This window comes from Mesoplodon mirus, assembly GCF_964341445.2.
Source record: "Mesoplodon mirus genome assembly, chromosome: 3".
NCBI lineage: Eukaryota > Metazoa > Chordata > Mammalia > Artiodactyla > Ziphiidae > Mesoplodon > Mesoplodon mirus.
Window position 1 is genome coordinate 1,311,128 of NC_138978.1, and position 140,907 is coordinate 1,452,034.

Consider the following 140,907-nt stretch of genomic DNA (forward strand, 5'->3'; position numbering starts at 1 on the left):
ATGGAGCCCTGTTTGTCTGATGCTACTTGAGAAGGCCCAGGAGTATGGGGCACGGGGGGTGTGGGCTGCCCGCCGCTGTGCCACCGGATCTTGGCTCTGGGGCTCCCCCTCCACGAGCAGCCGCCCCAGAGCCCTGCCCGCCCCCAGTCTTGTGAGAGAATTCGGGCGGGAGGCCGCTCCGGGTGGCTTCCCACACCCCGCCCCCCTGCTGAGGACATTCATCCGGCACAAAAGGCGCGTGCCCGGCGACAAACTCATTTACATGGGCCGCCTGGCTTTGTGTGCAGAGCTGCGGGCCCAGAGGCCATCTGGGGAGCAGTCGTCCCAGCGGGGCGGGGCCCCGGGTTGCCTTTGAAGGTTGGGGAAGCGGCAGCGGCTGGAAGGCCACACATCTGGCCCAGCGTCTCCTTCCTGCCCCACAGCCCCCGGGTGTCCCGTGCACGCCTGGCCTGGCATCGCTAGGCATGACAGCATGATGGCAGGAGGCAGGACGAGGGGACCAGGGGGCCACCTGCCTCCCTGTCCCCAGCCCTTCGGAGTGCTACCCCTTGGATGCGCCTGCCAGAGAGCCTCTGGAGCCAGCATGGACTTGGGACAGCGCTGTGGGCTCAGGATTCAAGTCCAGGTGCTGCCACTCAGTACTTGGGTTCTCTGGACCTCAGTATCTTTATCTGTAAAAGGGGCCTAATAACAGCCCACTGTGGGTATGTGCTGAGGATGGGGGGAGGGGTCAAAAGCAGAGTATTCAGGTGGCCTCGCAGCCGCTGCTGGTATTAACACCAGGGTCACCCTGAGCCTTTGCCTCCGCCCACCCCACTTTGGTCCGTTTCTTGGGTGGGTGATCCCCGCCTATGTCTGCGCCACCTGGAAGCCAGCTGATGGAACAGGAAAAGGCCAGGCATGGGGCGAAGGTGCACCCAGGACAGGGTGACCTCAGCAGGGAGCTGGGCCTGCTCTGTCCCCTGCTCTGTGGAGCAGCAGTGGTCCTGCCTCCCTCTCGGGATTCCGAGCAATTCCAGGGAGAAGGCGCACGACCCGCTCAGCCTGCATGCAGTAGGTGCTAAATAAGTGTGCCCACCCTCCCATTCCAGGCCTCCTGACCTCATCCCTGGGCCTGCCCTGAGTCAGCCCAGTGCGGGCACAGCCCCGAGCATGACTTTCTGCTGACCAGCCCCCCAAAGGGCCAGGGGCCTGGACAATCAGAGGGGAGAGCCCCAGAGGGGCATGGTGGGGGGCACTCTTGTGTGGCACGCGGTTCTGAGCCTGGCAGCTGGATGGCTGGGGGCAGGGTTTCCACCCAGGGGACCCTTCCCGGCCAAGGGGCTTGTAGGGCCAGGGCTTGGTGGACAGGACCTCTGGGAGGCGCCCTGCCCCCACCCCTGCTGGGAGGGGTGTCCTTGAGAGGGTGTCCTGCAGGCCCCAAGATAATCCCTGCCTTTGAGAGGCTGTGAGAGGCTGGCCCGGGGACTTTCCCACAGCCCCACATAAAGGCCGGGCCGCCAGCTGCTCTCCCACAAAAGGCTCCCAGCCTTTCAGGGCCCGGAGGCGGGTGGGGTGAGCAGAGGCTCAGCCGCAGCCTACCTGGCCACCCCCAAGCAGTGCCTGTGTCCACGGGGCGGTGCCTGCCCACTGACCACCGAGGGCCCAGTGGTCCCTGGGGCTGGGCACTTGGGAGAGCCTTGTGGGGCCACCCGGGCTGGCCACTCGCGCCCCCCACCATTTGCCCGAGGCTGGCACGGTTCCTGGGCCCCATCACTCATCCTGGGCCTCCTCTCTCGGACCCTCACATTCCTGCTGCTGTGCCTGCCGCTGCCATCGGGCTGCCCCACCCCCACCTCGCCGTCCACGCTGGGCCGTCACCTCGCTGGCACACTGCCTTGCTTCTCTCACCTCCCATTTACTTTGAAACCCTCACCCACCCCAACCCCGTTCTGCCCCACAGTGCCGGTGACAGGAGGGGGACACGGTGGGGGCAGAGGGCTGGGCAAGGCCTCCTCCCTGACCTTAGCTTCGTCATCTGACGTGCGGGACAGCACTGCCACTTCCCTGGGCTGGTGTAAGAGCTCCCTAAGTTCAGCTGTTTAAAAATAGCAGGTCCTGGAGAAGCGGGGGTGGGGTTGGCAGGGAGGGGAGGCAGGGGACCTGGCCCCAGGAATTAGCTGCCCAGAGCACATCAGAAGAGGACCAGCCTGGGGGAGGCCAGGGGAGGCCAGGGGAGCTTCCTGGAGGAGGTGGCAACTGGAGCCTGGCTTCTCAAAAGCAAGGGGGAGGGTGGGAACTCCCAGGGGCAGAGGTGCTGGCCCAGTCCGGTGGCCCTGACCCCTGGGTGCAGCTCTGCTGGTAGGAGCCTTCTCTGATTAGGATGTGTGTCCATTGTGCTCCCATATCCTGGGTGGCCCCTGCACCACTTGTGTCACCCAGTGAGAGTGGCCCTGGTCCAGCAGGTTCCCTGGCTGAGAGAGCTCCTGGTCAGGTGTGAGGAACTGGAGAGGTTCTTAAGAGGGACCAAGGGTGTCACCGGTGGACAGGCAGTGGCCAGAGGGTGGCCAGTGGGGACGCTTGTCCTTGGTGTCAGGGAAGGAGCTGCTCCGTATGCTAAGACCCCAGGGAAGGACCCTTCTCCTGGCCCTGCATCCTGGGGAGGCTGCTGGACCGCTGGGGGCCGGTCTGTGGGGCTTTGAGGGCTGGACTCAGGGGCAGGACATCCAGCTTGCGCCCCACGTGTCCCCGACAGCCCTGCCTACGCCCCCACCTGCTGGGGGCGGAGGCACGTCCTTACCCAGCCCAGCAGCCTCTGGTGTCCCGAGCTTTGTCCAGCTCCAGCCTCCGATTGGCTGCCGAGAGTGGGGAGGTGGGGAAGCCCGATTGCCCTTGGCCCCCCCACCCCCGACCCAGTCCCATAAAGGCACCACCACTACCGCCTTCCCGCCACCCTCCTACGCCAGGCGCTCCAGCCCCTCGCGCCCGGCGGCAGGCGTGGCCCCGTGAGCACCCCCAAAGTGAAGCCCGATCAGGGTCTGGTGCGACAGCGGCACAGGGCGCCCCCGGCGGTCCCAGCAGGGTACTGCGGACGCCACGCCACCGCCCTCTCTCCCTCCTGCTCGGGACGTTTGCGCTGGGGAACAGACATCACGGAGACGGAGGTGGCGCCCTCCCTGGTGAGCTCCGCGCCCGGCCTGGGGGTTGGAAGGGGTTGTGACAGGGGCGTCACCCAAACCGGGGGCTCGGCGCCCCGCCACTCCCCGCTCCCCCTGCGCGGTCTCCAGCTGGCCTCACTCTTTGCAGCACCCCAACACTGAGAGCACCGCGGATGGATCCAGGGAAGGCACGGCGCGCTGCCTCCACGAAGCCTTCCTGAACCCCCCCATCACCAGGCGAGGATGGAGACTCAGGCGGAGCTGAAGAGCGACTTGCAGAAGAACCCCCTCCCCCGCCGCCCCAGAGCAGCACGCCCGCGCAGCCCCCTCCCACAAGGGTCCGGGTGAGGCCCTGGTGGGGACTTTGCCAGGCCCCTTGGACCCAAAGACGAGTGCCCGGGCTGGCCAGGCGCCGCGCTCCTCCTGAAGAAAGGAATGGGGTTCCCATCCTTTTCCTGCCCACGCCAGGGCCAAGGTTGAGCAGCCTGGCCTGCCACTGGTGGGGCCGTCAGCTGCAGGCAGTGCCTGGGTCTTTTTAAAAAAAAAAATTTATTTATTTATTTGGCTGCGTTGGGTCTTCGTTGCTGCGCGCAGGCTTTCTCTAGTTGCAGCGAGCAGGCTTTGTTGCGGTGTGCGGCCTTCTCATTGCGGTGGCTTCTCTTGTTGCAGAGCACGGGCTCTAGGTGCATGGGCTTCAGTAGTTGTGGCACGTGGGCTTCAGTAGTTGTGGCTCGCGGTCTGCAGAGCGCAGGCTCAGTAGTTGTGGCGCACGGGCTTAGTTGCTCCGCAGCACGTGGGATCTTCCTAGACCAGGGCTCGAACCCGTGTCCACTGCATTGGCAGGCGGATTCTTAACCACTGCGCCACCAGGGAAGTCCTGGGTCTTAACCTTGAAGGAGGGGTCCTGGGGACAAGGGTTTTGTAGGTTACAAAGGCTGTAAGTGGTCAAGATCGTCCGTGGCAGGGAAGTGGGGAGGGGCCTGGGGGAGGGTAGGTGTGCCTGGTCATCCCAGCCAGGCGTTGCAGTTGGACCTCTGCTTCTTCCAGGCCAGGAAAGGGCTGGATGCTTTATGTTAGAGAGGGAGTGGGCTGGGAGGATGCTGTGCATTTGAAGGGCGTGGCCACCTGCCCGACACCAGTGGGGGCAAGGGGCACGTGAGATCCCCGTGGGATGCAGGTGTATGCATTGCGGATGCGTGCAGGGTAAATACTGTGTACGTCTCAGAGCTGGATAACATGGGGCTTGAATAAAAGTTCTGGTCTGCAGACTCCCCCTGGGTCTCTTGTCCCACCCCCAAGCTGACCACCACCCCCGAGATTCAGGGCCCCTGCCCAGCGCATGGGGAGGGAACTGGGCCTGCTGGGGTGGGGCACTGTGCCAGGGTATCCTGGGCTAGACCCCTGCCCTGCTGGCCTCTTCTCTGGAACCATGGTCAATGCCCAGCCCACTCCCCTGGCCCCTAATGACAAAGAAGACCCTCAGGATGCTCTGAGCCAGCCACAGCTCCTTCCCTCCCCAGGCCTCCTGGGGGGAGCCTCCGTTTGTGTGAGCCCCGCACGGTGCCCAAGTCGTGGGTTCCAAGGCAGGAACGTCATTGTCCCCAGGTCACAGCAGAGCATTCCGAGACTTTGCTGACTCAGGGACCCTGCCACGTACTCACCAGGAGTCGGGGGTGGGCTGGTGCCCCTCAGCAGTGGGGGCTCGCCCTGACCGCCTTCGCCCCCTCCCTGCCCCTGCTGTGGCCGCCCGGCATGACGGAGCAGATCAAGGAGTGGAGCCCCCCCTGCTTACCTCTTCCTGGTCCCCCAAACCTCGCCCCCCGTTTATTCCCCACCTTCTCCCACGTGGCAGCAGGGCTGAGAAGTGCCCCGCACTGAACCCGACAGGAGGGGGCGTGGGCTCACAGTCTTAAAGGGAGTGTGGCCCCAGACCCCTGCCCACCAGCTCCCCGACCCCGCGGTGGAGGCTGAAGCCCGCCCAGGAGAGACCGGGGCACAGGTGTGGGGTTTGCTGCCCCCTGGCGTCTCGCGGCCTGGCCCTGCCGCCTGGCAGCTCCCGGGAAGGGAAGGGGCGCCGAGGTCTCTCCCGCGGCGGAGGCGGAGGCGGAGGCGAAGACGGAGGCGGAGGCGGAGGCGGAGGCGGAGGGTTCCTCGGCTCAAGCCTGCCCCAGCCCCGGGTGTGTGCGGGCCACGGTGGGTGGGGATTGACAGCCAGGGACCGCCCCGGCCTGGGCGGGCCTTCAGGCAAGTTCTGGGAAAGGGGTGGGGTTACGCTGAAACCAGAGGGGCGTCACCTTCCGGGAAGCACCGCCCCGTGGGGGAGGGGCCCAGAGGCCGGCCTCACGCGGAGAGGGACCAGAGAGGGAGGTCAGCGGGCAGGGGTGGGTGGTGACCACAGCAGCCTGCGGCCGCCTTGTGGATACGGCTGCTGCCTCTGTGCCTGGAGCAGCTCCAGATCATGGGGTCGTGAGCCTCTCCCACCCCAATTCAGGTGCCCACCTCTGAGCCCCCTTGTCCACACTCAGGATTCTAGTTACCCTGTCTACCAGCACATCACTCCTCTGGGGGAGGGGACGGCCCCAATGGGCCATCCCCTGCCCCATTCCCTGGCATGCAGTAGGTGCTTAATAAATGTGGGCTAAACAGAGCATGGCTTTCTGGAGGCTTGAGGAGCCTGGACTCCGGGTAAGGCTGTGCTGGCTCAGGGCCCTCCAGCATCCCTAAGGGGGGGCGGGCAGAGACCCTCAGCCATGCAGCGGGCGACCACTGGGTGCCTGGGCCGATGCCCCCTCCTCTCCCCGCCAGCCTATCTCAGGGCCTTTGCCCAGGGGCAGGGCTGGGGCCGTGGTCGCGCCCCCTGCTTCTGGGTCTCTTGGGGCAGTTGGTCAGTGTGGCTGGATGGCGAATCCAGGGATCCGATCTGTCACCTGTCAGATATCTCAGCATCAGTATGGGGGGGTGCCCCTCATAAGATGGATTATTTGGGGGTCAATCGAGGGCTTGTGCGCAGGACCTTCTATGGGACACAGGAACGCAGGTGTGGGACATACACTGAGTGTGGAGAGGGACAGCAGCCCGGCCCTGGGTGTCGCAGCCTCTCCATGGATGTGCATCAGCGTGTCCATTTCACAGGCGGGTGGGGACTCAGGGCTGCCCCACAAATGCTCGAAGGGGCGAGAGAGAATGAGTGGGGGATGGGGAGCCTCTCACCAGGCTGTTGCCACACACTGATCTCCGGCGGCGTCAGCCTGCAGAGGCTTGAAGCAGGATCTCTGTTCCCAGACCAGAGATTGAAGCCAGGCCGCAGCAGTGAGAGTGCTGAATCCTGGCCACTAGACCACGAGGGCCAGTGACCAGTGACAAGACCCTGGCCTGTCTGCTTTGTAGCAATGAATTTCAACAAAGAGACAGAAAGTAGGGAAACAAGTAAAGTGTTTATTAGGAGGAAAAAAGTATGTGTGGATAGACACATACAGGCGGGCTCAGAGGAAGAGTCGTGCCCTTGGGGTAGTTTGAATTACTTATATGGGGCATTTCTTCCGGTTTCCTCTGGCCAGTCATCTTGGTTTGCCTGGCTCTGATTCCGTATTTGGTTTATCTCAGGGTCCTCCCCTGTGTGCGTGCTCATCTCTTAGCCAAGATGGATTCTAGTGCAGAGGCCTATGGGTAGATTGGCATCACCTACTATGGGGTGGCACCCCCTCCCTCTTGACCCCCAAGGAGGCTTTCTGTGCATGTGCAGTCGGGAAGGTCTCCTTGACCTCGAGAATGAGGACTATGTGGTCTCTTGATCTTTTATCTGACGGGGCTCAGCTCCTCCTTTGCTCCTGTGACTCTCTTTATCTCGGAGAATCTGTCCATAGGGGACAGATCCCGGCTGCTCAGCCCGGGGCCCATCTATCTCCTGCCTCAGCACCAACATCCCCTTCATTGTCCCAGGTTTTCTTTGTGAAATTACATCCTGTGACCATGTGTAAACAAAGGAGACAGGCCAGGGTGAGCTATCTTTTTTATTTCTTGATGACAAACATGATTATGGGGAAAAACATGTTCAAGGTTCACATTAAAAAAAAAAGGAGGGCTTCCCTGGTGGCGCAGTGGTTGGGAGTCCGCCTGCCGATGCAGGGGACGCGGGTTCGTGCCCCGGTCCGGGAAGATCCCACATGCCACAGAGCGGCTGGGCCCGTGAGCCATGGCCGCTGAGCCTACGTATCTGGAGACTGTGCTCCACAACGGGAGAGGCCATGACGAGTGAGAGGCCCGCATACCGCAAAACAAAAAAAAAAAAAAAAAAGGAAACTATAGCTGTTGAAGACGGAGGACAGGACAAGCACTCCAGGCCTAAGGGGCCTAACCCTCCCAGGTCACCTCCTGGGGGCAGCGTTTCCTGTTTCTGGCCGAGGACCGAAGCTGGCGAAATACCCTGGGTGGCATCTCCAAAGGTGCAGGGTCCACGGCCGGTGAGCTTGGGCACCTGTTGGCCAACTTTTCCTGCACCTCGAAAGCAAACTTCAATTCACAGTGCTTCCCTTTTATTTGTATTCTTTTAGTTGAACATTTTGTTTGGAGATAATTCACAGGGAATTGTAAGAAACAACACAGAAGGATCCCATGCACCTTTCACCTGGTTTCCCTGTCAGTAACGTCTCGCAAAACTATAGAACAGGGATGAGAGCAACAGGCATTGATCGGGTCGAGATATAGAACATTCCGTCACCGCAAGGATCACTTCTGCTTTCTTTGGAAAAAAAAAACTTTATTGAATCATTGATTTCAGATAGTGATAAAACATACATACATAATATAAAAGTTACCACCTTAGCCATCTGTAAGTGTACAATTCTGTGGCCTTAAGGACATAAACATTGCTGTGCAGCCATCGCCACCATCCGTCTCCAGAACTTTTTCACCATCTCAGTAGAAACTCTCTCCCCATTAAACACTCACTCCCCCTTTCCCCTCTCCCGGTGGCCCTGGTGGCCCTTCTTCCACCTGCTGTCTCTGTGAACTTGGCTACTCCAGACACCTCACATACCTGGAATTAGTCGGTACTTGTCCTTTGGTGATGGCTTATTTCACGTAGCATCATATCCTCAAGGTTCATCCACGTTGCAGCAGGTGTCAGAGCTTCATTCCTTCTTCTGGGTGAATAACCCTCCCTTGTACAGGGGTGCCATTCTTCTGTGGCTGGATTCCCAGGTGTCTTCCACCTTTTGGTGATGGGGTGACGAATGCTGCTTTGCCACATGGGTGTACAAAGCCCTGGACATGGCCGGGAAGGGCTGGGCCCAATTCATTTCCGAACCCCGCAGTCCAGGACTGAGGGGTGGGGGCCCAGCGTGGAGAGTGGGGAATGGGGTGGTGGTGCAGTGGACAGGGAGTGCCTGGCAGGGCTCCCTTCTGGGGACAGCATGGGGCCCCCCGGGGCTGGCCTGGTGACTCGGCCTTGACCAGCAGTGAATGTTAATCCGTGTCCTGATCAGCCTTTTTCTTGTAAAAGTGAAACTTATGGTTACCAAAACTCACACCATGCAGAAGAGGATAGAGGAGAAAGCGGATGTTGTCTGTGGCAGTCCCCTATCCCCCTGCCATTTCCCCCCATCGCCCCCAGCCCCAGCCCAGAAGCACACCTGGCGTTTTTCAGGACATGGAGAAGCATACGCACGCAGGAGGGACTTCTGTGATCCACAGCCTCGGCTGGGCCTCTCTGTCCCTTGTGCCAGCTCCTGGCCTCCCTGTCCTCATGGCTGGGATGTGCGTGCACACACGTGTGTGGATGCTAGCGCACACTTGTGTGTGGGTGTCCCAGATCTTTTAGCAAATCGATCCCCCAGTTCTGCCCCCAGGGAGAGCCCCACAAGCAAGAGGACGGGCATCTGTTCATCTCGTTGCTACTTTACCCGAAGAACCCAAATACCAGCCAGAGCGCTGCAGCCAAGTGCTGGGAGCACGCCCACCTCCCGTAAGGATGCGGTGATGGCCCGGCATGGTGAGGGTGCCCCAGTGAGGGTGTTAGACAGGAATTTGGGGTCTGACGTTGTGCAGGGTGATTGGGGGAGGGCTCAAGGGAGCAAGCTGCGCTGGATGGAGAGCTCTGGGTGCCGGAGCAACTCGGCCTCTGTGCACCAGTGCCGGGTCATGTCTCAGAGACAGAGTTTGGGTGAAGTAGAAAAGAACAGCTTGAGTGCTCTGCCAGGCAAAGGGGCACAGTGGGCTCGTGCCCTGAAAAATTATGTCCCAACCTGGGGGGATTTGGTGAGGAGTTTTATAGCCATGGTTCAAGGGTGGGGTTACTGATAAGGATCAGGGTGTATGCAGGGCCTGCTTCCCTTTAATCTGGCCTCGGGGTCTCCTAATGAGCTTTTGTGGTTCTCGAGGTTATCAAACTGTGACCTTTTCTCTTGAATGAAGAATGCTTCATCAAGTAATTAACATCTTCCATTTGTCGGGGGTTTTAGTTCTATAAAGGGTTCAAAGATATTGTCTTGTGCATCCCTTGAGGCAGAACCAGGACCCTGCCCCAAGGCTGCACCATCGTTTCTTGGCTGCTCCTCCCTTGTCTCTGCATCCCCTCCCTTCCCTGATTAGCAACTGCTCAAATATGCCCTTTGGAACTCAGGGAAAGTCATGGAGGCTGGAGTCTATTCCCTACAAACAAGAAACTGGGGACACAGAAAGGTTTCAGTGCCCAGGATCCCCAAAGGCTCCTGTTCGGTTTCACTGTCAGGGGCGGGGTAAGTCTGTGATGGGGCATCTCAGTACGTCTCATCCAGGATGTCAGTGGATGGAGCGGGGCTGGAGCTGTGGGTGTGGAAGGAAGGAGCTGTGGTCACCGCATCAGCCTGGTCACTTTTGTGCGCTGACGGTGTTTGAGTTCAGTCTGAGGTCAGACCTGGTCGGCGTGTTCTTGCAGGTGTGACATGGCTCAATTCACCAGGAGGGCAGTGATGCTGGCTGAGAGCACCGGGTGGCTCTCCTCCACCTCACCATTCCCCAGCAGATTTGTTCCGAGTGCCCTCTCGATGCCAGGTGCTGGCTACATAACACTGAGCAGGGGAGAGAGTTCCCTGCCCTGGGGAACTGGCGTTCTGCTCAGAGACTGTTTGCTCTGAATTCACGTGTTGAAGCGCTGGCCCCCAGGGTGGCTGGATCTGGAGACAGGGCTCTCAGGAGGTGGTTCCAGTTAAAGGAGCTCGAAAGGCAGGAGCCCTAATCCCATAAGACTGATGTCCTTGTACGAAGAGAGACACAGGGATGTGCACAGAGAAAAGGCCAGGTGAGGACATGGCAAGAAGGCAGCCATTGGCAAGCCAAGGAGGGAGGCCTCAGACCAGCCTGTGACACCTTGATCTCAGGCTTCCAGCCTCCAGACCCGAGAGAAATAACTTCTTGTTGTTTAAGCCCTCCAGCCCCAGGTACGTTGCCATGGCAGCCCTTGCCACTAACCCCGACCCCTTGCGGGCAGGCCCCAGCCCCGGTCCAAGCATCCCTGATTGGCTGTCACTCTAGGTTATATCTTCCTGCTCGAATTTCGCGTCCACATGGTTATGCAGCCTGGCTCCTTTGGGCCTGGTTCTCCCCTCAGCATCGTGACTGCAAGGTTCCCCCGTGATGCTGTGCATATCAAAATTCATTTTCTTATTACCGACTAGTATCCCATTGTATGAATATGCCACACTTTGCATATTCACTCACCTGTCTGTCTGGGTGGCTTCCTGCTCTTGGTTGTTACCAGGAAAGCTGCTCTGAACTTCTATAAACGAGTTCCGGTGTGGACACGTGGTCTCATTTCTCTTTGTTATTTACCCAGGAGGGGAATGGCTGGGTCCTATGGTAGGTGTGTGTGTAGCTTTGTAACAACTTGCCAGCCTGTTGTCCAAAGTGTCCGTTGCACTTTCCATTCCCACCAGGAGCGTTGAGAGTCCCAGTGGCTCCAAATGCTCGTCAACACTTGGTCAGACTCTAATCTCAGCTGCTCCGATGGTTTTAGCTTGGGTTTCCCTGGTGACTAATGATGTTGCGCCTCTTTGCTGGTGCTCTCTGTGCATCTTCTCTGGTTTGAAGGATCTGTTCAAATCTCTTGCAAATTGGGTTGTTTGTCTTATTGAGTTGGAAGAATTATATCTTTTGGATCCAAGATATATGTGATGTGAATATTTTCTCCTGGCAGGTGGTTTGCCTTAGCTCCAGCCTCCCTACGGGATGGGCCATGGCCGGCGTTGTGTCGCCACCTGCTCCAGGCCTCACCAGGAGTGGGCCCTGCCACATTGCTCAGCACACATCCTTCCTCAGAGAGCGCCTTTCTCACCTTGTCCCTCCCACCCCTGCAGGGCTTCTGTTCATCCTTCAGAGCCCTGCCTGGCATCTGCGGCCTATATAAGTGAGCCTTCACCACATGAAGCTACTCTGGCTTTTAGACTTGGCTTCCTCACTAGACCATGAGCCCCAGGAGGGTGGGGACCAGGCTGCTTTGCCCATCAGCCCCATGCCCAGCCTGGGGCTGCCACAGAGCAGGGGGAGCTGAGGCTAGCCTGAACGCAGAGGAGAGGAAGGGGAGCCTCCAGAGTGGGGCTTGGGATGCCCCGTCCTCCTGCTCCCCAGGACTGTGGCTCATCTCACAATCTCTCTCCACCCTCAAGACCCTGGAAATCTCCCTCTCAAGAAGAGAGGGGAAATGTGATCAGGGGTTTCCAGGAGTCCATCTGGAGGTGTCTTGACAGGGTGGCCGGGGTGTTGGGTGACACAGTGGGAAAGGCAGCTCCCTGGAGGGCACAGTTGGGGCTGTGGGAGGATCTCGAGGGGACAGTGGGTGATGGGGGCTGGAGTTGGGGCTCCTCCAGCTGTGGTAGAACTGGGATGGGGGAGAGGCTCAGCCTTGTGTCAGGGTCTGTGATCCTGACAGGGCACAGCCTTCCCCTGGGCCCTGAGGGTGCAGGGGGGTCTCTGGCACAGGCCCTGGCTCAGTCAGGAGAGGAGAGAGGAGGCCCTGGGTCCCAGCGCCGCAGTCACACAGGGAAGTGGAAGGAGAGGCCCTGGGATGCGGGCTCTGCCTCTGTCCCCCCAAGTTTAGATTGGGTGCAGGAGCCCCATGGAGCCTCCGACAGACACAGGGCTCTCTGGGGGATACTCTCTGATGCCGCCCTGCCTGCTGATCCTGGGGGCCTGGGGCCGAGGGAGGAGAGGGGACACCCAGCAGATGACAGCAGAGATGGGGACACATGGTGAGTGGGGAAGGGCCCCGCCCCAGCCTCCTCCAAGGATGCAGGGGTGCCCTTTCCCCCTTACTGGAAACCCCCAGGTGGCCTGCAGGCAGTGGAGAGGTAAATAGCAGGGCAGGAGCCCAATCTGACAGGCCCTCCCAGGGGGATGGGAGCCTGTGCTAGTGGGCATCTCACAGGGGCTCCCAAGCCACTGGGTCACACTTGTCCTCCACCCTGCCTCAGATTCCTGGAGTCTGTGGGACTGAGCTGGCTGTACTGGGGGACAGGGGCTGGTGGTTAGCTCTGCGTCTGAGCTCTGGGAAGTTTTGCAAACAGGATGGTAGTCGATCCCCCCCCCGCCAACCCCCATGACTGCACCCCTGCCCTGTCCCTTCCCTGGCACCCAGGCTCTCCTCCCCAGGCTCCCCTGGAAATGGAAGTAGGTGGTGACCATGAGGACGTGGTGGCCGCTGGCCAGTTCTACTGGTGTAGCTCCTGCCTGGGGAGATCCAGGCAAAGGTGGCTGACCCCACGTGCCTGCAGCCTGGTGACACCCGCACCTGCCCGTGGGGTCCCCACCCTCCCGGCGTCCTGCTCCAGTGTCATGTGAGGTGGGGCTCTTCACACCCTCCTTCTGCAGCCCGGAGGCACAAGAGGGTGGCAGTGGTGGTCCCCACCCCCAGGCCTGCCCCTGTTCACCAGCTCTGAGGGCAGTGGTGGAGCTGAGAAGCCTGGGTGGGGAGAGCCCCAAGACCCACTGGACAGGAAGATCGGGGTTTGGGTCTAAGCACAGTTTGCACAGGGGAATCTGGGCAAGGCCTGTCCCTTTCTGAGCCCCTGTCTCCCCTTCAGTGAAATGGAGCAAAATGACCCAGCCCTGCCCCTTTCCAGGGACAGGTGGGGTGTGGACAAGGTGGGGAGGCCCTCTGGTCATTAAAGACGGCAAAGTGCGCGCTCCCACATCCCCTCGGACTCTGCAGAGCTGAGCTCAGGAAGGCGCAGGAGGCAGCCGGACTCACAGCCTAGCAGGGGTGGGGACGCGCATGGGGCATACTGCGTGCGGGTGGGGACTGGCACCTGTGGAGGCTGGGACGGGTAAAGGGAAGCCAAGCTGGGCCCTCTTTGTGGGCTCAGTGCTGTGGGGTCAGAGTACCGGGCGGAGCGCACATGACCTCTGGGGGGCCACCTGCTTCTACAGGAACTGAAATGTGGCTGCTAATGCGCAGGGGTGGGGCCAGGATGCTGGCACTGGGTGGGGCAGGAGGACCCGTGCCCGGAGACTGCACCAGTGGGGGCCTGACCTCCCCGCTTACACGCCCCTCCCCTCCCCTCCCACCCCGTTGGCAGCCCGCACCCCCCGCCTGACTCCGGTCTCCCCGCCTCTCCCCTGCACGCAGCCTGCACCCCCATCTGAGCTGTCGCCGAGGAGACCTGCCACCCCAGCAGCTGTGGGCCCAGGGGACCCTGGGGGCTGGACAGCAAACACTTCCTGCTGCAGGTGACACCTCCTCCCTGGCTTTCTGGGGGACCGTAGCCAGGGTATGAATGGTCCTGTGGAGGGACACGGAGCCTCTGTGAGGCGGGGGGCTGCCACCCTGGTGCCCGGTGCTCAAGGCTAACGCTTGGAGCCTGGGGAGACCCCTGAGCTTGTCTGCCTGTCCCACCACCCAGCAGTGTCCCCACTCCTGCCCTCTGGGTGTGCCCCGGTGACCCCTCCCTCCCCATCCCGGCCTGGGCCATGTCCCTGTCCTGACCTCACATGGGCCTCTGTCCCCCAGTATCTGGCTCTCCCGGGCTGACCCAGGCCCTGGCACCCTGTCCCCCTGACCTCAGGAGAGCCAGGCCCACCACCAGCAGAAACTGCCCTCTGCAGGCCCCTGCACCGCAGCCCCATTCAGGAGTCTCAGGTGAGCCCACTGCAGGCAAGGATGCTCCCTGGCCTGGCTGCTCTTGGAAAGCCTGGCTGGGACGTGCCCTTGGGGTGGGGCTCTGCAGCAGGCAGCCGATCTCCACCCACAGCCGGCAGCCCTGTCCTGGGTGATAAGCCCAGATGTTCATGCAGGGGGCCGGAGACCACCTCCTCCTGGCCAGTGTGGCTCCCCTGCCAGTCCAGGCCATTACTCCTCAGGGAGGGGCCCTGACTGCCAGGGAGAGCCAGCCCTGGAACCAGGGCCCCAGCATGGCCTCCCCCAGCCCTGGGCCCAGAGCAGCCTGTCTCCCCGACTGGGCAGGCCTGGGGGCCTCCGCTGCTCTGATGCTTCCGGCTCCCCAGGGCTCAGCGGGCCCAGCACAGGCCAGCAGGGAGGCTGGCACGCTGTCCAGACCACAGGGCTTGGGCTCCCTGAGGGTGGCGTTCCCACACTGCCAGGCAGGGGGAGCCAAGACCTGAGCGGGATAGTCATACTCAGGCATTCCCGGAGCCTGTCCTGGGTCCACCAGTGGCATCCCTGCAGGGCATGGCCAGAGGCGGGGCTGCTGCCCCATTTCACAGAGAGAGAGACTGAGGCTCGGTGCCATCTCCCTTAGGAGCTGTACCTCCTGCTCCCGGGAGGGCTTCCTGCTGGGCCCTGGCGATGACCCTGGGCAAAGAGGAGGAGGTGGAGGCCGAATGCTCCCCGAGTGCAGCCCTGGAGGGACCCTCTCTGTGGGGCTGGTTTGGGGGTCCAGCACTGTGGGCTGAGGGCAGATCCCCCGCCCCTTCCCTGTCCAGGAGCCCCTCCGTTCACAGCGCCTACCACCAGGGGTAACATGAAGCCCCTGGCAGGAGGCACAGACGGCAGGAGTGGGCCATGGGCCCCGTAGGGCGGCCCCTGTGACGGAACCAGGCCCAGGTGTCCCAGGAGGGCTCCACGTTCTCCCAGAATGATCTGACTTCCCCCAGCATGCTCACCATGGGGTGGGGAAGAGCCCAGGTGCCTTTAGGTCACTGCAGATGGGGTCGTACCTGCCGGGGGTGTCCGGTGATGGGGGGCTCCCTCTGGCCCTCCCAGCCCTGAGTGCCCTGGGTCCCTGGGCTGCAGGGCACTGGGCGAGGCAGCCCTGTGGGAGTTGCTCCCCGCAACCCCAGGGCCTCCATGGCCCACCTCAATGCCTGATCGAGGGTCTGCAGTGCCAAGTCTGTGACCCAGGCAGGAAAGGTGACCCCGGCCCCCAGATCCTGCTACTGCCCCACCCCCAACATGTGGAGGACCAGGTGCCGCCCCTGGCCCGGCCCCAGCCCCAGCCCACCTCCTATGGATCTTCCCTGTCGGGAGCCTTAGGCCTCTGTCCACACCTGTCTGACCCCCAATGGAGGCCAGAGCCTCCAAATGAGGAAACGGAGCAGAACACGACTCCAGTTTAGAAATCCCTTCCAAATGTGACGTTCACATAAGGCCACATTCAGGCCCATCCAGTCCAGACCCAGCCCTGGGAGGGAGGTGCCCACAGGTCCATCCTCCGGATGAGCACCTGGGGCTCAGAGGGCCGGGGATTGGGGGGTGGGGCGCCAGGAAGGGCTAGTGGCTTCCTCCTCACAGGGCTGGCTCAGTGCTTGGGCAGCTCAGGAGTGAGGCCTCCTGCAGTTGACGGGGAGGTGTGTGTGAGGGGTCTGCAAAGCCCCTGAGCAGCGGCCCCTCTCTCTGCTGGGCAGAGTCTGAAGCGAGCTCAGGAGGGGTCCCACCAGCTCCCCTTGCCTCCACACTCGGGCCTGGGGATGCTGAAGCTCCCAGCAGGCACGGCCCGAGGTATCTCAGGCGCCTGCGTCCCGGACCCGTTGACCAGCAGGTCGGCCCCTCGCAGTGAACTCGGTTGCAGCGTCCTCCACAGCCTCTGCGGTGACACCCGGCAGGGCCTGCAGAGCCTGGAGAGCTGCGTCCACTTCCGCACCCTGCAGGGCACGCTCAGCTCCAGCCTGGCTCCAGCTCCCAGGTGTCCCAGGGACTCGGTGTGTATGGAAGGAGTTGTGTCTCTCTTCCCAGCTTAGCAGGCAGGGCTGTAGACTAAGGACTCAAGACCATCAGAGGCCTGGGAGCGTCTACCCACCCCAGCAGCATCACCTCCAGTTGGGGGGACAGGTATTAATACCTGGAGGGAGAATCTCCCTTTGGCGAGTCTTCCTGTGAAACAGAGACATCAGGAGGAACCAAACAGAGATGTGGGGCCTCTCCCCCAGGAGACTGAGCTTTTCAGAGACAGGCCAGGCCAATGCGGACAGGGCTTCTTGCTGGCCTGACCCCCAGGGGCCCAGGACACATGAAGAGATATAGGGGGAAACCTGCCCATCTGCTCAGTTGCCAAATCCTGGTCCCTAACTCCAATGTGACCATCAGGCACAGACAGGGGGTCAGCACTTCAGAGAGGAGGTTCCCCCCCATCCCTCAAGGAGCAGGTGCCACAGAATTGGGGTGAGAAGGGACACTGGCCACTGCCCGGCCGGTCTGCTCAGAGCCTGGAACCTGAGACCTCTCTGCACCTTGGGGAACTTCGGGTGAGGACACAGCAAGGATTTGCTGACACACCCTGAGATGGTCGCCGACCTCCCTAATTTGGATATCTTTGCTGAGTACCTGCTCCCTTTTGGGTGTGCATGGGGCTTCCCAAAGGCCAGAGCTGGGTCTACACAGGCCGGATGTTGGTGTCCAGCTGGGACCTGGTGCAGACGAGGAGCCCAGAGTAGGGCAGATAAGAGAAGAAGTGAATAAATGAACAAACCAGTAAAGGAATGAAGGACACTTAGGCTCTTGGTGGGAACACAGCCTTGACAACGGGGCTTCTAACCCTTTATCCCAGTGCCTCTCCCAGCTGTTTGCAGCCTGCCCTGTGCCCCCACTGCCCCCTCAGGGAGGATGGGAGCTCAGAGTTCATGGCTGTGAGTGGGCACCAAGGAGGAAGAGGGCTCCTCATCCTGTCCCCCTACCTTTGAGAGATCCCATGACACAGTGGCTCTGGCTCTGTGGGAGGTCCACATCCCTAAGGGGCAAGGAATGCTGGAGATACTCTTGGGGTCTGCCTCCTCTAGATTTGAGGGATAGAGCGTGGAGGGTCTCTGGGCTGTGACTCCTCAGGACCTGAGCCCTGACAGGACCATAGGCTTTGCTCACCAGGTAGCCTTCTGGTTTTCATGCATTGCCGGTATATTATGACAAGTCCCACAAGAACGACGGGGACGATAACCGCGAGATAAATGCTCCAGGAGGAACATGTCACATGACGTTGTGCTGCCGGTCCCAGGGTTTGCTTCCAACTCAAAAGCGTTGCCGCACTTTGCAGAGAGGAGAGGCGGGATGTGGAGCAGCACACGTGGCACCAGGATGCCTGATGCCCACAGAGATCCAGGAGGTACCTCGGCCTCCGGGGGGCTGCACGGCTGGGTTTGGGAACTGTGGCATTTCCCCCTTGTTTCTCCTTCCCTGCTGGGCAAAGGGCCCCCTGCCACTACTAGTTTCTGCGTGGCCTGCCCTTTCTGCCTTCAATACCCAGAAACTGAAATCCTTCTCTTTTTGGCATCGTAACTTGGTTTTGGAGCCTGGATCTTCAGCCACTCCCAGTACCCTCATCCTCCCAGGCCCAAGGGCAGGCTAAGAAGGCAGCAGCACCCCCTTGGGTCTCAGTCCCCCCCCCCTTTGGGAGGTCCTGTGGAATACAGTGTGGTATCAAGAGGGGGACTCCCCCTCCCCAAACCCAGGGCAGGCGGCTTGTTGCCCCTTCATTCTCCAGCCTTGTCCAGGGCCTGGAGCTGTCTGTGGGCCCTGGGGAGTGAGGCCGAGTGCCAGGAACCGCAGTCCCTCGGAGGGGGGCGGGCCATGCCCAGGTGGGACACCACGGTCCGAGTTGCCTTGCTCCACCCCTCAAGCCTCTGTGCCAAGGGCCCTCATCGGTAAGATTGGGTGATACTGAAAGGTGTCAGAGGGCTGTCGCGAGGAAAAAACAAGACAAATTGGCAAGGCACCTAGTAAACTGCTGTTATCCCTTTCGGGTCCCTTTCACCCAAAGTTTGGGGTTTAAAGGCAGATATTTAGGTGGCATGAAATTGAAAGTATTTTATGATTAAAGCCAACACGGACGTGTAACTGAGAAAACGCTGCATTCTCATGGATTTTCCAGATGAAACAAGACCACGGGAAAAGCTAAGCCCTCGGACTCCTCCACCAGGTGGGACCCCCGCCGGAACCCCGGGAACCCACAGCTCCGTCGCTTATCACCCAGCACTCCACGACTGACCCCGCCCCCGGCAGGACGCTGCACTCTGCGCAGGCGCACCGCGTGCCTGCAGTCCAGACGCCAAGCTCCGCCCACTACCAGCGGCGCCATTGGCTGACGGGCTCATGCATCTACAAAATGCGTGCCCGGGAGCCTATTTTGCTTACGGGCAGCTGCGGTAGGCGGGGCCGGGGCCGGGGCCGGGGCCGGAGCCGGGGCCAGGGCGGAGGGGGCGGACCGGGGCGGTGGTCTGGGGGCGTGTCCGGGGCGGGGGCGTGTCCGGGGCGGGGGCGGGCCGCGTACAAGACTGAAGGCTGAGCGGACTGCTGGAGAGCGGGTTTGCTGCTGGGATACGGGGCGGCAGCTGCCATGAGCACGGTAGACCTTGCCCGCGTGGGCGCATGTGTCCTGAAGCACGCGGTGACCGGGGAGGTGAGGCTGGACGGGCTCAGGGTGGTGGGTGCGCCCCGGCACCTGGCAGCGGCATCCGAGGCCGGCGCCGGGGCACAGGGCGGAGCTGGGGGCGCAGGCTGGGCGTGCACGGCGCTGGCCGGGGGCACGGGGCGCGGGAGCGGGGCCGGGGGTGAGGACGTGCGCACGGGCGGTGGTCCGGCGGCGCCCCTCACTCGCCCCGGCGCAGGCCGTGGAGCTGCGGAGCCTGTGGCAGGAGCAGGCGTGCGTGGTGGCCGGCCTGCGGCGCTTCGGCTGCATGGTGTGTCGCTGGATCGCCCGGGACCTCAGCAGCCTGAAGGGTCTCCTGGACCAACACGGCGTGCGCCTGGTGGGCGTGGGGCCCGAGGCCCTGGGCCTGCAGGAGTTCCTGGACGGTGGCTACTTCGCGGGAGGTGCCTGCACTCCCCACCCTCCTCCCCCTGCAGCACCCACCCCCCCAAATGCCCAACCCGCCCTGAGACCCCTCCTCAAACTCAGGGCATTCGCTGCCTCCTTCTTGCCCAGCCTAGGCCCTTCTCTCTCCAGGAGAGGCCTTGATAGGCTCCTGTGTCCCCTCCCCTCCCCTGCCTTCTCCGGCTGTGGCCTCTACCCGCCTTTCCCAGACATGATGTTCTTCCCGCTGAGGAGGGCTCAGTGGTGACTCTGGCCTGCGATCCAGGGCAAAGGTCTTCACTGGGTCAGCTGCCAGCTCCTCGCCTCCCCAGGAGCCAGATCCTGAACTTCCCCGGATGCTTTCCCCAAGAAGTATCTGGGACCAGAGCCCAGGCTGCGCTGCCTGCCGACCCCACGCCGCTGGACCCCTCCCCTCACAGAGCCCTGGGCCCAGTGGCAGAGTCCAGACAAGTCCTGCTTCTCCCACCTGTACCTCTGGGCCTCTGCCTCTCCTCTAACAATGGGGACAGTCAGCCCTGCTGTGCCCCTCCTGGTCCTTGGTGGGCGAGCTGGGTACCAAGGGTGGACAGACGGCCGGATGCAGGAGGGTGAGCCGGGGGGGCAGGTGGGCCTGGGGCACCCACCTGTGGCCTCTGCTTTTCAGAGCTCTACCTGGATGAGAGCAAGCAGTTTTACAAGGAGCTGGGCTTCAAGCGGTGAGCTGGGGGCTCGGGGCTTCACTGCTCCCCTCTTCCTCTTCTCCCCTCCCCCCTCTCCCTGGCCAAGTGGGCTCTGGGGGCATCCACTGCTCCAGCCAGCCCTGCCGGGCTCTCTTTTGGGTGCCGAGTGTCTATTATGGGCTGTAGGTTAGGTTTCTCACCCAGGGCCTCCCCACAACTGGCTGCAGAGGGCACCTGGACCTAGCGCCCTAGTCAGGGGCCACCCTAGCCACCTCGGGTACATCTGCCACCGGCTGGCTGCCTCCTCTGATTGGCAGTGCCAGCTGAGCCAGAACCCCCGGGCTCACCCAGTCCACACTCCCCACACCCTCTGTGGGGCCCCAGGCCTGCCAGCCCACAGGCTGGGTGCCCCATGGCTCTGGCAGCTGCTCCTGGCTGGGCCAGCTGCTGGCCTGGCTTCCCCTGAGCCCCTGGTGAGATGGGGTGGGGCCTGCTTGTCGGAACTGGTCTGTGCAGAGACTGGGGGCAGGCTCTGGGGCTCCGTCTTTGGTGAAGAGTCAGAGCCTGGACAAGCCAGCTGTGTCTTGGCAGGTACAACAGCTTGAGCATCCTGCCGGCCTCCCTGGGGAAGCCTGTTCGTGATGTGGCCGCCAAGGTTTGTGACTGCCGAGGTCGTGTGGGACTCAGGTGCAGGGGCTTCTGTCTAGGACTGACCTGGGCCTGCTCCGCTCCCCCCAGGCCAAGGCTGTCGGCATCCAGGGGAATCTCTCCGGGGATCTGCTGCAGAGCGGAGGGCTGCTGGTGGTTGCCAAAGGTGGGCCAGGGGAGGGGCATCAGGGGCCACCGCATGGTCACAGGGTCGGGGGTGCAGGGCCACATACTCAGGTGGGAAGGTCTTGATGAACTTGACCCTGCCCTCACTCTCCCTCCCTCCGGCTTATTGATCTCAGCACAGTTACCCCCTTGGTGGAGTGGCCCAGCTCTGAGTATCATCCTAGCTGGGCGGGGCGTGGCCAGAACAGCTCACTCATCTCAGTAACCAGGTGGGGTAGTGGCCACACAGGGGCACCCTGACGACCACCCCCCCACCCCCGCCGCCGGCTGCAGGTGGTGACAAAGTGCTGCTACACTTTGTCCAGAAGTCTCCAGGTGACTACGCCCCCCAGGAGAGCATCCTGCAGGCCCTGGGCATCTCTGCAGAGGTCTGTACCAGTGAGCCGCCCAAGGTGAGCCCAGGCCTGGGGTGGGCACTACACTAAGAATGCCCCCCCCCCCCCGCCGCCAACCCCTGGGTTGAGCACTTGCTGTGGCCAGATGCTGAGCTGGACCTTGTTGGCTTTAGGTGATTCTGGGCTCACAGCAGCCCCAGGATGTCACTGCCACCCCACTTTGCGGTGATGGGCCAGGGGCAGGGTGGCCAGATGGGCAGGCACAGCAGGGCCCTCTCCAGGGGACAGGGGGCTGGTCAGGGGCTGCAAGACAGAGGAGGGGCCCGTCCTCTCAGCCTGGGAGGGCTGGGGTTTGTCCCAGGTGACCGTTGCCCACGTTAGTTTAGCATGGTGCTGGTGGCCTGCCTCCTGTGCCCCGAATGGAGGGGACTGTCCAGCACACTCCTCCTCCTACTTGGGCCACAGACCCCTGGAGGGTGGGATCAGCTGCTCTTGGCCCCAGGGAGTGTGGCCAGGCTGATGGGGCCTCTGCTGGTTCCACAGTGTGACGAGGAGGCGTGCTCAAGGTGAAGGCCCCGGGCCTCCAAGGATCTGGGTGGCGTCTCCTGCCCTGGGCACACTGGGAGTTGGATGTGAACAAATTCCAGAATCTCTGGGCTGGGGCTGAACTCTGCCTGGTCTGCAGGCAGCGATGAGCATTAAACTGCAGTTTCTGGACAGTGTTTTTTCATTGCCTCTGAATCTTGCGTCCTTGGCAGCCCTGGCCACCCCGGCCTTGATCGGTCTGGTTTCATCCAGACCAGCGGGGCGGTCATGCCTCCCGAGGTGTCACCTTCCCTGCTAGCAGAGTCGCTTTCTCTGGTGGGTTGGTGGTGGTGGATGCGCCCCTGCAGCCTCCCTGGAGACCTCAGGCCTTTGGCACATGTGGGTCAGGGGTCTGAGAACAGGTCCAGGGTGTGGGAAACGAGGGTGGGATGGGCTCCGTCTGATAGTGAGGAAACTCCCCAAGCCCCAGGTGGGAGCCTGGCCTGGAGGGGTGGGGGTCAGAGCTCACGTCCAGTGGGAGCTAACTGGGTTTCCAGGGAGGAGATGGTTTCCATTCCACCCGCTGGAGTCTGGTGGACAGTCGGGGACTTTTAGGGAAAGGGCTGCTCTGCCAGCAGGCCCTTTACTCACATGAGACTTGTCATGTGCGCCCCGCTGAGGGTGGGGGGTATCCTGGGGGGAATGTCTAGTTCCCCCGATGCCCCTGTCACGAGGTGGGCAGGTGACAAGCACCTCAAACCTAACAGGTCTAGAGCAGAACTCCTGTCCTGCCCCGTCAGGAGCTCTCTCGTCTGAGTTCAGATGACTGTCTCCATGCTCCCTAGTCCAGAACTGGACAACCACAGTGGCCTTCTAGCTGGCGTCCCAGCGTCCCCGGCCCCTAACAGAGCCTCTCTGTGGTCATTTAAAACCTCAGGGCAGGTGACAAGGTTTAACCCCTCACTGACTTCCAGTTACACAAAACCCAAAATCCAGATTCTGGGCTGCAGCTTGGATCCCCCCGCCCCTCTCTTGGAACTCAGCTCCTTCCTGGGTCGGGATCCCCTCTCCCTACCTTAACTGTGATCCCCGAGGGCGGGCATTTGGGGGCATCATGGCCGTTGCTGTGCCCCCGGCAGAGAGCCTGGGGAAGTTGTCAGGAGCGCCCTGCCATTTCCTCACTTGGCCGCCAGCAGTCAGCGGCAGGTGCAGCGGGAGAGCAGGGCACTTTCTCAGGTATGTCACCCTGACGGCCGGCCCCGGGCCCTGCTACACAGACAAGGCAGCCGACTGCTTTTAAAGCCTTTACTTAGCTCAAGTCTGAAGCTCGTGGACATCTGAGGAGGACGCGCTTTGGAGAGCGGCCAGAAGACCGATAACCGTGTCTACAGGGCTGCGGTGGGCGGTGTAGATTCTCGCGGGCGGGCGTGGAGGAGGCTCAGGGCCGGGTCGCACTCCAGGCCGGGCGCGGAGGCTGGGGGCGGCGTGGGTGGGTCGGCCGCCAGGAGCGGGTCCCCGCTAGCAGCACCGTCTCCGCGCGGACCGGACACCTCGGGTCGGCGGGTGGGCGTGGGCTGCGCAGCGCGGCTCGGCCTTGGCTACCAGACGCGGCATCGCACCTTCGGGTGCGTGGGGGAGCCCCGCGCGCAGTGGAATGCGTCCGCAAAGGCGGCCAGATTCTGCAGCGAGCCCAGCACCCTGCGGGTGGACGGAGGGGCCTGAGACGGTGCCGGAGGGGCCTGAGACGGTGCCGGCCCGGGCGCGGGGCCACGGGGGCCACTTGCCTGTACTTCAGGGGGCTGTGGACGTCAGTCTTGATGGACTGGATGGCGAACTCGGGCCGGTAGGACGCGCACCACACCTGTGGGCGCACGAGGGGCGTGGCTGCGGGACTTGGAGGAGGGGCGGGGGGATGGGGTGCAGGGGCACGGAGGACCAGAGGACCTGGCGGGGGCGCCGCGGGCCTGGGGAGGCGGGCGCCCCTAGGGCTGTGGCACGGAGGGAGTGCGGCCTGGTTCCTCTCTGGGCACAAAGGGGTCCCGCCAGGTCCCCCGCTGCTCCTTCTTGGGTGGGAGGAGGGAAGCCAGCGGGTCACCCCTCTCCCTCCACAGCTACATCTGAATCTTCCCCAGCTCCAACGCCGCCACCATCCTTTCCCTCCAGGAAGCCTTCCTGGCCCACTAGTTCTGGTTCTGCCTGGATTTCCCTCCAGGGTGTCCCTGGAGGCATGCGTTAGTGGGGGCTCGCCAAGGATGCAAGTGGGGGGCCGGTTTCCAGCCAGTGAGGCAGGGGGCGGACTCCGACCTGTGCGTAGCTGATGAAGAACAGCTGCGTGTGGGTCAGCTCCAGTCCTGGCAGCTGCTGGTCCTTGCCGCCTTCCGCCACCCACTTTAGGTAAGCCTGCAGGCACCAAGCGGGTGCTGGGCCAGGGCCTGCCCTCCTGGGGGCAGCACCGGGCTGGCCAGGACTCCGGGGTCCTTGGATCAGGGCGGAAGGGAGGTCTGGCTTCCGGGCCTCCTCCGGTGGGGGTCCTGCCCCTGCAGCGTGGGGCCTCTGAGAACCCCAGGGACCATCTGAGCACCGACCTCGGGCTCGGTGGGAGCCCACTGCCCGGGCTGCCTGCCACATGAATGAGCACCTGACACCCAGTGCCCAAGGCTGCTGGTGCAGGGGTGTCGCTGAGGCTGGCGGGCGTTCAGTGACTGTCACTGCCTTACTTGGCAGTGGACAGTGGTCTCCCCAGAGCGCGGAGGCCTCAGCTAAGGTTGGGGTAAAGTGTGGGCCTGCCCGCCTGTGGCCAGCAGGCTCCCCCAGGGCTCTGCCGCCTCCCCGTCAGATGGAGAAGGGTCCCAGGATCTGCCTGGGCTTGGGAGGGGGTCAGTCCCTGCCGCGCTGAAGGGCCGTCCCTGCCTGGACCTGGTCACTCCCCGCCCCGCCTCCTCAGGGGCCCTGCTTGGCCGCACCTTGTAGGCCTGCCGCACCCCTCCATTGTCTGCGATGTTTTCCCCGAGGGTACTGAAGCCATTCACCTGCAGGCGGGAGACAGGATGGCGGGGGCGCCCGGGCTCCCCCCCTCCGCCCTCCCCCAGGCCAGGGCTGTGGTGTGTCCGGGCGGTGGCCACTCACATTCTGGTCGTCGGCCAGGTCCCAGGAGTAGTTGCCATACTGGTAGACCATGCACTCCGACTGCTTGCGGAAGTGCTGGGCCGAGAAGTCACTCCACCAGTCCATCATGTTCCCATTCTTGTCGAAGTTCTGGCCTGGACGGGGGCGGGGGGCTGCCCACGAGGCCCGGCCTGCGCAGCGCCAGCCTCTCCCCCACGTCCTCTCGGGAACGCCAGTGTCTAGAGCTCATGTGAGCAGAGAATGGGCCCCCTGTCACGGGGCTGCTCAGGCCCTGGGGGGCGGGAGGCTTCAGTGGTGTCCATGCCATCCCCAAGGTCAGGGCCTGGGGTCTTGGGTCACAGGACCCCAGAGGCACTGTGGACTAAGGACCCTTGCTGTGGCGTCCACACTCTCTAAACCCCAGGGGAGGGCAGCACTGGACCCTGGGGACATGGGGCTGCCCTCAGAAGGTTTCGGTGGTCTAGCCCTGTGGGAAAGCCAGCCTCGCTGGGTGGCAGCTGGAGGTCCCTGGAACCAGGCAGGAACCAGGCAGGGGGCCCCCGCGCAGCCGCAGGAGGGGTGTGTTTGTGACTGGAGGTGCAGCTCTGACCTCCAGGCAGCCCCGTACCGTTGTCATCAAAGCCATGGGTGATCTCGTGCCCAATCACCATCCCGATGCCCCCAAAGTTCAAGGCCTGTGGCTGCTCCTTGCTGAAGAAAAGGGGCTGGAGGATCCTGGCAGGAAACACTGTGGTGAGGAGGCGGTGGGGGACGGAATGAGCTGTGGGTGAGCACACCTGTGTGCCAGGCTCGGGGTGGGCACACCTAGGCATCCTGTCATTTAACCTCACAGCCGGGGAGGTAAAGGTTATGATCCACTGCCCCATTTTACAGAGCAGAAAACCTAGGCTCTGAAGGCAAGAGGGCAGGGCTCATGGGGGGCGGGGTGGACACACCAATCTGCTTTCGGTTTGGGGAGTAGAACGCATTCACCCTGGTGGCCCCGATGATCCAGCTGTGATAGACAAGTGGGTCATTCCGAGCCCAGGTCTTCTGGGCCTGCCCTCCAGGTCCCCCTACTTGGCTGACCAGAGCCCACCCTGACCCGTGCACAGTGGTTATGCCACGAGGCCAGCACGGCCAACGGCCAGGGCAGGGTCTAGGCCAGTCCAAAGCCCTGGCTTCTCCCTGGGACCCCACAAGCAGAGGGCGGGTGCAGGGGGGCTCTGAGTCAGACCCACCGCCCTCCCCCGCTGGCCCATTTCTCCCCCTCCCCCATGCCATCCCCACTCACAGGTTTTGGTCCACCTTCTCCCGAAGCTTCTTGAGGCTCCGCTGGGCGCCAGCCTTGAGATTCTGCAGTCCGTTCTCAAAGTACAGGTGCTCCGAGAAGTCCAGCTACAGGAGACGGGTGGGCGTGCGTGCGGGGTCCTCGAGGGGCCCGGGGGTCAGGGAGGTCACGGGCGGATGGGGACTGGCCTCAGGACTCGCCAGGCAGTCCCAAATGTGGCCCACAGGCTCTGGATGCAGGTGGACTAGGGGCCAACCCTGGCTCTGTGCATTTACTGGGCAAGATCCAAGTCCCTCCCAGCCATGGTTTCCCCACCTGGAAGGTGATGCTAGAGCCCCAGCATGTGGCCAGGTGGCTGCGTCATGGACGGAATCCACCCCCGGTAGTTGAGGGCCCAAGGTCCTTGGGGGCTGGCTCAGGGGCGGGTTGGGTTGGGGCCAGGGGACAGGTGGGGCTGTCTGGGTGGCACGCACATTGGTATACTCCTCGTCCAGGAGTTTGTTCCCCTCCTCCAGGATGTAGTCGGGATACCCAGTCCGCTCCCGGATGCTCATGGCCTAGGGAGGAGATGGGGGCCGGTCCCTGCCCGCCCCACTGTGGGCATCCTGGCTTTGCCCCCACCTTGTGGGTAAGGGGCTTAGAGACTCGCCCTCCTTGCAGGCTGTGGGGAGGCTAATGGGGACAGAACGTGGAAGGGCTCGACCAGAGACCGACCTTCGCACCCGGCCGCCAGCCAGGGGTCTGGGGTCGGGCCGGGCAGAGCTGCTTGGCCGCTGTCTGTCACACTAGCCCAGAGGGGGTCCTGCTCCCTGTGGCCGTGGCCGCCCCCACCCATTGCTGGGGGGCCTCGCCTCTGCCCACAGCCCCTCCCTGAGCGAGCCCCCCACCCACCAGGCTCACTGTCCTCATCTCTGAGGAAGGGGTGGCGATGATTACCCTGTGCCCCTCGTGCTGGGGCCACCCTCTCCCAGCCTCCTGCCCACCTTCTCCTGGGCCTTCTCCTTGGATGGCTCATCCATCCAGCTCAGCTCGTCCAGGGTCTCCACGAACACTGCCCGCAGCTTGTCGACGAGCTCTCCGACCTGGGGGGAACGCATGACCCTGGTGCCTGGCTGATCAGCAATGGGGTCTCTGCAGGGGGCCGCTTCGAACGTGGTGGGGGGTTGGGGGGCGGGATCTGACCCCCTGGGACAGGGTCCCCACGGCAGCACTTTGTCCTGGGTGGGCCTAGGGCCTGCCAGGCCCTGGACTCACACCTCGTACAGCTTGTCCCCTTCCCAGGCAGGCCCGCAGGGCTGGGGGTTGGGGCCAATAGCTGTTGGGGGCTAGAGGCCTGGGGCGGGCAAGGCTCCCCCGCATCCCGCTGTGTGATGGGGCACCGGGCAAACACGTGCTCCCCGGTACCGCTGAGCACACAGGCGCTGCTGGGGTGAGAGGTGCCACGGGCTGGTGTCCCCTGGCCCAGGGCGGGGTCGCCGGGCACGCACCACATTTTTGCTGTCCCCGGGGAAGGCCTCCTTGATGTAGAGTGAGCCCACAGCGCTCTCCATGTTGCTGTTGACGTAGCTGACGCACTCCCGCCAGCGCACCTCCTCCACCGTCGTGCTGTACAGCGCCTGGCACGTTTCATTTCACCACGTTTGCCAACGTCTGCTTCCCTGGCCTTGGCCCCAGCGTGCCCAGGGGCCAGTGGGGGACATTGGTGAACTCAGACACTCCCTTTGAACACCGCCCCTGGTGTGGGAGGACCGAGTGTGCAGTTTGGAGGGCTGGGCTCCCGGCCCAGGCCGACCCCGGGGTGCGGGTGCCCTGCCTGGCCCTGAGTTCCTCCTTGTCCCCTGTCCCTGCCACCCTGGCCTGGCTGTCTGGCCGACTCTACTCTCAAGGACTCCAGCCCTACCCCAAAGCACAGGCTGGCGTTGACCTTGGGGGCCTTGTCTAGCTCAGCCATGAGCCACCAGCTGTCTGGGCCCTGGTTTTCCCGTCTCCAAAATGACGATGAGAATGTCTGCCCATCTGTCCCTGGGGACACGGGGCACAAGATGGAAATGTGTCCCCCGTCAGATTTCTGGCCCCAAATCTTGGCCACCTTGGAGCTCTGCCCAGCATCTGGCCACACGTTCCGGGGCTATGGGGTTTCCTGCCTCTTAGGAAGTCAGTGTGACTCATTCTCTGTCCTCTGAGCTCTGGGATTCAGCTCCCTTCTCCACGCTTGTCTCATAGTGTCCTCAGCCCAAGACGGCAAAGCAGGAGGTCTGATTGCCACAAGCTGTTCTGCTCCCATCTCCCCGATCGGGGCCAGACCTCTGCCTGCCCCATGTCCCTGGCAAAGAACCTCAGAGGCCCCCGACTCCCCGGTTCCTCATCCCCTCATCCAACCTCAACTGCCTGTTGTCAGCGCCTCCATCTAGTGCCGATGCCCTGGTCCACATCCCCCCGCCCCCCCGCCGATGATGGCACCTGCCTTCACTTGGCCTGTGCCCCCGCAGCAGCCAGAATGACCACGCCAGGCGGGACATCGGCCTGTGGTTCCCACTCTAAACACCCCAGTGGCTCTCAGTGCACGTGGGATCTGCATGCTGCTCTGGCCCATGGTTGCCTCCCCCTCCTCCCCGACCTCGTCTCCTTCCTTCCCCCATGTGACCCCGGGGTCCCTGCCCCAGGCCCTCTGCACTAGCTGTTTCTGCTCCTGGGAGTCTGGCCTGGGTCATTCATGCCTTGAGGTCTCCATGGTCACTTTCCCTGCCCTCACCCCCTCCCCTCACATCCTACTTGCTGGTCTTGAAAGAGCAGATTATACTTTGTCGATGGCTTATTGTTAGGCTGCCCCAAGAGGGTGTGTCTCATGAGCCTGGATCACAGCTCTGATCCCAGGGTGGACCTTGGTGCTTGGCCCACAGCAGGTGGTCAGTGTTATCAAGGCCAGGCTCGGTGCAGGGGCAGGGCATCGCTCACCTTGCGGTAGTTTGCGCGTGCATCCTTGAATCTCTGGCTCAGGCTGCTGATGCGGTCCAGCACCAGGCGCCAGACCAGGTAGTTCTGCATGGTCCTGGGGCAGGAGGCAGAGGGCAACGGATAGAACAGGTGCGCGCTGTTTGCCCAGGGAGAGGGTGTGGTTTATGGGCCCTTGGACAGCAGGCTCCACACCAAACAGAGGCTTCAGGGTGGTGGAGAAAATCTCCAAGATGACCCACAGATACATCCTGCCTGCCCCTGGATGACTCAAGGAGGGGTTCGCATCTCTAATGTAAGGTTCCACTGGCCACAAACATTTGACCCCGTCATGTCCCTCGCACCTCAGAGTAATGCTTTACGGGGTCCTTTCCTGAGAGGAGGAGCTGTTGGGGATGAGGAGAGAGCAGGGGAAAGATGCTGACACCTCTTGGGACCTTCCTTGAGCCTCACCTGGATGAGTAGACATCGATGATGTCTTCAAGATTCTGGAGGTAGGGGATGCCATGGACCACCACTTCCTCATCTGGCAGCAGCTCGATTTTGACAGAGGATAGCACAGATTGTATGAAGAGAGTCCAGTTAAATCCCTGGAGAAGGAGGGAGTGAGGAGAAAGAGGGAGAGGTGGAGAGGTAGACACAGTTCTTGGGCATCCAAGAAACCCAGCCCCCTCTAAAGAATATTCAAAAAATAAGAAGGTGCAGGTAATCAGAATCAGGAAAAAGGTGGATGACACTACTACAGAGCCTACAAACAGTGAAGAGAGATTATGGCAATATATTGGAAAATTCAAGTGTAATGGAAGAATTCCTGGAAAAACACAACTTAGAAAAAATGAAAGAAGAGATAGAAAATATAAATAGTTTTGTATGTAAAAAACTGGATTATTTAATTTAAAATATTTCCGCATAGAAATTTCCAGACTCATCTGGCTTTTCCAGTGGATACTATCTGACATTTAAGGAAGACATACTGCCAATCTTAAACTTTTCAGAGAAGGAAAAAAGAGAAAACTCTTTCAGCTTGATTTATGAGGCCAAAAATAACCTTAATACCAAAATAAGGACATTAAAAGAAAAGAAAACAATAGGCCAGTCTCATTTATGATAATTGATACAAAAATTCTAAGCAAAATATTAGCAATTGGAATTCATCCATACCTATATAAAATGGATAATGCAACACAGCCAAATTAGATTTACTCAAGGAATACAAGTGTGGTGTAACATTTGAAAATCAAATCAATATAATTCACTATGGTGACTGAATACAGAAGGAAGATCACATGGTGATTTCAATAGATGCAGATAAGGCATATTAAAATTGACTATTCATGGACTTCCGGGTAAGATGGCGGAAGAGTAAGACGCGGAGATCACCTTCCTCCCCACGGATACACCAGAAATACAGCTACACGTGGAACAACTCCTACAGAACACCTACTGAACGCTGGCAGAAGACCCCAGACCTCCCAAAAGGCAAGAAACTCCCCACATACCTGGGTAGGGCAAAGCGGAGAGATCCGCACACAGAGGATCGGTGCCGAGCGGCACTCACCAGCCCGAAAGGCTTGTCTGCTCGCCCGCCGGGGCGCGCAGCGCTGGAAGCTGAGGCTCGGGCTTCGGTCAGAGCACAGGGAGAGGACTGGGGCTGGCGGCGAGAACTCAGCCTGAAGGGGGCTAATGTGCCACAGCTAGCCGGGAGGGAGTCCGGGAAAACTCTGGAGCTGCCGAAGAGGCAAGAGACTTTTTCTCCCTTCTTGGTTTCCTGGTGCGCTAGGAGAGGGGATTAAGAGCGCTGCTTAAAGGGGCTCCACGGACGGGCGCGAGTCGCGACTGAAAGCGCGGAGCCCAGTGACAGGCGTGGGACGCTGGGGCTGCTGCTGCCGCCGCCAAGAAGCCTGTGTGCGAGCGCAGGTCACTGCCCACACCGCCCTTCCGGGAGCCTGTGCAGCCCGCCACTGCCGGGGTCCCGGGATCCAGGGGCGGCTTCCCTGGGAGAACGCACGGCGCGCCTCGGGCTGGTGCAACGTCACGCCGACCTCTGCCGCTGCAGGCTTGCCCCGCACTCCGTGCCCCTCCCTCCCGCCCGGCCTGAGTGAGCCAGAGTCCCCGAAGAGGCTGCTCCTTTAACCCTGTCCTATCTGAGCGAAGAACAGACGCCCTCCGGCGACCTACACGCAGAGGCGGGGCCAAATCCAAAGCTGAGACCCAGGAGCTGTGAGAACAAAGAAGAGAAAGGGAAACCTCTCCCAGCAGCCTCAGAAGCAGCGGATTAAAGCTCCACAATCAACTTGATGTACCCTGCATCTGCGGAATACATGAATAGACAACACATCATCCCAAATTGAGGAGCCCGGAGTCAGTGCTGTGCCTCTGAGGTGGGAGAGCCAACTTCAGGACACTGGTCCACAAGAGACCTCCCAGCTCCACATAATATCAAACGGCGAAAATCTTCCAGAGATCTCCATCTCAACACCAGCACCCAGCTTCACTCAACGACCAGCAGGCTACAGTGCTGGACACCCTGAGCCAAACAACTAGCAAGACAGGAACACAACGCCACCCATTAGCAGAGAGGTGGCCTAAAATCATAAAAAGTCCACAGACACCCCAAAACACACCACCAGACGTGGACCGGCCCACCAGAAAGACAAGATCCAGCCTCATCCACCAGAACACAGGCACTAGTCCCCTCCACCAGGAAGCCTACACAACCCACTAAACCAACCTTAGCCACTGGGGACAGACACCAAAAACAACAGGAACTACGAACCTGCAGCCTGCAAAAAGGAGACCCCAAACACAGTAACATAAGCAAAATGAGAAGACAGAAAAACACACAGCAGGAGAAGGAGCAAGATAAAAACCCACCAGACCTAACAAATGAAGAGGTAATAGGCAGTCTACCTGAAAAAGAATTCAGAATAATGATGGTAAAGATGATCCAAGATTCTATTTCCCAGATCCAAAATCTTGGAAATAGAATAGACAAAATGCAAGAAACAGTTAACAAGGACCTAGAAGAACTAAAGATGAATCAAACATCGATTAAAAACACAATACATGAAATAAAAAATACTCTAGATGGGATCAATAGCAGAATAACTGAGGCAGAAGAACGGATAAGTGAGGTGGAAGATAAAATAGTGGAAATAACTGCTGCAGAGCAAAATAAAGAAAAAAGAATGAAAAGAACAGAGGACAGTCTTAGAGACCTCTGGGACAACATTAAACGCACCAACATTCGAATTATAGGGGTTCCAGAAGAAGAAGAGAAAAAGAAAGGGACTGAGAAAATATTTGAAGAGATTATAGTTGAAAACTTCCCTAATATGGGAAAAGAAATAGTTAATCAAGTCCAGGAGGCACAGAGAGTCCCATACAGAATAAATCCAAGGAGAAATACGCCAAGACACATATTAATCAAACTGTCAAAAATTAAACACAAAGAAATCATATTAAAAGCAGCAAGGCAAAAACAACAAATAACACACAAGGGAACCCCCATCAGGTTAACAGCTGATCTCTCAGCAGAAACTCTACAAGCCAGAAGGGAGTGGCAGGACATACTTAAAGTGATGAAGGAGAAAAACCTGCAACCAAGATTACTCTACCCAGCAAGGATCTCATTCAGATTTGATGGAGAAATTAAAACGTTTACAGACAAGCAAAAGCTGAGAGAGTTCAGCACCACCAAACCAGCTTTACAACAAATGCTAAAGGAACTTCTCTAGGCAAGAAACACAACAGAAGTAAAAGACCTACAATAATGAACCCAAAACAATTAAGAAAATGGGAATAGGAACATACATATCGATAATTACCTTAAATGTAAATGGACTAAATGCTCCCACCAAAAGACACAGAGTGGCTGAATGGATACAAAAACAAGACCCATCTATATGTTGTCTACAAGAGACCCACTTCAGACCTAGAGACACATACAGACTGAAAGTAAGGGGATGGAAAAAGATATTCCATGCAAATGGAAACCAAAAGAAAGCTGGAGTAGCAATTCTCATATCAGACAAAATAGACTTTAAAATAAGGACTACTAGAAGAGACAAAGAAGGACACTACATAATGATCAAGGGATCGATCCAAGAAGAAGATATAACAATTGTAAATATTTATGCACCCAACATAGGAGCACCTCAATACATAAGGCAAATACTAACAGCCATAAAAGGAGAAATCGACAGTAACACAATCATAGTAGGGGACTTTAACACCCCACTTTCACCAATGGACAGATCATCCAAAATGAAAATAAATAAGGAAACACAAGCTTTAAATGATACATTAAACAAGATGGACTTAATTGATATTTATAGGACATTCCATCCAAAAACAACAGAATACACATTTTTCTCAAGTGCTCATGGAACATTCTCCAGGATAGATCATATCTTGGGTCATAAATCAAGCCTTGGTAAATTTAAGAAAATTGAAATTATATCAAGTATCTTTTCCGACCACAATGCTATGAGACTAGATATCAATTACAGGAAAAGAGCTGTAAAAAATACAAACACATGGAGGCTAAACAATACACTACTTAATAACGAAGTGATCACTGAAGAAATCAAAGAGGAAATTAAAAAATACCTAGAAACAAATGACAATGGAGACACGACGACCCAAAACCTATGGGATGCAGCAAAAGCAGTTCTAAGAGGGAAGTTTATAGCAATACAATCCCACCTTAAGAAACAGGAAACATCTCGAATAAACAACCTAACCTTGCACCTAAAGCAATTAGAGAAAGAAGAACAAAAACATCCCAAAGTTAGCAGAAGGAAAGAAATCATAAAAATCAGATCAGAAATAAATGAAAAAGAAATGAAGGAAACGATAGCAAAGATCAATAAAACTAAAAGCTGGTTCTTTGAGAAGATAAACAAAATTGATAAACCATTAGCCAGACTCATCAAGAAAAAAAGGGAGAAGACTCAAATCAATAGAATTAGAAATGAAAAAGGAGAAGTAACAACTGACACTACAGAAATACAAAAGATCATGAGAGATTACTATAAGCAACTCTATGCCAATAAAATGGACAACCTGGAAGAAATGGACAAATTCTTAGAAATGCACAACCTGCCGAGACTGAATCAGGAAGAAATAGAAAATATGAACAGACCAATCACAAGCACTGAAATTGAAACTGTGATAAAAAATCTTCCAACAAACAAAAGCCCAGGACCAGATGGCTTCACAGGCGAATTCTATCAAGCATTTAGAGAAGAGCTAACACCTATCCTTCTGAAACTCTTCCAAAATATAGCAGAGGGAGGAACACTCCCAAACTCATTCTACGAGGCCACCATCACCTTGATACCAAAACCAGGCAAGGATGTCACAAAGAAAGAAAACTACAGGCCAATATCACTGATGAACATAGATGCAAAAATCCTCAACAAAATACTAGCAAACAGAATCCAACAGCACATTAAAAGGATCATACACCATGATCAAGTGGGGTTTATTCCAGGAATGCAAGGATTCTTCAATATACGCAAATCAATCAACGTGATACACCATATTAACAAATTGAAGGAGAAAAACCATATGATCATCTCAATAGATGCAGAGAAAGCTTTCGACAAAATTCAACACCCATTTATGATAAAAACCCTGCAGAAAGTAGGCATAGAGGGAACTTTCCTCAACATAATAAAGGCCATATATGACAAACCCACAGCCAGCATCGTCCTCAATGGTGAAAAACTGAAACCATTTCCACTAAGATCAGGAACAAGACAAGGTTGCCCACTCTCACCACTCTTATTCAACCTAGTTTTGGAAGTTTTAGCCACAGCAATCAGAGAAGAAAAGGAAATAAAAGGAATCCAAATTGGAAAAGAAGAAGTAAAGCTGTCACTGTTTGCAGATGACATGATACTATACATAGAGAATCCTAAAGATGCTACCAGAAAACTACTAGAGTTGATCAATGAATTTGGTAAAGTTGCAGGATACAAAATTAATGCACAGAAATCTCTGGCATTCCTATATACTGATGATGAAAAATCTGAAAGTGAAATCAAGGAAACACTCCCATTTACCATTGCAACAAAAAGAATAAAATATCTAGGAATAAACCTACCTAAGGAGACAAAAGACCTGTATGCAGAAAATTATAAGACACTGATGAAAGAAATTAAAGATGATACAAATAGATGGAGAGATGTACCATGTTCTTGGATTGGAAGAATCAACATTGTGAAAATGACTCTACTACCCAAAGCAATCTACAGGTTCAATGCAATCCCTATCAAACTACCACTGGCATTTTTCACAGAACTAGAACAAAAAATTTCACAATTTGTATGGAAACACAAAAGACCCCGAATAGCCAAAGCAATCTTGAGAACGAAAAATGGAGCTGGAGGAATCAGGCTCCCTGACTTCAGACTATACTACAAAGCTACAGTAATCAAGACAGTATGGTACTGGCACAAAAACAGAAAGATAGATCAATGGAACAGGATAGAAAGCCCAGAGTTAAACCCACGGACATATGGTCACCTTATCTTTGATAAAGGAGGCAGGAATGTACAGTGGAGAAAGGACAGTCTCTTCAATAAGTGGTGCTGGGAAAACTGGATAGGGACATGTAAAAGTATGAGATTAGATCACTCCCTAACACCATACACAAAAATAAGCTCAAAATGGATTAAAGACCTAAATGTAAGGCCAGACACTATCAAACTCTTAGAGGAAAACATAGGCAGAACACTCTATGACATAAATCACAGCAAGATCCTTTTTGACCCACCTCCTAGAGAAATGGAAATAAAGACAAAAATAAACACATGGGACCTAATGAAACTTAAAAGCTTTTGCACAGCAAAGGAAACCATAAACAAGACCAAAAGACAACCCTCAGAATGGGAGAAAATATTTGCAAATGAAGCAACTGACAAAGGATTAATCTCCAAAATTTATAAGCAGCTCATGCAGCTCAATAACAAAAAAACAAACAACCCAATCCAAAAATGGGCAGAAGACCTAAATAGACATTTCTCCACAGAAGATATACAGACTGCCAACAAACACATGAAAGGATGCTCAACATCTTTACTCATTAGAGAAATGCAAATCAAAACTACAATGAGATATCATCTCACACCAGTCAGAATGGCCATCATCAAAAAATCTAGAAACAATAAATGCTGGAGAGGGTGTGGAAAAAAGGGAACACTCTTGCACTGCTGGTGGGAATGTGAATTGGTACAGCCGCTATGGAGAACGGTATGGAGGTTCCTTAAAAAACTACAAATAGAACTACCATATGACCCAGCAATCCCACTACTGGGCATATACCCTGAGAAAACCATAATTCAAAAAGAGACATGTACCAAAATGTTCATAGCAGCCCTATTTACAATAGCCCGGAGATGGAAACAACCTAAGTGTCCATCATCGGATGAATGGATAAAGAAGATGTGGCACATATATACAATGGAATATTACTCAGCCATAAAAAGAAATGAAATTGAGCTATTTGTAATGAGGTGGATAGACCTAGAGTCTGTCATACAGAGTGAAGTAAGTCAGAAAGAGAAAGACAAATACTGTATGCTAACACATATATATGGAATTTAAGAAAAAAAAAATGTCATGAAGAACATAGGGGTAAGACAGGAATAAAGACACAGACCTACTAGAGAATGGACTTGAGGATATGGGGAGGGGGAAGGGTAAGCTGTGACAAAGTGAAAGAGCGGCATGGACATATATACACTACCAAACGTGAGGTAGATAGCTAGTGGGAAGCAGCCGCATAGCACAGGGAGATCAGCTCGGTACTTTGTGACCGCCTGGAGGGGTGGGATAGGGAGGGTGGGAGGGAGACGCAAAAGGGAGGGGATATGGAAACATATGTATATGTATAACTGATTAAATTTGTTATAAAGCAAAAAAATAAAAAAAAAAAAAAATTGAAAAAAAAAAAAAAAAAAAAAAAAATAAAATTGACTATTCATGAAAAAGGCTCAGCAAAATAGAAGTTCTGTAATCTAATAAAAGGATCTGTACAACGGCAGCAGTGGCAACGAACAAAACCCCACTCTACAGCAAACAAAATTAAATGAAAGCTTGCAAAATGTTGCAAGCGTTTCTTCTGAGATCGGGGGGAAACAAGATATCTACTGTCATGACTTCAGCATTGTGCTGAAAGTCCTAGCCAGTTCAATAAGACAAGAAAAAAATAAAATCAATCAGGATTGAAAAGGGGAGAAATAAAACTTATTTTTTACAAAGGACATGATTCTGGGTCTATAAAATATTAAAGGATAAACTATTAGAACTACTACATGCTTTGAGTAAAATTGCTGTATACAAAGTATTGCTGTATACTAGCAACAAACAATCAGAGAAATTGCAAAAGGATACCATTTACGATAATATTAAAAAACCAAGCACCTAGGAACAAATGTAATGAAAGATATGTAAGGCCTTGAAGTAGAAAACTATAAAACTTATTGAGAGAAATGAAAGAAAACATAAATATATGGAAGTAATTATCTGGAAGTTTCATGGATCAGAAGACTCATCCTTGGAAAGATGTGGATCTTCCCCAAATTGATGCTTAGATTTCAAGCAATCCCTGTCAAAATCTCAGCAGCATTTTGTGTGTGTGTGTGTGTGTGTGAGTAATTGACTGGCTGACTGAGTCTTGTAAGAAAATGCAAAAGATCAAGAATAAACGATTTGAAGAACAGAGTTGGTGGACATCAAAACGTACCACAAAGCTATAGCAATGGAGGCAGTAGGTTCCGGCACGTGAATTGACAGAGAGACCAAAGGAACAGACGAGAGTTCAGAGATACACACACAGGTACAAAGGCACAGACCCAGACGTGCACACAGGCACAAGTGCACAGAAGGACACTCGGTCTTTAATCAAGTTGGCATACAGCGCAATGGCTAATGGGGGCGTCTTTTCAATAAATGGCGCTAGATCATCTGGACAGCCACAAGGAGCACAGGAAACAATTCCTTCTTCTCACTGTACCTAAAAAATCAACTCAAGGCAGACTGTCGACCTAAACAACCTCGCAGGCAAAGATTTCTTAAGCAGAACACAATGAACAGCCATAGAGACAGGATCCATCCGTCTCTGATAAATTGGACTATTTTAAGCCCTCCTTTAAAAAAAAGAACCAGTATGAAAGTAAAACAGCAGGCTGCCCACTGGAAAGGACATTTACTACACAGAAACTGACCAAGGGGTCACATCCAATGTATTCAAAGAACTAAAAGTCAGTGAGAAGAAGGCAGATATCCCAGTAGTACAGAGGGGCAAGAGACCTGAGCAGACACTTCACAAAAGGGGGCCACTGTTGGCCAGTCAGTGTGAAGTAGTGCTCAGGGAAAGTCAAATCCAACCCAGATGAAATTCCGCAACACATTCATCTGCAACACACCCATAGATGGGCTAAGACGGAAGGAATGAGCACCGCCAAGCATTGGAGGGGGTGTTTCACACCCTCCTGTTGGGGAGTGTAAATCTGTATGATGACTTTCGAATGAGCTGCGTCCTAAGACCTGGCCACTTCATCCCTAGGTGGACACCTGGCAGAAACGCTCGCATGTGTGCGCCAAAAGACATGCACGAGAATGAGCGTAGCGACATCGCTCAGAAAAGTCCAGAACTGGAACTGAGCCAGAGGCCCAGCAAGAGTAGAACAGGAGCACAAACTGCTGTGTGTTCTTAGGATCGATTGTACAGCGATGCGGATGGCTGAGAGGCCGTTGCTGCCCCAGCGACACGAGGTGTAATGACGGTGAGAAGTAGCCTCACCTACAGAACCTAGAAGAACGCAGCCCGCTGCACGCGTGTGGTGAAAGCCGGGTGGCGGCTGCTTTGGGGAGGAGGGCAGGGAGGGGGCTGTGTGGATGTGCTCACGTGTGGCAATTCTAAGCTCTATAAACGCACTATAGTCCAGACACCCCCAGCCCTGGGTTCCTGCCCGTGGCCACCCCTGCTCCGGGGCGTCTCCACGGCACCTTCTGGCCATCTGTGCCCCCCCTTCCTCTCACTTCCCACGTTTGGTCCATTTGCAAGTCCTGCTGGTTCTCCCTTCCAAGTGAACCCACGAGCCACGCCTCTCGGCACTCCCGCCGCCGCTGTCCCAGGCCGCCTGGTCCCGCCTGGGCAGTGCTGCGGCCTCCTGACCGTCTCCCTGCTTCTGGCCCTCAGTCCCTCCCCTGTGTCCTCAGCAGCCAGGTTCTCTTCGCTATGAGTCAAGTCCTGTCCCATCAAAGCCGGTGCCTTCAAAATGGCCCCGGAGGCCCGACACGGTCCACCCTCCCTCCCCGGCCTCAGCTCGCCCCCAGCCACCCTGCAGCCCCGGCCTCAGGACCTTGGCACTCGCTGGTCCTCTGTGCCCCCCTTGCCTGCCCTCTGGCACACTCTGCAGGCCACATCTCTTTTTCCCCCACCCAAGCCCTGGGCGGGGGCTGCCTGCTTCGTTCATGGATGGAGTCGGTGCCAGAGCATGGCTGGCCCCTCAAAGTGCCCGCCTGGGAGGGAGTGAGCTGGCGGGCGGTGCGGGGTGGTGTCGCAGCAGGCCAGCGCTGGGAGCTGGGAAGGAAGCACGGGGACGACGGGGCCTCCTGGAGCACCAGGTGCAGGACCCCCGGGCAGGGTCCCCCGAGTTCTCCCATCTTGTTCTGTGGCTCCAGACACTTAAGTGTTCTGGTCACAGGAAGGAGATTCAGGCCCTGCCTCTGACGGCGGGCTCTGTCCCCAGCTGCACCCTTCTCCCTCTGACCTGGGCCTTGGTCGCTGCAGTCAGCTGGCGGTGGCTAGAGCCACGTCTGGACCCTCCTTCCACAGGAGGAGGCCCCTCTGACTGCTCAGGACAGGCTAAGTGAGTGCAGGGCCTTGGGGGGCGCAGGGCGGAGCTCCCCCTTCCCGGACTGGGCTGCCCCTCCCCAGCCCAGGCCCCTGAGCCTAAGGCCTGGCCAGTGGGAGGGGAGGGTCCGAGGGTCCGGCCGTGGGGCCCTCTGTCAGGGGCAGAGCTGTGCTGGGGCCCCGAGCCGGGCCTGGGGATAGGAAGCCCCAGGCGGGGGGCCTGCCCGACTCAGGCAGGTGAGTCAGCAGCCCCTCGCAGGCCACTCTCCCACTCAGAAGACCTGGGACGTCGCAGCAGGCACCTCACAGGCGGGTGGCCCCGCATCCCCAGGCAGCCAACTGACACCTGCCGTCCTCGTGTGGATGTGTCCCTGTTTGGGTGACCGGTCCCGTGGGCCCTGCTTGGGGTGGGCATATTTGAGGCTTAGGGGAGAGAGGCGGGGCGGGTACGGCTGGGGCTCACCTTCAGACCGAACTTGTTCTGGAGCTGCTCCAGGTCCATCCTGTGGTACAGGGCGGTGACGTCGTGCCGCTCCTCCCAGGTGGCCGTGGCCTGCAGCAGGGCAGGTGGCCTGATCCCCCCAACCCCATCCGACCCCGGTCCGCGGCCTCATGTTGGCCAGCTGCGTCTCCAGCTCTAGCACCTGGGCCATGTCCTCCCGCACCAGGTCGCTGTTCTGGGGGAGGTTCATGTCCACCCGAAGCATCGTGGCCACCTACACTATGAACTGCAGGTAGGCTTCCCGTACCTGAGCCAAAGGGTGCAGGACACAGTCTGGCGACCTCGGCCACCTTGGCCCCCATGGAGCTCTCTGTGGGGGTGGGGTGGGCATATGCCACAAAGCAGCCCTCGGGATGCCCATCGGCTTGGGGGTTCCAGACGGCCCACGCCTCCCAGACCAGGGGCCCTTGGTGCTGGGACTCATGCTGCTGGCAAGCCGGCGGGTGGGAGGCCGTGAGCCCCGTGGGTGGACGGCGCCTGCTCCCCAGACCTGCTGGATGGGCTGCTCTCTGACCCACAGCCAGACGCTCAGTGCCGGGCTCCCTGCTGCATCCCTTCTCTGTGCGACCCCGTGCCTGAGCAGCTCGCGCAGGACCAGAGACCTATTCAAGCGGACTGCACGGCTGCCTATAAAGTGCGAGGCACACAGTAGGTGCTAGTAAAGGCCCAGAGCCATCGGGCGCCAGGGTTCAGGCGGGCTGCCCTAGCCGGGCTTGCCTAGGCTGGGCGTCAGGAGCTGGGTCCTGAGGCTGTGTGTCCCTCCCGGACCCGCCTTCTTGGGGCCTGTCTTGGGGGGTGGTTTCCTCTTTTGCAAGCAGGGACCACAGAGGCCACGTCTTCCCAGTTACTTGGCATCAGGCTGGGCTGATGCCGCCAGGCCGGTCTTGGCCAGCAGCTTCTGGGTCTGATCCATGGCTGCAAGTCGTGAGCCCTTCCAGGGGCCCCAGTTCCTGCTGCTCTGAGTTGGGTTCCTTGGGCTGTTCTCCCAGCCCCACTGCCCACTTCACGGTTCCTTCTTTTGGCCACACTTGTCTTTTCTCTTGGCTGGACCCTCCTGGCCTAGCTCACAGCCCACCTCCTCCACGAGGCCCACCACACTGCTTCCAGGCCGTGGGATATGTCACCTCCTGTCTTTCAGTCTGCTCCCTGGCCTTCCCCCCCGACTCCCCCTTCCACAACCCCTGTCCCTGTCCCGCGTGCCTTGCTGCTGTTTGGTTCCCCATCTCTCTTCTCCTGGGTGCAGGAGGAGGGTGGCTCAGGGAGCAGGCAGGGCCCAGGTGGCCTGCATTCAGATCTCTACAGGCCATGTGCAGTGAGCCGGTGGTGTGGACCGCAGTCCTGCCCTGGCGAGATGAGGATGGCAGGGTGTGCCCCTCAGGGCTGCAGGGCTGAGCGGATTCCCGAGCCTGCCTCTGGGGGTTCAGGGACACCCCTACGATGGTGACAAAGGAAGGGGCCCACGCCTGCGTGTCCAGCCCTCAGCACCGGGCTTGAGCCACACAAGTGCCCACAAAGGCTAGCTGTGGGGTTAGTGTCAAGGGGACACACAGAGAGCTGGCCACAGGTGGGCCCTGGAGTGACGGGCAGAGGGCACCCAGAGTGGAAGGGGCCGGCGGGAAAGCACCGGGGGGGCAGGTCCAGCGTCGGGCTGCCCCTGACTCACCTTCTGGTCTCTGCCCTCATTGAAGTAGTGCTCTCGGGACGGCATGCCCAAGGTTGGCTGGTCTATCTGGGGACAGAGCATGGGAACCTGGGCAGGGAGCCGGGACACCCCTAGCCTTGCCGAGGTGGGCCCAGCCCTCTCCCCTCCACCATGCTGTGCCTGGCGGGAACGGGCGCTCCATCTGGAGCGTGTGCAGGTACTGGGCCCCGACCCCTGCTCTGGGGCTGGACTGCAGGTGGGCTGAGGGGTGGCCAGGGGGTGCGGGCCACCCACAGGGCCTTGGACAGCCCCCCTCCCCTACCCCCTCCTGTGTATTCCACGCGGGGTCCTCTGTGGCCTATCTGTGGCCAGTGGTGGCTCTTTGAGGTCGGGCTTTCTGTGCTGGTGCCAAAGGCCTGGAAGGACCGTCCCGAGGACCAGCTCGGCACCTGGGCCGCCCCTCTGGTCAGGACACAGGTGCCGGAAGGCCCAGCAGAAACCCAGACCATCGGCACAGGTCCCCTGAACTGCAGGTGTGGATGATAGCAGGGCCCTGGGAGCATATGCGGGCCACCCGCCTCCTGTGGTAACAGCTGTCTCCCCGCTGCCCTGCGGGAGCCCCCAGCCAGGCCCAGGGGACAGACCCGGCCTACCCGGCCCCCCAGTGCAGCTCGTACGTAGATGATGTGCTGGCTGGAGTTCTGGTTGTCGTTCCAGACGAAGAGGTCGATGAGGACCCGCCGGTTGAACTGTGCGTTCATCACAGCCAGCTGCTGCTCCAGCTCCCACCGGGGGCCTGGGGGCCAGCACCCCATGCTGGAGACCTGCCAGGACCTGGGGTCCTAGCCCAGCCCCTCGTCCGACAGGGGATCCCAGAACTATCCCCACAGAGTCCACAGGGATCAACAGGGCCCTGAGAGCAGCGCTGTGCGCCCCCCACCCCCCGAGAACAGGGAGCAGGGCCTACGCTGAGAGCCGGAGCCCGGGTCCTTCCCTAGGGCTCTGGAAGGGATGCCCCTCTGCAGAGTGGAGGGGCCCAGCTGCTGGGAGCCCGCCAGCAGCTGCTGCAAACTCTCCGGCTCGGGCCTGGAAGGTCTCTGTTCCAAGGAGCCCCAGGCCCAGGGCCACCCGCCCATGCGAGGCTGCCACCAGGCCCTGCCTTACCTACTATGCTCTCGCTCCACTTGTCCATGGCCACTGGCCAGCCTCCTACCACCTCCAGGATGTCCAGAAGGGGCTGCGAGTCTCGCTTTTCTATCTCACCTGAGAGGGGAGGGAGCGGTCGCTCACCCGATGCCCTGGTGGGGAGGTGGGGGGCAGGTGTGACACCCGCCGGCACATGGACCCACGGGGATGCTGATGCCCAGCGCAGAGCCTGACCCTCCCGGTGCAGACTCTGCAGCACAGGACACTCAGGGGCCTGGAAAGAGCAGAGACGGGACGCAGGCGCGAAAGGGGCCTGGGGTTGATGAAAGCACAGGCGCCACCAGGACAAGGGTGTGGAAGGGGAGGCCCCGAAGCTCAGAGAAGCCCAGGCGGTACTCTGGAAGGCCGGGAACAGGCAGAGGTGGGGGTCCAAGCCGGCGGCTGGGAAGCCCACGTGCCCTCCAGCTCCAGCATCGGGTGGACTGAACTGCTGACGGAGCACGGAGCACAGCTTCCCAGCATGGGGGCGCCCAGGAAGCTTGGGAGAACTTGGCACAAGAACCCGCAAAGGTGGGAACAGAGCTGGCCCGCTGCTGACAAGGTGGAGGCTTCAGGGCGGGGAGGGCCTCGCCGGTTGGTCGCTTGACCTGGAGGGGCAGGCTGGGAGGGGAGCGGTCCAGGGGGAGGGGGGCGGCTCCAAGGGTGCCCTGATGGGGGCCGGGGCCTGGGGGAGTGAGAAGCAGGGTGTCCCACATGGCTGGTGGGGGCACACTGGGCTTGCTTTCTTGGGTCCTGAGTTGGGAGCAGGGACAAAACCTAGGGAGCTGCCAGTGACGGGTCAGGTCGGCCATCTCGGGCAGATCATTACAGGAGTTACTGTTTGGCTTCCTGGGCTGGTTCCCGCAGGTGATGGCCTGGCCGTCTGGCTGCAGACCCGGGGTCAGGGTTGTATTTTTATACACGGTCTGGCTGTTGTCCTTTCGTACATTTGGTCTCTCAGGACAGAAACTCTATACAGGTGGGAACACAGTGCATCTCCTTCACCTGGCAGGTGCTGGCCAGACTGGATCACGTGACCTCCTGTTTCCATGGGGAGGAGAGGAGTGTGCCAGCCCAGGACCCCATGGAGACACCCCGATAATGCTGGGGGCCCTACAAGTCTCGTGACTAGGTATGCCAGAAACAAACCCCACCCTGCAGGAGACCCCTGGGGAAACAGCCAGCCTCAAACCCTGGTGCCGAGGAGGGGCAGCGGTCCCCCAGAGCAGCCGGAACCACAGGCTGGGTTTGCAGGCCCCCAGGCAGGCACCTAAGGGAAGACGGGCCGGAGGGGCCCCAAGTGTGTGAATCCTCTTAACAGGAACCAAAGCACTGGGAAACTGCCCCCTACCCCTGCCGCACAACACACACATACACACACACACTCAGACATACACACATACACACAAGGTTACACACACATAGACATATATACCCATATACACACATACACACCATAGGTATAATGCCCATATACACATATATATGTACACACATATACACACAAAACACATAAATACACACAGACACACATATACACACATAGACATACACACCTACCTACACACACGTATACACACAAACGCACATGCCTACACACAGACATACATATGCATATACACATAGATACGTACCCACGTACACATATGCATACACACATGCACACATGCACATATAGACACACAGACATAGACATAATACCCATATACACACATATGTACACATACACACAAAAATGCATACACATAGACATACATATACACATGGACACACACACGTACACACACATACAGGCATACATATATATATATATATACCCAAACACACACACATAGACATAATACACATATACACACATACACACAAACACATACACATATTCCTACACACACGTGCACACACACACACAATAGACATGCGTTTGCATCTACACACACACACACACACACACGGCAAGATTATCTCTCGATTCTGCCTTCAGTCCGGCTGCTGCACCTTCTACTGGGCCCATCACCGCACCTCCTGGTAAAATCCAGTTGTAGCAAGAACTCTGCGTGGTCATTTTAACAAGAACTCCCCCTGCCCCCTGAATATCTGATCCCTCTCGGTAGCTGACCGGAGTCCTTGCCCCTCACTGTCCCCCAGGTGATGTCTGACTGCCTGGCCTGCCTTCAGCAAGAATCCCGTTAGGTTAGTTTTGCCAGACACGCAGCCCCCACCATGTCTCCTGTTAGCAATCTTCCCTTCACGGAGCCCTCCTGCCCCTCGGCTCTAAACCCTCACCTCCCTGCCCTCGCTGTGTTTGGAGTGGAGCCCAGTCTCCTTCCCCTCTTTCTAGACCCCGCTGCAGTGATGCCTGCACCTACTGACATGGCCCTGAAGAGTCTGCCTTTTACCATCTTTACCAAGTGCCCTGAATACTGTTTCCTTCAAACCACATACAGGCGCGCACGCACACACACACACACGCGTGTCCGCGTGCATTTTCCCTGGGCCTCCCAGGCAGACTCCTCCTGCCTGGGCACAGTGTGGCTGGCTGGGGTCAGGGTGTGAGCCGGTCCCGGGCAGCTGGCAGTCAGCCTGGACCCCGTAGGGCACCTGGGCCCGGTGCCCAGCCAGGAGGAGTGCACAGCTCCCACCGGCACGGGTCTGGAGGGGCGCCCGCTCCACTGGGCTCTGTCGCAGGGCCGTGGGGTCCTGGAACCGGGTCCTGGCGGGGCAGCTCCATCGGCCACTCACTCTCGTTCATGCAGGAGCGGTACAGCACCTTGGCCTTCTGTACAGCTGGCCAATCCTTGGTGGTGGAATTCTCCAGCACCCCTGTGGGCAGAGGAGAAGCTGGACAGAGGCCTGAGGAGGCTGCTGGGGAGGTCAGGTCAAAGGTGCCCGTGTCCCTGCCGCACTCGGTGGAGGCCTTTATCCCAGGGGACTCCCTCCCTGTCCCCTGTGCCCACTGGCTCGACGGGTTGTCCCCACTCCTTCGGTGGAGGCCGTGCGCACCTTTGAGAATGATCTCCAGCTCATCCTGGAGGATGTCGAAGATGCTGTATCGTGAGTTGGTCTTGGGGATCACGTGGCGCTGCAGCCAGCCCCCTCACGCGTACTGGTAGAAGTCGTCACAGGGTTCCTTGGATGGGTCCATGTTCTGGAGCATCCTGGTGGCTGCTCGTCCCCAGGGGGTGCAGAGGAAGAGGGGAGATCCGGTGTGGACAGCCCGATGGGCTGTTGGGTATTCAATCAGGCCCTGTGCCCTCAGAAGTGTTAGTCACCCTGGGACCTCAGGGAGGTCGGCAGCAGGGCCTCCAGTTCTAAGGACCCCACTCATCAGCCACGTGAGCTTGGACCCCGTGACCTCTCCGATCCTCCACTCACACATCTGCAAATCCGGGATGCCTGTGGTCCCACAGATGGCCAGGTGTTGGCCGAGCCCGCTTGGCTCACAGCCAGTGCTCAGCACTGGCCCTGCCCCTGGAGCCCCCTTACCGGTCAGTGCGTCCGTGGGGGAGGGCGGCTCTCGCCCACCACAGGGGTTTCTGTTGGAGCAGATGGGTTTGCTCCCAGAACCCCACGTGGCAGGGACGGTGGGGCCCCCAGGTTCCCGGCAGGATGCTTTCAGCAGAGGTGCCCAGGCTGGACCCCAACCCAGGACCCTCCCTCACCTTCTGTTCCACTTGGCTGTGACCTCGCAGGGGGCAGCACCACAGGAGTCCATCCACTACCCCAACGTGGGCAGAAAAATCACATTTCTGAGTTTTTACACTAGTGTTTCTTCATACCATTTTCACTGTGTTTTATCTGCCAATAATGGCACATGGCGCCCAATTTTAAGACAAATTCCTGGGAGAAAACTTGAGAGAGTGTGTGTGTTTGTGTGACCTTCTTTCTGTAAGTGCAAAAAAGAGCGCCTGGGGTCCCTGTGCCAGCTTCACTGTGGTCACAGGGGCCTCTGCAGCCAGGGGAGCAGCTTCCTGGGGGCAGGGGAGGTGAGACACCCGCAGTGGAGTCCCTGCCCCCAGGCACACCCAGGGTCTCTGCCCACCAGCCCAATGCCGCGCCTCAGGAGTGTGGTGGCTCCCCGTGGCCTCAAGCAGTGCCTGGCCTCTGCCAGAATCACGGGGGGCCCCGAGCCCCCCAGTAGGGCTGTGGAAGGCTCAGAGGGAAGGGGGGCTTACCTGCCATCATGCAGCCAGGGGTGGTGCAGGTTTCACCGGTGTCCTTGGGCTTTTGGATGTCTGCGGGCAAGGAGCAGTGTGAGCACTTGGCTAGGATGATCGCTGCCGGTGGGGTTGGCGGGGGTGGGCGGGGCACAGGTGGGGTGGGGAGGGATAGGCCGGGTTAAACCTTGGTCACCCCGGCCTCCATGGCGGTCCAGCCTGGGCCCCGAGGGCATCTGCAGGGCAGCCTGCTTCCTTCTTGGGTGGCCCAGGCCTGGGGCCTTAAGTGAGGGTAAGCTCATTCTGGCTTGACCCCTGTAGTGACCCGGGAGCCCTTTTACACCCTCTGATCCCCACAGCTGAGGGCTGAAGCTGGCCATTCTGCCCTCCTGCCTGTCGGCCCAGCCAGCGCTCACCCATCAGGTGTCACCTCCTCCAGACAGCCTGCCTGTGCTGCCCCGTCCCTGCACGCCCTTACTCTCTCCCAGCCCCCCACCCCCTCACCCGCTGGTTGTATCAGTGTGCAGCTGCTGAACCTCAGGAGCCGCTCCCTGAAACTGCCGGTTCCCAGGCGCCCAGGAAGCATTCTGCATCCAGCAGGTGCTCACGGTTGCATCCCTGCCACTGCCCTTTCTTCCCACAGGACCCTGGTGCCCTGGGCAGGGCCCCCTGTCCTGCCGCACACCCCGGGCCTGCAGTGGAACCCAGCCTGACCATGCGGGGTGCCATTTCCTAGCACCGCCTTGCTCGGGTCGTGCTGGGAGGGAAGACGGGACTACCTCGGGGTGTTCGCTTTACAACGGTCTTCTCTTCCTTTGAGAAGCAAAGCCGGCTAGTGAAGAGTGGCAGCTGCTTCCCTGGGGAGAAACACAGCACTCAGCGCACTCAGCGCTCCTTCTGCCGCCACCGCTTCCTGGGGGCCTCGGGGCTGACCTGGGGCAGCACAGGCATCCTCCTGCGGAGGGGGGTCCTGGGAGCTCTGGGGATTCCTTGTGTAGGGCTGCGGCCCCTTCCCGCTGTAGTGAGGGCTGGTCACCAGGCAACCAAGACACAGGGGCTCCAGGAGGAATCAAATCTGAGCAGAGGGGGAGGCCCACCGGCCCTGGGACTGCAGCTGCCAGGCCCAGAGGGGTCCTGAGGCAGGACCTCTTCCCTAAGAAGTGCCCTCTGACATCCTCCTCTACAGCGGGGTCATGGGCCTCACCCAGGTCAGGGTGGGCAGCTCCTGGGGTCTACTAAGACAAGGACGATAGGCCCTTTAAAGGGGAAAGGATGTCCTCTGGGGGGGTCTCTTTCTGACCCACTGGCCTCAGCTCCAGCCCCTCCACCTAGGCAGGCTGCTGAAAGTGCAAAGCCGCCCTCCCTCATTTGTCCACTACGTAGGGGGGCGGGCACTGCCTGGTCAGCATCGGCCTGGAGGGGGTGCAGGAAGGGGGCGTGAGTGCAGGGAAGGGGGTCAGGTCCAGGGAGAGAGCCCACCAGGCCTGGCCACCTTCCCCACCAGGGAGACCCACGGAGAGCTGGGCAGGAGAGAACAGGGCCTCGTCCAGGTCAGGGCCGTGGGCAAGCCTGGGACCCGGTTCAGCCCAGCCCCTGAGACCGCAGAGGGTGTAGGAGGCCCTGAATGTGCTGGGTGTCCCCTGGGGGCCTGGCCATTGGAGGGAGTGTTTATGAGATGTGTGATCTGGGGGGTGGGGGGGTGGGGAGAGGTGTTTCTCCTCCACCTGTTAGTGGCTGCTCTTTCCACCCATCCATTTGTTCATCCATGAATCCAACATTTGCTAATATTATCAACCAGCCCTGGTGCTGGGCTCTGAAGATTCAGATCTGAGTCCCACACAGATCCTGCCCTTAAGGGGCCCCCAGTCCAGTGGAAAAAGAGAAAAGTGATGCATAGATTGAGGCAAACCGTGGACGGTCCCATGGATCAGAAACAGAAATGCAGTGCTCAGTGGGTGCTACGTCTGTCTGCCCCACAGGCATCTGCCGGTCTCAGCAACCCAGGGCCTCTGGACAAGGGCCACGCCCTTGTGGAAGAGTGGTCTAGGCATCTGAGCTCTGGCCAAAGAGATAGTGAGGGAGAAGGGGTCTTTGCTTCTGATTAGGACGCAGAAAGTCTAAGGAGACTGTGGCTACCACCTAACAAGGACAGAAAGCTGGAGAAGAGACATGAGAGCTGAAGATATCAAGAAACCTGAGTGAACCGAATTCCAGAAAGAGCCGAGTCCTCCCAGGACCAGAGGGACCTGTGGCTATTTCACCTGCAACCGGGGCAGGAGGAGGGGCAGGCCTCCTCCAGGAGGGGCATGGAGTGGGGGATTTTTAACAAGCCCTTTGCTCCTGCTCGTGGGCTGGAGGGAGGGATCCGGGTTCCAAGGAGCCCCTGTCACACAAGGCTCTGGTTCCTTCTCTGGGGCGTCCCATAATGCATGGCGGTGATGCAGGTGAAGGCAGGGCCAGGGCAGGAAAGCTGGGAGAAATCCTCCTTCATGAGGAAACAGGCAAATGTGACCCATAACCAAGAAAAAAAACCCCAAAAGAGTTCAAAGTGGATTCATTGGTGACCAGATGTCAGAGTTAGCAGACAAAGTCTTTAAAATCACCATGATAATTAAGATAAAGGGTCTTGTACAAAAGACGGCAAAATATGTAGATAGATGGTGAATTTTATCAGATAAATGGGAACTCTAAAAAAGAACTAAATGGAAATGAAATAGAAAGAGTGAGGAATTCATTTTTTAGGTTTAAAAACACACTGAATACTGCAAAAGAAAGTATTAGTGTCAGCATATATAGGTCAGTATCAGTGATCCAACCTGAAGCACAAAGGAAAAAGATGAAAAAACCAAATGGAGAAAAACATCTAAAAAACACCCAGAGCTGACATGGTAGTTAACAGTGAGAGACTGGGTGATTTCCCCTAAGACTGGGGACAGGCAGCACTGTCCTCTCTCATCTCTCCTATCCAACATCACATGAGAGGTCCTGCTGGTTCAATATGACAAGAAAAGGAAATATAGGGAACACAGACAGGAAAGGAAGTAATAAGACTCTATTTGCAGATGACATGGTCATCTATGTAGAAAATCCCAAAAAATCAAGCAAAACAAAACAAAACAAAACAAAACAACAACAACAACAAAAAAAACTCCTGGAACTAATAAAAGACTATAGTAGGTGGCAGGATACAAAATTAATATACAAGTCGCTTTCTTATACATTAGCAATGAACAACTGGAATTTGAAATTATTAAAGCAATACTGTTTACAATAGCACCTAAAAAATGAAAAAGTTAGGTAAAAATCTAACAAAATATGTACAGGACCTATATGTGGAAAACTATAAAACACTGATGAAAAAAATCAAATATGTAAAGAAATGGAAAGATATTCTGTGTTCACGGACTGGAAGACAGTATTATTAAGATGTTGATTCTCTTAACTTGATCTACAGATTCAAAATAATTCCAATCAAAATACCAGCAAGTTATTTTGTATTTATTGATCAACTGGTTCTGAAGTTTGTATGGAAAGGCTCAAGTAGCTAGAACAGAAAACAACAATGAAGAAGAATGAAGTTGGAGAGACACATGACTGGATTTCAAGACTTACGATAAGGCTACAAGTAATCAAGAGGGCATAGTATTGGCAAAAGAAGAGACACATAGATCAATGCAACAGAATAGACAGCCCAGAAATGGATCCACACAAATACAGTCAACTGACCTTTGACAGAGGAGCAAAGGAAAGTCGATGGAGAAAGCACAGCCATTCAATAAATTTTCCAAAAGGAAAATTGGACATTCAAATACAAAAAGAAACCAAAAAAAATTAGACACAGGCCTTATGCCTTACACAAAAATTAACTCAAAATAAACCACAGACATAAATATCATATGCACAACTGTAAAACTTCTTGAAGAAGACAGGAGAAAAGCTACATGACTTTGGGTTTGGTGATGACTTTTAAAATACGACACAAACAGCATGATCCATGAAAGAAAAAATCGACAAGTGAGACTTCATTAAAGTGAAAATTTCTGCTCTGTGAAAGTCTTGTTAAGAAAATGAAAAAAGAGCCACAAACTGAGAGGAAATATTTGCAAATACATATCTGATGAAATGCTGGTCTCCAAAAAATACAAGGAACTCTTAAAACTCAAAAAGAAGAGAAGATAATCCCAGTTAAAAAATGGGCAAAAGATATGAAGACACCTCACCAAAGAAAATACACAGTTGAAAAGTAAACATATGAAAAGATGCTTAACATAATTTTTCATTAGGAAATTGTAAATTAAAACAGCAGTGAGATACCGTGACATGCCTATTTGAACGGACAAAATAAAAAACTGATGATGTCAACTGGCAGAGCCCTGGGAGCTCACTCATTGCTGGTGGGAATGAAAAACGGTACAGTTGGAACCGTTTGTTGTCTTGGAAGACAGTTTGTCAGTCTCTTCAAAAACCAAACACTGTCTTACGATATGATCCAGCAACTCCATTCCTAGGTGTCTAGCCAACTGACTTGAAACCTTATGTCTACACAAAAACCTGAATGTGAATGTTTATAGCAGACTTATTTATAACTTCAAAAAAACCAAAAACCAAAAAACTAGAAGCAACCATGATGTCCTTCAATAGGATTATGAATAAACTGTATTACATTTATTGAATGGAATTATAATTCAGCAATAAAAAGAAAAAAGCTTTCAAGCCACAAAAAGACATGGATGAATCTTTTTTTTTGAATGAAAACGTAGTTTAATGTCAAGAATATATATCAATAGATTGAAATCACCACATTTTATTTCTTTCATCTGTCTCTTTAAAAAATGGATAAGGGGCCTCCCTGGTGGCGCAGTGGTTGAGAGTCCGCCTGCCAATGCAGGGGATACGGGTTCGTGCCCCGGTCTGGGAGGATCCCATATGCCGCGGAGCGGCTGGGCCCGTGAGCCATGGCCTCTGGGCCTGCGCATCCGGAGCCTGTGCTCCGCAACGGGAGAGGCCACAACAGTGAGAGGCCCGCATACCGCAAAAAAAAAAAAAAAAAAAAAAAAAAAAAAAAAAAGGATAAGTACTTATATTGATCTCTCTTGTACTAGGCACTGTCCTAAGTCATTTCCATATTTACTCCTTTAAACCTTCTATTATCCCTGGGGAAAGGTTTATTTTGTTTCCATTTCTTAGGTTATACTCTAATCCCCAGGAAAGTAAAGTAATATTTGCAAGTTTTTGTGGATGGTCAGTGATGGGACCAGTACAGGAACATCCAAAGTCTGTGCTTGGAAACAGTGCGCCATGTTGACACACATTACACATGAAAGGAAAGGAACCATGCACTTACAATACAGATTAAATCTCACATTATAGGTTAAAGGAAAGGAACCATGCACTTACATTACAGATTAATACCCACATAACAGGTTAAAGGAAAAAGAAACATGTGCTTCTCTCAAAAGTTGTAAAGAAAGCATATCTATTTCCAAATATATTTCCCAATTTCTTTTGCTTGTTTTCTGACCTTTGTAGTGCATTTTGCCATGAGGAAAATTTTAATTCTTATATAATTAAATGTATCCTTTTTTCTTTTATCTTAGAAAGGTATTCCTCATGAATAATTTACTTCCAGTCTCCCAGGTTTCTGATACTTTTACAGTTTCATTATTTTTTTACTTTTAACTAGTTACTATATCTAGAATTCATTAATGATAGCCATATTTTACCACTTTTTTTTTTCCTTCCTTGTGGTACACGGGCCTCTCACTGTTGTGGCCTTTCCCGTTGCGGAGCACAGGCTCTGGACGTGCAGGCTCAGCGGCCATGGCTCACGGGCCCAGCCGCTCCGCGGCATGTGGGATCCTCCCAGACTGGGGCACGAACCCATGTCCCCTGCGTCGGCAGGTGGACTCTCAACCACTGCGCCATCAGGGAAGCCCCCCCACTTTTATTGAATAAGTTTTCCTACTGATCCAAAATGTACCTTTTATTTTAATCTCAATTCCCTTATGCTCTTGCAGCTAATTTTTTAAAAACATCTTTATTAGAGTATAATTGCTTTACAGTAGTGTGTCAGTTTCTGCTTTATAACAAAGTGAATCAGTAATACATATACATATGTCCCCATATCTCTTCCCTCTTGCATCTCCCTCCCTCCCACCCTCCCTATCCCACCCCTCTAGGTGGTCACAAAGCACCGAGCTGATCTCCCTGTGCTATGCGGCTGCTTCCCACTATCTATTTCACGTTTGGTAGTGTATATATGTCCATGCCACTCTCTCACTTTGTCCCAGCTTACCCTTCACCCTCCACGTATCCTCAAGTCCATTCTCTGGTAGGTCTGCATATTTATTCCCATCTTGCCCGTAGGTTCTTCTGACCATTTTCTTTCTTTCTTTTTTTTTTAAGAATCCATATATATGTGTTAGCATACGGTATTTGTTTTTCTCTTTCTGACTTACTTCACTCTGTATGACAGACTCTAGGTCCATCCACCTCACTACAAATAACTCAGTTTCGTTCCTTTTTATGGCTGAGTAATATGTCATTGTATATGTATGCCACATCTTCTTTACCCATTCATCTGTTGATGGACACTTAGGTTGCTTCCATGTCCTGGCTATTGTAAATAGAGCTGCAGTGAACATTTTGGTACATGACTCTTTTTGAATTATGGTTTTCTCAGGGTATAAGCTCAGTAGTGGGATTGCTGGGTCGTATGGTAGTTCCATTTTTAGTTTTTAAGGAACCTCCATACTGTTCTCCATAGTGGCTGTATCAATTTACATTCCCACCAACAGAGCAAGAGGGTTCCCTTTTCTCCACATCCTCTCCAGCATTTATTGTTTGTAGATTTTTTGATGATGGCCATTCTGACTGGTGTGCGATGATATCTCATTGTAGTTTTGATTTGCATTTCTTTAATGATTAATGATGTTGAGCATTCTTTCATGTGTTTGTTGGCAATCTGCATATCTTCTTTGGAGAAATGTCTATTTAGGTCTTCTGCCCATTTTTGGATTGGGTTGTTTGTTTTTTTGTTATTGAGCTGCATGAGTTGCTTGTATGTTTTGGAGATTAATCCTTTGTCAGTTGCTTCATCTGCAAATATTTTCTCCCATTCTGAGGGTTGTGTTTTCGTCTTGTTTATGGTTTCCTTTGCTGTGCAAAAGCTTTTAAGTTTCATTAGGTCCCATTTGTTTATTTTTGTTTTTATTTCCATTTCTCTAGGAGGTGGGTCAAAAAGGATCTTGCTGCGATTTATGTCATAGAGGTGTTCTGCCTATGTTTTCCTCTAAGAGTTTGATGGTGTCTGGACTTACATTTAGGTCTTTAACCCATTTTGAGCTTATTTTTGTGTATGGTGTTAGGGAGTGTTGTAATTTCATTCTTTTACATGTAGGAGTCCAGTTTTCCCAGCACCACTTATTGATTGTTGTGTGTTCATTGTCATTTGTTTCTAGGTATTTTTTTATTTTCCCTTTGATTTCTTCAGTGATCGCTTGGTTATTAAGTAGTGTATTGTTTAGCCTCCATGTGTTTGTATTTTTTATAGATTTTTTCCTGTAATTGATATCTAGTCTCATAGTGTTGTGGTCCGAAAAGATACTTGATACAATTTCAATTTTGTTAAATTTACCAAAGCTTGATTTGTGACCCAAGATATGATCTCTCCTGGAGAATGTTCCATGAGCACTTGAGAAGAAAGTGTATTCTATTGTTTTGGGATGGAATGTCCTATAAATGTCAATTAAGTCCATCTTGTTTAATGTATCATTTAAAGCTTGTGTTTCCTTATTTATTTTCATTTTGGATGATCTGTCCATTGGTGAAAGTGGGGTGTTAAAGTCCCCTACTATGATTGTGTTACTGTTGATTTCCCCTTTTATGGCTGTTAGTATTTGCCTTATGTATTGAGGTGCTCCTATGTTGGGTGCATAAAAATTTACAATTGTTATATCTTCTTCTTGGATTGATCTCTTGATCATTATGTAGTGTCCTTCTTTGTCTCTTGTAATAGTCTTTGTTTTAACGTCTATTTTGTCTGATATGAGAAGTGCTACTCCAGCTTTCTTTTGATTTCCATTTGCATAAAATATCTTTTTCCATCTGCTCACTTTCAGTCTGTATATGTCCCTAGGTCTGAAGTGGGTCTCTTGTAGACAGCATATATACGGGTCTTGTTTTTGTATCCATTCAGCCAGTCTATGTCTTTTGGTTGGAGCATTTAATCCATTTACATTTAATGTAATTATCAATATGTATGTTCCTATTACCATTTTCTTAATTGTTTTGGGTTTGTTATTGTAGGCCTTTTCCTTCTCTTGTGTTTCCTGCCTAGAGAAGTTCCTTTAGCATTTGTTGTAAAGCTGGTTTGGTGGTGCTGAACTCTCTTAGCTTTTGCTTGTCTGTAAAGCTTTTAATTTCTCCATCAAATCTGAATGAGATCCTTGCTGGGTAGAATAATCTTGGTTGTAGGTTTTTCTCTTTCATCACTTTAAATATGTCCTGCCATTCCCTTCTGGCTTGCAGAGTTTCTGCTGAAAGATCAGCTGTGAACCTTATGGGGATTCCCTTATGTGTTACTGGTTGTTTTTCCCTTGCTGCTTTTAATATTTTTTCTTTGTATTTAATTTTTGATAGTTTGATTAGTATGTGTCTTGGCATGTTTCTCCTTGGATTTATCCTGTATGGGACGCTCTGTGCTTCCTGGACTTGATTAACTATTTCCTTTCCCATATTAGGGAAGTTTTCAACTATAATCTCTTCAAATATTTTCTCAGTCCCTTTCTTTTTCTCTTCTTCTTCTGGGACACCTATAATTCCAATGTTGGTGCATTTAATATTGTCCCAGAGGTCTCTGAGGCTGTCCTCAATTCTTTTCATTCTTTTTTCTTTATTCTGCTCTGAAGTAGTTATTTCCACTATTTTATCTTCCAGGTCACTTATCCGTTCTTCTGCCTCAGTTATTCTGCTATTGATCTCTTCTAGAGAATTTTAAATTTCATTTATTGTGTTGTTCATCTCTGTTTGTTTGCTCTTTAGTTCTTCTAGGTCCTTGCTAAATGTTTCTTGTATTTTCTCTGTTCTATTTCCAAGATTTTGGATCATCTTTACTATCATTATTTTGAATTCTTTTTCAGGTAGACTGCCTATTTCCTCTTCATTTGTTTGGTCTGGTGGGTTTTTGCCTTGCTCCTTCATCCACTTTGTGTTTCTCTGTCTTCTCATTTTGCTTAACGTACTGTGTTTTGGGTCTCCTTTTCATAGGCTGCAGGTCCGTAGTTTCTGTTGTTTTTGGTGTCTGTCCCCATTGCTAAGGTTTGTTCAGTGTTTTGTGTAGGCTTCCTGGTGGAGGGGACTAGTGCCTGTGTTCTGGTGGATGAGGCTGGATGTTGTCTTTCTGGTGGGTAAGTCCACGTCTGGTGGTGTGTTTTGGGGTGTCTGTGGCCTTATTATGATTTCAGGCAGCCTCTGTGCTAATGGATGAGGTTGTGTTCCTGTCTTGCTAGTTGTTTGGCATAGGGTGTCCTGAACTGTAGCTTGCTGGTCTTTGAGTGGAGCTGGGTCTTGGTGTTGAGATGGAGATCTCTGGGAGATTTTCACCGTTTGATATTACGTGGAGCTGGGGGGTCTCTTGTGGAGCAGTGTCCTGAACTTGGCTCTCCCACCTCAGTGGCACAGCCCTGACACCTGGCTGGAGCAGCAAGAGCCTGTCCTCCACATGACTCAGAATAAAAGGGAGAAAAGAAAGAAAGAAAGAAAGAAAGAAAGAAAGAAGAAGATAAAATAAAATAAAGTAAAATAAAATAAAGTTATTAAAATAAAAAAATAATTATTATGAAAAAAAATTTTTTAAGCAATAAAAAAAATGGACAGACAGAACCCTAGGACAAATGGTAAAATCAAAGCTATACAGACAAAATCACACACAGTAGCATACACATACACACTGAAAAAAAGAGAAAAAGTGAAAAAAAATAATATATCGTTGCTCCCAAAATCCACCTCCTCAATTTGGGATGATTCATTGTCTATTCAGGTATTCCACAGATGCAGGGTACATCAAGTTGACTGTGGAGATTTAACTCGCTTCTCCTGAGGCTGCTGGGAGAAATTTCCCTTTCTCTTCTTTGTTCTCACAGCTCCTGGGGTTCAGCTTTGGATTTGGACCTGCCTCTGCGTGTAGGTCGCCTGAGGGCACCTGTTCTTCACTCAGACAGTATGGGGTTAAAGGAGCAGCTGATTCGGGGGCTCTGGCTCACTCAGGCCAGGGGGAGGGAGGGGCACGGAGGCGGGGCAAGCCTGTGGCAGCAGAGGCCGGCTTGACATTGCACCAGCCTGAGTCCTGCCGCTTGCATCTAATTTTAAGATGCTTCCTATTCCACTAGTTGTTTTGTCTATCTTTGGCACCACCCTAGTCTCGAAACTCCACCACTGCTCCTCTGGCCGGGTCCCATGGGAGGCCGACATGGATGACTCTTAAGTGTATATTGCTAAGTGAAAGAAGCCAGGTTGAAAAACTACGTACACTGATTCCAATTATATGACAGTCTGGGAAAACAAACATTCAGAGAGCGTCAACAATGATGGCCAGGAGTTTGGTGGGGGATGTGATGCAGGGGTGGTGCTGGCGGGTGTGAAGAGGTGAAGCACAGGAATAGTTAGGGTAGTGAGATTATTCTAATACCCAGTGGTGAATACAATACAGTAGGCACTTGCCCAAACCCACAGAACTTTATAACACAAACAGTAAACCTCAATGTATGCAAAGTTTACAAGAACATTTGGGAGGTCAGGGAATCCCAGGGTGAAATGCAGCAGGAGAATCTAAATATTTCACAGTGTGTGCAGTAGCCTCACTAAAAAGCAGTAGAGGCACAAGGTGCTGAGCTGAATCAAGTTGAAAATGAGCAGAAAAACTGTACAACTGAAGGCAAAGGAGCTGTATGTAGTGCTGCGCCCTAGTTGATAAAGTTGTTCCCCAGGGGAGTACAGGTGAACAATTCTGAAACCACCATACATGTATGTTGGAATTGAATAAGTAGGCAAATGGCTAGTAGAAGGCCAGGCATGTTACTGCTACTAGGGTAGTTACTGATAAGTGAGGGAGGAGGTAGAATGATCCATGTGGTCATGGATTAGAGGTGGAGACATCAGTATAAACTCACAGTTAGCTTATAGACACAGATGGATACATACACAAATATTTATAGATCACCTGAGAGTGACCAGAAGTAAAAACAACCCAAAAGCAATGAGCAAATAGGCACCCAGATCTTGGTTTCTAACACCATTGTCCAAAAAAAAAGAACCAGTGATCCTTGGAGAAATGATGGATTCTGTAATTGGGGCAAGAAGTATACAAGGTGAACCTGGAACATCTTTTAGTGTCACAAAGTAAGAAAGTGTTACCTTCCCCGCCAAACGCCAAACACACAATGATTGGGTATGTTGAAGGGGCACAGAAGCCAACTGACAGAGCTCCCAGTGGCCAAAGTCGGATCTATTTGAGCAACAAAATGAAGTGGTATTGGATTATAACTCAAAGTATAAAATAAATATCCATGAGTCCATACTGACAAATTGTTGTTTTAAATTGTTGAATAAATAAAAACTGGGGGTGGTGGTCTCATAGACAAGTCTTCCAAACAGAAGAATTCCAAATAGATTACATAGATACTCCACCTGTAAGGATGTGTAGTATAACTCCCCACCCCTTAAGTGTGGTCTGCATGTGCTGCCTTCCTTCCAAAGAGGACAGTGTGGAAAGAGAGGGGACAAAGGTACCTATACAGTGCAAAAAGCTGACAAACACTACCTCAAGCCATGTGATCAAGGTTGACATCAACGTGGTAAGTCACTGAAATTATGTCCCCTTGGTCTGTAGGCTTCCTCCCCAAAACATCACCCCAGTCTGAACATCAGACAAATGAGAGACATCCTACAAAGTACCTGGCCAGTCCTCCTAAAAACTGTCAAGATCATAAAAATCAAGGGAAGGCTGAGAAACCATCACAGCCAAGAGTCCAAGGAGATTTGCCAACTAAATCATGTGGGGTTCTGGGACAGAAAAGGACATGAGGGGAAAACTGAGGAAATATGAATAAAGCATGGACTGGGTTAATAGTAATATATAAACATTGGTTCATTACTTGTGACAGATGTATCACACTTATGTGATATAAGATGTGGTATGAAGTATATGGGAATTGTGTACTCTCTTTGCAATAATTCTGTAAATCTAAAGCTGTTTTTATTTATTTATTTAATTGTGGCTGCGTTGGGTCTTCGTTGCTGCATGCAGGCTTTCTCTAGTTGCGATGAGTGGGGGCTACTCTTCGTTGTGGTGCATGGGCTTCTCATTGCAGTGGCTGCTGCCCTTGTTGTGGGCTTAAGTAGTTGTAGCGCGAGGGCTCTAGAGCACAGGCTCAGTAGTTGTGGTGCATGGGCTTAGCTGCTCCGTGGCATGTGGGATCTTCCCGGAGCAGGGCTCGAACCCGTGTCCCCTGCACTGGCAGGTGGATTCATAACCATTGCACCACCAGGGAAGTCCTAAAGCTGTTCTAAAATTTAGAAAAGTTGGACTTCCCTGGTGGTCCAGTGGTTAAGACTCCATGCTTCTTCCAATGCAAGGGGCATGGGTTTAATCCCTGGTCAGGGAACTAAGATCCCACATGCCATGCGGCATGGCCAAAAAAAAAAAAGAAAAGAAAAAGAGAAAGAAAAAGAAATTTAGAAAAATTACTTTGAAACAACATGAGCAGAGGATCTGAGATCTGTCGAACCATATTAAATAGCTTAACATCTATGTAGCTAGAGCCCCACAGGAGAATGGTATGAGTCAGCAATCTCTGAAGAGATAATGGCTAATAATTTTTCAAAATTGATGAAAGACATAAGCCTATAGATCCAAGAAGGGCAGTATATCCCAAGCAGGATGAATACAAAGAAAACCATGCTCGTAGCAGCATCAAGTCAAACTGCTGAGAACTACAGAGAACGAGATATTCATAAAAACAGTCAGAGGAGAAAAAAGACATTAATTCATGGGAGCTACAAGAAGAGTGACGGCTGGCTTCTCATCACAAACAATGGTGATCAGAAGACGATGGAACAAACTCTTGAATGGATGCTTGAAGAAAACAAACTAACTACCAACTTAGAATTCTATATCCAGCAAAAATATAGTTAAAAAGTGAAAGTGAAATAAAGACATTTCAGGCAAAAGCTGAGAGAATTTTTCTCCATTACACAGTACTCACTACAACACATAACTAAAGAAAGTCTTCCCATAGAAAGAGCAGGTAACCAGTTGGGAGTCCAGGTTGGTGGGAAGGAATAATGAGCAGGACCAGAAAGGGGAGCACAGGGTAAACGGGGTGAATGAAGCATTGTGGGAACCCAAACAGCACATCTGATTGATCTGCTTCCAGTCTAGTCAGATAAAACCAGAACAAACACCCAACACTGGGGAGGTAAGTTCATGCCCTCTCCATGCTTATGTCCCCCTCCCATTTCCTCCACTGCATTCCCAGCACAGTCTGCCATAACCTTCTGGTTGGGGGAAATTCCTGGGGTAAGTTCATCTGATGCTACAGCTCAAGAGTTTCCTGAGGATGCAGTGGGCTCTTGAGAAAACATTTCCAAAACTGAATGAGATGAGATCACCATGTTTGTGCACTTTGCCTTTAACTTACACCACCTCATTTGTGAGGGTCACCACCTCCATTTTTCTGATGCGAAAACTGACAGGCCTGTGGGGTGATGCACCCATGGCCGGTCACTAGCAACTGGTGGAGGTTGGACTTCCAGCACCTATATTCTCATTCAAAATCTGTTCTTCTGAGCAAGAGAAGAGGCAAACAGCAAGGCCTTTGACACAAAAGCTGAACAGAAATGAAATCTTCCTCTAATGCTAAAATAGGATCAACAGGAGACACAGCAAACAGACCCCAAACAGGGATATTTCCCCCCTTCATGATTCCAGAAGGGAGTAGACTTCCTTGTACCCAGTTGACATGTGTCTACTCTTGTTCCTTTTTATATTTGCTTGAAGAACTTCTGTAATATGCCAACTATTTTCACATAGACTCTCTACATTAAAAAACAAACCTGACATTTCCTTTGAAAGGTCTGTTCTCCTAAAGGTTGGCCTTGATGTGAATAATTTGTTTCCTTTTTCTGTCTCTCTCTTCTTCCTGTCTCTGTCTCTCCCTCCCTAACAAAAGAGGGCTACAAAGAACTTTATTGGGTGGAAAATAACCGTCCTCCCTGGAGAATGTATCATCACAGGCTGGTTGTCATGCAGCTGTGGGGTGTGAGCTTACATGACCCTGTGGTCAAGGAAACCACAAGCTGAGAAATTAAATATAGGCTGGTAGCATTCCCAGGTGCCTGATGGAAACAAACACACATATTGTCTGGAGGTAAACTTAGCCCAAGTAACAAAGGATTCTCGCAGATAAAGCCAATTTGAACATGGACTGAGGTTTATGAGAAGACCAGATTCCATGAGTGAGAAACAGCAAACAGCAGGACTAGAACCCCAAGGATTCATATTTTAGGATTATCTGACCCATAACATGTGGAAGCTGGCATCACAGGCCCCAAACCTCAATGTCTCTCTGCATCTCTGCCTTTGCACATGCCATTGTAGTTGCTTTCCCTGAAGGGGCAGAGAATATCTCCTCTCTCTTCACTGTGGGTTTGCCCCTGTGGCTTTGATAATAGAACGAGGTGGAAATAGTGTACTCCAGCTCAGAGCCTAGGCCCTAAGTGTGTTTCCACTTGTCCCCGTGAGCTTCTGTATGGAGAGGGACATGCTTGCTGGTCCTTGTAGGAGGATGAAATTCATGGAACAGCTGCCCCAGCTGAGGCTGACCTACATCAGCTGAGCCCTGCAGCCTACTGATGGATGTGTGTCATGATAAACAAGTGTTGTTTTAAACCCCTAAGTATTGGGGTGATTTGTTAGGCAGCAGTGGCTAGCTGATGCAGAAATAACCCAAGTATGTTTGAATCATTGAAAGAAATAAAAATTAAAAACAAGGGCAAAGAAAACATTGAAAAAATCAATTTGTAAAAGAATCACTTGGAAACTCTAGAAATAAAAAACATGAAATTGTTGAAAATAATTTTTTTTTTAGAAAAAATCCAAAATGGATGGGTTAAGTGGCAGATACAACAGAGCTGAAGAGAGATTTAGTGAATTTGAATGTAGTTCTAAAGAATTTACCCAGAATGTGGGGCAAAATCAAAGAGATGGAAACTTTCCTCTAAAAGATATGGAAGATAGAGTGAGAAAAATTGAGTGCATATGTAATCAGAATTTTAGGAGAAAATAAAGATAATGTGGGACACACAATATTAAAAAGACAGTGGCTACAAGTTTCCAAAATTAATAAATGTCATTAATGCTCGGATCCAAGAATCACAACAGATGCAAAGCAGAATAAATAAAAAGAGCTTCATAGTTAGACACCTCATGGTAAAAATGCACAGTACCAGGGAGAAAACAGCTCAGAGGGGAAAAAGTTCATCTGACAAGAAGGCCAATTAGATTGAACCAGATTTCTGAACAGCAGCAATGGAAGTCAGAGACAGTGAAAGTAAATCTTCAAGATATTGAGAATGTAACTAAGCCCAGATTTGTGTAACCAGTTAAACTATCACTGAAGGATAACTACTAAATAAAGTCATTTTCAAGTAAACAAAAATGAAGGTTTACAGTTGAAAGAGTATTTTTTTTTTTAAAGAAGATGTTGGGGGGTAGGAGTTTATTAACTTATTTATTTATTTTTGCTGTGTTCAGTCTTTGTTTCTGTGCCAGGGCTTTCTCTAGTTGCGGCAAGTGGGGGCCACTCTTCATCGTGGTGTGCGGGCCTCTCACTATTGCGGCCTCTCTTGTTGCGGAGCACAGGCTCCAAACGTGCCGGCTCAGTAGTTGTGGCTCACGGGCCTAGTTGCTCCGCGGCATGTGGGATCCTCCCAGACCAGGGCTCGAACCCGTGTCCCCTGCATTAGCAGGCAGATTCTCAACCACTGCGCCACCAGGGAGGCCCCTGAAAGAGTATTTTAAAGCTGTGCTCCCCAAATCTGCCTGATCACAAGAAAGGCCTAACATGCTGGTTACAGTACAGATTCGGAGGTCTTACCCTATAAGATTTCTTGGTTCTGCCCAGGTTGAGTCCTGTTATGGACTAAATTTTGTATCTTCTCCCCCCAACCCACCATTCCTATGTTGAAGTCCTAACCCCCAATGTGACTGCATTTGGCGTTGGCACCTGTGAGGAGGCGATGAAGGTTAAATAAGTCATAAGGGTGGGGCCCTGATCCAGTAGGGCTGGTGCCTTATAAGAAGAGGAAGAGACACCAGAACGTGCTCTGTCCACCACATGAGGACACAGTGAGAAGGTGGCTGTCTGTAAGTCAAGAAGAGAGTCCTCACCAGGAACTGAATTGGCTGATAGCCTGATCTTGGACTCCTAGGCTCCAGAACTAGGGGAAAATAGATTTCCGTTGCTTAAGTCATCCTGACTTTATGGTATTTTGTTATGGTGGCCCAAGCAGATGGAGACAGGGTCCAAGGTCTGGATTTTTAACAATTGCCCCAGGTTACTCTGATTATCAAGCAAGTTCAACAAATGCTGTGTCCTAATCAGCGTTTCCCAAACTTAGCGCAGATGAGTTACCTGGGGATGAAATGCAGATCCTAATCCAGTAGGCCTGGGATGGGCCCCGAGTTTCTGAATTTCTAACAAGTTCTCAGGGGAGGCCAACACCACTGGTCCATGGACACACTTTGTGTAGGAGTCTCCGAAAGCATGTACTTCAGAAAGAAGGAAAATGATTTCATAAGGGCTACCTGAGAAGTAGGAAGAATGATGAGCAAAGAAACTGATAAGGGACTTCCCTGGTGCCACAGTGGTTAAGAATCCTCCTGCCAGTGCAGGGGACATGTGTTCGACACCTTGTCCGGGAAGTTCCCACATGCCGTGGAGCAACTAAGCCCATGCGCCACAACTACTCAGCCTGTGCTCTAGAGCCTGTGAGCCACAACTACTGAGCCCATGTGCCACAACTACTGAAGCCCGTGCACCTAGAGCCCGAGCTCTGAAACAAGAGAAGCCACTGCAATGAGAAGTCCGTGCACCACAACGAAGAGAAGCCCCCGCTCACCACAGCTAGAGAAAGCCCACACGCAGCAACGAAGACCCAACAACGAAGACCCAACACAGCCAAAAGTAAATTAAAAAAAAAAAAAGAAACTGATAAGGACTTGGGAAAATCGGAATTAAATTGAGTATATTAGAGAATGTTGCCTGTGTTCAGTAAATAAAAAATAAGATAGAAACCACGGACTTACCCACAATAACATGTGATCAGGGTGGAGGATGAGTTAAACTGTTCTAAATGCTTGTATTGTTTGGAAGAAATATGAAGATATTGACTAGCTGAATACTTTAAGTTAAATATGCATATAAAATTTAAGGTATATTACTTCTGCTTTCCGCTTACGACATCAAAAGCCAACTAGAGTATCATTCCCTTTGTAATAACAGGAAAAATCCAGATAGTCTACAGAAATCACAGCTTTTCTGGAGCTCATCTAGGACCTGAGGTAAGAGGGTGACCAGGAAAACAGAGTGACACATCCCACCAAGCAGAACTGAGAACTCTGACAGGACGTAGGAGTAAGAGACAGTCACCACACAAGTGGATAAGAAGAAATCAGCTAACATTTTAATGAATTCTTGAAGGCCAAGTGTGAGTTAGCTTGTCAGTGTGGAACAGCTGGAGCCTCAGCACAGGGGGATTTTGCACTCATTCACCAGTTATTTCCTTACCAGGAAATAACCTGGATCCTTACCAGGTGCCAATGAGAAAAACTGGGGCAGGTCTCAGAAGACCAGAGAGTCCCCCTCAGTGGCACAGGCATGCAGAAGGTTATCTGCTTCTGCTGAGGTGCCAGCAGGAGGCGTCTCCTGCTTGCCTGGACCCTCCTCTTTTAGGAAGCAAGAGCTTTAAACCACCGAGGGGAGGGTAGTAAACCCTCTCACTCCCATGGACCAGATGAAAACCTACTGGCCCGGAGGAGAGTCAGATATAAACATCCTCTGCTCATGGGAGAGGCACAGGAGACCCCTGTGGGCCCAGGATCCCAGACTGACATCAAGCTGAGGTCCGCTGCCACTAGGAGAGGGGCAGGGGACTCAGGCATAAGGCAAAGTTTGATGGCCATGGGGATCGGGGCAGGGATACTGAGACACCCCCACTCCAAGACTGAGATGGGGCCAGGACACCAGAGATCCCCCACCCCAGCATGAGCCAAGCACTGAAAAGCAAGGGCAACCTACCATCTGTGGAGGGGCAGAGGCATGGAGAGAACCCCTCTGTGTTGCACACATCCAGGGACTGCTGAGATCTGAGGCTGGAGCAGGAACAACGGGGAACCTCTGGCCCCCCAGGCCCACTTCTCTAAGCGCAGGTAATCACTGCTCACAGCGAGAGAAAGGTGAAGTCTGTGGTGCACCGAGGGTGACAAAAGTGAAAACAAAACCCCAAATCAGCTGACTCCTGACTAGATGGATTCAATCTCTCACACTAACAGACTGACAGAATAACTGTGCTTGTTTCTGGGTGCAAATGCTGTTTACCTCAGTCTCTGCTCTTTCTCTGGATGTTTAGCATTCAGTAAAAATGTATGACACACACACACACACACACACAGAGGCAAGAAAAAACAATCCATTGCCATGAGATAAAGTAATCAATAGAACTAGGCTCAGAGATAGCTCAGATACTGGCATTATCAGAGAAGGACTGCAAAATAACTATGGTTAATATGTTAATATGTTTCCATCTAATGCAAAAGGTGGATAACATGCATGAACAGACAAGAAATTTCAACAAAGAGATGGAAACTATAAAAAAGAGGGAAATGGAAATATCAGAAAGAAAAAGCATGATATTAGAGATGAAGAATTACTTTGACTGGCTGACCAGCACCCTGGATACAGCTGAGGAAAGAACCAGTGAAACTGAAGACTAATTAGGGTCAAACTCTTCAAACTGTATCACAAAGAGTAAAAGAATGAACAAAATCTGAACAGGGCACCCAAATACTGTAGGATAATATCAAACCATGCCACAGATATGTATATAGAGTCTGAGAGAGAGAGAGAAGAGAGAAAGAGAGAGAGAGAGAGAGAGAGGAAAAGTGGCAGGAGAGAAATGAAACTCCTTAAACAAGATAGCTATTAATGATAAGAAAACAAAGTAATAACAAGGAAAGGAAATGTAATCCAACTATTCTTCATAGCTCAGCTGTGAAAAATACTCAGTAGAACTATTGTAATGATGCATATGGATTTATCCAAAAGCAATGATGTACCTATACTGGGACAGTGGAAGCCTGGGTGGCTTAAGGAGCTAAATCTGCCTCCCATTCGGGATGTCAATAACAATATGGATAGGGAATCAATGACAAATCTAATATTTTATTATTAAATCTGATCATAAACAGCATGACAGACATTTTTCTAAGTGTTATTGATGTATTAATCATTGAACCCTCCAGTAAGCCTCTATGTTATGTTCCATTTTACAGATAAGGAAACTGAGGCACAGAGGTGTGAAGAAAACCTTCCAAGGTCACACAGCTGGGATGTGGGGGGCTGGCAAGCCCAACCAGGCTGTCAGATTCAGGAGCCTGGGTATGAACCACAGCCTTACGATGCCTCCCTGTGATCTAACGCTGACAATAAAGAGAGAAGGGTCCAAAGAGGAGGCTTAGACACCCCAGTCCAGGGCTTGGCAATATTTTTCTGTAAAAGGCCAGACAACGTATGTTTTAGCCTTTGTGAGCCATATACAGACTCTGTCTCACCGACTCAACTTAGCGCTTATAGCCTGAAAACACCCACGGACAATACATAAGTGAGTAGACACAGCTGTGTTCCAATAAAGCTTTATTTACAAAAACAGGCAGTGGGCCAGATTTGGCCCACAGGCCATAGTTTGCAGACCTCTGCACTAGACAATGAATATGGCTCTTTCTGAGGAGCAGAATTCCAGGAGGCAGGATTGTGGGCGAGGGATTGTATTTCCCACTCAAAGTTTTATTTAAAAAACACTCAATTTTCTGAAAAAGGTTTATGTATAACTTTTGAAATAAATATTAAAACCAAAAATCTAAGGTAACCATTAAAAGGATTAGAAATATAAAACTTTCAAGATAGTTGCAGGAAAACAGAGTGAAAAATAATAGATCAATCCAAAAGAAGGCAAGGAAAGAGAAAGAAGAGGCATCAGAAACACAAAAGAACACAACAGAAAAAAATCGTACATTTCTGTGTGAATACACATAGACTAAATCCTCCAGGTACAAGATGGAGACAAAATCCAGCTGTACACGGTTCCAAAAGACACACCTAAAGCTAAAGAGACAAAGTCTCAAAGAAAAAGGATGGAAAAAATAGAGAACAAATGCTAATTCATATCAGACAAAACAGAATTTAAAACAAAACATATTAAGGCAAAAGGCACTGTTAAGATATAAAGGGGCGCTACATAATCACACAGAGTGAAGATACACTGATTCTAAATTTGCATCCACATAATAATGTGGCTTTTTTTTTTTTTTTTGGCCACGTCCCCAGCAGTGAGAGCATGGAGTCCTAACCACTGGACAGCCAGGGAATTCCCATAGTTTAACCTTAAAACACACAAATTAATACTTGGCATAACTACAAAGAAAATTGATAGTTCTCCAGGGCAAGATTTTAGCACACACATCTTTCAAGAATTGAAAGGTCAAGAAAATGGAAAAAAACAAACATACAGACGATTTGATTGACCTAATGGATGCATCTGAACCTCTGTATGTATCTCCACTTTCACTTAAGGGTGATTGTGTATACTGCACGTGCACATGTGGATTATTTATAAAACTGACTGTGTATTAGCTCTAAAGCAAGCCTCAGTAAATACCAAAGAATCAATATCACATAAACCACAGTTGCTGACAACAGTGCAATTAAATTAGAAACCAATTTAAAAGGGTAACTAAGAAAAAGTCCCCAAGCATCTAGAAATTTTAAAAAGAGAGATTTCTAAATAACTCATAAATCAATTAAAAAAACCCCACAAAACCATAGTGGATGAGAAAGTCTTTAGAAATAAATAATAATGCAGCATTTAAATTCTTCCACGGGCTCCATCAGGACCTGAGGCCGAGATCGGCTTGGGTCATTTCGGGGTGGTAGGGGCACAGAGTCCTGCCTGAGGGGCCCTGGCAGAGACCCCACTTGTATTTAGGGGACCACGAGGAGGAGGCAGGCTGGGCAGGGAGGGTCCCTGCTGTCAGGCTGGTACCACCTCGATGAGGACTGGCGTGGGGTGGGGGGTCAGCCCTGTCCCCTGGAAGCCTCTCAACCAGGTGTTTGCAGCCCAGTAGTCCTGAACAGAGGTTCCCTGGGGTCTGGGCTCTCCAGGGCTCTCCGAGCAGTGAGCGGTCCCTCCCCACGGCCCGTGCCCATGGAGATGGAGAGTCCATCGACCCTGCCAGGAGACCCGGAGGGGCCAGAGACGGCGGCGGCTGGCAGGGTCCGGCCAGGCTCCTGGTCAGGTGGGAGGAGCCCTGGGCAGGGCCCGCCCAGCACGTCTGTGGGCAGCACCCGCGTCTGGTTCTCAGAAGCAGCCTTGCCCAGTGATGGATGGATGGTCCCACCACAGCACAGGTGGCTGGCTCTGGCCAGTGAGGGAATATTCTAGTAGCAAAGCCTGTGCTGCCCTACTGTTGGGGCCGTGGAGAGGGCTTCTCCTGCAGATCCTCCTGAGTCCGGAGCTCCCACCCACCCCCACCCCGTCCACCCGCCCACCTGCAGGAGGAACCAAGTGCACCGCCCAGCTGCGCCCGAGGCTGTGCCTGCCGGGAGTCAGGTGCCTCTGGGATTTGACCCGGGCCACCTGGTGCCCAGGTGCAGGCAGGCGAGCACCTCCCCCGCCCCCGCAGTGCCTCCAGACCCAAGGGGGGGCACAGTCCAGGCTCCTCCACGTTGGCCTTGGGGAGACGGGGGAGGGACTGTGAGTGGGGGTGCTCCTGCAGGGTGGCCCTGGCATCCCCATCTCCCTAGGACCCCGGCCTGGCCCCCACCCACCACTGTGCAAAAAGCAGAGCCTGGGAAGCCACGAGGCCCCGGGGACCCAGGCCTTCAGGAGGCCGCGAGGGGGATCCCAGCAGGTTCTCTGCAGGGGCGGCACGCGAGCCCCGCTGGCTGGAGGGATGCTGTGCCGCGGGTTCCCAGCGCCGGAGCGCGGGCTCCTGCTGCTGGGCCGGCCGGGAACTGCAGCGCCCTGTGCGGCAGGGGAGGGGAGGGGGCCGCGCAGACGCGGCGTGGGTGGGGGGAACCGCTCTGCAGCATCTCGGGAGTCCCGCAGGGGCCCGCCAGCTCAGAGCCGGCAGAACCAGCCTTGTGCCAGCCGGCGCCTGGGTAGAGCCTTCTGGAAGGGCCCCGGCCCCCGCAGGTCAGTGCCCCTTCTCTCCAGGCTGCAGCACAGCCCGGCAGCCCCCGGGGCCCCGAGCAGACCCCACCTGCCCGCTCGATGGCTGGCTTATCCAGGTGAGCGGGCACATAGACATTGCCGAGGCCACGTGGGGAAGAGGCGGTGAGCAGGGTGTCGGTGGCGGGCCCGAGGTGGGGGGTGCCCTCACTCACCTCTTCTGTCGGCATAGAGGAGGCCCAAGGCGACCTGGGCGCCGGTCACCAGAAGCAGCCGCAGCAGCCGCCGCCCTCCCTCCAGGAAGCCTCGGTGCTCCTGCCCTGCGCGGCCGGCGACCTCCACCGTCCCCACCGGGCTCTCGGGCTTTCTCACTGCAAGTCTCTAGACGGGGAAAGCGCACAGCTGAGAAGCCCAAGACCAAGGCCAGGGCCGGCGTCCACCCAGCCTGGGGCGCCAGGGCCCGGAGGACGGGGTGTGGAGCTCCTGAGGCCCTGCCTGAGGCTGGCGGGTGCTCAGTCCCTCTCTCCATCCCAAGGCCACAGCCGGCCTGTGCCTGAGGGCTTTCCTCTCTCTCTCCCCGGGCCAGAGTCTGAGTGCCAGGGGTGGGGCAGGACTGGCCTGCTGGCCCTGGTGGCCGTCCCTTCTGGAGGGAGTCCCCTCCAAGCTTGTTCTCTGGCTGGGGCTGGTCCGGGGCCGCTCCGCTCACAGCTTGTGCTGGGCACGCGGGACCCAGAGGCCCAGCTCCCAGGCTTGTCAAGGGGCTTCTGCAGTGGAGCCTGCCTGGGGTTCTTGTGCTGAGAAGCTGTGGGCCTGGGTGCATCAGGGAGCTGTGGGCCTGGGTGCATCAGGGACACGCTCTGGGAGGTGGCTTGGCCCACTGGGCTCCCTGCCCACTGTTCCTGCCTGGGGCCCAAGGGGCAAGGGGGAGGCGAGAATGACTGGAATCTATGCAGCGGTGACCACGGAGGCCACGACGGGCCCCGGCAGGGCAGCTCCAGGAGTCACCTGGCTGGCGCGCAGTTCCTGCCGTCTCCCCAGACTGTCACTACAGAAGGGACGCCTTCTCCAGCCAGCCAGGCGGTGACAGCCGGGCGGTGAGCAGTGGTGGAAAACACCCAGGGCTGCTGCTGTGTGCAGGAGAGGGTGTGCTGCTCCGGTCAGGTGGGGACAGCGGACCAAGGGCTGCACGTGCTCCCTGGTGCGTGTGAGTGAGCATGTGTGCCCGTACAGGTGTGCTCATGCTCCTGGGTGTATGTGTGTGTGCTCATGTGCATGCCTCTGTTGCTGGCACACAGAGCCCTGACCCAGAAATGTGCCCGGGCCCTGGGAGAGAGCTGGCTGCCCTGCCGAGCTCCAGTCCTCACACAAGCTCACACTCGGAGCCCAGCCCCGCCCCAGGACAGAGGACAGACCCTGTCCCACCCGCCCGCGGGCAGGTAAGCGCAGCCCGGAGATCGCCCAGGGCTGGGTTAGCTGTTCTCACCTGCCAACACCTGTCCCGACTCACTGAGGGGTGGGGGGGTTGGGTTTCTCAACCTCTGGCATCACCTGTCACGTGACCCAACCAGAGAGGAGAAGCCAGGCCCGCTCTGATCTCAGGAGCCCCCTCGGCCCCCATCACCTCTCTCTGCACTTCCCATCCCGGATCCCCACCTGAGCCCCTCGCCCCCTGGAAGTCCATGCTCAAGGTCACCTCAGCTAGGCCTTCTCTGGGTCCGGCCCCCACCTGCTCCCAGACCTGACCTGCTTCACCACCTCACCGACGGTTCAGCCTCTACGGCCCTTATTTCTATTTCCGTTGCCCACCCCCCACCGGGAACGTCGGTGCCGGGGGCAGGGGGCTCCTTCTGCCTGGTCCCCAGGACCTAGACGGGTGCCCACGACCTTGGAGGCATCCATCGACGACTGTCGAATGAATGAATGGCTGGGCCTGAGCCTCGCCTGGCACGTGTGGCTCTGGGGTCCCCAGTATCTTCTTTCTCTGATCAGAACTAGAGTCCCCTCATCACTCAGTTAATCCACTTCACTCTGCCCTGCTGACTTCCGGGGTGCTGGTCTGCCTGCCCCACGGCCTGGGAAATGGGCCGGTGCTTGGAGAGCGTTCCCCCGGCCGCACTGCCCAGGAAAGCTGGCCCGGCTCACCTGCGGGTCACTCAGAAAGGTTGCTACCCACAGGCAGGTCTCGGAAGGCTGGGTCGGGAGGGCTCCCAGGGGTGGGGCTGTGAGAGGCCAGGCCAGTGATGCGGGCATGGGTTCTCTGGAGGCCTGGACCGCACCCTGCTCACAGCTGGCAGGTTCCATCCCGGTTTGGTGTGGGGGGAGGGGACACGAGGCTCCCTGCTGAGCGGTGTCCCTCGGAGGCTGAGGGCCCCACCTCCTGCCCCTCCTCCCTCCCTCCCTTCGGAGTCCGAAGGGGCCGCAAGGCTCCTGGGAAGGAAGGCCAGACCCCTCTCCTCACCCTGCCCACCTTGCCCGAGAGAGGTCGCAACCAGAGAAGCACCCTGGCCGTGGGGTCCTTTCCCTTCCATCCCCAGTGAGGCTGGTGGGTTCTGGGGGTCTTGCCGGGGTGTCAGGGGAGGAGGCGTCCCTGCTCATCATGATAGGGGCGGTCCCCACCCAGAGACACCCACATTCAGCTGGTGTGGGGCTCGGCTGCCTCTCCACCCCTGGGGGGGTCTCGAGGCTCAGACCCTAACCCCTAGGAGGCAGGCGGCCCTGGCTGAGGGACAGGAGGGGCCCTCCGGGCTTCGCAGAGGCACCCCAGTGCTTCAGAGCGTTAGGCGGGCGCCCCTGGCCCAGGGGTGGGGGCCGGGTTGGGGGGCTCTGCGTGGAGTAGGCCCCAGTCAGGAGCCAGATTTCCCTTCTTTGGGCCCAACTCGGTCATCAGCATGGTTCTGCCTCCGTTTCAGAGGACGGAGGGATCCTCCCAGGCCCCTGGGACTCTGTAAGGGTGTCCAAGGCCAGGGGCCAGGCCACAGAGCCAGGGGTCTGGGGGTAAACAGCCGCTCATGCCACTCCCTCACCAGAAGGCCCGCACTGGGTCTCGTTGGAATATTCCAGTCCACGTTCAGGTGGCCTCTTACGTTGGCCCCCTCCCTGGGAGGAGGGCAGTGCTTCAGGGGCTCAGATCCAGAACCCAACCCTGACCCCCAGGCAAGGCTCTCCTCAGCCCGCTGGCTGCCCTGGCAGCCCTCCACTCCCCCGAACAAACCCAGCCAGAGCGAGGGGCTGGCAGCCTGGCCTGGAAGCTGTCTGGGCTGCTGGCCTGAATGGGGATGAGGTCAAGGTCAGGGGACTGAGAAGCTGCAACTGCCCTTCCTGGGAGCCAGAGATGGGTCAGGGTCCAGCCTGCCAGCTAGAGACTCCTTCCCAGAGTGTGGCGGCCCTGGGGACCCACGCTTGATGCAGTGCAGCCAGAGCGGTCCCCATCCCTGCCAGAGGCTGCTTGGATGCAGAGGCTGGCAGGTCCCCGGAGCTCAGCTGCGCTTTCCCACCCACACTGCCCTGTTCTGGGTCCTCCCCGTCTGTAGCTCCACCAGTGAAAGACAGAAACTTTGAGGGAGCAAGGAGCCTGGGGTCCTGGCCCGGCCTCCTAGCAGGCACTGCGCTGAGGCCAGCAGGTTCTGGGGGGAACGAAGCCTAGTAGTGCTGGCTCCCTTCCAAGAGAAGCTGGGAAGCGTGGCAGGGGAGTCCACAGGCCAAGGAGCTACAGACTCCCAGCCCCAGCCAGATCCCTAGACAGACAGCGACCCAGCTGCTCAGGACACCTCCACCGGGTGGAGTTTAGTCCTTTCTCCTAGGTGAGCTCGGGGCCAGTGCGGGCTCCCTGCCCACCCCTCCCTGTCTCTCAGGCAGTAGATGCGGGATGTGGAGGTCCGAGGCCCAGCCTCAGCTCTGGGGTCCAAGAAGGTAGCCCCCCATGAGGGTAGGGGGTGGGCATCCCTTCCTTCATCAGTCCTGGGACCATGGAAGGCAGGGAGTAGCCTCTGTTCCTGGGGCTACCCTCAGACCCTGTAGGCGCCTGCCCTTTACTGCTGGGTCCAGTCCTTCCCTGCCCCATGCTCTCGGGCTGGGTGGTCTGGGGTAGGTCCTGTCCTCTGCAGGAAGCCCAGCATCCCTTAGCAGGCGTGTTTCTCAGCCTCAGCACGACGGGAACTGGACCTCTCCTGGCCCTGCCCGTCTACGCTGCAGGCAGGCACGAGGTGCCCCGCTTGGAGAAGACCTCCAGGCTGGAAGAGGTTAAATAGTTTTGAGGCAATTGGAGAGCTGGGATGAGAGCCGGGCCTCTGGGAGCCCCCGCAACCCCTCCCTGCCCGCTGCGTCCTGAAGCCAGGCCTTGGGCCTCCTGGGCAGAAGGGAAGGGGCCAGGGTGGTCTGACTGTGCCCCAGGGCTCCGTCACTGTGTGCCCAACCCAGCCCCAATAGCTGGAACATCGGTCCCCTCCCCTACAAGGTTTGCCACGGAGTCAGAGAAGACAGATGTGCAGTGCCTGGCCCAACAATGTGGTTGGGAAACAGCTGGGCGCGGGAGGGGCCCGTGCCGAGGGCCGGGTTGCCTGTCTTGGAGCTCGGCTGCTACTTCCGTGACCCTAGAGTTATTTTACCCCCGTAACTAACTGTTCTTTATATTAAATTCTCACTATTTGAATCACTGGGTGTGGTTTCTGTCTCCTGAGCGAACCCTGATGACACATAAATTGGCGCTAGGAGTGGCCCCAGGTGGTGCCTCCAGAGATGGGGTTTGGGGACTGGCCTGGTTGTGCCCTTGGGCCTGAGGCCGTGGGAGATGTGACTTGTGGCACGTGGTGGCTTTGGGAGTGACCGAGCTGGTGGCTTTGGGAGTGACCAAGCTGCCACCGAGCTCGGCTGTGATGCGACAGCTGAATCTGGGCCTCGGGAACCGAGGGCTGCCCCCACTGTTGACGGAATGACAGCAGCTGCGAGGTCCCTGGTGTCCTGGACCTTCGCGAGCTCAGGTCTGCACTCGGCTCCAGCCACAGCCCTAAGAGTCCCTCATTTCTCACCAGCACAGGGCTGATGTGGCTAAAAGTCAAACACAACATTTGATCCTGTGAGTAGCACAATCCCAGCAGTGTTGGTACCTTCACAGCCTCACCAAGTTTCTTACGAGAAAGTTCGGGCACTGATTGGGAAGGAATGGGACCCTGAAACGAGGAATGGGATGTCTGGTTGGGCTCAGATAAAGCCGAGAACCTTGAACCCCCAGGGCCCTCTGAACCCCTCCAGTGTCTGAGGAGATGAGCCTTTCTTCACTTTATTTATTTATTTATTATTTATTTTTGCTGTGTTGGGTCTTTGTTTCTGTGCGAGGGCTTTCTCTAGTTGTGGCAAGCGGGGGCCACTCTTCATCGCGGTGCGCGGGCCTCTTACTGTCGCGGCCTCTCTTGTTGCGGAGCACAGGCTCCAGACACGCAGGCTCAGTAGTTGTGGCTCACGGGCCTAGTTGCTCCGCGGCATTTGGGATCTTCCCAGACCAGGGCTCGAACCCGTGTCCCCTGCATTGGCAGGCAGCTTCTCAACCACTGCGCCACCAGGGAAGCCCGAGCCCTTCTTCACTATAAACCCTGCGAGAACCTCACGTGGATCAGGTGCCTAGAAAGAGGATCCTCATTCTACTCAACCCCCCAGCCCCTGTTGACCCCAGACCCATAAGTAGGGTCCAATCTCAGCACACTCAGGGTGGGGGAAAGTAAGACATCTTTCCCACAAGGAAATAGCATATCCACCCAGAGAATTTCAAGATGTAATTCATTGACACTGAGAAACCTGAGGATTATGTAAGGGGATTGGGTCTAGGGGTGTCAGACCACAGTGGAGGGAGCCCAGCACTGGGCTGGGTTGGCTCCATTCATATGGGCGCACCTGCCAAAAATTATGGATTTGTGTGTTGGCTCATGGCAGCTGTGGGTAGTGACTCTATCTGGACTTAATGGTGGTCTGTAGCTAATGAAGCTGAGATGCCAGAACCTCCCTTGTGTGCCAGAGGAAGGAACCCAAAGGCACAGGGAGATGACATGTTGGAGTGGACTTATCACACGTGACCCATGACCCCGCTACAGACCCAGGAAGGGTCGTGGGACTTACTTTCTCCTTAGGTCTATTTCTGTGATAAACTATATGAACCCCTTTCCTAAGTTTGAACCATCCTTGCATTCCCGTGTACGTTGCTTGTGGTGTGTTATTCTTTTAACGTGCTGCTGGATTCAGGTTTGTTGGTATTTCATTTAGGGTTTCTGAACTGGAAATCTCTAAATGAAATTGGTTTGTGGCTTTCATTTGATTGAGATCATGCTTTCTTCAAAAAAGAACTTGGAAGGGAACTATATTCACTATCTTGTAATAAACTATAATGGAAAAGAATTGAAAGAAAAGAATACAGATATATACATATATATGCATAACTGAATCACTTTGCTGTACACCAGGCACTAACACAATATTGTAAATCGACTATACTTCGATAGAAAAAAAAACAACTTGGAAGCTTTTCTTCTGTTTCTTGGCTATGGAGGAGTTGAAAGCAATTACGAGTTGACTGTTCTTTAAAGGCTGGCAGATCTTCCCTGACACCATCTGGAACTGGAGCTGCTTTGGGGAAATCTCCCTAACAACCTTCTGTTTCCCTCCACGGTAATTGTCCTGTGTAATTTTTACGTCTACTCTGGAGTTAGTTTAGTTAAGTAATGTTTTCCTAGGAACCTATACATTTCATCCAGGCCTTCAAATTTATTTGCACAGAACTGAGAAAAGTAATGCCTTATGATTCTTTAAATTTCCTGTTATTTTGTCCTTATTACTTTAAAAAATTTGTCTTTGTGCTTCTTCCATCTTTCTAGATTAAGTCAGCTACTGGTTCATCTATTTGATTTTTCAAGAATTGTATTTTGGATTTCTGAGTTCTTCCATTTTTCTATTCCTAATTCATTAATTTCTGCTCCTATTGTTACTAATTCCTACCTGCTGATTTTCTCTATTTTATTGTCTTTTTTTAACTTCTCAAGATGAGGATGTGCTTCATATTCGTTGGTCAGTTATATACTCAGGGTGTGAACTTCCCTCTGGACACTGTATCCCTTAGGGGCTTCCCTGGACTGTTTTTGTCACAATTATTTTTTCCAATATTCTGCAATTTCAGATTTGATTCCCTGTTGGATCCAAGAGGTGTTTCACCTGCAGGGAGTTTTAAAAAATTAATTTATAGCTTTATTGCCTTGAGGGTAGGTAATGCTCTCTATACCACATCATAAACATTTTCTTGGTAACCTGAAATGTGATTTTGAGAAAACAAGGTGCAGTATCTGCTCTGGGGGAAGAGTCTGATTTACATCAGACCCACCTGGTCATTCCGCTATGGAGGTCGTCCGGCGCCCACTAGTCCTTGTCCTCTGAGCGCCACAACAGGAGGCTGGGACAATGGCCTCACGTGTACCTGCAGATGTGAGAACGACCCCCTGCCCAGGTGGAGGTGGGTCGACTCGGGACGAGTCGGGGCAGGGCAGACTTGGCCCGTGGAGCTGGGAGGATGAGCCCCCGTCTGTAGGTTCCGTAGGCCTGTCTTCTGTTGAAGCTGCCCAGAGAGCTGGGAGCTTGGGAGTGGTCCCCAGACATCCCAGCTAACTTGACTGTGACCATCTGTGAATCTTTGGACCTTTCCAGCCTCAGCTTTCAGAACAGGATGAGCTTACTTCAGCCTCCAGGGAGAAAAAGAAAACAGTAACACATGTGAAAAGCTTCTGGGAGATGCGCTCGGTGGTGAGGGGCTTGACAGCAGTTAGCTCCACCTTCCCAGCTTCTGCCCTGGAGGAGGGGGGAGAGGAAGCCGCGGTCTGAGAGGCCCACTTGTGAGCAGTCCTGGCGCCCAGCAGGGGCAGGCGATGAGGCCAGGCGGCCAGGCTGCAGGCAGAGGGCCGCCCTCTGTGCCTTCTGTTGGGACACATCCAGGCCCGGCTTCTCAGCCTCCAGCTCAGCAGTGAGCAGCCGGGGGTGGGAGGCACGTCGGGGGCTCCGCAAAGAGCATCAGGTCCTGGAGAGCTGTGGCGAGTCGGGCACCCACAGGCTCAGCGCGGGGATCTCTGGCCTCGAGGGGACGGACGAGGGCAGGACGTCTTGGGGGGAGGACAGCACGGGCGAACGCACCCCCTGGACCCGATGGCCCGTCCAGCAGTTGCGTTCAGGAACAGGAGAGAAAACCTGTGCAACTCAGACCCGGCTTCTTTGAAACCCCCGGTGATGGGACAAGGGTGGGCTTCTCCGCTTCCTCCAGGAGAGGTTTTCCCAGCAAACTGTGGTGGGCGGGGGTGGCTCAGTTTAATCCATGTAGAAGCGCCCTGACATCAGGCAGCTTTGCCGGAGACCTGCTGAGTAGACGCCTGGCTGCTCCGCTCATCAGGGGACCCTGGGGGGCGGAGGGTTCTGCACAGCAGGTGGGGGAGGAGGCACTGGGTTCCCTGGAGAACCACCTTGCTGAAAGCGTGGGTTTGGGGCCCAGCTTGGGAGTTTTGTCCTTCAGGGGGCCCAGGCCCTGCAGGAGGCTGGCCCGAACGTCAGGCCAGGGTCAAGGGCTGCTTCACACCTGGAGAAGGGCTCCCTGGGCTGGCACCGTCTCCCCAGGGCCACGAGGGGCCGGCCTGAACCCCATCCAACCTGCAGGTCCCAAGCCAGGGACAGGACTGGGGCTGCTCTCTGAGGCCCGAGCCCCATGTGTGGGCCAAGAGGGCCACAGCTTTGGGGACCAGGTTGCTGTTGAGGGGAGGGTGTCTGAGCCTCCTGGGATGGCGACTCAGGCAAGTGGGGAGCTCTCCGCTCTGCTTCCCGAGGCTGGTTGTCACCAGCCCACCCCAGGACTGGGAGGAGGGGGACGGTGGGTGAGCACCTCCCCGATCTGGGGGCGGGGTGCACCCCAGGGTCCGAGAAATGCTAACGACAGGGTGGCCCCACGGCTGGGCCTGGGGAGCGCTGGGTCAGTGGAGCCGGCAGCCCGAGGATGCCTCCCTCCGGATTCTCGCCTTCAGTCTCTTCAGGCCACTGTGCTCCGGGTCCACCAGGAGGCCGCCCTCGGCTGCCGTCCAGGCCTCTGTGTAGCGCTGCTCGTCCAGGCAGTGCTGTGCCCTGCACAGGAGCGCGTGCGCAGTCGGGGCCCGGCCTGGCCGCTGCCACAGGTTGCTCTGGGCTAAGGCGGGCGCCAGCCTGAGGGCCTGGATAAAGGCCCTGGCAGCCCCGGCCTCATCCCCCAGGCTCAGAAGCAGGCGGCCCTGGGAGCAGAAGTCCTCCGCCCGTGCCTGGAGATCACCGTCCCCTGAACCCTCTCGGAGCACATGGTCCAGGTCCCCGAGTGCCCGGCCAAACTCCCGTAGCTCTGCTAGGCAGGCAGCCCGCCGGCGCAGGTGACAGGCGCTACCGCCACCCGCCAGGACGGCCAGTGAGCAGTAGCCCAGCGCCTGGCCGGGCTGCCCTGAGTTCATGAGGGTGTCAGCTTCCTGGGCTGCGGCCTGCACAGAGAGGGCGGAGGGAGGGAGGTCAGGTCGACCCAGAACACTGAAGGCCCCTTACGGGCTGGCCGCTGCTTGTTCCCCAGGCAGAAGCTGCCCGCTCCCTCTGGAAGGGGTGTTGGGTGACCTCTTACCTGGGTGACCTCCCCTTCCCTCCGCTCTTCCCAGCCTCCCGCCCTGCCCACCCTCCCGAGGCCGCCCTGGCTCCGAGGACAGAAGCAAACACCGCCTCCGCTCAGCCTGCTCCTTGGGCCTCCCCCTGCGCCCCGGGTCAGAAAAGCAGGGTCTGCTTTGCGCTACTGTGCTTCTCACTTTGCTAACCAACGAGCTGCTCCCGCAGGCCCTGTGGAGCCAGAGTCAAGGCCAGGGAGACACTCTCCGGGCCCCCCCTGCACTGCCAGCATGACCCAGGGGCTGGGGTTGCGTTTGCTCCCCAGGGACGGGCAGAGCGGTGCGTCCAGGAGGCTGTGGTGGCCTCAGCCTCAGCCTCGCTGGATGCTGCAGGGCCAGGCCAGAGATCAGAGGGCGCTGTCCGCCCGAGCACTTCTCTCCCTGGGGACTGCTGGATTGAGTGCCCTGCTGCCCCCGTCTGGCTGGCGCAGCCCCGAGGGCCGATGCCTCTCCTCTGCCCCCCAGGCTCACTCTTCTTTTCTGAGTGTGACTGAAGCCCACTCTCCAAACCTGCCAAAATGCCTTACCTCTTCCGCCGAACTGGCCCGGATAAATCCGCCGGCCTCACTCGTCCCCTCCCGCTCCCAAGAGCCCACAGTGGCCCCCCACGGACTGAACGGGCACATTCCAGACCCTCCCTCTTCCATACAGCCAGGTGCTAGCAACGCCCCCACTCCCCGCCTGTCCCCAGGAGAGCACAGGGCACCCAGCACCCGGCGGGGTGAACGCGTGGTCCTGTCTTCCCACCAGCCCGACCGCGCACACAGGCTGGCGGGAGGCCGGAGCCCGGGCTGGAGCCAGTTTGGCCCTGCTGTGCGACGCGGACCGGCGACCCGTCCTTGCCGTGCAGCGCCCTCCCCACGGGCTCTGCGTGGTCCTCCCGGAGCTGGGGAGAAGCGCGGAGCCACCGGCCGCGCAGCCATACTATCGCCGGAAACGGGGCGCCACTACTTCCGTCTCACTTCCGGGTCGTCCCTCGTCGCCCGGCCACGGCCCGACGTCCAGCGAATTCTCGCGGCACCGAATCTGGGCTCCAGGCGGCCCTGCCTAGTGCTCTCCTCCGGGCCCAGGCCGTCGTTTGAACTCGGAGACAGAGCCCTGCCCAGACCCGCCTTGTGAACTGAGAGACGCTCACCTAGCTCCCCGCTCCCAGCTTAGAGCCACCCCCCCAAGGCTCCGAGACCCCAGCCAGGCCCCCTCCTCCAACATCCCCGGGCTCCGCGGCCGCTCCTCTGAGTTCTAGGCCTTGTTAACACGCTCCTTGGCCCCCTCAGCCCTACGAGGGCTGTCCCCGCCTGCATGACCCATTGCTCGCTTCACTGCTTCCGTCCCTAATGCTCATTTAGCCAACTCCCCTATTGACTCCCTCGTTGACACACCTATTGCGGTTTTAGTTTTCCTGAAGGACCCTGAGTGATGGAGCCCGTGGAAGCATAAGGAGGTGAAATACTTGCCCCAGGCCGCTTAGGGGTTTGATTCACCGGCTGATGCTTTTGGTCCCGCCCCACTCCAACCTGCTGGTCCCTTCACCGCCCACCCCCTCCAAAAAAAAAAAAAAAAGAAAAGAAATTCGGCCACTGCAGGGAAATCCACTCTGCAGCTTCCACTCCCCCAGCCCTGCCTCTCCGGCTCCTGCCTCCAGCAAGTGAAGGGAATAAGGTGGCCAGAGCAGGATGGAGGACACCCTTCCCTCTGCCCCCCACCCCGAGCCCCTCCTCCTGCACTCCACACCGGCTGCATTTTGCCCACCTGTTTCCTGAACACTCTGAGATCTTTCCTGCCTCCAGGCTTTTGCCTTGGCCTACCTGTCGCCACCGTGGTCTCACCTCCAGGGCCGCCTCGCACCCCCCCTGCCCTGTCTCAGGGTCTTCCTTACACTTTCACCCTCTGAAGTGAACTCCCCTCCCCGCAAACGGTCCACCCCCTAAGTTGCCAGGGCCACAGTGCAGGCAGTGGCTCCACCCAAGGCCTGGTGGAAGGTGCTCTTTGTTCTTGTCCAATGAGCAGTGGAACAATCACCCACCCAAAGGGGCAGCAGCCCCGCCCAACATCCCTTCAGGGTCCCTCTCAGCGCACGAGGGGCAGGAGCTGGCCCGCCGCCCACGCGCTCACTGGGAGGGACACGCCTCTCCTGGCCTGACCTGGGGGTTGGGGTGGGCTTCCAACGAGGGCCAGGTGTTCCTGCCTGGCTCAGTCTGGCTCTGAGGATGGGGTCCCCTCCCTCTCCCTGACCCCGAGTCAGCTGTGGCTCTTATACCTCATGTAAAGAAGCCCTGAGGTCTCTGGGGGTGTCAGGGCTTGAGCTGGCCAGATCCGGGTGCCTCCCGCTTGAACCTCCATCCCACCCCGTGTCCAGGTGAGATCAGGCGCATGGGGAGTTCAGCATACCCGGAGCCCAGGGCCTGGGGGTCTCCCACCCGAGGTGCTGGAGAGGGGCTGGGCTGGGGCCTCCGCGGGGTGCTGTGCCCACCTGGGCGAGGCTCTGCCTCTCCGAGGCCTCCAGGAGATGCAGCAGGAAGCCGAGGTCCTGGGCGTCTGTCTCTGCCAGACGCTGCAGGTCCTGTGTGGCGGCCGGCACGTCACCCTTCTTGAGCCGGAGCAGGCCACGCCGGGCCCGGGCCGCCTCTGATGCAGGGGCCAGGTGCAGGGCTTTTTGCAGGCGGGCGCCGGCCTTCTCAAAGCTGCCTGTCAGGGATTGGGGAAGGACAGTCAGGGTGGAGCTGGGGCAGGGGGGCCATTGGGAAGCCCAGTTCAGCCTTTCTGGGTGCTGGCTCTGGGAGTGGCTGGCTGATGGAGGGGCTCTCAGCACCAGCAGGAAGGAGCCCGGAGCAGAAGGGCACGGCGACACCATGTCGCTCACACGGACTCACCTGATGACCCAGCCCCTTGACCTGGGGGCAGTCACTACACTCTTCGACCCCCAGGTGGAGTAACAGGACGCTAAGCCCCCTCACCATGGTCAGTGCATCGGATTAGAGCAGCCCTGGAGGCCCTGAAGGCCTTGGTGGGGGCATCTCACAGGCTTGCAAGTGATGATGACAGGCCTGTGAAATGCAGGCTGTAGAGAGGTCTCCCTTTCAAATTAGTGCTGAAATATTTTCAAGGTTTTGCAGGGAAGACCGACACATGTGGGCCTGAGACAATCTCACCTAGAACAGGGCACTCAATAAACACCTGCTGAATCAATGCACGAGTTAATGAGGGGCCTGAGCATCTGGGCCTTTTACGACACCCCAAGTCACTCCTTTGTCTCACCTCCCAGTGGGCAAAGCCACGCGGAGGACCCATACGGGGACCAGGTCCTGGGATTCAGGGTGGAAGTGACCTTAAAAGCCATTGAGTCCTGAGTCTCTTTCTCCCATTTTACAGAAAAGGATCCAGGGGTGGGAGGAACAGGGACAGACGCCCACGTCCTGCATGTCTGGCTGACACATACCCACTGCAGCCAGCACGTCTGCCAGGAGTATGTGCCAGCTGGGCTGCCCGGCCTCGATTTCGATCAGTGCTTCCCCCGCGGCCAGGAGGCTCTGGGTGTCCTCGTTGCTCAGGCGGGCCCCTGTGCCTGGCAGCTGGATCAGGAGGGCCCGGCAGCGGGATGAGAGGCCCTGCGTGATGAGGGCCTGGACCTCTGGCTTCAGAGAGCGGATCTCAGGGACCGCCGTTCTTGGGCTGAGCTTCAGAGCTGAGAGGATGTCGTCCACAGCCTCCTGCAAGGGGTGGAGGGCAGGGTGGGCGGCAGAAGTGGTCCCAGCTGGGTATCTGCTGTGTTCCTGTTGGTGCCGGGTGCTGGCGATACCGGAACGGGCAGATGGCCCAGCTCCTGCCCTCCCACCGTGGGGTGGGAGTGGGGGTCAGCCAACATGAGGGCCCGTATGGTGAGCATTCAAGGAGGGCGTGGTGAAACTGAGGCAAGCGTATCAGAGTTCTGGATGGGGGAAAACGGTCTGGAACCCCAGAAGGGCCACACTGATAAAGAACCTGCTATGGCACAGAGGTGGGCTTGGGCTGGTACCAGAAGGGCCATGGGCCAGGGGCTGAGTCTGCAGCTTGGAGTGGCGGGGGAGGAGTCTAGAGGCCCTGACTGTGCTGTGGACGCACACAAGGCCGGGGCGGGGGGAGGCTGGGCCCCTTTAGGAGAGCCTTGACCCTGGTGAGTCATTTGCATCTGACCTCTGACCTGGCCAACATGGAGTCATCTTCAGGCCCACCCTCCTGTTGGTTTTCTAGGTGTCTTTTGTTTTGTTTTGTTTTCTTCCTCCCTTTTGGGCTAACTGAATAGTTTTAGTGTTTTATTTTAGTGCCTCCATTGGCCTTTTAACTCTGCCTCTCTAACAGTTTTTGGCCGTTGTCCTATAAGGTGACAATATGTACCTTTATTTTTTATTGTTTGGCCCTGCTCTGTGGCATGTGGGATCTTAATTCCCTGACCAGGGATCAAACCCATGCCTCCTGCAGTGGAAGCGTGGAGTCTTAACCCCTGGACTGCTGGGGAAGTCCCCAAACTATGTATCTTTAAAGACACCATTCCATTGTCTTCTGGCTTCCATTGTTTCTATGACAAGTCAGTCATGTTTTCATACTGCTGTATGTAATGTTTCTTTTTCCCACTGGCTGCCTTGACTATGTTCTCTTTATCTTTGGTTTTCAGAAATTTGATCAAGGTGTGCCTAGGTGTGCTTCTTTTTGTGTTTATCATCTTGGGATTTGCTGAGCTTCTTGGAAAATTTTCTGCCATTATTTCTTCAAATACGTATACATATACATATATACATACACGCATATATTTTTGCCCCATTCTTTCTTCTCTGGGACTATAGTTATACATATACTGGACTGCTTGGAATCATCCCAGAGGTCATTGAAGCTCTCTTCATTAAAAAAAATCCTTTTCCCCCTCTGTTCTTCAGATAGGATAATTTGTATTGGTCCATCCTCAGTTTTACTAACCGTTTCTTTGGCAGTTTCCAACCAGCTGTTAAGCACATCTGGTAAATTTAAAATTTTAGATATACTTTTCAGCTCCAGAATTTCCACTTGATTCTTCTCTATAGTTTCCATTTCTCTGCTACGATTCCCCATCTGTTCACTCATTATGAAAAAATTTTCCTTGAAGTTCTTCACGTTTACAATCACTGTTTTAACATCCTTGTATGCTAATTCCAGCATCTGAGCCATCTTGAGGTGGCTGTTCAAGATCAACATCTGTTTCTATTGAGTACTTAGTCTACTTATTATTGGTCACATTTCCCAGTTCTCTGTGTGTCTAGCAGTTTTTGATTTGGGGCTGGACATTGTGGATGGTACCTTGTAGAGAGTCTGGACGATGTCACCCTCTCATAAAGGAGGTTGTGTTTTATTCTGGTGGGTCCTTTTGGTTCTGCTAGACTTGGTTTTGTTCCTTGCGAGGGCAGGTCCATTTCAGTTTTGAACTTAGTCCTAAGATATGACCTTTACTTAGGGTGTGGCCTCAGCTAAGTGCCCAAGGTATTCAGAAAGGTCTCTGCTCTGGCAGGGTCAGAATTCCAACATCTCCTGCCACGGGTGAGCTCTGCTGGGCCCCTGCATGTGCAGCCCAGACTCAGACAAGAACCACTTGGAATCCCATGAAGACTTCTCTGCACAGCCCCATGTTCTCCATTGCCTTTCCTTGCAAATTCCAGCTACTGCAGCAGCCTGGAACCCCAGTCTCTGCCTCCTCAGCTCAGCAAGCTGACTGCCCCACCTCCTTGTGCAGTAACAGGAAAGCCTCCCCAGGAAGAAAGGTTATCATGGGGCTCCCCTTGGACTCCCCTTGTGTGGCTTCCCTTTCCTCTGGGATGGCAGTTCTCCACTGCCTGTTGTTCAGGGCCTGAAGACAGTTGTCATGTATTTTATCCAGATATTTTGTTTTCAGCAGCCCAATACCAGTTACCCTCTCCTAGCCAGCACTGGAAGTTTGCCTAGATACTTTTTTTTTTTTTTTTTTTGCTGTACGCGGGCCTCTCACTGTTGTGGCCTCTCCCGTTGCAGAGCACAGGCTCCGGATGCGCAGGCTCAGCAGCCATGGCTCACGGACCCAGCCGCTCCGTGGCATGTGGGATCCTCCCGGACCGGAGCACGAACCCGTGTCCCCTGAATAGGCAGGTGGACTCTCAACCACTGCACCACCAGGGAAGTCCTGCCCAGCTACTTTTAAAGTCCAGGGATGGGGTTGTCCTGGAGCAGGTGTGTGGGGGATGAAGGTCTTGGAGAGACAGAGCCCTTAGATGGGTGGATGGAAAGACGGTCCTCTCCGATCCTTCCTACACTGTGACCGGGGCCCCACGTGACCCTGGTGCTGGCCAGTGGTAAACCTGATCAGCTTGGAAAGTCCAATTCTGTGCTGGCTCATGGGGACTCCAGCTGCCACATATGGAGCCCTCATTAGGGACCAGGCACCACGCTGAGTATCTGACAGCACTGAATAAACAACCCCCTCAAGGCTGAGCATTGATGGCCTTGAACAGGCACCCCCCACCCCCGCATCCCCGCTTATTTTACTGATGTTGAAACAAGGCTCAGAGATGTTACAGGACTTGCTGAGAAAGTTAGAGGTGGGGGAGCAGGGCTCTGGATTCTGGACCCCGGCAGGCTGGCTCAGAGCTCCTCTCTCGGTGAAGGACCAGAGGGTGTGTGGGTGCTTGGCCTCAGCCCGTCTCCAGGAGGAGGAAGTCCATGGGTGTGACGATGTGGGGGTGCCCCTGCTCCCTCATCCTGATGCACAGACATCCAGGCTGACTTTCCCTGCCACGTGCCCTGCTGCCCTGGACACAGCGGCAGGAGGGATGCTTCTGAGGCACCTCTTGGAGGAGTTGCTGGCATGTCGAGATCACCCTGGGGTGGGTTTCCAAGGGGTCCACCTCCTGCAGTAGGGCCCTCCTGGCTGAATCCCGGCTCTGTTTAATGGGCTCGGCCCTGAGAACTACAGGTGCTTTCCCAGCACAGGAAGGGGCCTGCAGAGGGTTGGGCTCCCAAGCACAAGTGTGTGCCCAGCTGGAACAGAAATCAGGCTGCCAGTGCCTTTGGGGGAAACACAGACACCCTGACAGGCAGAAGCACCATCTTGAGACGCTGTCATCCCAGTGGCATCTTGGATCATTTTTCCTTGTCTCCTAAGTCTCCAACCCTTAAGAAATTCAGAAACCTGGCAGGGAGGATACCTCTGGGCTGTACTTTGGCCCAGCGCAGCAGCAGGGCAGACAATCGATTTCAGTTATTCACCAACGACATTGCTCTCGGCTGCAGAGTGCCCTTGTCCAGGGCTGTTTGTTTCCTTCCTGCAGGTCTTCCTTTTGGAAAGTACCTGCCCTGGGCCTGCAATGGACCGCTTCCCACCCCTGCCCCTGCACGCTGACCACCCAAATCCACAGGCCCTGTGTAGACAGCCCAGAGTGGCACCCAAGGGGGCAGCAGCGGAGGTCTCATTACTGTAAGGTGGGGGGCCCCCGCTTTGCACATCAATCCATGCTGACTGAAGTGGGGGGGGGCACGGGGACTCTGCAGATGGAAGGGAAAGACTCCCCCAAACCGGGGATGTGATGGTGAGGCTCCCGGGAGCCCCAGTACAGGCGGGGTTTTGATGGATGACTGACGCTCAGATGGCCTGGCCCTGCTTCCTCTCTCCGGGGGGGCTGAGAAGGAGGGCAGCGCCTACCCTGGGCACCCCCACTTGCCCAGCGCCAGGCGGGGAGGGTGGGCCTGTACCTTCTGCTGGTCCAGGGCCAGGAGCAAGAGCGCCCGTCCGCACAGCGCCTGCACGTTCCTCGGCTCAGCCCTTAGCACGGAGGTGAAGTCGAACATGGCCGTCTTCTTCTGGCCCAGGAACCCGTAACAGCGGGCGCGGGCAAGCAGGGACTCACTTGCCTGACCCCCTGGAGGAAGGGGGTGTGGCGTCAGGATGTGACCTCGGCTGGGCACGGCCAGGTTCAGTGCGTCTGCCCTCATCCAGGAGTTACTGCACTTGTCCTGGTGCTCCAAGGGGCAGGGAGAGGGGCTGCAGCAGCTTTGGGGTCACCTAGGGAGCTCACAGACTGCTGGGCACGACGACACACCAGGGAACAGCAGTCTGGGTTGATCCGGGGGCCCTGGCTGAGGGACACGGGGAGCTCAGCCAGGAGGGGTGGCATCTGGGAGGGCTGGTGGACAGTCAGAGGGGGCTTCTGAGAGGAGGGGGCACTGCATCTGCATCTGAAGTGAGGCCAGGGGAGGGGCGGGGGTGGGGGGAAGGGTCCACGGGGCAGGTCACAGAATGGCTGCAGCCGTGAAGGTGCCAGGCTGAGAAGGCCCAACTCTTTGACCCTCCTGCGCCTAGGGCAGGGCGCGGTGGGTGGGCTGGGTGTGCGGGGAGACCAGGCGGACACACACAGAGCTGCCCCCGCTATTCCTAAGAAGGGCTTTGGGGGGTGGGGCTCTCATCCCCCACGGATGGACGGAGAGGGGTTGAGCTGGGAGAAGGGCCTCAGCTGAGTCTGGCCCTGCCACCCTCAGGGCCCTGCGTGTGCGCGATGATGGCCCAGGATTCAGGAGAGGGTCCCAGCTCAGGTCCCAGCTGGTTGGGCCCTCTCCTAGGCATTAGTGCGCTCGCTGCAGTGAGTGGCCCGGGAGCACGCCACACCCCTGAGCCAAGCACATGCTCAGACTCCCTGGTGCCTGACCACACCCCCTCCCCACATCGCAGAGGCTCCCCTTGCCCCCGGGCACCTGGCGCAGGGTGGGGGCCCCGGGGGAACGAGGGCGGCTCCTACCTGCAGCAAAGATGGCCAGAGAGAGGTAGGCGATGGCCTCCCTGGTGTGGGCCCTGCCCTCGGCGCCGCCCGGTTGTGCCTGCAGGATGGCCAGGGCCCTCGCGTGGCAGTGGCCCTGCAGCAGCTGGCGGTCCTCGTGGCGGAAGACGTCCAGGGTGGGCTGGAGGCAGGCTGTGTCTCCAGACTGGACCACCTTCTTCACCAGCTGCAGGGGCATGGGCATCACCACTGGTCCTCCCTGTGCCCCAGGCCAGACCAGTCCACCCCCATCCTCCGTGCAGTGGTGTGGCTCAGAGATGCAGCCCGCAAGGGTGTGGCTCACGGGGGGCGTGGCTCGTGGGGGCGTGGCCCATGGGGGCAGGGACTGCGGGTTGCCAGAGCTGAGCACAGGGAAAACTGGGTCGGGAGTTGTGGGCCCCGCTCTGGGCTGCTCCTCTGCTGAGTGTCAGGAGCCGGGGGGGGCCCACCGGGGCCCCCTCACCTGGCTGGCATCATAGGAGAAGCCCCTCCGGAGCTGCAGCAGGGCCAGCCGCACAAGCACAGGGGCCGCCTGAGGCCTTCGGGAGAGGGCCACCAGCAGGGCCTTGTGGGCGTCGTCCAGGCGTCCCAGGCGGTACAGGGCATCGGCCGCCAGGAGGCGCGAAGCCTCATCCTCCGTGTCCAGCTCCATGAGGAGCGTGGCCAGCTGGTACACGCCACGGGCGTCCCTGTGGAGAGAGCAGCTGGGAGAGGGCTGACCCCTTCCCTACACCCCTTTCACCTGCCCAGGGAGGCAGGCTGCAGGCAAATCCTACCCCTGCACCTGGTCCAGGCAGCGCCCCTCCCGCTGGGCCTCAGAGACCAGGTTCCTGCTGGAAGGACCCTCGTGCCGTCCCCAGAGTGCACGGCTGCCCTTTCCGACATACAGCCCTTGGCCCTCACCCCCCCATTCTCCCCCACCCCGTAGGGCATGCGTTTTACAGATGAGAAATCGAGGCTGTATGCTGACCCCCAGCCAACGCTGCCTTAGCTTTCTTTTCTGCAAAAACAGGATAAAAATGTTGGCCTTGCAGGGCTCAGGGGTGCTGTAGGCAGAGCTGGATAACACCCAGGCTGCACTTGGAACGATCCTGGTGCCCTCTTGGGAATGAGAAGGAGCTCCCACTGGTAAAGGGGCCAGAGCCTCAAATTTGACAGTTCCCAGAGAGAAAAGATATAAAGGGCCCCAAATCTCTTACAAGAAAGTTCCTCCTCAGCATCAAATCAAAGCAATGCAAATTAAGGAACTAGGGGGCTGAGGAAGCCTGCGTGCGTGCCTGTGCGTGTGTGCGTGTGTGCGTGCCTGTGCGTGCGTGGAGGGGCGAGGGGGCTGACGTCAAACATGCCCCACCCACCAGGGGCCCCTCAGCTCAGTGCTTTTAGCTTTTTGCTAAAATACCTTCCTGCCACCTCCCAGCTACCAGAGAAATGCAAGTCAAAACAGCTGCAGGGGGCTTCCCTGGTGGCGCAGTGGCTGAGAGTCCGCCTGCCGATGCAGGGGACACGGGTTCGTGCCCCGGTCCGGGAGGATCCCACATACCGCGGAGCGGCTGGGCCCGTGAGCCATGGCCGCTGAGCCTGCGCGTCCGGAGCCTGTGCTCCGCAACGGGAGAGGCCACAACAGTGAGAGGCCTGCGTACCGCAAAAATAAACAAAAGCAAAAACAAAACAAAACAAAACAGCTGCAGGTTCACCCACTGGGCTGGCAAAGAATTTTGTGAAAGGAGCATGAGGGCTGGAGCGTGTGGACTGATGGGCAGGTGGGCAGCTCCAAAGTCAAGGGCCTCACGGGGGCTGTGTTCTCTGACCCAGGAGCTCCACCTCTGTCTCTATCTGTAGTGCAGAACATCGCATAGGCTAGAGATGACCCAGGATGCGTTATAACTAAAAGCGGACATACTGGAGTGCCCGCAGGATGGATGGCACGTTCATGGGATGAGCTACGGGGCTGCCCAAGAAGTGGGACCAAAGAAGCGTTCATGATCCAGGGAGTAAAAAAGGTGGGAAGTATTTGCACATAGAGCACAAATTCAGTTTTGTGGACTCTATATGCACAGGGAGAAACAACAAGGAAAAGTAACAGTGGGATGACAGGTAAGTTCTATTTTTTCATTCCCATTTTTGTGTTTCTAATTTTCTTTGACAACTAAGTCCATAATGCATCCTGCCCTTTGGGACCAAGGGTCCTAAGATCTGGGCCCCGGCGCTAAATCTGCCACCAAAGCTTTAAGGAAATCACCTAGCAGCTCCCTGCCTCAGTTTACTGTAAAGTAGTAGGAAACACACCGCGACTAACTTGGAGGAGACCAGACTGAAGCAGCAGCCCCAGGCGTGCACGGGTCTAGTTTTTACCCTTCCTGCGCAGCACGGCTGTCGGTCTCCGCAACCTTGCTCCTGCGGCCCAGCCCGCTCTCGGATCCCGGCTCCGGCCTCCGCTGCAGCATCCTGCGGCCCTCCTCCCGCAGCACGGTCATTAGCAGCCCCCGCTGGTTCCAGGGCACGTAGGCCTTTGTGACAAGCAGAGCTTCCTCGGGCCGCAGGCGGCAGGCGGTGACATAGTCCAGCGCGCCCAGGAACGCACTGCCCGCCAGCACCCGCAGCAGCCCGCGGCCGCACAGGGCTCGCACGCAGCTACCAGGGTGCGGCGGCCCTAGCTCCACCACCGCCTGGAAGTCCTCCTGGGCGCGCCCCGCGTCGCTGGCGTGCAGCGCGCAGAAGCCGCGCAGCGCCAGCAGGGGCGCGCGGTCCCCGGTGCTCCAGGGCCGCAGCAAGCGCTCGCACAGAGCCCGAGCGCCTACCGCGTCCCCCTGCAGCAGCAGGCACTCGGCCAGCCGGGTGCCCAGTGCTGGGCGCGCCCCGGGCGGTGCCACGCGCCACAGGACCCGGAGCGCGCGGGTCACCGGGGCCAGCAGCTCGCGGCCCGAGTCCTCGCGGAGCTCGGGGCGGCTCCGCACGGTCTCCTGGAAGCGCGCGAAGCCTACGTCTGCGGCCTCCTGCACCTGCGCCCGCAGACGCTCCCGGTCCCCGGCCGAGAGCACGGCCTCTAACTGCCTCCGCGCTTCTGAGGGCCTCTCGCAGAAGGCCTCGTGCAGGTCCCGAAGGAGGTCCTGGGCCCCGCTGTCCAGGAGGAAGGTCGCGGCAGCGCGGGTGACCAGCAGGGTGGCCCGACGCTCACCTGGGGAGAGGACAGAGGTGTTGGTCCTGCCTGTTGGGCCACGTCCTCCAGGGGAGCCATCTGCAGACCCCAGCCCTCCAGCGCTGGGACCTTCTGAAGCGTCTCACGGCGATTCCCTGGAGTCTCCCAGAAGCCCAGGGCATGGCACCGGAAGGATGAGTGCTGGCAGGAGGTCCTAAGCCCATCAGGGGCAGAGCAGGCTCAGAAGGGGGCAACCGGGGTGGGCCTCCCCAGTGCTGCTCGCCACATCGGTTCACAGCCAGCCCAGCCGCCCTGGACATTTCGTCACAACACCCCTGGCACTTTCAGTGATGGATTTTAGGGCTGAGTTCCTTCTTCTGAGAGCAACCCCACTCCACCCCTGCTCCCCCAGGTCAGAGCTGAGGTTCTGAGCCTGTGACGTTTTAGGGGCCAGGTGTCACTGCAGCATCTTTGCTTCATGCCTTCTTTGGCTACAGTGGGACCCAGTGCTTCCCTCTTTGAAAGAGAGATCACCCCATCAGGTTCCGGAAGGAGGGATGATGCACCCAATGCCGCTTAAAGAGTGGGGGATGTGGGGATTTACTGCATCTTGCCGTGCCTCAGTTTCCTTTTCTGCTTTATAGTGGGAACGAGGATGGTCTCCATTCACAGGGCTGCGAGGATTGAATGGATTAATATGTGTCCAGGCCTGGAACCAGGACTGGTGGGTGGCGTCACTCAGTGAGCCTTCCCATCAGCAGCGGCCTCACCTCCACCGTCCCCATACTTTGTATCCAAGCAGCATAAACATGTGAATTGGGGCTTGTGTGAAGGGAGGCTTGTGTGAATGGGGGCTTTCCGACTGGTAAAGAAAGCCAAGCCACCCCATCCCTGCCAGGCAGGTGCATGCCATTGAAAGAATCGCAGAAAACTCAGTGCTGGAAGGAGCTCAAGGTCATGGGTGCCCACTCTTATAGTGTTATAGGTCAGGAAAGTGCTGCTGGGGAGGGGAGTTCTCAGGGCCCGGTGAGTCACAATGCTGGGGCACTGAACCTCCACTTCCATGCCTTTTGCACAGACTCCTTCAGATCTTCTCCTTATAACCTAACTCAATAGCCACAACAGTAATAATCATTTATGCTGAAACAGGAGGGGGCAAATAACTTTCATGTCTGCATGGAAGCAAAGTTGCTGCTGCCCTGCCCTGTTGCCATTGTGGGTAAGTGTCACAACACAGCACCTAGCCAAGTAAAAGAAGCATCTTGCACCCTGAGATCAACCAACCAACCAACAACAAGGTCACCCAGTCTACTCCTGGTGGCCAAATTTAAAGAAACTTTGAGACTTCCCTGTCATTTACTAAGTCCTGAAGAAAACACCTGTATCCCTGATGTTTGCAATAGTTCATGGATCCTAGGGAGTTGCAGCAGATGGAGAGCCCATGGGGCCTGGGGGGCCGGTTATTATTTACCCACATGGAAGTGTGTTCTCTGCACTGCTTCTGAGACTCCAGCTGCACACATTATACTTCCAGCTATTGTCTCATGGGTCACCAAGGTTCTGTTCATCTTCCTTCTGTTCTTCCTGCTGAGTACTTTCTACTGTATCTCAAGTTCACTGGCTCTTCTGCTGTCTCCAGTGTGCTCTGAATTTTTCATTTCAGTTGTGTTTTTCAATTCTGGAATCTCCATTTGGTTCTTTTTTTTTTTATAGTTCCCACCTGTCTACTGAGATTCCACAGCTGTTCATTCACTATGACCATATTTTCCTTTAGTCCTTTAATATATTTATAACAATTCCTTTAAAGTCCTTAGTCTGCTAATTTCAGCCCTGGGATCACCTTGAGGTCAGTTTCTGTTGACTTCTTCTCCTGACTGTGGCTCACCTTTTATTTTCCTGTCTCTTTGCATGTCTAGTAATTTTTAAAATTGTACACTAGACATCTGGTTGATTCTTTGTAGAGACTCTGGGTTCAGTTGTGTTCCTCTGAAGAGAATTGAATTTTGTTTTAACAGGCAGTTAAATTGGCTAGGATCAAACTCCAAATTCTCTGTCTTCTTTATTGGACAGCAGCTGAAATCTCCATTTAGTTCTTGCAGCTTCCAGTTGTTGCTTTTTTAGGCCACCCAGTCTCTCCCATGTGTGTATAGTTCAGTGGTCAGCTGAGGATTTAAGTGCCTTTAATACACGGTTTTGGGGTCTTACCTCCCTTCCCCCTTGAATGTGGCTCTCTCTTTTTCAGGATTTCCCTTCTAACTTTACAGTCACTTTTCTCATTCCCAACTTCTGTCATATGATATCTCAAGCCAGTAAAATGGCAACTTTCTATCCTACATGGATAAAACATGGATTGAGGAGGCAAAAAGCTGCAAGCCTGCAAATCTTACCTTGTACACGCTTCATCTTTTAGGGGTCAGTCTCCAGTTTCTCCCTGCATTTGGCCACTGTTCGGTTGCCAAATATTTGCATTTTATATTTTGCCCCAATTTTATAATTATATGTGGAACACACAGTTTAGTCCAGCTACTTCACCGTTATTGAAAGCCAGAATCTTTTATTGTTAAATTTAAAAATTTTGAAAATCTGGCAGTGGGGGGATATAAAATGCTATAATGCTACCCCACTGTTGTTTTAATTTTCATTTTCCTGATTGCTGGTAAGGCTCATTTATTTAAAAAACCTTTCTTGCCAATCTGGTGGGTAGAAAGAGGTGTCTCATTGTTTTAATTTGCATTTGTATCATTACTATGATGTTGAATATTTTCTGCACGTTGTTTATTAGCCATCTGTGTTTTCTCTTTTGGGAAATGCATTTGCCAATTCTTGTCCTGGATTTTTTTTTCCTTATTGATATGTATGAATTCTTCAAATACTCTGGGTACTCATCTTTTGCCCACTGAATATTTTGCAAATATTTTCTTCTGTTGTGGATTCTCCTCTCATTTTCTATAGTTATGGGCAAAACAGAAGTTTAAAATTTTCAATTTAATCAAATGTATCAAATTTTGCTTTACAGTTTCCACTTTTTCTGTATCTTAAGAAGCCCAGCTGTACACAGGAGTCTTAAGATGTTCTCTCATATTTTCTCTTAGAAACTGTAAAACTTAGCTATTAACATGATTCACCTGGAATTTACTTGTTTTTGCATGGTTTGAGGTAGAGAATCAGCACCATGCATTGGATAATGGTCCTTTTTCCCCCATAGATTTGCAATGCACACTCTCACATATTAAGTTCCAGACAAATATAGGTCTATTTCTAACCTCTCTTATTGGTTTTATTAGTCTATCTATGTATCCCTTAAGTCAATATCCTTCTGTATTGATTAACATAACTTTGTATTAACTGGTAGAGAAAATCCTTATACCACCACCTTCTTCTCCATCTTCTCCCACTCCCCCTCCCCCTCCTCCTCTGCTTCTGCTCATTCTTCTTTGTCTTGTCTATTATTGGTCCTTTGCTCTTCTATTATAATATCAAGTGTTCCTATCAATGGACAGTGACTATCTCTCTGCTTATATACGTGTAATTTATTCTCTTTTAATAAAGTTTTATAGTGTTCTCCATTAAGTCATATGACTCATTGAAATAAATTATTTTCTTTTGCTACAGTAAATGGTGTATTTTAAAACCATAAAGTTTGCTAACACATACATATGGAAACTTAAAAAAAAAAGGTTCTGAAGAACCTAGGGGCAGGACAGGAATAAAGACACAGACGTATAGAATGGACTTGAGGACGTGGGGAGTGGGAAGGGTAAGCTGGGATGAAGTGAGAGAGTGGCATGGACATATTTAGACTACCAAATGTAAAACAGATAGCTAGTGGGAAGCAGCCGCATAGCACAGGGAGATCAGCTCGGTGCTTTGTAACCACTAAAGGGGTAGGTTAGGGAGGGTGGGAGGGAGGCTCAAGAGGGAGGAGATGTGGGGATATATGTATATGTAGAGCTGATTCACTTGGTTATACAGCAGAAACTGACACACCATTGTAAAGCAATTATACTCCAATAAAGATGTTAAAAAAATCTAAAGAAACAAACAAACAAAAAAACCCCCCCAAAACCCCATAAAGTTTCTATTTGTTGCTGGTGTCTCTAAACATAAATACTTTTTGTATCTCCTGTTAAATTCTATTCCTATATCTAATACATTTTTGTTGTTTCTGTTGGGGGTTCTACATAGCTAATTATATAGTCTGAAATAATGGTTGCTTTATCTCTTCCTTTCTAGTCTTACATTTTTTTCCCTCATTGTCTTGGCTAGCATCTCTAGAGCAATGATGGATAAATGGGGGGGTGGGCAGCCACCATGTTCTTGATTCTAAAATATCACATTAAGTATGATATTTTGGTAGGTTTTGACAGATTTTATCTTTTGCAATTAAGTAAGCTTTCTTCTATTCCTGGTTGTTTACATTTTGGAGATGTTAAATATTATAAAATACTTGTCCCTAATTTATTGTAATGATAATATATTCTTCTTTCTTCTATTAATGAATGTAGTAAATTGTGTTATTACAGAAACATAAAACTACAAGTCTTATATTATTTAACTCAGTTTTGGCTAAAGGATGCATCAAAAACCAATGCTTTGGGCTTCCCTGGTGGCACAGTGGTTAAGAATCCGCCTGCCAATGCAGGGGACACGGGTTCGAGCCCTGGTCCAGGAAGATCCCATATGCCATGGAGCAACTAAGCCTGTGTGCCACAATTACTGAAGCCCGCGCGCCTAGAGCCCGTGCTCCGCGAGGAGAGAAGCCACCGCAATGAGAAGCCTGTGCACCGTAACCAAGAGTAGCCCCTGCTCGCCACAACTAGAGAAAGCCCGTGCGCAGCAAAGAAGACCCAACACAGACAAAAAACAAACAAGCAAACAAACAAAAAAACCCAATGCTCTGACTCAGTATGCAGTTGTATCAGCTACTATTGCTGTGTAACAAGCTACCACAAAACTTAGTGACTTAAAACAACAACCATTTCTATTTGTCAGCGATTCTTCTTCAATTTGGGCTGAGCTGGCAGTTCTTCTGTTGGTCTTACCGGGGATCACTCCTGTGGCTAAGGCCACCTGGTGGCTCGACTGGGCAGGAGGGTGTAAGGTGGCCTCAGTCACATGTCTGGGGCCCTGCTGTTGGCCGTGGGCTGAGCCTCCCTCTCTGTGTGTGCCCTCGTGGTTCACTAGTTAGCTTCCTTGCAGGGCACTGGGAATACTGCAAGAGGATGGAGGTGGAGCCTGGCCTCCAGAACCACACGGCACCACGTCCACTATTTTCTGCTGGTCCCAGCAAATCTCAAGGCCAAGTGAACTCTGTCTCCGTGCTGGGTGGAGCTACAACCATGGCTCGGTCTCTCACCTACCCCAGTCGCCCTGAATGAGGAACCTTGAACGAACTGGAGATGGCTGCCCTGGGGACTTTCAGAGGATAAGCAGTCAGGGAACTGAGGCCCCTGGTGGACGTGAGTTAAAGCTACTCTTGTTCTGTATCTCGTCCTCATACACTGAGTGTCCTTGTATGTCCACGTACTGAGAAGGGCTGAGCATATTCCCAAATATGGAAGGTTTTGTTCGACGTTTCCAAGGACTTTGGATAAGTAACATGGAGATTAGAATGCATTTGTTATGGGAATCTACATGGGTAAAAAGTTTGCTACAGGAGAATTTATTTGTTCACATGGTAAGCCATGCTAGTGTGGGTGGGGATGATAAGGTGACTCCCAGTGACATTAGTGACTTTGTCCTAATTAATGCAGCGATCCATAGTGAAGGCTCGCCTGTCCGCTTCAGAGCCCAGGGGGGAACAGACAAGCTTCCTGCAGTCTCTGGGGGTGGGGGTGGGGAGCAAAGTTTTTCTAGAACACTGTTCCTCAAGGCTGCAGCCCTTTGGGGATTCTGGATCTCTGTAGGGGCTTATTCAAGTGGAAGACCCCCTCCACCCAGGGGTTGCTGAACACCCCCAGCGCACAGGCCGCTGCATGTTTGTGCTTTGGGCACCAAGGGCCTCCTACTCAGGATTCTTTGTGACTCGAGCGTTTCTAGGTAATTTATAGCAGGAGAGTTGCAGCGTATCTGGTCTGGCATATTTCCAGAAAGAAATTGGCCCGCTCAGTTTTCAGTTCTGTCTGGCCCCCCTCTCACCCTGGGGTCACCAACAGCCTCGTGGGACACACAGACATGTCCCGCCCTCCACGTGGTTATCTCGCAAACACCCTCGTCACTGCCCTGCAGGCTCCTGAGCTTCCGCCTTCTTCCTGTCCTCCTGTCCCCTTTGCTGGGTCCTCTTTTGGTGGAGAGCAGTGCGGTGGGCAGTTAGGAGCACCCGGGGGTCAAATTCCAGCTTCTGTGAACACCCTGTGTGCCCCTGGTGGCCCCACGGGCACGTGGGGATGTGCCTGCACCCGCCTCCGCCTCCGAGGGTTGCTGTGTGGATGCAATGAAAATGCGTATGAAACCCGCACAATGGGTCCGCCCACTGAGCGAATGGCAGGCCCTGCAGCCCCCCACCTCTAGGTGTCTGGCTGCCCCACTCTCTCCCGTGCTCCCTCCCGATCTAGACCTTGACTTTAAATCCCTTCCTTGTGTGGATGATCCCTAAACCCCTTCTTCAGACCAAGTCCCAACTCCTCTCATGAGCTGGCTCGTGTGTCCAGCTGCCTAATGACACGTCCACTTCAGGGACTCAAGGGACTCTTTTGGGGAGTGTTTAGCGGGTGAGAACATTTTCAGGGCTTGATACACAATTTCACTGAATCTGCACAGCAACCCTCCGAAGTGGGCGTGGCCACCCCCTTCACCTGCGCACGGGGAGGTGGAGAGGCGGCGGGGAGCGGGAGTGTGGCGGCAGGCTGGCGAGTGGCTCCGGCGTGCTCCCAGCCACACGCCCCGCTGCCCCCGCCCCCGCCGTGAAGGAGGACCCAGCGAAGGGGCCTGGCAGGAGCGGCGTCTCAGACTGGGTGTGTCTCCAGCCCCTGATGCCCCCTTTCCCGTCCGCTCCTCCCCGGCCTCTGCAATCCAGGTGCTGAAGGCGAACTCTTAAAATCATTGCTGATCCTCCTCTACGCCCCCGTCCTCTCCCCATCATTACATCTGGCTACAGTCTTGTCGTTTCTGTCTCAGTGATAACTCAGACCTGGACCGCGTCCCAGCCTCCAGCAGGTTCTGTTCTCAGTCCGGCCCCCGTGGCACATTCTGCGCACAGCAGCCAGAGGAAACTTTAAAAATGCAAATCAGAGCACCTCACTCCACAGTTTAAAACCCTCCCATGGCTTCTTGCTGCCCTGAGGATAAAATCCAAAGTCTTTCAAGGCCAGGAGGGCTCAGCCACCGCTACTGTCTTTAGCATCTCCCGGCTCCCTCTGCCCCCATCGCCGGCCCCCGCCAGCCATTCTGGCTCCATTCAGTGGCAAGGAACCCCAAGTACTTTCTCACATTCTGTTTCTGCTATCTGGAATCCTTCAGTCTCAGCTCAAACAACACCTCCTCCAAGAAGCCTTCCCTGACCATGAGGCTAGAGCAGCACCTCTCATAGTCCATTTTTCAAAGCACAGGTTTTGTTTTGCTTCTTTCCTTGGTGCTACATAAGTTCAGGGGTCTTTCTGTTTTGTCACTGTGGTGTCCCCAGCCCCAGCACAACTCCCACCCCCGCCATAAGCAGGACTTAACCATGCAGTGAGAGCAACCTTTGCCCTGGCCCTTAGGGGGTGTAGAGGGCACGCCTACCTTGGGGTCTGCTGCCCGCTGAGGCGGCCTCCAGGGCTCGGCTGCAGGCTGCCTGGCAGTCCTCATACCTGCCACCTTGGAGCAGGGCTTCAGGCGACGGGGTGTTGCTCCAGGTGCCCACAGGGTCCAGGGCTGCCAGGAGTCTCCGGCAGTCGGTCTCCTGCTGGCTGGCACTGTCCCCAGCCTCCTGGCATCCCGAGATGTAGTCCTGGAGGGTGCTGACCAGAGCGGAGAGGTAGGGCTGCTGGTGGGTGTGAACGAAGGCCACCATCCGGTCGGCGCTAGCTGCAAAGGCCTGGAGGTAGTCGGCCACCCCGGCGTCCACCTGTGTCCTGGACAGGAGCCAGGCCAGGGCACGGGTCAGCCGCAGCTCCAGACTTTGCTGGGAGTGAGCGTCCAGCAGGGCCCCGCAGCGCTGCACCACCTCCCCGTGGTACCCGTGGGCCAGCAGGCCCGCCAGGGAGTGCAGGGCTGCAGCTGGGTGGTCGGGGCAGAGGGTGGCCAGGAAGGCACGGGCCAGGGTCCCCGTCAGAGAGACCACCGCCATGCCGTCCCAGTGGATGGCCGGGATCTGGCTGTCACCTCGGCACCAGGCCTCCAGCGTGGCCACCACGGGGGACCCCCGAGCCCCGGCCAGGGCAGCTCGGACACTCCGCACGGCCGAGGGGGCGTGGCAGCTGAAGGCAGCCAGGTAGAAGGCGGTGGCCAGTGGTGTCTCCCCCTGGGCCAGGTGCCGGTCCCCCTGCCAGCAGAGGCAGGCTGCGAGCTCCTGGGCCAACATCACGCCCACGCCTCAGATGGGCCCATGTCCGGTCCTCACAGCACCTGGTGGGGGGAGCGTGGTTAGTGCGTGGGTGGCCGGCAGCCAGCCTGTCCTATGGCCCCCCAGCCCTGCTCCAGCGAGGCCTCCTGCCCCTCCCCATGGAGACCCCAGGGTCAGCGCAGAGCCCCCGAGTGAAGGCAGGGTGAATTCAACCATTAAGGGGCATTGGGGGTGCCTGCCTTGCAGGCGTCTCCATGGGGCTGGGGCACGCCTCCCAAGCCAGGCCCCCAGCCAGCTCTTTGCCTCTAGGCCTCAGCTTCCTCTTCTGCAGAATGGGCCCGCTCAGCAATGGGCCCTCTGTGGACATCTGACCCCGGAGGATCCACGCAGGGAGGAGTTGGGTGGCCCTCACTCCACCTGTTGCGCCTCCCTGCACAGAGCCCCTCAGGAAGGCGGACCCCCTCCCATCAATCCAGCTCACACAGGCCTTCTCGACTCCTTCTCAGGGCTCTAAGTTTCTATTGTTCATCCAACCTCAGGACCACAGCCGTGCGCACCTCCTGCACGGGGGCAATGCGGGGGGGCGGCGGGTGCTGGGGTGGTGAGGGGCACCTGGCCGGCTCTTGGGTGGCAGTGGGGAGCCACGATGGCCCAGGCCGGAGGGTCAGGTCTTGAGGTCAGTTCAGGACCAGCCCTGTCTTGTGCCTCTCCCCGTCCCCAAACCTTCTGACCTGAAGAACGAATTGCTCATGCCCCTTTCTCTCCTGGATCCCAAAGTGCCTGCAAACAAGACCCCCACCAAGTGTATGCTCTCCGACACACACTGAGACACACACACGCGTGTGCACACACACGCACGCGCTCACACGCATGTGCACACACAGGCGCCCCCCAATGTGCAAACGCGCTCACACTCGCCTGTGCTCCGAGGCCGTGCGGGGCGCGCGGGGAAGGGAAAGGCTCGAGCCACCACACCTGCTGGTGGCCGGGTGGAGGGGCGGTGGACGCGGCTCTGCCCGAGGGTCCGCGCGGCTGGGCTCCCAGAGGCGCCCACCGCCGCAGCGCCCGGGTCCGGAGGGCGGGTCCGTTTCCCGGGACACCGTCAACACCCCGGCGGCTCGGCGGCTCAGCGGCGCCCCCAGCGGCCAGGCGCGCCCCCTCCTCGGACCCCGCCCCGTCCCCCAGGCCCCCTGCGCCCCGCCGACCCTGCCCCCTGCCCCCCTGCCCCACCAGCGCACAGGGAGGGGCGGGGAGAGACGCCACCCCAGGACCAGGCTCTGGGCAGCCTGAGCCCCGAGTCTGGGGAGGAGGGTAGGGGCTATGGGGCCCCTGGGCGCCGGGCAGCAGCTGCCTGCAGTCTGGGGCTAGCCGCACACGCATGCTCATCACCCTCACAGGTGAGGAAGGAGCTCCGGGGAGGTGCAGGAGCCCTGGGCCCCTGCCATCCCTAGAGCTGTCTGGCTGGTTCAGGGCCCCTTTCTACGGGCTGGTGCGCCTCCTGCAGGTGGCTTCCTAGGAAGCCGGCCCCCAAGTCGCCCCGCCCACCTGGGCTCCTGTAGGTCTTCCTATTGGCCCTGGGTCGCCCTCCCCACAGGCTACTCCCAGCTGGGCAGACAGACCAGCCACCTCCACTCCCAATGGCCTTGGCGCCACTCCTGAGCAGAGGGCCTGTCCCTTCTTGAGATGAGGCCCTAAGAGGCTGTGGCATGCACCTGCTGGCCCAGGGTCACCTGGACTGTAGTGCAGGAGGGCCGGCAGCATGGGGTGGGGGTGATATTTTAGGACTCACCCCCTCCCAGCAGCAAAGAGGGTGTGAGGAGGTGCAGAGGTGGGCACGGCTGCTGGGGCACTGGGGTCCGAGACGCTGAGCCCAGCCCTGGCTGGGGCCCCTGGGCAGGTCGCCGAGTTGCACGTCCCTGGAGACGTGGTCCTGTTTGGGGCTAGGGCCCCTCCCAATTCAAGGTGCCTAGGTTCCCAGATGCCGGGAAACCCCGGTCCTCTGTGGGGCTCAGGGAACCAGGTGGAGTGCCCACTAGGGCACTGGATGCTGTGGGGCAGGGTGGGCAGGGGCAGGGGAGGGGGGGGCTGCCTCTGATGTCCTCCCCAGGGTCCTGGCTGCTGGGATGTGGCCCACCAGCCTTTTAGGGAGGGCTCCACGGGCACAGTCAGAGTCTGGGCTCAAGGTCTGCAAGGGTCAGGCAGGTGTGGTCAGCAGGGCCTGGCCCCCCGGTCCAGTTCCTGGCCCGTTCTTTAGCTCCTTGACATTCACAAAGGCACAATACCCGAGCTGAGCAGTGAGAGATCTCCCACGGCTTTGATTACTTTCATTTTACTACCCTAATTCGGCAAGAGCGGTAATGGGGCTGGGCTGTCACAGGGCTGTGGGAGGGGCCCGGGGCGCGGAGGCAGCGGTCCTGCCTGACAGTTGCTGTCACATTAGCCTGATGGGTCCCCCGAGCCTCTGCCCTGGCACATGGTGCCCGTGGACCCCCGGGCGCTGGCCGGATGAGCCCAGTGGTCTCGGTGGGCCAGAAGCTGTGATCGCAGCCCCTACCTGGGAGCAGCACACCTGGATACAGGTAACCCCAGGGCAACATTAGGATGCTGGACCAGGCGCAGGGATCCTGTGTGCAGGTGTGTGTTGCTTCGGGCCGGGGTGTGACAACTGAATTCAAAAGGAAGCTGCTTTCTCTCCGTTACAGTGGGGTTCTCGCCATTTCTGGCCGGTATCCAGATGGAGGTGATTCAGTGCACTTGCTCTTCACACTGCTGTGCCCCTCAAAACCTTGACAGGCCAGGCCAGGCCACATCTTTGTGGGGAGTTTGTGACTCATCCACAGTTTTAGGGGCACACGGGGTGTCATTGTGACGGAAGCGTTAAGGCTCCAACTGAACACGCTTGGATGGATGCCCCACGGAGCCAGGAATGGAGCAAGAAGCAGCCCTGAGCTGACAGCCTCCGAGCGCCGTTACTGCCCCCCATGAGGACGTTCTCCCTGCCCAGCTGCCCCAGTGCATGCGGTCAGACCCGGGTGGGTTTAGGGGTGCCGCCCAGTCCCCTGCAGGGACTCCCTACACTCCCGGAGATGGCCATGAAATGGCTGCCCCAAGGGACGTGAGCGCCCATGTCAGTCCCAGTAGGAGCACATGGTCCCTTTTCCAGATACCGTCCTAGTCACAGCCCTGACTGGGATAAAGTCCTGCCAGCTGGAGAGAGCGCTGAGCCCCCCTTTCCAGAACGATTTTCGGTGTGAGCAGGAGCACGGCAAAGGAGTTGGAAATAAAAGCAGTTCATGAAAGTGGACAGTTGGTTGATGGCCTTGGCTTTTACCTCCTTCGAGGTGGGGTGTGCTGGGCACTCCTGGGCCTTTTTATGGAAAGACACGGAGCAGTGGGGTCGCTCACCCAGGGACCAGCTCCCCGGCCCTGTCGGGAGCTCATTCTGAATCTTCACGAACCCCTCCCCTGGGGCTCCTCTGAGAGGGACTGGAGGGCATCAGTTTACCCATCACCTCCACAAAAGCAGGTGCATTTACTCACCCTGGCCCATTCCCTGCCTTTGCACCTGCCTCCCCAAGGTCAGGCCTGATCCCAGCGCTGGGCCCAGAAATCGGGAGGTGGGTGCTAGGTCTGGTCCCGCTCCTGCTGTGGCCCTGCCTGCAGGCTCCGCTGTGGCCCCGGGAGGATCAGTGGCTCGGAGGCTGCTGCTCCTCGGCCGGGGGTGGGGAGGCTGGGCCTCCTGAAGCCCGTGAGCTGCCTCCACGGCCAAGGCTCCAAGCAGGGGCCGTGGCCCGACCCCGGAGGCAAGCTGGTCTTGTCCACCCCGCACACGATGGAGGGGAGGGCCCATGTAGCCCCTCCTGTCTCCCTGGAAGCTCTCCTGGGACCCCCAGCCTACTGGCCTCCAACATGCCTGCCCCCTCCTCCCCAGGCACCAGCCAGCAAGTCAGGCTCCCTGCTTCTCCACCAACCTCGGTTAGAAAGGGGAGCTCTTAGCAACAGTCTGTGACTGCACCCAACCCCCCCAAAGCTGACCTTGGCCTCTCAGGGGTACTCTCTTCTCTCCCCAGGAGCCAGGGGCAGCTCTGGTCATTTCTCTGGGCTCAGCGACCCCCACCATCCTGTGCTCCCCAGGGTGCTCTCCCAGGGTGTGTGAGCCACCCAGAGCCCCCTGGCTGCCAGGGCTCAGGACAACCCGCCCCCCGCCAACCCCCGCCCCCCCCCCAGCTCTGAGCAGCCCCTCCCTCAGCCCTGGAGGCTCACCTGTGGCACAGTGGCCGAACACACCAGAACAGCAATGGGGGACACCACAGGGACACCGGTGGGATCCAGGGGACCGAGGTGGGCCGGGGCTTGTTTGTCACCAGATGAAATTTCAGCTTCTCATCCCTCCTGCCAGATGGGCAGGAATTGCAGGCTGCACGGTCCTCTGGAGTCTGGAGCCGGGAGCCTGGGACGGGGAGACCCCTCCTCTCGGGCCCCTCCCCCTCTCTGCTGACCACCCATGGGCACGGACCCCTCCATCTGCTGGCCTCGCCCCGAGCTTCCTGCAGGCCCAACAGCCCTCAGGCTGGCACGGGGACCACGCCTGTCCCGATCATCATCCCTCCATCAATAATGCAGCAGGGGAGGCGCGTCCCCACCGCTCTCCTCACCCATCGCCCACCTGTCTCTTAATCTCAATTACAGTGGCCGAGGCTTGCCAAGGGCGCCTCCGCCTTAGGGGCACCCTTGTGGGTGAAGCTCCCGTTTTAGAAGGAGCAGGTGTGCGATGTTGAGGTCCTAGGCTGATGGAGAAGGCCCCTCTTTTTATCAGGGAGGCTTCTGGGACTCCCCTAAACCAACAGCTCCTGCCCCTGGGACCTGCCCCGCCCAGCACCCTGACAAGCTTGTTCCTGCCCCAGGGCCTTTGCACCGCCTGCCCCCCTGCCGCCACTCGTCCTCCTTCGCTTCCTTCTTTGTCCCCCTTTCATCTAAAACAGCTCCCTGCTCCCCTCTGGTTTCCCGCCTGCTTCACTGCCCAGCATCGTCCACTTGTCTGTTATTGGATTTTGTTGTTGGAATGTTGGCTCCAGCAGGACAGCGCTGCCACTGCCCAGCGGGCACCTACCTGACAGGTGGGAGGGAAGGAGGAAGGAGGGAGGGTAGGAAGAAAGGAAGGAGGGAGGCCCGGCCCGGCTCCCTGAGAGGAGACCGGCCTCGAGTCACAGGTCTCCCCACATTCAGCACCTTAAACAGTTACCAGCTGCCGTGGCCGTGAGAGCAGATTCCAAGGAACCAGGTGCTTAAAAGCAAGAAGTTCGGGAAGTTCTCCTTCCCCCAAAGCGGCCCAACTTTCTCCTTTGCCTTTTTCCTTCCTCCGAAACTTTGTAGCCATCAGGGGATGGGGGGAGATTAATGGGCCGCGTCTGCTGGCCGGTTTGTGTACAGAGCCTATATTGGTTTGAACTAACGAAGTTTATCAACCAGGCAGGGAAGCATTAATCACACAGAAAAATAACACACCAAAATGACTTTTCAAAATGTCGTTGGTATAATTATCATCTTGCCCATTACACTAAATGCCGCCATTTATATCTGTGATGCTTAAGTATGCAAACAGTAATTAACGTGGTAATGAACTGGGGGCCCCAGAGCCTTCCCTCCCTGAGCTAATTTGCATGTTAATTATCATTAGCGACCAGGGAAACAAGTTATAAACAGCCTAATTAGCAGCCAGATCATTTTTACAGAAATTGCTGTGCACCTTGACACGTGAGCGAGCGTTAGATTAATGAAGTCGGGCCGAGCTGCCCTCCTGGAGGGGGTGGTGGGTGCCCTCATGGAGCTGGTGCCACGATCGGACGCATTGCGGCTCGATGAACAGGGGTGCTCCGAGTCTCAGGCTGGCCCCTGGCACTGTCTAGGGTCGGGTCCCTCTCCGACTTGGGCTGTGGTCTCAGGAATGTCAGGGAGAGCTGGGGATCTGGCCGGGGCCGGGTGAGACCCGGGTGGGTGGTCACTGTCAGAGAAGATATCACTCTGACACTTGTTCAGATGTAAGGAGGTCTTCCCTCAGGACTGCTGCCGTAGGGGAGAGGGGTCAGGCTCCCGTCCGCATACCACAGGACAAGGTGAGTTATAGCCAAAGGGCAGGACTGGGGAGGGGGTGGAAAATTAGAAGAGCAGACATTAAGGGGAGGGGGATTCTTGCTGAAGGGAGGCCAGGGTGGGGGACATCAGGGTCGGGGAGAAGGAATTGGATTGGATATGGACACTGATCAGGTCTCAGGGCTGGGGGCACCCTCCCCTAACTGATTCAGGGGGTATTCTGGCTACCATTGGGCTGGGCAGGCTGAAGGCAGGGCCCAAGGACAAGGCCTAGTGGAAGACGGGGCTCCAGGAGGCCGTCTGAGGCTCGGTCAAGAGGACAGTCTTTGTCAACACAAAGTCCAAATTCTCCAGGTTTGCACCTCCTCGCTGTCCTGGACCCGCAGCTCCTCGACCAACTGCAGGTCCTACTCCTCACCAGCCCCAATTATGGGTCCGGCTTTGTGCTGCCTCTTGGGCCTTACACCCCCTCCTGCCATAGAACAGCCCTGTGAGGGGGTGAGCGTGGTGTCTGGTGAGCCCTGGGTCCCCTCTCTGACGGCACCGCTCTCCAGGGGCGTTCCTGCCCTGGGGCCTTTGCACCTGCCTCTCCCGTCTCCCAAAGCACTCGCCCTCCAGACGCTGGTGTGGCTCGCTTGTGCCACTCTGAGTCTGTTAGAGTTCTCCTCCCAGAGAGCCTGCCTGGCTGCCCCATCCAGAACCCACCCCGTCACGTGTTTTACTGTCTATCTCGCTGGCTGGAAGGTCAGCTCACGAGGGCAGGGACCCCCCAACCCCAGACCCCCGTCTTCCCGGAGCCTGGCACAGCCTGGCACGCGGCAGGACTCAGGGAGCCCTGGAGAGCTGGGGCCAAGTCTGGCTGCGTGGTACCCCAGAGCAGGGGTGGCTCTGAGAGTGAGGAGTTTATGATTCATGGCTCAGGTCTCTGTTGCCACAAGCCAGCTCTGCCGTCGGGGCACAGAGGTGGTCACAAAGGTCAGCAGGTGGACCGGCTGTGTGCCATTAAAGCTGCAGTTATGGACACTGACACCTACATCTCATTACTTCCCTGTGTCACAAACGACTATCTTCTTTTGATATTTTCCAACCATTAAAATGTGCATAAACCATTGAGAGCTCACAGGACCAGCCAGTGGCCAGAGCTGGACGTCCTTTCACGCTTTCCTTTCTGTGTGGGCTTTATTTTATTTATTTATTTATTTATTTATAAAATTTTATTTATTTATTTTTGGCTGCGTTGGGTCTTCGTTGCTGCACGCGGGTTTTCCCTAGTTGTGGCAAGTGGGAGCTACCCTTCGTTGCGGTACGCGGGCTTCTCATCACCGTGGCTTCTCTTGTTGCGGAGCTCGGGCTCTAGGCGCGTGGGCTTCAGTAGTTGTGGCATGCAGGCTCAGTAGTTGTGGTGCACGGGCTCAGTAGTTGTGGCTCATGGGCTCTAGAGTGCAGGCTCAGTAGTTGTGGCGCACGGGCTTAGTTGCTGCTGGGCATGTGGGATCTTCCCAGACCAGGGCTTGAACCCGTGTCCACTGCATTGGCAGGTGGATTTTTAACCACTGTGCCACCAAAGAAGTCCCCTGTGTGGACTTTAAAATCTGATGGGTTCCAATAAAAAGCTGCGTGGCATGTTTTAGGCGGATTAAAAATTTTTTTAATAGAAGTGTAGTTGATTTACAATGTTGTGTCACTTTCAGGTGAACAGCAAAGTGATTCTGAAAGTTAGACACATATATGTATCTGTTCTTTTCCAGATTCTTTTCCGTTACAGGTTATTACAAGATATTAAATATAGTTCCCTGTGCTATACAGTGGGTCCTTCTTGTTTATCTATTTTAGGGGGATTTTTATTAAAACTGATTAGTACAGGAAGGCTGGCCAGTTTCATCTAGATCTCGCACATTTCTGAGTCACCCCGAGCTACTTAATCTTTTTTACCAGTTGCTATTTTACAGACATTTTCTTCCATTGTAGCTTTGGGTGGGTTGTTTGCCTGTAAGACAGCCATGGGCTTCTCTGCATTAATTCTGACCAGGTCACATGGCTGACTTTCCCTGTGGCTTAGAACAGCCTTTAATGGATTCTGGTGGATTTTCCGGCACTGGCTCATGCCCCTGGAAGCGCTTGGCTTTCTTTCCTCCTCTTTTTTTTTTTTTTTTTTTTTTGGCAGTACGCGGGCCTCTCACTGTTGTGGCCTCTCCTGTTGCGGAGCACAGGCTCTGGACGCACAGGCTCAGCGGCCATGGCTCAAGGGCCCAGCTGCTCCGCGGCATGTGGGATCTTCCCAGACTGGGACACGAACCTGCGTCCCCTGCATCGGCAGGTGGACTCTCAACCACTGTGCCACCAGGGAAGCCCTCTTTCCTCCTCTTAATACCTCTTACTTCACTCTCCTGCCCGCATGTCACCTGAGCTGCTGTCCGGTGCTGACTAACGGGGATGGGGCCTCCCTGTCCAGCCTTGGCTGTATGGTCAGCGATGACCCTGTCAGTGTGTCCCCCTGGGAAAGCCTGGGCCCCGGCCTCTTGGTTCTGCACCTGCTGCTTCAGATATCCCCACACTCCACGCAGAAGCTCCAGCCACACCTGCTCTCTTCCCAGCCCATGGAAGTGTGAGCTGTGATACCTCCCGGCCCCGGAGGGCATCCTGCTGGCGCTGCCACAGGGCGGTGCCCAGAGTCTGCAGAAGGGAATACCCTGAGGGCCGGGGAGCTGAGACAGTGGATGGCCACCTCTCCTTCCCTGCAGGAGGGAAGGCCCCGGGCACAGGCCACTGTGCCATGGGGGCCTGACCTGGTGGCCACCCGCCTCCACTTCCCTCCCCACTGCTCCCTGGTTAGATAGCAGCCTCAAAGCCTCCCTATTAGGCTGTGTTTTCTGCAGGGCCCAGACCCAGGTGGCCCTGGAAGGCAGACCGTCAGGAAGACGTTTTGGAGATGATCTCTCGGTGGTCTGGGGCCCTGGTGGGGCTAAGGCTCTCAGCGGGGGCAGAGGTACAGGTGGAAGGTGGGAGGCTGGGCGTGCAGTGACCGTGGCAGTGACTTGAGCGATGGTAACTGCGTCGATGGGGACTGTGGCAGGACAGCCTCTGTGTCCTGTGCTAAAAGCCTCAGCGAGAGAAGGCTGTGGGTTTGGGTGGCTGACGGATGACAGGGTAGTGGGATGGGGAGGGATGCTGTCTTTCCAAGTTCCCTTGAAACTGCGGGCACACCCTGCTGAAAGTAGGCCCAGGACGTAACGGTGGGTGGCAGGGCTGCAAGGGTGGCTGGGTGCTTGGCCTCTGAGGGTCTCCTGTGACATGGGTGGGGTTGTGATAGATAGTAGAGGAGCAGGACCCCGAGAACCCGGTGGGGACACGCGGTGGGGGCACCTGAGGCTCTGGGCCCGAGGGTCCTAGTCCTCTGGCAGCAGAGGCAGACCCTTGACCCCTAGAGGAGCACAGGCCCCTCCCCTTGCCACCCAGAGACCTCAGCTGAGGCAGGTGTCTTGCAGGAACCCCTCTCTCCTGGAGCCCCTCCCCCATGATCTCGGGGTGGGCTCAGCACTGCCCTCGAGGGATACAGAAGGAATCGCAGGGCCAGCAGTTGCACAGGACGGGGGAACCACGTGGGCGTGGACCCTGCGGGTGCTGGGCTAGGGTTGTGGAACGTGAGGCTGCCCGTGTGGGTGTTCTCCTGCGCCTCTGGAGTCCACCGTGTCAGAAGCTGTCGGGCGGCCCCTTGGAGCGTGTGAGGAGGATGCCAGCACTCGCTTGTGTGGTCCTGATGGGGTGGATCTGGGGGGCGAGAGCGTTCGAGTCCAGGACAGCCCCCAGGAAGCTCCGTTCTCTACGGAAGCCAGGAAATGGGGGTGGGGGAGGGGGTGAGAGGGTCTTTACGGAGAGCTGTTCCCTAAGTGTAGGGGTGGAATCGTGTCCCCCCAAAAGATGTACTGGAGTCATACCCTCCCCTACGTCAGAATTCAGCCACATTTGGAGATGAGATCTTTATGGAGGCAACCGGGTGAAGAGGAGGTCATTAGGGTGGGCCCCACTCCAACAGAACCGTTCTTGTAAAAAGGGGTAAATCTGTACACAGACACACACCCAGGGAGATGCCACGTGAGCATGGAGGAGAGGGATCGGGCGATGCATCTACAAGCCACGGAACAGAATGCCAAGGGTTGCCGGTAAACCAGAAGCTGGGGAGAAGCCTGGACCAGATTCTCCCTCACAGAGTCCTGGGTCACCAACCTGCCGACACCTGAGTCTCGGACTTCCAGCCTCCACACTGTGCGAAAGCAAAGTCCTGTTTAAGCCTCCAGGGGGCAGGTGCACTAAGGTTCTGAGTCGGGGGTAACGCGTGAGGGGTAGGGCCGGGGGTTGACAAGACGCTCTTCACTTGGGTAACCAGTGATGGGGGAGGTTCCGGACTGTCGCCGGTAGGTGTGCTGGGGCGGTGCTGCTGCCGGGAGCCTGGCTCTGGGAACTTGATGCCCACAGAAAACTCCAGAGCTGGGCAACTGGGCCATGGTGGCTCCCACAGTGGGAAGCTTCAGCTCCCCTCTTGGTCCCCTGTGCCCCCCATTGAAGGGGGGCTGGTCCTCTGGAGAGGGGACCCCCAGCACCGCTCCTGGTACATACAAAGTACTCGGCACAGGCAGAACTTGCCGTGGACGCCCCGCAGGGGGCTGGTCCTCCCCGGACAAGAACCAGCAGCGAAAGCCCCCTCACGCGTCTCCTCTGCTGGGTCACCTGGGCCTCGGCTGGCCCCGCCTGGTTGGCCTGGCTGTGGGGGGCTGCGGTCTGCTACACGTGCCCTCCCACCTTGGAGGGACCCAGGGTGATGGCACAGCCCCATGTGGGACGTGCCAACATCTGTGTGTGCCAGCCTCTCTCGAGGGAAGCAGGGACATGGTGACCAAGGAGCACAGGGGGACAGTGGCCACCCCGATATGCAGGGGGACCTCTTCAAGAGCACGGATGCCAACCCCTCCACCCCTGTGCCCCTGAGGACTAAGGAATGGCACTGGCAAAGGGCACACAGACCTGAGGATGGTCACCTGTGGTCTGGTCCCATGCCTCTACCCGAATCCAAACTCTGCCATGGCAGCCCCCATGTCCTTGGGCCTCTGGCCTCACCCTAAAGGCCGTTGAACAAAGGAGGTTCCCGGGCTCCACGGGCAGGTGAGGTCGATTCACTGGATCTGGAATGGGGCCCCGAGACCCATGCATGAGGACCACCCTGAGGTCCTGATGCTGTGGGTGCAGGCGGGCTCTTTGGGGACCCCGTGGAACCTGGGGGCCAGCAGTCCCGGGCTGAGTGCACAGCACTCTCTGTGCCCCGTTGTCTGACAGTCTGGACCCCTTCCTCCAGGCCTGAGACCTGCCGGTGGTCGGCACGGATTCCCTTGACTGAGGGCCCTGATCCCGCTCTGGGAGCACAACCTCACCGGTGGGGTGAGGGCGGGACCCGAGCGCCTGCTTTCCGGTGGGGGAGCGGGTTTCTGTGGCCCTGGGGCTTCAGGTGTGGCCACGTGACAAGCTCTGGCAAATGGGATGTGAGCGCACATGCCCCGTGGCTCCATCAGGAGGAGCTGAAATGCAGGATTGGCTTTGTCCCCATCCCTTCCCCCTTCTATCAGCTTCCTACAAAAACACTGTCACAGATGAGGTGACGGAAAACAACCAGAATGTATTCTCTTACAGTTCTGGTGTTCAGACGGCCCAGATAAGCTCACGGGGCTAAAACCAAGGCGTGGGCAGGGCCGGCTCCTCCTGGAGCCTCCAGGGAGAACCTGTTTCTTGCCTTTTCCAGCTTCTAGAGGCGCCCGCGTTCCTCAGCTCCTGTCCCCGTTCTCCATCCTCACAGCCAGCAGCCCAGTGTCCTCTCCTCCCTGGACTCTGCTTCCACTGTCATTTCTTCTCTGTAACTCGGATCCTCCTGGTCCCTGGGGACCCTTGTGATGACACTGGACTCACCTGTATAATCCAGGATAACCCCCATCCCAGGACCTTTCACTTAATCCCATCTGCAAACTTCCTTTTGCCATGTCAGGTCACGTATTCATGGATTCCAGGCATCAGGGTGTGTATGTGTTTGGGGGGTCATTATCCTGCCTGCCACACCTCAACGAGATCATCATGGCCCCGATGAAGGCTACCCCTCGGCCTGGGGTCTGGAAAGAGAAGGTGGGGGTGGTGTGGAATCAGGCTGAGCAGAGCTGAGACCAGCACAGGCTTTCCCAGATGTGTCCTCTTCACCACAGTTTCCTGCTAAGTGCACCTCCACCCCATCAGACGGCGGGAGCCCCGTTCTCCGATCTGGTCTTTGTCCCCAGGCTGAGTCTTAATCTGAAATCTTTTGCTTTTATTCAAGAGAAGGAGTTGCATCTTGGACCCTAGAATTTCTGGATGCCCCTTTCCCCCTTCTGTGAACAGAGCCTCCTCTTGTGGTACCTTCGGTCAGATGCAGCCGATTGAGGACAGCTCAGTGCCGAGGACCTGCCTCTGAGCCTCTTCCCCGGGGCCACATGCTCACTGGGTGCAGGGTCTGCCCTCCCAGTCATCACAGGCATCTGTTTCAGGGATTGTTTGGCTACGTCGTGACATGGTGTCCGCTCCTGCAGCCTCCTATGAGTTTTCTCTACACCAAAGCCAATGTCACCATGCTGTCATGGTCATCATTCTGGTACCACTTTCTGCATCTGTCAGCTTTGGCTGCAGCACAGACACACCCAGCATCTCAGAGGCTCACAACAGCTGCTTATTTCTTGGTCACATTCCGTGAGAACTGGAGGGCAGGAGCCAGAGACCGGAACCCAGCAAATAGCACGCGCACTCCACCTCCCTCAGCTGAAGCAAAGCGGCCAGGCCCCAAGTCAGGAGGGTGGAGAAGCTCTGACCGTGGGGAGCTTGGGAATTGGGGGCAAACAGATAACTGTGAACAAATAATACAGTCTTCAACAGGGGTGACATGAAAACAATGTAACATGGTGGGGAAAATACAGGGTTAAATACAAGTAAACAGGTTTTCTCATTGCAGGACTTCTCAGAGCCTTTAATAGTCTAACGTGTTAGGACGTTCCTGAAGGGTGAACAAAGCCTCTGCCAGGTGCCTTTAATCAGAAACCACCCCCCTGACCCCTAGGGCTTCCTGACGTGCTGCAGAGCCCATCTGGGAGATGCTGCAAGGTGTGATTTTGGAACTCACCACGGGCACCTAGGGAATCTCACGGGTTCGGTTCCAGACCACAGCAATAAAGCCACTATTGCAATAAAGCAAGTCATGCGAAGTCTTTGGCTTCCTAGTGCGTATAAAAGTTATGTTTATATTATACTGTAGTCTACTAAACGTGCAATAGCATTTTGTCTAAAAACACAATGTACATACCTTCACCAAAAAAATACTTTATTGCTAAAATGTGCCAAAGCAATTACAACAGTAACATCAGAGATCACAGGTCACCATAACAAATATAATAGTAATGAAGAAGTTTGAGATATTGCGAGAATTACCAAAATGTGACACAGAGATATGAAATGAGCAAATGCTGTTGGAAAAATGGCATCGATAGACTTGCTTGGTGCAGGGTGGCCACCAACCTTCCGTTTGTAAAAAACGCAGTGCCTGCGAGGCGCAGTAAATCCAGGAGTCCCTTGCCCAGTGACTGACGTGATTCTACGTAGACTTCAGGGTCGCTACCATCAGCAGGATCTGAAGCCAAGGGAGATGGCAGAATCCAGAGCCATTTTATTTCCTGTAGGAGCTGTGGTCCTGCCCCTGGGGGCAAGATGAGGCGAATCCAAGCTGAGTGAGAGGGTGTGAGAGGGCTGAAGGACGTGGCGATCGTGTCCAGTGTCCTCCGCTGAGGCTCAGAAGATGCTTCAGTGTTTCCAGAGGAGCAGAGACAGGTGCGGCGGTCGCTTTGGCTGCAGGAACAGCCACGCCCAGCATCTCAGTGACTCGCGACAGCTGTTTCTTTCTCGGCTGCATCACGTGAAGGCTTGGTTGGCCGCAGCTCTGCTGGGCTCTGCTGGTCTGGACCAGCTGGATTCCAGGAATGAGGCCAGCCCCAGTCTGAGCAGGAGTGGCCAGCTTCCCTAGGGGCACTGAGTGATGACCGGATTTAAACCCACGGGCTTGGACTGTGAGACCAACCCTTTTTAGGGCTGGAGCCCACTGCACGGTGGCTATAAAAAGCTTGGCTGCTCGGATCATGAGAAAGGTCACTTGGGAGTGGGCAAGTCATCGTGCCCTGGTGAGTAACCATCTCTGTCCCCTCGGAGAACAGGAATCCGGCAAGGAGATGACAGTAAAGCAAAACTATCCACAGCTTATTGTTAAATTTAGAAATAATTTCTTTTTGGTATTTTATGTACTTGCAATATTTAAGAGCATTTGGTGTATTAGATTGTCCAACAGACTAGCCCTGGGCTTCTACTTTAAAATGATAAATAATTGATTCAGGTTTGTAATTTTAAGCTGAACAACATAAGATAACTTTACTAAGTGTGAACAGTATCGGAATTTGAAGAGAATTTAAAGATTTTTCTATATTTATCAGTTTAATTCATTGGAATTATAAGGGTTATTTAACAAGTACTTGGGGAGGTTTGTTTCATCAGAATATGGAAATATTTTAAGAAGAAATACAATTTATTCCCTTATTAATGTCTAAAATGTTTACAAGCATTTAATTACTCTCCCTCCTTTAAAAATTATGGTTGCAATTTTATTTTCTTAATTTTTATTTTATTTATTGAAAAATATTTATTTATTTGGCTGCATCGGCTCTTTCGCTGCGGCACGTACGTGGGCCCTTTGTTGAGGTGCGTGGGCTTCTCTCTATTTGTGGTGCACGGGCTCTAGAGTGCACGGGCTTAGTTGCCCTGAGGCATGTGGGATCTTAGTTTCCCTACTAGGAATCAAAACCGCGTCCCCTGCATTAGAAGGCAGATTCTTAACTACTGTGCCACCAGGTAAGTTCCATGGTTGCAATTTTAAAGTCAGGAAAATGATGGTAAGGTTTCTGTGTTTTACTCAAGAGCTTAAGAAAGAGCTGGATTTTAACTTTTTAAGGACATGTTTAACTTTTTAAGGTCTTTTTAAGGACAAGACCCCTGGGCTGGAGCAGCTGTGGTGTGCAGAGGGAGTGGGTGGGGATTAAAACAAAGTATCTTATACAAAAAGTTAATGCATGTAAGAACAGCTGGACAAAAGCTCTTTCTGTGTCTCAATACTTTAGAAAACGGTGAGGAGATCACTGTTTCTCCAAATGTCTGTCTCTGACCCTTCTGTCTGCAAGTGAACCTGTCTGTATTAGTTAGCTACAGCTGCGTAACAAACCACCCCAACACTCGGAGCTTAAATAATCAGTGCTGACTATTGTTCACATCTCTTTGGTCAGCAGTGGATCAGGTAGGGGACCCTGCAGGCCAGGCTGTGTCCCCCTCATCCTTGGGGGTTGGCTGGTTGTAAGCTGGGCACCTAAGCCTCCTCCACAGGCCAGTCTGAGCTGTTCTCATGGCAGAAGCAGGGTGAGGAGAGAGAGAGACAGAGAGAAAGCACAGATCACCCAGGCTGCTCTGGACTTGCATCCTTCACCCCAGATCCAAAGGGTCAGGGGCAGGATTCCACCTTTGTGGAATGCTTGCAACACCAGCTCGCAAACTAGGCAATAGGGGAGAGGAAAAAGCCCATGTTCTGTGGCCTTTGAGAAGCCCTCAGTTTTTAAGGGACTCCCCTTTTTGTGCTGGCAGGAAGTCATCATTGTCGTTTAGAGAGAGTTTCCTCTTTGTTCCCTGGGTTTTGTGTTCCATGGAGTTTCTGACACAATTATACATGTATCGCTCCCTCTGTCATCCAGCACAAACTTCACCTTGCTGGGACTCCTTTGGACTGGAGCTGGGACTCCTACACAGACGCTTTCTGCGGCAGCTGCATGCCTGCAGACTGTGGCCCCTGAGGGTGGACGGTCTAGACTTCTGGGATGCTCTGTGTGGGTTTCTTTTTGCATAAACTGAGCATTTGAGTCATTGATCCTGACCTCATGATGTGAAAGCTGAGGTTTGGAATTTTTAGAAACACTGAAATCATGGCAGTACACCCGCACATCTTCCAGGGTCTTGGGTCTTAAAAAGAGTGTGGTATTATGGGATGCCAAGATACAGGGGTCCCGTAAAGCGGGGTTGCCTTGCCTGGGCCGAGCCTGCTGGTCAGCGGAGCCCCATCCTGTCGCTGTTTCTCCCCTGAGAAGCCCCGCCCAGTGCCTTGCCATGGCCCCAGGGACGAGGCCCCCACTCCCTGCAAAGGCCGCAGGCTCTCGCCTGCTGTGGCGGCTCTGACCTTGATCCCACAACACTGTGGTGTGCCAGAACGTCTGAGAGTGCTTTTTCCTCTCGGACTCAAACAAAACCATGTCTTGAGCTTGTCTGGGCAGGTGGGGGGCGCAGCGTCCATCTCTTCCAGGCCTCCCCACTCGGCGGTGTTGCAGAAGTCTCCAGGCCCTTCCTAACTCAGAGCTGGGGCCACACGTGCCTCTCCCCTTTGTCCCGACGGGCCCTTGGGTGCTGACTGGGGACCCCCATAACCAGCACTGCAGAGACCCAGGCCCATCCACCCACTCCTCTGCCCTTCCTCCTCCTCACTGGGATACCCTGAGCTTCTCAGAGCACCGGAAACATGGATGCTCTCTGGGCACGTGCGTGTGTGTGCCGTGTCTGCATGCGGGTATGTGGGGCTGCATTTGTGTGTGTATGTGTGCATGTGCTGTGCATGTGAGTGTGTGTGTGCATACAGTACACCCATGTATATACGTTCATGTGGGTGCATGTACACACATGTGTGTAAGTGTGCATTTGAGTGTGGACACAGATGTATCCACATGTGTGTGAATGTGTGCACGCTGTGCGTAAATATGCATGTTCGCATGTGTGTGCCCGTTGTACCTGTGAGTGTGCATGTGTGTGTGTGTGCGTGTGGACGCCCCAGGCTATGAGTGAGAGCTGACACCTACCTTAACTTCAGGGGCCTCTGTTTTCTCCTCGTAGCCGTGACCCTGAGCTCACGGCAGTGGACAGGCTCATGTGAATCACTGTGTGGAGGATTTCCCGGGGGGAGAAGGTGGGCTGACCATCCTGGTCCCCTCCCACGTGCATAGGCGGGGTTGGAGTGCCAGGTCAGGGACCTAAGCCTAGGGACCAGAGAGCTGGGGCCACGGGGTGGTCCTGGGAACAAGGGGCTATGGGGCTGGGGTTTGGAGGCCGGGTGGACCTGGGGGACAAGGGGTGGGGTGGAGGTCAGGAAGCTGGGGGGCCGGGGTGTCAGGAGGCCTGCAGGGGTGCTGACCCGATGCCCCCAGTGAGCCGGGCGTCTGGGAGGGGCAGGGGTGGGCTTAGTCTCGGATGCGTAGTCCTGGCTGGAGCCCTGGCTGGTGTCCTGCTGCAGCCCTGCTCAGGAGCAATGACATGGTGGTCAGAAATGGCCCAGCTTTTGCCGTCAGGACAGATAAACAGTCGGCCTGCTGTTTATTTTTGCCGAGACCACCAGCCCTTCTCCTCAGAGTCGGGGGAGCCGCCTGTGATGTGATGAAAGAAGCTCTTCATCTGCCTGGGACAGCGAGTCCTGCGGGTCGCCCGCTGGGCCTGGCGTCCTGGGCGGCCATCGGGGCGGAGCCTGAGACCTGAAACCTCTGAGCTGGGCTCGGTGTCGGCCAGGCCCGGGTGCCAGGGAAGGGGTGCTGGGCCGCCGGGGGGCCTCTGGTGGTGTGGCGGCTCTGGACACTGGGTGGTGGGGTCAGGCCTTGAACGCAGAGACCACATCGGTGAGGGCTTCGGGAAGCACCCAGGAGGGGGATGGCTGGAAGGACGACTGACCATGGGGGTGCAGGGCCGGGGAGGGTGCATTCCAGGAGAGACCCGGCAACAGGCAGAAAGGAGGCCACGGGGCGACCCCACGAGCCTGCAGCGGGAGCCTCTCGCTCACATGTCCCGCCCCACCTGGGCTCCCGGCCCCACCCACAGCTGCTTTGGGGATGAAGTCTTAGGGGTGGGAGGGTGGTGCTGGGCCTCCTCCTGCCGGAGTCCACCCCAGTCCTCCTCCTCCCTTTCCCCAGTGGCCTCCCTCCCAGGGGCCCCAGGCCAGCAGCCCCCAGATGAAGACTCTGCAGAGGGAAGAGCTCCCGACAGGGCCAGGAGGTGACTCGGGGCCTGCGCCTCAGTCTCTCTGCCTGGGCTGTGGGGGGAGGGTGACTGATGACCCTGACGCCTGTGAGGCTCTCCCTGTCCAGAGGGGAGTGGCCTCTGGAGAGAGGGTCCCCCACTCGAGCAAGCCTCACCTCGGATCACTGCGTCTCCCCTCTGTGCCTCAGTTTCCTTCCCGATAAAACAGTCTAACGATGCCCCCTCGCGGCTGCGGGGGGTCAGGGACACCGTCCCCCTGGGTCAACTCAGGGACGCCCTGCTCACGGTGAGCGCTCGGCAGATGCAGACCGTGGTCAGCACTGGCCTTGGGGGGCCGTGTCTGCAGCTCTGTTCAGCTGAAGGGGGTCTGCCTTCTGGGCCCCATGGTCCAAGGCCTGAGCCCCATTAAGGTGGCCACCTGATTCCTTCCCTGGTCATTGCACACAGGCTCCAGCAGAGGGGGCCCGCGCTCCATGCACAGCTCCGTCCTCCCAGCAGAGGTGGCCTGCGGTATATGCAGGAGGCTGGCTGGAGATTGGACCTCCGATGCACAAAGGCCCTCTGCAGAGACTGGGAGTTGGGGCCTCGGACCTGGTGTCCGAGATGTCACCGTGAACGGGGTGGGAGGGGTGGGGGTGAGGGGCTGCTGGCCGCACGCGCTCCTGGCTGGCCTGCCCTCCCAGTGTCTATCCTTGGCCTTGGGGAGCTTGGTCAGGTAGACGGTGTATAGAGAGGTGTTTGGGCTGCCCCAGGCTGCTCCACGGCACGGGAGGGGAGACCCAGGCAGGCGGGCCAGGGGCTTGATCAAGGCCACACAGCCTGCAGCTCTTACGGGTCTTGGACTGGAGACTGAGTCCAAGACTGGAGGACTGGGGACTGAGAGTGAGCCACTTGCAGGTTCTAACCATGGGGGTGGTCCAGGGATGGCAGAGGGGTCCTGACCTTTAATACCCACAGAGATGGCTTTTCTGCACCGTCCTGTTCTGATCACAGAGTTCTCGGTTCCGCTGGAAGCAGCGTTGGTGCAACGTGCCTGGGGTGGGGTGGGATGGGGGTCCGGTCCTCCCCCGCTGTGGCCTGCTGAGCATGGTCTGCGAGAAGTCACCTCTCCTGGCCTGGGACTGAGTGGACAGAGGCCTAGAGGGAGCCCCTCAGACCAGGAAAGAGGGCAGCCATGACGTCTGCCAAGAAGCTGGCACCATTAGGGCAGAAGAGCCCGTGTGGCTGGCGGGGTTCTGAGGCCATGGGGACACTGGCTCGGGACCTGCCTCTGGCCTCGGAGGAGTGACAGCCTCCACCCGCTGCGATAAGCCTAGATTGAAGCAAGCTGTCTTTCAAAGCTGGCCAGGATGCCCTGAAATGAGCAAAAATGAGAACCCCTCCCCCATCCAGGGTTGACAGGGTGGGGCTGGGACTTTTGGAAATCATCACAGCAACTGCCTTAAAAGCAGCAGAGACCCAGCTGCTGGGAATCCATGCAAAGGCAATGATGCGGGACAGGAAGGGGGGCACTGAGAACCTGGATGTCCCCCACAGGGTCGCTTATGGTGCCCCCCAAATGCCCACCACTGGAGGAATAGCTAAAGAATCGCTACGTAATCATGGGATTCTATTCAGCTAACAAAATGAGTTATATTAAGAGGAAAAAAAGCCAGACTGCGTGTATTATTTTCCTGTGGCCACTGTAACAAATTATCACAAACCTAGTGCTTTAAAACAACACACATTTATTATCTTAGAATTGGGGGTGGTCAGAGTCCTAAAGGTGTGGACGAAACTGGGTCCCTCCTGGAGGCTCCGGGGAGCAACTGTTCCCTGCACTTCCATCTTCTAGAGACGCCTGCATCCCTGGCTGTGGTCCCGCCCTCCATCTTCAAAGCCAGCAGCGCAGCATCTCCTGATCTCTCTTGATCTCTCTCTGCCTCTGCTTCCATGCTCACATCGCCCTCTCTGACTCTCACCCTCCTGCCTCCCTCTCATAAGGACCCTGGTGATCACATTGGGCCCATCCAGTTAATCCAGGGTGACACCCCCCATCTCAAGGTCCTTAAGTTCATCCCATCTGTCAAATCCTGTCGCCAGGGTGATGGTTAATTTTATGTGCCAGCTTGGCTGGGCTTTGGGGTGCCTAGACATTGGGCCAAACATGAATCCAGGGGTATCTATGAGCGTGTGTCTGGATGAGATTAGTATTTCAGGAAGCAGACTGGGCGCAGAAGGCTGCCCTCCTTAACGTGGGTGGCCCCCGCCAATCCGCTGAGGCCTGAATAGAACGGAAAGGCTCACCCTCCCCTGGGGAGAGGGAACTCCTGTTCCTGCCGGTCTTCGACCTGAGACTCTGAACTGACACATCGCTCTTCCTGGGTCTCAAACCTGCTGGCCTTTGGACCAGAACTTACACCATCGTTCCTCTGGGTCTCCAGCTTGCTGACCTTGGGACTTCTCATCATCCAGTGAGCAAATTCCTTATGATAAACTCTTTCTGTGTGCACATCCTATTGGCTCGGTTTTCCTAGAGAAGCCCGACTCATACACCACGTGAGTTGACGTAGTTACAGGTTCCGGGGCTGAGGACATGGCATTTTGGGGGGCCATTGTTGAGCTGACCACACAGGCCACGATCATCATGATTATGTCAGAAAATGCCAGAACCAGGCCGGTGGTGCTCATTTCTGGGTGCCGGGACTGCACTTGACTGTCTCCCTTCTTTTGATGTTTCTGGGGTTTTCGGTCTTTCTGTCTTAATGGGAAGACTAACTGCAGGTGGGGCATCCCAGCCAAGGGAGAGGCAAATGCTGGGATCCCGCGGGACAGCCTTGGGTGTGGGGCTGCCCCTGGGAGCACCCACCTCCCTGTGAGCCATGGCTGAGTCTCCCCCGGGTCTGTGTCAGGACCCTCTGAAATCACCGTGGCTCATCCTTCCTGCAGAGTGTCCCTGTGAGCACAAGGTGCAGGAGACTGGCGAGGGTGCTGCCCCAAAGGGTCCCTGGGAGAGGAAGCTCGGACCACCCCCTGGGGTGAGTGGCTCATGTTGTGTCTGAGCCCCGGGTTGGGGGCCAGTGGCGTGTGTGGTGGAGCCTCCCCTGGGGAGGGGGATGTCTTTGGTCACAGGGTGACTCCAGCTGTGGGGGACACGCGTGTGGTAACCTGCCACTGTGCGGGGGGCAGCTCAGCCTCCCTGGCCTGCCCTCTGCAGCCCAGTGCAGACCAGGCAGCTTAAAAGGACCTGGATTCTTCCTCAGTCCTGGAGGCTGGATGGCTGAGGTCGGTGTCTCAGGGCTGGTTCCTTCTTTGGCCTCTCTCCTTGGTGTCCCTGTGTCCTTATAGCCTGTAATTAGAACGTCCTCTTCTTTGGGGTCACGTGCCAACAGGTGGAGGCCGGGTGGGCAGTGGTGGGCATTTGCCAAGCGGTCAAGTGAAAACACTTCTGCGGAATTCCCAGTACTTCCGGGGCCAAAATGATTCCGTTGACCACTTCGTGCCAGCCCTCAGGTTCTCTGAGATTCTCTGACTCCAGGGCCAGCTTAAACTCTGTAAGCCCCCCTTCCTGTGGCCTTGGGTAGAGAAGTTCTCTGCCCTGTGATGTCACAGGCTGTGTCTGGGGGGAGCAAGGCGGGCAGGCTTGCTGCGCTGAGCTGAGCCTGTGCCTGTGTGTCCAGGAAACTTACAAAGTCCAGACCCCATGGAGCAGAATAGGAACCCAGCCAGAGGCCACTTCCAAGCCCTTCAGGGCTGGGTAAGGGACATATCAGGGTGTCCCGAGGCTTGGGACACAAGTCCCTGGGAGCAGGGTGCGTGGGGACCACATGGTCACAGGTGACAGGATGGCACTGGCTTCCAGGCAGCAGGTGGGTGGGCTTCTCTCCTGGGTGTGCCCCGTCCTCACCCCGGGGGAGTCCTGCTCCCTGAGCTGAAGCTGCCACCACATGCCCGCTAACAAGCCTGGATTTTAGAGCATGCTCCTGCTTCCCCAAACCCTGTCCTACCGGGATTGGTGAGGATTTTGAGGAAAGCTTCTTCTGATCCTCAATTACCCAGGCTGTCCACACTGCCTGGAGTCCATTGCATGGTTGACTGTGGTTTAGGCGGTGTAGACTGGACTTGTGGGCGCCTACCTCTTAGGTCAGCTGGGGAGACCTTCGTCCCATCCTTGAGGAGCTGTGTGGGGAGGGGCCGGGGTTGTGGACACAGGCCTGAGCTGAGGGTGAGACGGTGGAGTCCTAATGGGCTAGGCCCCAACTAGCCAGAACGGTGGTCTGGGCTTTGGGGCAGTGGAGGCAGGGTCCCTAGTTGGAGCTCCATTAAGGCAAGTAAACTGCCCCCAAGTAAGTCTGTCTGCTGGTGACCCTCACCCTGTCCCCTGCTGGGCCACCTGTGGTGTGAGTGGGGTCCAGCTCGGGGACAGTCACACCTCTCCCTGCCCTGGGGGGCTGGGGTCGCAGCCGCATGCCTGACCTCTGCCCGGCGTGGCTGACGTACCTCCACACTGGGGAAGCCATACTCCTGACCGTCCCCTGTGTGCAGGCTGGCTGGGAGGTGCCAGGTCCCAGGCTTGGCCTCCAGATGAGTCAGCGGGCTGCGGGCGGGCCCCAGAGCCCCCAAGAAGGAGACACGGACCTCCCACCTCTTGTTCCCTCTGGGAGTGCCCACCTTCACTCTGGTTGGGCGGGATGAGGGCAAAAATGATGCCCTCATGAAGCTTCCCACCTCCCCAAGTGGACGAAGGGGCACTGTGACTTGGCCGGCTCTGGAGCAGGGGGTGTGGGAGAGGAGGCGGGGGGAGAGGGAAGGGGAGCGGGGGCGGGGAGGGAGGAGCCTGTAGGGCTGTGAGTCCCGTGACCTGGCTGCTCCCCTCACCTGCTCTCAGTGTCTGTGGAGCCTCCCGTGAGCCGGGCCCCGGAGCAGAAGTCCTTTCTCCAGTCCGGCCGTGTTCGTCCAGACTTCCCTGGCCTGAAGGCAAGGACAGCCCTGCTCGGTCCACCCTCCTCCGCCCCCCGACGGACCCTGAGGGCGTCACTACTTGGGGTCTGTGAGAAGGGGCCCAGGTGGCCCGAGGTGCCAGCACAGTGGCTCTGGGGACCCTGTAAGGGACGTGCCTTCAGGGCAGTGAGGACACTGCCCCGGACGGGGCGGGGGGAGTCGCTTGAGGTCACCCCATGGGGTCACAGGGGCCTGAGCCTGGATCCCGCTTCTCCCCTCGTGGAGGGTGGGAGTGAGATCTTCTGTACCATTGGCTGGTCTCTCTCCCGCCACCCAGGCCAGCTCCGGTCCCTGGGGGCCAGCGAGGCCTCTGGGCGGGGGTCCGCTTCCCGGACTGGCACCGTCACAGGGGGTGCTTCTCGTAACCAGCAGCACGTGTGCGCCCCGGCCAGCTTCCTGTGCATTATGTATGTGCCCAGAGGACTGATATTTTCTGGCGACAGAAGAATTTGGCCCCTTTCCTCATGTGCCTGCCATGGGGGTCCCCAGCCCGGCAGTGAGGATCTTGGCATCTGAGTTTAGCAGACACAGCCAGGGAGGCACGGGGGCGGCCTGTGGGCGGGGTGCATCCAGATTTGGGTGGAAATGCCGGGGTGGGAACAGTGGCGTGGACTGAGAGGTGCCTGGTGGAGGGGCCATTAACCACCAGGTAACAGATTTGATTAATTTTGTGCCTGGAGGGTTTTTTTTTTTTCTTTTCCCAAAGAATCAGAGAAAACAAAATATTTTTCTAATTAAATAAATCTACGGTGCACGGTAATGGAGGCCGTCTGTTGGTCTGTGACAGGGCGGGGGAGACGTGGAATAATGATTTTATTTTTTCATTAAATAGAATTATAGGCAGTTACTCAAAGCAATGCTGAGCCTAATTGAGAGAAACCCATTTCTTCTTAATTTACTTTCACGGTTTTGGATGATAAAAGAGTGTGTTCGTTGGAAAATTAAATAAAAAACACACCACGAGGACAGGGGTCTCTTTAGGTGCATTATTTGGTCCTTCCAGCTTTAAGTAATGGTCAGCAGGCCCAGGTGAGAAAGGGGGGGCCTCGGGGGTTCTGCTTGGGGGTTTCGAGGTTGGAGGAGGTTTGGCGGCATAGAGACCCCAAGACCACCAGGCTCTGCGGGGTCCCGGCTTCCCTCCGTGGGACGCCCAGCACACGCTGTCATGCAAGGCACAGACCTCCCAGTGTCCGTCCCAGGACCCCTGGCCTCTGACTTCCATGGGGTCTGGACCTCCCTCCTAAATCCTTTCTGCCCATCAGAATCCTCGAGAAGTTGGCCGGCCCGGAAGTAGGAGGCCATCGAGATCACTCAGTCTTGTACCTGGGGTCCCTGCCCCGCCCCCTAGGAGGGCTCCCACCTCCAGGGTCTGTGCTGACCAGGTACCTCGACCATCTTCTGTGCTCGCTCATCAATATTCCACTTCCTTCAGGAACGCCCCCACCCCCCGCCGGCCCCCGACCAGCCCCTTCCCGTTGCTCATCCTGCCGTGCCCAGCTCCTGGTGCACCGCCGCGCCAACATGGGCATCGAATGAGGAGGTGGCTCTTTGGACTCGTATTGAGCTCCTACTGCCTACAGGGGAGCCCTACGAAGTCTGGAGGGTGGTGCTAGACAGCTGCCTTGGTGGCCAAGGGCACCCGGCGCCGTGCTTCTGAGCTTTCTGCGATGCCAGGAACATCCTGTATCCGCACTGCCGCAAGGGCGGCCACGGCCCCGTGTGGCAGATGAGCATTTGAGATGCAGCAAGGGTGACTCTGGAGCTGGATTTTAAATTGTATTTATTTTAATTAATTTAAATTGAAATCACCAGGGACAGCTAGTGGCTACCGTATCACACGGGAGTCTTTGAAGTTCCGGGCGACGTCCTCCTGCTTTAGATACAATCTTTTGACACAGAGAGGCGGTCCCAGGTCTCTGTGACACACGTTCCCCCTTCCCTGTTTTGGGGGCAAATAGCGTTTCTTGGGTGAGAGGTATATACAGTCAGACAAGTGTGAGGATATTTATTTTTAATTGGATTTTATTTTAAAAAACATAATGCAAAGTTCAGAATGTACAACAGTCTCCAGTGAGAAGCAAGGTTCCTCCAGCCCCCACCTGGCTGCCAGCCACCCCTGCCCCTACCTGAGCCACCCCATCTGCTTCTCTCTAACCCCTCGAGTCACAAGGAAGGGGAGCGGGTGCCCGTGGAGGATCGCTACATCCTGGATGCCAGCTACTGAGCTGCCAGCGACGTCACACCAACTAAAATCTCCAGCCCGGTGCTACCTCATGACTGCCCCACTGGGCTCTTCCAGGTAAGGGCTGAGCCGAGGCTCCAGCCGGTGCTTCTGTGAAATCAGGGCTGCTCGGGGACACCCAGGATGGATGGGTGCCACAGACCGAGGGCCTCACCAGAGTTTCTCTGGGCATTTCTGGCTGTGAGCTCCCGTTCTGTTTGGCTCTGAGCTGCTGGGACTCGGAGCCCCCAGCCGGCGCTGAGCCGAGGTCAAGGCCATTCAAGAGGGAAGAGCTGCTGCAGCAGCCCCTGGGCGTCCTGCCTCCCAGACTTCCCCCTGCCCCTCGGCCCTGAGCACCCCCTGCCCCATCCTGGCTCTCGCCTTGAAGACCGGATCCCGGGGCTAGGAGCAGGTTCAGTCCCCTGCTGGGGTCTCCACCTGTGCATGCTGCTGTGGCCAAGCGGTCACCTCTGGGGAGGTCACTCCCCGTGGGGCCACTTTGCTGGGAGGCTCTGTTTCCACTCACCGCTTCTGCTACTTTTTACACTAACTACTTCCCAGGACAGGCCCAGTGGCCGTGGATAATGGTTCCCGTCTGCGGAGCCTTCCAGAGCTGCTTTTCCCGCTGGCCCTCCCCTCAGCCTGTGCCTCCGTACACCCAGAGCCCCAGAACCAAGCTGCTCCCATCCCCTGAGGCGGCCTGAGCTCTCTGGGGGAGGCAGCACGGGGTCCTCATAGCAGGCCCTTGCCCTCATGGGACCTGGACCGAAGGGGACCCAGGCTGGGCCTGCCTGGGTCGGGGTGGGGGGCCCTCTGAGGTCTCCCCAGGTCCCTGGCAGGAGGCAGACACTTCACAGAGGCTCCTTACACAGGGCTGCTCACGGCTACCCGCAGACACTTATTAGGCACCTGCTGCATCCAGCTCTGTGCTGCACCCTGGGGCCCGGGGGTGGGCGTGTGAGCGCGGCCAGGAGCAGAGATGCGTGAGAAGTCTGCGCTCTTGCTTCCTTCCCGAGGGGACCCTGAGGGTCTCCAGGCTGCCCCTCCCACAGTTCTGTTTCCCACATGAAGGTTGGACATCTGGCCAGGTTTCTCCTTGCACGCCTGCTGTGATCACACCTTGGGCGGGAGGGCTCTGGCTGGGTCTGAGCTCAACAGAGAGGCACCTGGCGATCGATTGGTGATGCCTGCCACGGTCGTGGGCCCGAGTGGCAGGAATTGTTTCTTGTCTTTGAGTTGGTGAGTGTGGATGTTGATGGGATGCCCACGCTGGGGCCGGGTCACCAGGTCTTTTCATCACCAGCAACATCTTCTCCAAAGTGTTGGTTGATTTCACTGAGCCCACAATACGTATGGATGGGCACCTGTGCAGAACGAAGGTGTGTGTGTCAGGCTGTTGTCGGGGGGCAGAGGCGGCATGGCCCATCGGTGGAGAGAAATGTGAGCTGCAGTCGGTGTGGGGGGCAGGGAGGCAGGAGGGAGACGTCCGGTTTGCTTGTTGGCCAGCTAGTGGGAGATGTCTGGCTGCCTGAGCTGAAGTGTGAGCTGTGGCCTAGCCTTGAAGCCACGTCTGGGGCCTCTGTACCCCAGTTCCTCTGCCCAGAGGGGCTAGTCAGGAGTCGTGGTGGCCAGCGCTCTCCCCTTTCTGGAACCTTCCTCCAGCAGCTCCAGCGCCCACCCCACCCTGCTGGACCCAAGCTTCCGAGGCGCCAGACCCACGAAGCGGGTGAGGAGGGCCCGAGGGGCCCAGATTGCAAACCAGGGATGCCGTGCTGCCCACGGGCTCAGTCCACAGGGCGAGAGGGGAGGAGTGCTTTGGGGACCTTGGTGCCCTGGCCTCGTCCATGTACCCTCCCCATGGCCTCAGAGCCCTGGCGTGAGGCTGACCCCGCAGGAACACCGCAGGGGCAATTACAGCTGGAGTCTGGCAGGGGGTGTGATGGATGGGGCGGCCGTCCTGCTGGGCCATGACGAACATCCCTCTCCCTCGCAGGCTCACTTTGGAGCTCTAATACTCCTCGAAAGGCCCATTTGTCCCCTGTAATCACAGCATTAAACTTTAATATCCAGTATTAATAAAACATACTCTCCCTAATATAGCCAGAAGAGGCTGGGAGCCAGCGGGTGTGAGGATGGTCCCCGAGTGACTGTCTCTGATGCTTTTCTGGCGGCCGGGGGCTGGGGGGCGGCACCAAGGGGCCTCCTGGACAAGTATGGGGTGAGGGGGGCTTCTCTGAGGGGTTGGGCTGAGGGTCAGTGGGTCCTGGGGCCGGTCTGTGTGTTGCCAGCAAGAGAATGCTTGCCATTTGGGATTTTGTGTTTCTTCCCAATGGGCTTCATTTTATGTTATTTCATGTTTTTTTGAGATGTCATGACACATCACACCACTCACCCTTTCAAAGTGTACAGGTGGGGAATATAGCACCGTCAACCCTCCTTATTCACGGACTCGGTGTTTCTGGATTCGCCTCCTTGCTGATGGTTATTTGTGGCCTCCACATCCATCTTGTGGCACTTCTGTGGTCACTCACAGACACGTGGGGGGCCGTGAAAACTTTGAGTCACGAGTCATGTGTCCCTGGGTGAGCTTCGGCTCACAATGGGGACAAGAGTCCTTCCCGTGGCCTACCTGGTGCCGAGTTTTCCACGTTTGTGGGCTTTTCTTTTGTGATTTTGCTGTTTAAAGTGGCCTCAACCTGGTGCTGTGGTGCCGTGTGGCCTGTGTGTGGCCTCGTGTGGGCTGACTGTGCACACACATGTGAGGGACACGGACCTGGCTGCCACCCCGCGTGCCAGCCAGGCAGTGTCAGCACACAGCACCTGACGGGTAACCCTCCAACTGCCCTCGACAGGCAGGTCCAGTCCCGCATAGAGACCGGGGACCTGGGTGGATGGGGGTCAAGGCCCTCTCCTCTGCCACCCCCGGAGCCAGGAGGGGTCACTGCCCTCGCCCGGCCCATCCTGGGCACAGACGGCAAAGGCAGAAGCCAGGCCCTGGGGTCTGCAGGCTGTGGCCGCGGGCTGGGTGGTCGAGCACCGCTGACCCCACAGCCCCCAGGCCGTGAGGTTCAAGGTGTTTATGGAGGCGGAGGTGGCCAGGAAGCAGGGGACAAAGAGGCTTTGGCAGGAGCAGCGTCCGGCACAGGACAGGAAACCTTCTCAGAAAATCTGGACATGGCTCTCCGTTCCCTGGAGAGAGGGGAGTGGCGAGGAGAATGGGGGCTTTGTGTGCACTGCCCCCTCCCCGAGCCGCGGGCTGCCCTGCCCTGGGAGCATGTGGCTCCCGGCCTGCATTCCACCACCTGGAGCCTTCCAGAAACTCGGCCTCCTTCTGGCCGGATCTGGGATGTGTGGTTGAGGCATGAGGCCCTGGGGACCCCAGAGGCTCCGGGTTCCAAGATTGTGGGTTTGGAGACGGGGTTTCAAGGCCATGCCCTGGGGTGCCTGAGGGGCTGGTGGGTGGGGAGGGGGGACGGGGCTGGAGCTGGACTGTGGGGGGTCGGTGGGCTGGGGGAGTTCAGCCCCTGGGGAGCCATTTGGAATCAAGCTGGAGCCCCAAGGACCTGTGAGGCCATTTGGAAAAACTGAGGGGGCCCCACCGAGGATGGTTTCGGCTCCCCGGTCCCATAAATCTTACCGTAGGGCATGAAACACCAAGTGAGCGGTCATTTTGGACTATTGTTCAAACCAGAGTCCTGCAGTAGTGGTCCCACACCTGGCCAGGCTGCCCCTCCCAGCCTGGACCCCCAGGTCTGCCACCCTGGGCCCAGGATAGCAAAACCACAGAGTCCTGTTAAACCCATTCTCGCCCCTCTGCCCATCACCCCCCACCCCTCCTGCACTGCCAGCCTGTCCGTGTCTCTCTTGGCCTTGGATCAGATTCCTGCAGAATGCTCCACTGGCCATGGGTGGTCCCCAGCCACCTGCAGTGGTCTTCAGGCAGCATGGTGGTTTCTGATGAAAAACTGGTGAAGCGAAAGGGTTCCTACATACTCACTAATGTGAAACTTAAGATTAATTATGATTTCCACAGAAATCCCATTATGCAAATCATAATCATTTTGTTCTGAAGGGCTGCACCAGGGCGCGAGGCCTGCAGCGGCCCGAGATCCATCTCCCCGACCCCCAGGGCGTTATCTGTTATGGAACTTTGTCAACTATGGGCACGGAGCCCTTGAAGCTTTTGCCTCTTTTCCAAAAAAGCTCAGGGATCTCCAGGTAAATCCAATTGTGTGTTTTTTTTTTTTTTTTTCTTTCCTCAGGACAACTGCAAAATGCTTTTCAGGTTTAAGTGGAAGAATTGTGTTGCCAAAGGCTGAGAAGAGATGAAAACTTCATTCAAAAGTGCATGAAAGAGTTTTATAGTGTCTGGCCTTACATTTAGGCCTTTAATCCATTTCGAGTTTATTTGTGTGTATGGTGTTAAGGAGTGTTCTAATTTCATTCTTTTACATGTAGCTGTCCAGTTTTCCCAGCACCACTTATTGAAGAGGATGTCTTTTCTCCATTATGTAGTCTTGCCTACTTTATCAAAAATAAGGTGACCATATGTGCGTGGGTTTCATCTCTGGGCTTTCTATCCTGTTCCATTGATCTGTATTTCTGTTTTTGTGCCAGTACCATACTGTCTTGATTACTGTAGCTTTGTAGTATAGTCTGAAGTCAGGGAGCCTGATTCTTCCAGCTCTGTTTAAAAAAAAAAAAAAAGAAACTGCATGAAAGAAGCTCACTGACCCCCCGCTGTGAAGGTCTTAGGACAAACCACAAAGCTGACATGAGCTCTGGCCCAGGAAAGCACACGGCGGCTCTGGACCCACTGCCTCCCGGGTGTATGGGGGTCTTGCTCAGGGGTCTTCAAGGCTGTGGTGGGGCAGGGGACAGTTGGTGCCTGGCCCAGGCGACCAGGAGTGCTTCTACCCTTTGTTCTATTGTCACTGGGAGCTTGTCATGGCAGGATGGACGTCTCATTTCACCATCACTGTTTGGGAATGCTGCTGGAGGACCAGCCAGAGTCCTGTGCCCCACAAAGAAGCAGTGGATGCTTTGATTTCTGTGCAGAGGAGAGAGGCAGGCAGCCACTCCCTTCTGGTCTCTTTTTTCTTTAAATTAATTTTTATTGGAGTATAGTTTCTTTACAATGTTGTGTTAGTTTCTGCTGTACAGCAAGGTGAATCAGTTATACCTATACATGTATCTGCTCTTTTTTAGCTTTCCTTCCCATTTAGGTCACAACAGAGCCCTGAGTAGAGTTCCCTGTGCTATACTGTAGGTTCTCATTACTTATCTATTTTATACACAGTAGTGTGTATATGTCAGTCCCAACCTCTGGTCTTAGTGGAGAGCTGAAAGCATGTCCGAAGGGGCCAAGTGCAGCTCCCGTGGCCACGAGCGTTCATCTCTTCCATGTGCTGCTCAGAGGCAGGGAATCAGAGGCGGCACTGGGTCCTCTACACAGGAGCACCACGCTGCTCTGGGAAGGGATGCCATCACACTGATCAATCTGATTCCCACGATCCAAGCGTGTAGCGTGGGGAGTACACTGAGCACCACGCAGCTGTCATTTTCCACATTCCTCCCCAAAGCACATACCTCCCACGGCACACACTGGTCTTGCCTCTTTCTGAACTTTATGTACATGGAGTCACATGCGTGGCCTCTTTGGTGTCTGGTTCCTTCCGCTCAGCATTAATCCACGAGGTTAATCCATGCACATGGGGCTGAGATTTGCTACCTTTGTTGTCACCTTGGAGTTGCCACAGTCTCCGTCCATCCTACTGCCAGTGGGCACTTGGATTGTGCCTGCTTTGGGCTGCTGCTTGTTCTGTGGCTTTGAACACTGTTGTACGTGTCAGTTGATGGATGTGTTCACATCTCCATGGAGCACATACACCACGGAGTGGAATTGCTGGGTCACGAGGTACGTGTAGGTTCAGCTTCAGTAAACGCTGCTTCTCGGTTTTCCAAAGTTGCACTGATTTCCATTCTCATTAGCAGCAAACCAGTTCCAGGGCTCCATGTCCTCACCAACACAGGTGTCGCCAGTCTTTAATTTTAGCCATTCTGGTAGGCATGTAAGGGGTCCCATTGTACTTTTTTTTTTTTTTTTCTTTTTGCGGTATGCGGGCCTCTCACTGTTGTGGCCTCTCCCGTTGCGGAGCACAGGCTCCGGATGCGCAGGCCCAGCGGCCGTGGCTCACGGGCCCAGCCGCTCCGCGGCATATGGGATCCTCCCAGACCGGGGCACGAACCCGTATCCCCTGCATCGGCAGGCGGACTCTCAACCACTGCGCCACCAGGGAGGCCCCCACTGTGCTTTTAATTAGCATTTTCCTGATGAGCAGTGACATTTCAAGTTTTTTTTTCAATTGCTTATAGGTTAACTTTTGTGAAATGCCCATACAAGTCTTTTACCCTTTTTTTTTTTGCGGTACGCGGGCCTCTCACTGCTGTGGCCTCTCCCGTTGCAGAGCACAGGCTCTGGACACGCAGGCTCAGCGGCCATGGCTCACAGGCCCAGCCGCTCCACAGCATGTGGGATCCTCTTGGACCGGGGCACGAACCTGCGTCCCCTGCATCGGCAGGCGGACTCCCAACCACTGCGCCACCAGGGAAGCCCTTACCCATTTTCTGATTATTGGGTGTCTTTTGTTCTTACTGATTTGCAGAAGGTCACTATATGTTCTGGATATGAGTCCTTTACCAGATATATTTGCTCTCAGTCTGTGGTTTGCCTTTTTACTTTCTTGCCTTATGATCTATGTTTATGTGTTCTACTCGAGAAATATTTGCCTACACCAGAGTCATGCAAATTTCCTCCCAAGTTATCTTCTGGGAATTTTGTTGTTTTATCTTTCATATGTAGAATTCACATTGTTCTAGGAATTGATATTTATGAGTGGTGTGAAGTAGGGATCTAGATTTATCTTTTCCCATATTGATACCCAAATGACTCAGTATTTTTTATTGAAAAGCCATCTTCCCCTGTCTACACTGCAATGTCACCTTTATCCTGACTGGGTCTGTCTCTTGGGTCTGTGTGTCCATCCTTGTACCAACACCACAATTCCTTAGTTATTGTAGCTTCATGATAAATGTTGACATTGGGTACTGCAGGTTCTCTGCATTGTCCTCCTGTAAGATTTTCTCCCTGTTCCTGACCCTTTTCATTTCCATATACACTTCAAAATTGCCTTGTCAACTTCCACCAATAACAACTTGTTGGAATTTCAAAATTAATATTGAATCCATGTATTCATTTGGAGATAATAGACATCTTTACAATATTGTATTTCAAGACACGAAAATGATAGGAACCTACATTTATTTAGGTTCATCATTGCTTTTCAAGGAATTTATCTTTTTCTTCTAGTTTCATTGAGGTATAATTGACATACAACACTGTATAAATTTAAGGTGTACAGCATGCTGATGATTTGATTTACATACATCATGAAGTGATTATCACAGTAAGTATAGCAAACACCCATCATCATATAGGTACAGAATTAAAGAAATAGAGAAAAATTTTTTTCTTGTGATGAGGACTCTTAGGATTTACTCTGAACAACAATATATAACATACAGCAGTGTTAATTATCATGCTGTACATTACATCCCTATTACTTATTTATCTTATAAGTAAGATAATTTGTGCCTTTTGACTGCCTTCATCCAATTCCCCCTCTCTTTACCACAAATCTGATCTCTTTTTCTATGTTTGTTTGTTTTTGAAATATAATTGACCTACAACACGACATAGTGATTCGATATTTCTAGACATTTCAAAATGATCACATGGTATGTCTAGTTATGATCTGTCACCATACAAAAATATTACATAGTTAATTGACTATATTCCTCACACTGTACATTTCATACCGGTGATTCATTTATTTTGTAACTGAAAGTTTGTAAATTTCGATCTCTTTCACCTATTTCTCTCATCCCCCCACCCTGCCCCCTCTGGCAACCACCTGTTCTCTGTATCTATGAGTCTGTTTCTGTTTAGTTATATTTGTTCATTTGTTTTGTTTTTTAGATTCCACATATAAGTAAAATCATACAGTATTTGTCCTTTTTTTAATGTCTTTATTGGAGTATAACTGCTTTACGATGGTGTGTTAGTTTCTGCTGTATAACAAAGTGAATCAGCTATACATATACATATATCCCCATATCTCCTCCTTCTTGCATCTCCCTCCCACCCTCCCTATCCCACCCCTCTAGGTGGACACAAAGCACCAAGCTGATCTCCCTGTGCTATGTGGCTTCTTCTCACTAGCTATCTATTTTACATTTGGTAGTCTAAATATGTCCATGCCACTCTCTCACTTCATCCCAGCTTACCCTTCCCCCTCCCTGTGTCCTCAAGTCCATTCTCTATTTCTGTGTCTTTATTCCTGTGCTGCCCCTAGGTTCTTCAGAACCATTTTTTTTTAAGATTCCATATATATGTGTTAGCATATGGTATTTGTTTTTCTTTTTCTGACTTACTTCACTCGGTATGACAGACTCTAGGTCCATCCACCTCACTACAAATAATTCAATTTCGTTCCTTTTTATGGCTGAGTAATATTCCATTTTATATATGTACCACATCTTCTTTATCCATTCATCTGTATATGGACACTTAGGTTGCTTCCACGCCCTGGCTATTGTAAATAGTGCTGCAATGAACATTTTGGTACACGACTCTTTTTGAATTATGGTTTTCTCAGGGTATATGCCCAGCGGTGGGATTGCTGGGTCGTATGGTGGTTCTATTTTTAGTTTTTTAAGGAAGCTCCATACTGCTCTCCATAGTGGCTGTATCAATTCACATTCCCACCAACAGTGCAGGAGGGTTCCCTTTTCTCCACACCCTCTCCAGCATTTATTGTTTCTAGATTTTTTGATGATGGCCATTCTGATCAGTGTGAGGTGATACCTCATTGTAGTTTTGATTTGCATTTCTCTAATGATTAGTGATGTTGAGCATTCTTTTATGTGTTTGTTGGCAATCTGTATATCTTCTTTGGAGAAATGTCTATTTAGATCTTCTGCCCATTTTTGGATTGGGTTGTTTGTTTTTTTAATATTGAGCTGCATGAGCTGCTTGTAAATTTTGGAGATTAATCCTTTGTCAGTTGCTTCGTTTGCAAATATTTTCTCCCATTCTGAGGATTGTCTTTTCGTCTTTTTTATGGTTTCCTTTTCTGTGCAAAAGCTTTTAAGTTTCATTAGGTCCCATTTGTTTATTTTTGTTTTTATTTCCATTTCTGTAGGAGGTGGGTCAAAAAGGATCTTGCTGTGATTTATGTCATAGAGCGTTCTGCCTATGTTTTCCTCTAAGAGTTTTATAGTGTCTGGCCTTACATTTAGATCTTGAATCCATTTTGAGTTTATTTTTGTGTATGGTGTTAGGGAGTGTTCTAATTTCATTCTTTTACATGTAGGTGTCCAGTTTTCCCAGCACCACTTATTGAAGAGGATGTCTTTTCTCCATTGTATTCTCTTGCCTCCTTTATCAGAGATAAGGTGACCCTATGTGTGTGGTTTTATCTCTGGGCTTTCTATCCTGTTCCATTGATCTATATTTCTGCTTTTGTGCCAGTACCATAATGTCTTGATTACTGTAGCTTTGTAGTATAGTCTGAAGTCAGGGAGCCTGATTCCTCCAGCTCCGATTTTCTTTCTCAAGATTGCTTTGGCTATTTGGGGGCTTTTGTGTTTCCATACAAATTGTGCAATTTTTTGTTCTAGGTCTGTGAAAAATGTCATGGGTAGTTTGATAGGGATTGCATTGAATCTGTAGATTGCTTTGGGTAGTAGATTCATTTTCACAGTGTTGATTCTTCCAATCCAAGAACATAGTATATCTCTCCATCTGTTTGTATCATCTTTAATTTCTTTCATCTGTGTCTTATAGTTTTCTGCATACAAGTCTTTTGTCTCCTTAGGTAGGTTTATTCCTAGGTATTTTATTCTTTTTGTTGCAGTGGTAAATGGAAGTGTTTCCTTAATTTTTCTTTCAGATTTTTCATCATTGGTGTATAGGAATGCAAGAGGTTTCTGTGCATTAATTTTGTATCCTGCTACTTTACCAAAATCATTGATTAGCTCTAGTAGTTTTCTGGTAGCCTCTTTAGGATTCTCTATGTATAGTATCATGTCATCTGCAAACTGTGACAGTTTTACTTCTTCTTTTTCAATTTAGATTCCTTTCATTTCTTTTTCTTCTCTGATTGCTGTGGCTAAAACTTCCAAAACTGTGTTGAATAATAGTGGGCAAACTTGTCTTGTTCCTGATCTGAGTTTTTCACTTTTGAGAATGATGTTGGCTGTGGGTTTGTCATATATGGTCTTTTTATGTTGAGGTAAGTTCCCTCTATGCCTGCTTCCTGGAGGGTTTTTTATCATAAATGGGTGTTGAATTTTGTTGAAAGCTTTTTCTGCATCTATTGAGATTATCATATGGTTTTTATCCTTCAATTTTTTAATATGGTTTTCTCACATTGATTGATTTGTGTATATTGAAGAATCCTTGCATTCCTAGGATAAATCCCACTTGATCATGGTGTATGATCCTTTTAATGTGCTGTTGGATTCTGTTTGCTAGTATTTTGTTGAAGATTTTTGTATGTATGTTCATCAGTGATATTGGCCTGTAGTTTTCTTTTTTTGTGACGTCTTTGTCTGGTTTTGGTATCAGGGTGATGGTGGCCTTGTAGGATTAGTTTGGGAGTGTTCCTCCCTCTGGCCTTTTAGGATTAGTTTGGGAGTGTTCCCCCCTCTGCTATATTTTGTAAGAGTTTGAGAAGGATAGGTGTTAGCTCTTCTCTAAATGTTTGATAAAATTGGCCTGTGAAGCCATCCGGTCTTGGGCTTTTCTCTGTTGGAAGTTTTTTGTTTTTTGTTTTTTTTTTTTGTGGTACACGGGCCTCTCACTGTTGTGGCCTCTTCCATTGCGGAGCACAGGCTCCGGATGTGCAGGCTCAGCGGCCATGGCTCATGGGCTTAGCCACTCTGCGGCATGTGGGATCTTCCCGGACCGGGGCACGAACCCATGTTCCCTGCATTGGCAGGCGGACTCCCAACCACTGCACTACCAGGGAAGCCCTGTTGGAAGATTTTTAATCACAGTTTCAATTTTAGTGCTTGTGATTGGTCTGTTTACATTTTCTATTTCTTCCTGATTCAGACTTGGAATTTTGTGCTTTTCTAAGAATTTGTCTGTTTCTTTCAGGTTGTCCATTTTATTGGCATATAGTTGCTTGTAGTAATCTCTCATGATCCTATGTGTTTCTGCAGTGTCAGTTGTTACTTCTCCTTTTTCATTTCTAATGCTGTTGATTTGAGCCTTTTCCCTTTTTTTCTTGATGAGTCTGCCTAATGGTTTATCAGTTTTGTTTATCTTCTCAAAGAACCAGCTTTTAGTTTTATTGATCTTTGCTATTGTTTCCTTCATGTCTTTTTCATTTATTTCTGATCTGATTTTTATGATTTCTTTCCTTCTGCTAACTTTGGGGTTTTTTTGTTATTCTTTCTCTAATTGCTTTAGGTATAAGGTTAGATTTTTTATTTGTGATTTCCCTTGTTTCTTGAGGTAGGCTTGTATTGCTGTAAACTTCTCTCTTAGAACTATTTTGCTAGGTTTTGGGCCGTCGTGTTTTCATTGTCATTTGTTCTTAGGTATTTTTTGATTTCCTCTTTGATTTCTTTAGGGATTTCTTGGTTATTCAGTAGTGTGTTTTTTAGTCTCTATGTGTTTGTATTTTTTACAGGTTTTTTTCCCCCCTGTAATTGATATCTAGTGTCATAACATTGTGGTCAGAAAAGATACTTGATACAATTTCAATTTTCTTAAATTTATGAAGCCTTGATTTGTGACCCAAGATATGATCTATCCTGGAGTATGTTCCATGAGCACTTGAGAAGAAAGTGTATTGTGTTGTTTTGGGATGGAAAGTCCTATAAATATTAAGTCCATCTTGTTTAATGTGTCATTTAAAGCTTGTGTTTCCTTATTTATTTTCATTTTGGATGATCTGTCCATTGGTGAAAGTGGGGTGTTAAAGTCCCCTACTATGATTGTGTTCCTGTCAATTTCCCCTTTTATGGTTGTTAGCATTTGCCTTATGTATTGAGGTGCTCCTATGTTGGGTGCATAAATATTTGCAATTGTTATATCTTCTTGGATTGATCCCTTGATCATTATGTAGTGTCCTTCTTTGTCTCTTGTAATTGTCTTTATTTTAACGTCTATTTTGTCTGATATGAGAATTGCTACTCCAGCTTTCTTTTGATTCCATTTGCATGGAATATCTTTTTCCATCTGCTCACTTTCAGTCTGTATGTGTCCCTAGGTCTGAAGTGGGTCTCTTGTAGACAGCATATATATGGGTCTTGTTTTTGTATCCATTCAGCAAGCCTGTGTCTTTTGGTTGGAGCATTTAATCCATTTACATTTAAGATAATTATCTATATGTATGTTCCTATTACCATTTTCTTAATTGTTCTGGGTTTGTTATTGTAGGTCTTTTCCTTCTCTTGTGTTTCCTGCCTAGAGAAGTTCCTTTAGCATTTGTTGTAAAGCTAGTTTGGTGGTGCTGAATTCTCTTAGCTTTTGCTTGTCTGTAAAGCTTTTGATTTCTCCATCGAATCTGAATGAGATCCTTGCTGGGTAGAGTAATCTTGCTTGTAGGTTCTTCCCTTTCATCGCTTTAAATATGTCCTGCCACTCCCTTCTGGCTTGCAGAGTTCCTGTGAAAGATCAGCTGTTAACCTTATGGGGATTCCCTTGTATGTTATTTGTTGCTTTCCCCTTGCTGCTTTTAATATTTTTTTTATTTAATTTTTGATAGTTTGACTAATATGTGTCTTGGCTTGTTTCTCCTTGGATTTATCCTGTATGGGACTCTCTGTGCTTCCTGAACTTTATTGATTATTTCCATTCCCATATTAGGGAAGTTTTCAACTATAATCCCTTCAAGTATTTTCTCAGTCCCCTTCTATTTCTCTTCTTCTTCTGAGATCCGTATATTTTGAATGTTGGTGTGTTTAATGTTGTCCTAGTGGTCTCTGAGACTGTCCTCTATTCTTTTCATTCTTTTTCCTTTATTCTGCTCTATGGTAGTTATTTCCACTATTTTATCTTCCAGGTCACTTATCCGTTCTTCTGCCTCAGTTATTCTGCTATTGTTTCCTTCTAGAGAATTTTTAATTTCATTTATTGTGTTGTGCATAATTGTTTGTTTGCTTTTTAGTTCTTCTAGGTCCTTGTTAAACGTTTCTTGTATTTTCCTCATTCTCTTTCCAAGATTTTGGATCATCTTTACTATCATTACTTTGAAATCCTTTTCAGGTAGACTGCCTATTTCCTCTTCATTTGTTTGGTCTAGTGGGTTTTTACTTTGCTCCTTCATCTGCTGTGTGTTTCTCTGTCTTCTCATTTTGCTTAACTTACTGTGTTTGGGGTCTCCTTCTCACAGGCTGCAGGTTTGTATTTCTTTTCGTATTTGGTGTCTGCCCCCAGTGGGTAAGGTTGGTTCAGTGTGTTGTGTAGGCTTCCTGGTGGAGGGGACTGGTGCCTGTGTTCTGGTGGATGAGGCTGGGTCTTGTCTTTCTGGTGGGCAGGACCACGTCCAGTAATGTGTTTTGGTGTGTCTGTGAACTTATTATCATTTTAGGCAGCCTCTCTGCTAATGGGTGGGGTTGTGTTCCTGTCTTGCTGATTGTTTGGCATGGGGAGTCCAGCACTGGAGCTTGCTGGTCATTGAGTGGAGCTGGGTCTTAGCACTGAGGCAGAGATCTCTGGGAGAGCTCTCACCGATTGATATTATGTGGGGCTGGGAGGTCTGTGGTGGTCCAATGTCCTGAACGTGGCCCTCCCACCTCAGAGGCTCAGGCCTGACACCTGGCTGGAGCACCAAGACTCTGTCAGCCACGTGGCTTACATGTAAATGGGTTAAATTCTCCAATCCAAAGGCACAGGATGGCTGGCCTTCTGTGCTCCACTTGGTCCTCCAGCCAGGCGTTGCCCTCCGGGCCTGGTTGATATGGAGAGCCTGCTTTGGATCCAGGTCCAGCTACATTCCCTAGCATCTAGAAGAAATGGCCATCACCCCCATCCTCCCCTATCCCTGCCACAACTCCTGTTTGTCCTTCTTTGTCTGAATTATTTCACTTAGCATAATATCCTCTAGGTCCATCTATGTTCTCCCAAATGGCCTTATTTAATTCTTTTTTTATGGCTGAGTAATATTCCATTGTATATATGTACCACATCTTCTTTATGCTTTCATCTGTTGATGGACACATAGGTTGCTTCCATGTCTTGGCTATTGTAAATAGTACTGCAATGAACATTGGGGTGCATGTATGTTTTCTATTTCGTGTTTTTGTTTTCTTCAGACAAATGCCCAGGAGTGGAATTGTTGGATCATACGGTCGTTCTATTTTTAATTTTTTGAGGAATCTCCATACTATTTCCACAGTGGCTGCAGCAATTTATATTTCTACCAAAAGGGCAAGAGGATTCCCTTTTCTCTGCATTCATCATTACCTTTTTAAAACAATGATTTGTAGTTTTCTGTGAGAGGTATTGCATCTATAACACTTGTTCTTAGGTATTTGATTTTTTATGTTATGGTAAATAATATCATTTCATTTTTGGTTGTTTTATTTTCTAATTTTTTTATTGTCCCGGTAAGCCCCAGCCTGTATGTGGGACCCTCACCCTGCCCACTCCCTAACCACTGTATAAACCCAGGCCAAGCTCTTTCAAGCCATTTGCAGACTAGCCTGGGAGTCAGCGGTGCACTCCCCAGACGGCCTCATTGTGTGAGTGGTAAACCTTCTCATATTCTCTTGGGACGTGTGTGTGTGTGTGTGTGTGTGTGTGTGTGTGTGTGTGTGTGTGTGACTATGTGTCTGATAAGCAGTATCTATATCTGAACCAAATTTTATGTGGGGTGGGTTGGTCCATCTCATTTCTTGTTGTGGGTCAACAACACTAACACATAGAAATGTAATTTACCTTTGTATATTGACCTTGGACTCAGTGACCACAATGAATTTACTTAATGGTTTATCTTTGAATTCTTTAAGATATTTTGCATATAAAATCATGTGGTCTGCAAATAATAAAAGTTTTATTTCTTCCTTTACAACCAGATGCCTTTAATTTCTTTTTCTTGCTATATTGCACTGGCTGGGACCTCCAGCGTAGGCTTAATAGATGCAGGAAGAACAGATGTCCTTGTTTCATTTCTGATCTTGGGGAAAACCTTCACCACCAAGTGTAATACATGCTCTAGGCTTTTTGCAGATGCTCTTTATCAGCTTAAAATGTTTCCTTTTATTGTCTTCTGAGAATTCTTATTATCATGAAAATTTCCCTGCATTAGAGTTATCTTTATGTATTTTGACTTCTAGCCTAATTCCACTGTGATCAGTGATAACTGTATATTTGCATGAATCTGGGAA

At 54.5% G+C, this 140,907-nt stretch overlaps 3 protein-coding genes across 3 annotated transcripts; 1 reads left to right on the forward strand and 2 right to left on the reverse strand.

Annotated features, from left to right (window-relative positions):
• Positions 1–18,812: 18,812 nt before the first annotated feature.
• Positions 18,813–22,011, forward strand: PRXL2B (peroxiredoxin like 2B). The gene is made up of 7 exons (XM_082616287.1): positions 18,813–18,949; positions 19,158–19,362; positions 20,007–20,058; positions 20,614–20,677; positions 20,761–20,836; positions 21,130–21,248; positions 21,735–22,011. The coding sequence occupies exons 1-7, from the start codon at positions 18,887–18,889 to the stop codon at positions 21,759–21,761; spliced, it is 606 nt and encodes a 201-aa protein (XP_082472413.1). The 5' UTR covers positions 18,813–18,886; the 3' UTR covers positions 21,762–22,011.
• A 1,303-nt stretch (positions 22,012–23,314) lies between these two features.
• On the reverse strand, positions 23,315–72,221 carry MMEL1 (membrane metalloendopeptidase like 1; the record flags this gene model as incomplete). The annotated part of the gene is given in 26 exon segments (XM_082616102.1): positions 23,315–23,414; positions 23,501–23,577; positions 24,021–24,116; positions 24,680–24,745; positions 24,843–24,976; positions 25,450–25,569; positions 25,778–25,836; positions 26,116–26,219; positions 26,586–26,669; positions 27,096–27,194; positions 27,600–27,728; positions 29,068–29,161; positions 29,518–29,654; positions 40,398–40,487; positions 40,549–40,650; positions 40,654–40,683; positions 42,100–42,165; positions 42,756–42,874; positions 43,243–43,341; positions 46,003–46,083; positions 46,264–46,357; positions 46,361–46,425; positions 47,436–47,495; positions 48,197–48,274; positions 70,136–70,301; positions 72,063–72,221. Coding segments are annotated over 26 exon segments (2,508 nt in total).
• A 5,017-nt stretch (positions 72,222–77,238) lies between these two features.
• TTC34 (tetratricopeptide repeat domain 34) lies at positions 77,239–100,016 on the reverse strand (the record flags this gene model as incomplete). Its single annotated transcript, XM_082612874.1, has 8 exons — positions 77,239–79,429; positions 82,071–82,281; positions 83,033–83,307; positions 87,323–87,489; positions 88,363–88,567; positions 88,844–89,069; positions 90,733–91,555; positions 99,236–100,016. 8 exons carry the CDS (start codon positions 100,014–100,016, stop codon positions 78,902–78,904), a joined length of 3,216 nt encoding a protein of 1,071 aa, XP_082469000.1. The 3' UTR covers positions 77,239–78,901.
• Between the last annotated feature and the right edge of the window lie 40,891 nt (positions 100,017–140,907).

Coding starts and splice junctions, on each gene's coding strand:
- PRXL2B (XM_082616287.1), top strand. CDS start 18,887: ATGAGCACGGTAGACCTTGCCCGCGTGGGCGCATGTGTCCTGAAGCAC. Junction 18,950..19,157: donor AGCACGCGGTGACCGGGGAG/GTGAGGCTGGAC, acceptor GCCCCGGCGCAG/GCCGTGGAGCTGCGGAGCCT. Junction 20,837..21,129: donor GCTGCTGGTGGTTGCCAAAG/GTGGGCCAGGGG, acceptor CGCCGGCTGCAG/GTGGTGACAAAGTGCTGCTA.